Consider the following 144,179-nt stretch of genomic DNA (forward strand, 5'->3'; position numbering starts at 1 on the left):
CCAGCACCCTGAAGAACAGCTTCCTGCCCTCACCCGCCAGCTCCGTGTCGCCTGGCCTCCATAGTTTCACAGACAATCGCCAGCTCATGAAGAGGAGGAAATCCATCTGACCTTTTCTCGCGCCGTCATTTTCCCTCTCAAACACACACTGAACATTTTGCTTCCCATGTTTTATACACAAGGTCAAACATTGCTGCTCCTTACCAAATCTCTCAGCACTTTTTTCCCTTTCTGGCTGATATACATATATACAGTATATATATATATATATATATATATATATATATATATGTGTGTGTGTGTGTGTGTGTGTGTGTGTGTGTGTGTGTGTGTGTGTGTGTAGAAATATATATAGATATACTGTATGATAAAGAATTCATTGGAACAGAGGAAGAAAACAACATACAATAGTGTGACAGTGTGGAAGCAGAAATGAGAGCTTCGAGATTCCTGAGGGATGCCAAGCATGCAGCATGGATGTCTATTTTTCGTTGTTTTTTAACAAATTGGCCCATTTGAAAAAAAACACAAAAAAAAAACAAACAAAAAAAACCCCCATCAAATACTAGACCTTCCTAGTTGCAGATTTTCAGAGTTGATATATTTACCTTGGTGATATACCAAACGATGCACACTTGACATTTTGGGGAAGATGCTATTTTTTCAAAACGGAGTTTGCCTGTTTCACCTTAACTTGAAAAAACAAAAGAACTCTAAACTACCGTTGTACTTCTTCATTGCCTCACTACAAAGAGAGAGAGAGAGAGAGAGAGAGAGAGAGAGAGATTAAAGGTTTCCAAGCATCAGGTATTGTTTTCTATAAGCATTCATACTTTGGCAAATGTTTCAGTGGTGTCGCCACATAACGTCATGCCAAGATATTGTTGCCAATATTAGCATGTGCATTAGGGGTCATTCGATAAGTGGGTCATGTTTTATTTGCGTGTGTGACATTCTTCTTATCTGTTTCCGAAGACAGCTTATTTTATATGAAGGGCACGTCTACAGATCTTTATTGTCTTGGAAAGGATCAAACTGGCATTATTGACGTTTTCCCTCATCTCAGAGGGCTAGAGATCCCGTTCGGCTCCAGAAACTTGAGTTGGATGAAGCTCTAGCTACAAAAGCCTTCAAGTGCAATTCTATGACTTCAGAAATAGCTAACATTCACCACTGTGGATGTCAACACCTCTAAACGCTAATTAGAGGTCAATTTGGCCATTTCTACCTGCGGTATGTGATGCATGCAGTTAGGAGCTTGTCCTAAGTCGGTTTGAACCACTGGGGAGATTATAATGCCATTGTCAAACAGACGGCAGGTCTTTTTTGGTTTACAATGATAGAGAAGGCACTGAAGAACCATCGGGAAACATCTTAATTTTAAGCTGACTTAGATACAGATTGATATAATATGCACGTCACATCGGAAATGAGGAAAACTCTCAAACCCAACAATATCGTCCTTATGTTTTACGGAACATACAAGAAAGAAGAATGTGGAATTACAAAGAAACTTTTACGTCTGAAAGAGCAGAGAAGTGCATGTACTTAGTATGACGAATGGAGAGAAAGATGATTTATAACTTTTACAAATGCATTTAAGTATCTTAACAGCAAATAGTCTTTATGAATGAATTTTGAAGACAAAATGTTTATTTTGCCAAAGTCCATTGTTGGGAAAGTGGTAGGACATTTGTTTATCCACTTTCCTTTTTGTTTAATTCATACAGATTTTATAATGATGTTTGTTCTCAGGTTTGAATGAATAGCCTTCTTTTGGTTCGCGCCCAAAACAAACACAATCCCATAAGTGCAAAACGCATCTGCCAAACGAAAACACCTTATTTCCTTATATCCAAATACAAGTAATTTTCAGTCGAAAGGTTAATTGAGGTGCATCATCTCACGGCGTATTTCGGGTTTGTTGTTTGAGTAATTCTAGGTGTAACCCTGAATTCCAATCCAGAGTCGGAGTACAGCATTGTCTTACCACTGGATTTGAAGATAATACCGTCACTGAGCTCTCCATATAACGAGGAACAGATGAAAACTTTTTTAAATGTACTGTTTAGAAATGTACAGTATTTGTAAAGAAAGAAAAAGGGGGGGGGGGGGGGGATCCAGCTATATTTTCAGTTACCTGGGCGGGGAAGTACTTTTTCTCAAGTACTGTATTTACGTACAGCTTTTGGGTTATTTGTACTTAGATTCAATTTTAAGGGAGTTTATACCGTCACTCCACACCACATTTCAAAGCAAATATCTGAAGTTTTCCTCCACAGTTATCTGTAAAACCTGCACGTGCTATTCGTTTTCACTGAAAAAAGGTTTTTCAATGCAATCGGTTTGTAAAAAAGCTTGACTGTGGCAAATCAAGAGGAAACCACTGCTCTGACCGCAATTTGACCGTCAACACCTTCAGCTAGGTTGACTATTTTTAACCCAGGCCTTATTAAAATGTTGGTTCCTCTCATTTACATTTACATTACATTCATTTATCATTTATAACCAGTCCTTTATTAATTAATCAGGAGGGGTCGGAACACAGAGATGTTGCCAATCGAACGTATGCACGGAATGCACAAAGTGCCCTGTGCGTCCTGTGCTGCGTCACGCATGGCAGCTTAAGCCCCCCCCAAGGCTTTTTTTATTTTGTTCAATATGGAAATGTAAATAAAAAAAGAAAAAGAATTGGGTTGCCCCCTGAAAGTCAACAAGTCAAATCATCAGTTGCAATACCAGTCGGTTGACTGAGATTCGATTCAAGTCGAGCAGTTGTTTCTTGTTTTTTTTTTTTTTTTGTTTTTTTTTTTTGTCAGTCAGTGTGCATTACAATAAACAGGATAAAACAGATAGAAGCCAACACGGCTCTGCATGCACCCGGATGGCAGAGAGCCGTGTGCCGTTACTCCAGATAGAACACATAAAAACAGTATGGGGACAGGGCACGGAGGAACGGGGCACGACCTGTACACTCATTAAGATTATTTTCTGCGCATAACGCATGGAGAGGGGGTGGGGATAGAGTTACGGAGAAAGTGTCCCCATTACGCACAGTTTTGTTCCATACCGTTCCATACCACCTGTTTCGTTCCATAAGGAGATGTAAAAATAAAAAAAACACTGTTCTGACGCTGATCGCGGACACACCATAGCTGGCTCGCGCATCATCTCCTCGGAGCTAGTCAGTGGGAGAGGGAGACAGGTGCAAATCCGATTCGACTGACACAATTCTGAGTCGGGTGTAGCCCTCAAAAATAAGAATCTAAAAACACACTGTTTCTATTTGTTTTGTTTGGAAAAATGGGGAACACAGTGCTCGCAGCTCGAGCCACAACTCCGCACCCGGGAGGTCCCAGGACATGTTCCGGTGGGATCCGACACAAATTAAGCCCTGTTTAGAACCATTCACAGCAAAAACCTCGCTGAGCGCTTGACTGCTAAGAAACTTACCACTCTGCTGCAGCTTCTCACCGGCCCAACTGGGCAAACGTTTAGATTCAAGATTCAAGATTTTTTATTCGTCACATACATATACATACTTTCATGCATATATGCAGTGAAATGTAATATTATGATAAAAAAAGGAAAAATAAATACTAAAAAGGTAAGCGAGTAACCGGAGCGCCGGCGCAGGCGACCGGTAGGGGCGGCGCCACTATCGCCATTGTTTAACATCCCCTTTTGGAAAGCGGGAAACTCGCATTGTGGTTACACATGTCTGAGTGCATTTTTGAATAATAGTAATATCAAATTTGATTGAAAACTACTTTTTTTTGCAATTGCGCAACACATCCAAAGTGCAATGTTGTCTGCAGTCGGTCTCTTATGTTCGTGCGGATAAAGCCAAAAGAGCTGATTTGGAGTTCACATTTGTATTTGAAGGCTTAATAGTTTACGCCATTGCACCGCGTTTAAGCACTGTGAGAAGCTGCGGCAGAGTGGCAAGTTTCTCAGTAGTAAAGCGTTCAGCGAGGTTGTGCTATGAAGGGTTATAAATTATGGGAAGCAACATTTTAATAAGGCCTGGGTTAAAAAATGGCAAACCTTATCCTTTAACCATTCGACGTTAATGCGTTAAGGACGATGTCTTCACAGCAAAATTTTGGGCTGTGATGTTAAACCTTTACTTTTGGTATCTTGTATGAAGTACTTAAATGCTTTTTACTTGAGTAGGGCTTTTTTTTTCCAGGTATTCATACCTCTACTTAAGAGTAGGATGCAAGTTAGTTTTCACCGTTTACATTCGAGTCATTCAGTTATTTTGACACTGCCTTACATTTACACGTTTGCCAGCCATCCCAATGAATATCGTTTTTAGCTCATAGTTTATATGTTCAGAAATTCTCGTTTCCACAACAAATTAAAAATGTCAGCTTCTTGATCTATTCAGCACGATGCTGGCAATCTGAGAATACCTCACCAATTGAACCGCAGTGTATTCGGGCAATTGGTTTAAATTACATTCTGTCTTCATAAAATATAATGAGGCTTTGTGCCTGAGATGAGTCCTTCAAGCACCGTTCCATTATTGGAATTGTACTGGCTCATCTTAATATACTGTAGAATATGTTCATGAAACCCTTTTGGAATAATAGAAAAAAAAGATGCATACGTATTTTTGCAACATTTTAGCATATGTGCCTTTAGGAAACAGCGTTCAGTGTTTCAGCGTACGTGGCACATTAAACTCTCACAGCCGCAGATCTCTTTATGCTTTAGCGATCCCCATTAGAAGCCTGTGGACGTCTGGCTAATAATAGTGTACGAGGAGACAGATCCAGGTCGAGACCAACAAGCTCACATATCAATAAAACTATCAATCCACAATTCCATACCTTCCGTGACCGTCTGTGGAGTGACGTGGGCATCCCGGAACCAAAGCAGAAGGTCACTTATATTTCTAATAAGCCACGCTCAACGCATGCGTTCAATGTTGTTCTGAATCTCCACCGACGCCCACATTAAGGGTTCGGTTCCTTTTTCTTGTTCGTTGTCCCCATTTGCTTGTTTGCTTGTTGAATCAACTTGAGATTGTAACCCCGCTGCCTCAGCTATCTACTGTGCTGAAATCGATTGGCGAACTTTCCAGGTGACATTTCGGGGGGGAATGTACGAGCCATAATGGAATTTTTAAACAACGGGAAATGGCGACAAACAGAGGAACTCATTTGCACTCTCATGAGCTGCAAGTCAAGTATGACGTCATTTTTCACGCTCCTCCCAGAATGAGGGGAAGGGATTTGTTTGCATAGGGTGAAAAGATGTTCCATTGATGGTCCACTCGCTATCAGACATTTTATTTACTGCATGTTTTCCATGCTGTGCTGCGTAGCGTTGGACAATACATAGGTGAACCGTATTTGAACACAGCCCCCCCCCCCCCCCCACACACACACACACACACACACTACCACTGCCCGCTTCCTTTATTCAGTTTGGCCTCAAGGCGTCCATTCAGTGGAAGGAAACTCCACATGCTATCCATTTCCCCGCCATGTTTTCCCTACGACAGGGACAAAGAGACACAAATTGCACTACTACTATCTGTGTAATACAATATTGTTGGGTTCTATGATTTGTTTTTGTCTTTTCCATGTTCCATAACTTTTTTTCTCTCTCTTACAAATATTCTTTGCAATAGGTATGTTTTCTCGTTTCGTCTCGCGAACAAAAGAAGTAATGCCATGTTTCTTCGTGGAGATTGGATTTTTCTCGTCTGTGTCGTTCCGCTGGTCATATTGCACCAGTGGACGTTTTTTATCTTTTTTTTTTTTTCCTGTCACAGTTTTAAAACCAACTTTAAACTTAATGATGTTTGAACCGTTCATGCAGCAGGTCCAGTACGCCCCCCACCCCACCCCCCCAACCTACGGTGGAGAGACTGTTGAGAACTGTTGAGAGTGAAATAATAATTTTACATTTGTATGTTTATTTTATGTGTGTGCGTGTGTGCGTGTGTGCGTGTGTGTGTGTGTGTGTGTGTGTGTGTGTGTGTGCATGATTTCATGTGGATGACTCACTGGGTCACATGACCTGGATGAAGCCATAACACACTTTAATAAAAAAATAAAAAAATTAGTAATGATAATATCAACGGACCTCCTTCCGACATGGCTGAATTGTGTTTCCTCCCTGGGCTAATGAATGTGTCTAATTTTTGGTGACTATGGACAGTTCGGTGAGTCGCACGAATTTGGGAATTTAGCACCGAAAAAGGTGATCGTGGTAAGATTTTCTAAAGTCGACCAAAACATCACGCAACAAAAAATATTTTTTTGTTTATTGTAACAAATTGTTGTACTATTGTGTAGTAACTTGACCGGAAACCATGATATGAATATCACAAGTTATTTACTCATAATATAATGCCTTAACATGAATCTCAACACATAAAACTACAAGAAAACATCTGACCATACTTACACCTGTAACCTGGATTGGTGAGAAATAGGTAGATAAATCATTAGATACATACAGTACCTGCTATCACAGCCACCTTCATGCTGCTCTACTTACCCTTTTAGACCTTCGAATCTGAATCTGAGTAAGATAGAAAAAAAGCAAATTTCCGCCGCAAAAAAATTCCTTTAACATTTTTACATTGTATTCCAAGATCAAAGCTCTGACAGATCGGCTACACCCCGCGGCGGACATTATCCAGAGTTGAAATAAAAAATCGACTGGTGCAGCACCACTACCAACTGACAAAAACCCTTGAGAGAAGGCTCGTACTTGTTGGGAAAAGCACGTATAGCTTTTAGTTAATTTTGGTTAATATTTGTGTTCATTCAGATTTAATGTGATGCCAATCACTGTACGTCTGAATCAACAAATTCCACTGCAGTCCATTTTTCCACACCCCTGAGGGAATCTATTTCTTCTGGGCAAAGACATTATTTGTCCATGATCTTATGAAAATGTTTACGGGAGGATGGTGCTCGCCAGAGGAAAGTGACTTCTGAGAGCCTTGACTCATTAATATACAAGAGATAGCGTGACCTAACTGGCTAAAGCCTCCCTCTTCAGTGATCAGGCCTCGAGACAAGGATCAGAGCGGAATCAAATCAAAAGGAGAGAGGGGGGAGATCACAAGAGGGGATGACCTATTATAAACCCAAATTAGTACGTCAACTCTCTGGAGATCCTAGACCGGACCAGTGGCTCCACAACATTTGAGAGCCTGTGATTCCTCAACAAAGCCAAACGATTGCTCACCGAGCAGACATTCACCATCAACAGCTGACAGTCACTGGCAGCAGTTCCTTGTTGCTTGCCCCAGGCTACGCAAACGGCAAAAGAATATGATGGTAACTCTGCTTGAACGGATCAATGGAAGCACGGGATGATTGCTGGCCTGGCTGCTTTCACCATCATGAGATGAAGACGATCCTTTGGTAAAATGATCCTTTGATATTCCTTTGTTTTCAGCTTCTTGAACAGGTAGGCACCAGTTTATTCAAACGCAGATCGACAAAGAGAGCGCTGCTTTGCTGACGTGGCTGCTGATCCAGTGGCCGCTACAAACGCAACATGTGAAAAGACATTGATGTATGAGGAAGAATATTTTAGAACTGTAAGATGACGGGGGCTGCCCAGTGTTCCAACGGCCCATTATTCTGTAACCCCAATAGTCCGTAAGTATAATGTTAGAGATGGTTACGTTTAGTTATAATGTTAGAGATGTTTAAGTTTAGGTATAATGTTAGAGATGGTTACGTTTAGGTATAATGTTAGAGATGGTTAAGTTTAGGTATAATGTTAGAGATGGTTAAGTTTAGGTATAATGTTAGAGATGGTTAAGTTTAGGTATAATGTTAGAGATGGTTACGTTTAGGTATAATGTTAGAGATGGTTAAGTTTAGGTATAATGTTAGAGATGGTTTAAGAATTAAGAATTTTTATTTGTCATATGACCGCACTCCAACACATGCATATATATATATATACACACACACACACACACACACACACACACGCACATGCTTTTTGGGGTGGTGGCCAGTGAAATATGGCCTCTGCATTTTTCCCAGCCTAGCTTGTCCTTGCTCCGGGGGGGTAGCCAGGGGCAGTGGGCAGCATTTGTGCATTTTTCTCCCAGTGCTCACATGGGGTTTCCTCCTTGTAACATCTGTAAGGACCCCACCAAAAAAAAAGAAATGCAGAACATCATCGTCTGACCAGCAATAGGCATTTGAAATTGGTCCACGGGCGCGTCACTGTCTGCTGCCTGCTGCTCCTGGCTGCTCCCCAGAGGAAGGACAAGCCAGGATGGGATAAAAGCAGAGAATGAGTTTCACCGGCCACCATTTGAAAGCACGTGTGTGTGTGTGTTAGTCGCCGTTGCCGCATGAGTGCATGTGTTGTTGTATGTGTGGGTTACGGAACAATGGCATGGCACCATGACGAGCCCATTCCAATCATTTCTCAAATACAAGATACGTAAAGGTACAACTTATTATATTGATTCACTTGTTGCATAACTCACCAAGCCCTGTAGAGTTGATGTAGTTTCTATGGCTTCGTTTAGAGGTCGGAAATTGTCCAATATTACTGACTGTGCCTTTAAATTACATTGGTAAAGAAAATTATACATTACATTTTTATGAATGATTCATTTTTTCTGGGTTGGTCCTTTGAATTCTAACGCTGTCCCTATATATATTTTTTTTTGTTTATCTGAATCAGTTTAAGTTAAGAGAAAAATACCATCGAAATCTCATATCTGTTCAGTTGTTCAGTTTACTGACTCTCCTGCGAACAAGAGACTAGAAACAGGATGCTGTGCCATTTCCGGTGGCAACCGATCGTATCCAACGTTACCCTTTGGATGCAGTGATGCACTCGCAAAAAGTCGTTTTAAATTAAATGTGATCACTGCGTGTTCCAAAAGTACAGTTGGAAACTGAAATGTGAGAGGATATTTAACAGTGTACAGTTGAAGAGGTTTTTTTTTTTTTTTTTTTAAGGCTTAAACGTCTTCCCCATTGGACTCCATTTTGGCACAGTAACAGGCTGAGGCCGATGTCTGATGCTGAGGGCAAAAAACGATGATGTACCACATTTGACAGACAGCGCTGCAGCCTCTCTTTATATCCTAGGTGTGGGGAAGGAGGACATTTTTGACAGGGGAAAAAAAACATAAATTTCCGCCTGCTCCTCCTCCAGCGTGGCCCACGCTGTGCAGCTGGATCCCCGGTAGGTGGAAAGCAACGAGCGCTTTTTTTCCTCCATCCCTTATTCCCACACCGCGGTAATTACACTGTCAGCCGAGGACTGTCAGGGACCGCAGAGGGCGACACAATAAAAACAGTGGCAGAGGGGCTCTGGGTACCAAGCCTGTAATTTCACATCTTAAATGATCATGTAAGATGCTGCCAGGCTGCAGCATCTCTACATACCAATGATATGATGGAGTGTTGCAGTAGGCAGCTGGTTGTAGCGATAGGCTTTAGGGCCGAGGGACTGAGAGATTTCAAACGTTGATTATCTGGCTGCCTATAATGAGAAAACGTACGTTTTTGTTTTTTTTTCTTCTCCCGGGAGGCGAAATTACGGAACAAAACACATCTGGTGTTGGAAAAACAGATGAGAAATATTCTGGTTGAAATTAGATGAATGAGAGTGACGGGACTCGGGGGTGGACAAAAAAAAAAAAAAATAGAAAAATCTAAAATGATAAAAATAAACAAAGCCAAAAGAAAAGAATATTCTGAAAATGTATATTTTGAAATTAAATCCACGAGACTGCGGGACACACACAGGAGGGATCATGAGGTGAAGGAAAATAACAAACAAGGTTTTTCCAAATGCCCAAAGCCATATGGCTTTGGGCATTTGGAAAAACCTTGTTTGTTATTTTCCTTTTGTTGTTTTGTAATAACGCACCCAATCTCATTAAAGTGGAATGAAACACGCAGACTCGTGGGGCATGAAGTAAGTAACACACCTTCCGTGTGCTGTCCACATATCCGTCAAAAAAATGTGCTCGAGCCCATCGATGGGTTTCTCCAGAAAGAAATGGAGCTGCTTCACTCCGGTGGATCGCGATGCTTTCATAAAGCCCGAAGTCATCGCCGCGCGTCGTCTCTGCCCTCCTGACCTTCTCAACCGGCGAGAGGTCATTGGAGCTTTAGCGCCATCCGGCGGTGAGCTTTAGAAGCACAGGTGACGCTGACGTTCGTTTTATAGTAACGTGCATGGGAAGCCAAAAAAAAAGAAAGAAAGAAGAATCAAATGGGCAACAGTTCCACGAAGTAAAGAATGTAATCCTCCTGAAGGCCATAAAGTCATCGCTGCGTGTCTTTTTTCCCCGTTTGCCTTCGTGAACTTTTCGTCTCGTGGCTGCGTACAACAGAATAGAACAGATCCGGCGCCATCGGGCGGCATTAATGTAGAACTACAGGTTATTCAGCAAATAAAAAAAAGAATACGGTCATTTGAGTGAATAAATAAGAACATAAAAATAATAATAATAATATATATATATATATTTATAATGGAAAATAAACTAAAGGCGTAATTAAATGTTGTGTGTGTGTGTGTGTGCTGCCTCGAGGTGGTTGGAGATCACCTCTGTGGCACACTTGACCCTAATCTCCATAATGACGTTAAGGCCTCTAAAGCTTATCCCAGCTGCATCGCCACTGCCCACAGCCCAGAGCCCAGCAACATCGACACAACGATAACAACCACCCAATAAAGCCCAGCTGCATCAACACCTTTCAACTGTGTGGCGAGGGAGAAAAAATGATTCATCAGAAATTCAAGCGAGACGCGTTGGTCAAACCTGTGAGTATCCAGCGTCAGCGGCGCCAGAGGTTATTTTGGTAAAAATAAACTGGAGTTGATCCTAACTTGGACACTCAAAGTAGCTTGGTTGTGCTGGTTAATGGAATTATTCCTGCTGTGAAAAAGCATTTTTTTACTTCTTTAATTACACTTATATAAACACTCACAGACATTTTTATTGAGGTTTTTATTGTCATAGTTGATTTACAATGTGTTGACCTTGTTTAAAGAAGTGCATGGCAGAGAATTACAATGTTGTGAAACATTCAAATTGTGAGCTTGATTGAGAACGTGAATAGAGCTTCACTAGGAGAAATTGTGTCTTTTGAAAAAATAAAATAATGTGTTGTCATTTTATCTAAATCTACTTGGCACTAGATGACTTTTTTCAATAACCTCTGTGTTCCATCAAATTTAAGCTTGCTTGGTTTGATTGCGGATGGAATTATTACAATCGCCATTGCTATGATTATGAACTTCCCTGAGTGAGGAATGTCTCTTTTGTTCAGGGGGCACCCCGGCGGGATGAAACATTGACCTCCCAGGTTAAAAATACAACGATGCTTCTCACCGGTCAAAACTGCAGACTCCAGGCTAAGAATGCAAGGCTCAATTCAAAAACTGGCCTCAATCTGTCAGCCACACATGCTGAGGGGGCGTTGGGTCGGCTTTCGCCTGCCTTACCAAGCTGGGGGGCTACAACGCAGTTGGACTCGTCGCACAAGTTGAAGAGGGACGGCGAGAACCTACCGCCCAGGCGCCCTCTGAAGCTGGAGCCCCTGGTACTGCCCAAAGAGGCAAGGGAGGCTCAGAGGCAAAAGGTCAAGGGCATCCAGCAGAAAGCCAAGGCTGCCTGCTCTAAGCTGGACACGGCTGGAACTGCCTGTGACAAAGGCTCCCTTAAGAAGAGGCTGGCCAGACCCCCTGTCTGCCCATCTACGTTGGCTGAACCGGTCAAAGGCCAACAGCAGCGGGGAGGCACGAGGGCCCGGCTGCTCCGCACTGGCCCCGTGGAGAAGAACGGTGAGCGGCATCTAGATGACGTTGTGTGCAGAGGTGCCCACGTCACCCTGCGCTGCAAACCCGCCCCTCTTCTCTCCCCTGACGTCAAAGCGCTGGCCAGCACACCCCTGCAGGGGACAGGTGGAGGGAGGAAGTGGCTGAGGAGAGCGCAGTGCCTCGAGGGGGATCAGGGCAAATCAGACACGTCAACCAGGGGATTATCTGCAGACGAGGGCAAGCTGGCCCAAGGTCCTCAAACCAAGGGGCAGCGGGCGGAGAGGGCTCCGAAGGAGGCCTGTCACATGCTGGAAATGTCATTGAAGAGGAACCTCGCGCGGCAGCATCTGGGGAACATGGCGGTGTCCCACAGGGCCGTCAGGAGGACTGCTGTGGCCGATCTGCAGGACGCACTCCTCTGATCATGCCGCAGCTCATGGGGGAATGCGTGGAAATGCACCTCGCTCAGTTCAGCCCAGTTTTATTATTGACTCTTCTCAGAGGGGATTACACATGAAAGCCCTGCTTATCTGCTATGCAAAGTCCCTTTAACGGTCTCCTTACACAATCAACGCTAACCCAGGAAAACAGTATATGGCAGTAGTTCAGGATCCACCTGCTGTTTGACTCCAGGACCCATTCTTAAGTAACCGAAACAGCATTTCAACCAGGAGAGACTACATGGAGTGAAAATAACATTTTATTAACAGTAGTGAAAGTTTGGCATTAAGACTCCATAAAGTGATGCTATGGAATTGTATAGAACGTACATCTATTGGAGAAGCATCATGATGATGATGGTGGTGTCCTGACACTGGTGGTGATGAAAGCAAGCAACAGTATAAATACTCGCAGGTGGCAACAGGATTGGATCTTTTGAGAGTGTGGCGAGCTCTGATTGTTTGAATGAGGTAAATGTAGGCGATACAATGATGTCGATGCTTCTGGTATGGCATGCTACGTAAAGTACCACTTATTACATGTGTGTACTATCGTCCAGTTTACTATGTGAATAAAAAGATTCATGCCATTGTAGTATGAGCTGTGAAGTGCTTGCATATTACAGTACACATACTAAGTGAGTGTAGTATGGGTGTTGGGACATCCTAAACACTCATTTGGCTAAATATGTTGCTAGTAGGCCTTTCCCGACACAATCATAGTCCATAGTACTGTCTGAACTTTGGCTAAACCTCCATAAATGTCAAGTACAAAAACACACATTAGTTTAAGAACCGCAGTTTTAACATGCGAGCCAATTATGTGATTTCTCAGGTGAATATTTGATCTGAAGCTTTCTAAAGCCGTGCCAATGTAACCTGTGTTTAAAAGTAAGCACACATACAGTAGGAAGTTGCTTTACATAATTGTGCACTCTAGTCTACAGCTGCCTGCTGTTTCAATGTCAAATAAAACAACGTTTAGAAAGTGTCTCTCCCGCGACATTATTTTCGATCATGCCGATCGTGCCGTCCAATGGAAACTCGTAAATGAAAACGTTTGAGTGAACAGACAAGGCGTGAGGCAGTTCTGAAGAAAGCAGCGGGCGTGAAGTTTCTCAGCCGAACAGACCAAGCTCCTCTTTGTTAAGTGACGGGAACCTGCTGACTCCGCTCATTTGTAACAAGGTACTTCATTCAGCAAGAGTGTTTCAGGGTTGCTAGCCGGATCAGGCGGAATGACGAGAGAAACACAGGTTTAGCTGGAGGTTTGCCAGCATGCCGTTTTACTGGGGACAATTCAACAGGCAATGCTCCAGTGCAGAGGTAACAATAAAAGATAAAATAAAGCAGGCACAGAAGGGTCGGAGCCTTTTCCAGGTGGCAGATGTGGAACGCTCGGTTTAGGAGCGTACCCTCACCGTGCACGCCCGTGTGTTCCCTCACTGAAAGACAGACAGACACATAAGAAGCTTCCCAGTTGCCGTGATTGGCCAGTCAGCTCAACTGGACACAGCTGATACTGAAGAGGGGAGCCCCAGTCGACCACGCCCCCAAGTCTGCCGCTAAGGCGTTTGTCATTTCAAAGGAAAGACCAAGGTTATTAAAAGCAGGTAAACAAAGAAAATGAAAAAGCAAAAGAAAAGTGGCAGGCTGTTTCCTGATCCACAGACTTACTTACTGTAAATGAACGTTGTATAATAACTTGTATATATAAAAGAACTTCATCTAAGATATAGAGTTGCCATCCACAAAACCCCAGCCCTCAATGGGAGCCCAGAGTGGTCAGCTCCCCGAACAACCTGTTTAGCCCGCTGGCTGCTCCCAGCGTTGTTACTGTTTCTCCGTCAAGGAAGCCACATGTTACGATTTCTCAACATCATTCGGAAGCAGACGGGGGGCGCTCGGGACGAGGCGCGGGGAGATTGAAAAATGTTGGCCCTCGGTCAGCTGACAGAAGGCTTACTGGCTCCGCACAGTGAGCGACACTTGGCAACCTCTACGTGACCGGCTGCGGCGGTCCACTCCCCTGGAAGGCGACAGACAGCCCCCACCCAACAGCCCACCAAAAAAATAAATAAGAACCCTGCCCAGTAACTCACAACATGCATCTGCCCTGAATCATCAGCAACCATCCCATTCAACTAAGTGGCCCTATACATAGCCAGGCCTGCTGCACTCACACGCCATCGCCAGAGCCAGCCGTAGCTCACCCAAGGCAAGATTTTTGATGCCGCCCCCTTATGACTTAAAATATATGCTTTCAATGCACCGCCAGAAATTTCCTTGGCTATTAAGTCAGACTAGAAAAAAGTCCAAACTTTATGCCTACATTATGAAGCACAGATAGAGTATTATCTTATTATTTAATCTTTATTTATCCAGTCAGGTCAATAACTTGAAAATGTGTAGAGGCTATAAAAACACATTAAAAATGAGCAAATTACAACAAAAATCAGTCGGAAATGAACAAGAAACAAGCTTAACAAGGTTGTATTTTTTAAAGCCTGCCTTTCAGTACAATCTGGTGTGTGTATAAACGCTTATTGTTGAACATTATTTGCCTGATTAAACCCAGAATGCATTTCACAATATTTGTCTAATTTAAAAAAACTACTCAGAACAATTTTCTCCTTTTTTTTGTCATCGCTATACTGAAATATGCATTCAGCTACATTTCTGATGGGGATGCCTTATAGAAAAAAAAAAAAAGTTGTTAGCGTTTGCCTATACTGCCTGGCCATGGCCAACTAAACTGAATCCCACTCGTACAAGTTATTGTTCAAAGGTTGTTTTTTTTCTTTATTTTTTTGCTTGTGTTTTGTTTTTCCCTTCATTACATTTCCAAGATGGAATTGGAATCAGTGGAGCAGAGGACTGACGCGGCATGGCATCCGTTTTAGTGCTCGCAATGCAGAGGCAAAGGTCTGTCGAATCGTCTGTGAAATGACTTTACGGGAGTTCAAAGAAAACGACTGACTTGGGATTTGAACACCCCAAAGTAATTTGAAGGGGAAAAACAAAGTACTATATGTTGCCAGGACGCCCTTTAACATCAAATTTTGTCAGACAAAAAAATAAAATAAAATAAAATTTAAAAAGACATTAACTCACTGATGTTCACTTTAACTCGCATTTGTTCACTGTTCAGCTTTTCCCCATTCTCATTATATCTAAAATGTTCATTATTATTATTTCTCTCTCTCAACTAAACAATGTATCCATTCATGGTTATGTCAATAAAGCCTTGTTGAATTGAATTGACAGAGTGAGAGTGAGTTAAAGAGAGAGACTGTTACAGGGCGGCTTCCACGCTGGCAGTCTGAGGGGCTGCTTCCTCTTCGGCGACATGGCACATGAAAACACATGATAAAGAAATCAGGGTCTATTCAAGCAGGCGTCCGTCTTCTTGTGCTCCTGGTATACACAGGAGAAAAGCCCGCGGAAGGAGAGGGTTGGAAAAAGTGTTTTCTCAGGAGAAATACAAAGCGGTACTGTAGGACATGATGGAAGTTTTCGGGGTAATGCGTAAGGCATATGTGAGAGAACTCTAACGCCAGCGCGTAAACAGGCCTATTACATGATAAAAGCTCGACGCACAAGTGCTCTGAACCCACCTCCCCCCCCCCCCCCCCCCCCCCAACCTGTCTTTGAAATACAGCCTTCTGAATAAGCTCTGTGCCTGGCAGAAACCATGGGCCCAGCCCACCACCAGCTCCAGGGCGGCTCCACTGCGGCTATCGCAGTGGCAGGAGCTGGACAGTTGAGGCACTTGCCAAGGAGCCTTTGACTGTCTTTGAGGGCAACAGCACTGAAGATAGGCGAAGTCATAGAGAGAGAGAGAGAGAGAGAGAGAGAGAGAGAGAGAGAGAGAAAAGGGACAAAAATACTCAGAAAGTTGGGTCTATAATTGGCTGGACCTCAAACCCTTTTTTTTTTTTTCCTTTGGATGTCTGAACTCACAGCAGAAGAAGCCACCTCGGCCCTATTGAAACCCTACACTTTTCCTTACAGCTCCCAGCCCTCCCACACAGTCAACCCCATCCCACAAGGCTGCTGGAGCTCACCTCATTTGTTAACGGCACCGTACACTGGATTGTCATCTTGGAATGCAATATATATACTATTTTTTTTTTGTTTTACAATTGATCACAGGGACCCTCTGTTCAGGATTATAAGAAAAATATATGTATATTGGATTACCCATTTGGAGATGCTACCTCAATGCTGATATAGGGCACAAGTGCACAAGTTGGATCAAGGAGTTTCACAGACCTTCAGTAGTGCAGATTGATAAAGCAGGTAAGTGTGAAACAGCATGTGATTTTTATGATACAGTATTATTTTGGTTATTGACTTTTTTATATCTATGAATCTTTTAATACTTTAATAGCAGTTTTAAATTGTTTTGTTAGGAACCGCGGTTGTGGAAACATGTTCTTTTGGTTTTTCTATCAGAGAAGGAACTGTTGGAGTCACCTCCCCAACCCCCCCCCCCCCCCCTTCGTCTTCTTCTTGGATTGCACATGGAGAAAATAAAAACGGTTTCTGCTTTTCACATTGAGGATGATGAAGGAGGGCCTCTGTTAAAAACATCTACCTTGAAATCCCTGGTCTGCCATTCAGTGAGGAAGAGGAAACAGGCCTGACCTGCAGGTTGTTAAGAGCGAAAACTGCCCACTGGCGTAGGTGCTGACACAGGCAAACATGCTTGTTTTTCCACAAATTCCCACTATAAGACCCCCCCCTCCAAAATTGTACATATAGTCTAATAATAGTAATACCGATTAGAGAATAGCATGTCTAGAATGTCTTTTACCTATTCATTTTATTAATTTAATCAGTATTAAGCAAGTTTCAAGGATTTAAATCCACACTTTGTGAGGTAATTACAGTAATTTGCCAGAGTAAATTTCTCTACTCCGTCCATTTAGAAGCAGTGAAACCAGGACGTAGAAATTGGCCAACGGAATATCAGATAAGGTCACTTGAATGAGGTCTCGAGGGTAAAATGAGGTTACTCTGTAAAGAATACACAATTCTCTTTTTTCTTTCTATGCTGCATGCCTGCACAAGGTCTACATTAAAAAAATACTCCTACAAACCTAATATTCCAAAATAACTCTGAAGCAAACACATCATCCGGAAACAACCCAGTTTTTCAGCCCTGGCTTTATCTAACCGTAGGTGTCAGGGTGGGAATCCGCTCGGCTGAGGCTAAATCTCCTCTGTCTCTGTTATAGTGAAGGAAAAAAAGTCAAAAACTGTGCATTTTATCAGATGTTTCATGTTCTTTGTAATATGAGAGTACTAGAAACCGGAAATTGAGCTGCATCGTACTGGCAGCCCACTTTAAGCCAAGGTTACGCTTTGAATTTTTGCGACAATTGCAAAAAAGTTGTGAATAATATGTGATATCACTGTTATCCAAAACGTGTAAGAAATACACTTAAATAAGTGTGAATATATTCTGAGATTCCAGTTTTTGAAAAGAAAATTTAACACGTTTTTTTCGAGGCTCAGACACTTGCCCCATTAAACTACATTTAAGCACCATGAAAAGCTACAGCAGAGTGGTAAGTTTCTCAATAGTAAAGGGTTCAGCAAGGTGGTTCTGTAAACAGTAATTAATGATGGTAACCAATGGCCTGGTTGAAAAATAGTGAACCTATTCATTAATAACATCTCAGCTTAGCAGTAGGAGCCCGCAAAGAGGGAAGGAAATGCTCTTTGTTTGTTTTGGCTGTGGTCAGTGACACAGAGCTAATGGCAGGCACCACAACCGCTGAGGTAGAATAATCATAAAAATGGTTTGCTGTTTATTTGACATCTTTCTGTCAGTACCACACAAGTGCAGCTTATGACTAAATGAAATCATGTCTTCTTACCGGACTAAACACCTTGACATTCTGGTTCTGTTCACCAGAACATTCTGAAAGGTGCTTTCCCAGTACAAAAGCATGATGCATGCACAAACACAAACACACACAACTCCACTGACTGAGTGTATTATGGTGAATTGTTATCCTTCCTCACTGACCCCTCCACAGATTGGAAGAACTTGATGGTGGTGAAAAGGTGAAGAAATAAGCAACTGAACCGAGGCCGCGATGGAGTTCCGACCAGGATTCAGGATCACGCTGGTCTTGCTCATCCTGGCCTTAGCTCTCTCAGGACAGACAGCCGACGCCCAAAGGGCAGGTGAGGCCTTTAAGGATTGCATGAGAGCATGATACATGCTGTGATAGTGCTTGCTGCCAGCGGTCTTTGTCCAGGCCCTGATTTCTGATCAGAATGATCTATATACCTCACACAGGGTGCAAAAATGTCCACTACGACTTGGCCTTCATCCTGGACACCTCCTCCAGTGTGGGAAAGGAGAACTTTGAAAAGATAAGGCAGTGGGTGGCCAACCTGGTGGAGTCTTTCGACGTGGCACCGGACAAGACGCGCGTGGCTGTCGTGCGCTACAGCGACAGGCCCACCGTCGAGTTCAATCTCGACAGACACAAGACCCTTGAGGATGTGAAGCGAGCCGCCCGCAACATCCGCTACCTGGGTGGGAATACAATGACCGGGGATGCCATCGGCTACACCACACAGAACATCTTCACCGAACGGAATGGCGCCAGGCCGCTGGCCAGAGGTATTCAGAAGGTGGCCATTCTGCTCACGGATGGCAGGAGCCAGGATTATGTTCTGGAGCCCTCAAAGGCAGCCGCTAAAGCAGGGATCAGGATGTTCGCCGTGGGCATCGGGGAGGCGCTCAAAGTGGAGCTGGAGGAGATTGCGGCCGAGCCAAAGAACGCTCATGTCTTCCATGTGACAGACTTCAACGCAATCGACAAGATTAGGGGCCGACTGAGGAGGAGACTTTGTGAGAGTAAGTCAGCAAGGAGAGGAGTTTTACAGTTTCATTTTCATGTACATATAGCCTTGCTTTAAAAAAAAAAAGTGGTTTCATTGCCTTTTCCTAAATGGATATCTAATTCACTAAAATATGGATGGACTCTGTTATTTAACCCCCTAACCAGAAATCAAGCAGAGACCCTCACTACAAAACCCCACCCAAAAGATACAGAGCAGGAGCCTGCCTGCTCTTTTTTTTTTGGGTGGGGTTTTGTGTTTTGTTTCTTTTTTTTCCTTTTTTTTTTTTTTTTTTTTACTTTTCCGAGTCTTTTCTGAGTCGGGTTGAGACAGGCAGCGATGTAGAATTGGGCTTGTTTTTTTAACCGGGACATTTCTGTGGTATAGCAACTTGCCCTTGAGCCAGCTGCTCTGGTGTGGAGGTGTGTGACACTGGAAAGCCTGCTTTCTTCTAACCTCAATGGTTTTACCAGATTATACCAAAAAGTAGTCCGGCAAGAAGAATTCTGCAGACATTAAATAGTATTCAGAAACACTACTATTGGCTTTTCTGTTTGCCAGAGTGGCAACTGGAAAAGTGTTGTGGGTGCGTGTGCGGAAGCGTGTAAGTGTGCAAGCACGCTTGACGCGCCAACGTTTCAAATTCCTACCTAAAATTAGCTGGACAGGAAATAAAAGGATGCCTGAAACCCTTGCCACAAACAGTAAATAAAGAAGTGGAAATGCCATGATTGTACAGTGTGGTACACAAGATAAGCTCGGACAGTGACTCAAATAACCCCATAACTTTCATCTGGCGCTGGTGTCCAGCGTGGTTTATCAGAGCGAGTGGCGCGTCCTGGTTCACACACACTCAGACGGGCATCTCATGCCATGACGCTGATCCGCTCGCGTTCCAAAGGGGTGCGTGTGGACCACTTCAAAAATCCTTAACCTTCGACCTCACTCTTTGACACCCTGGATTCCAGTCGGCTCGCTCAATCCAAGCGTCGACCGAGCCGACTTTTTAGTATCTAACTTAAATATCTTGCGCAGCGGGATAGCGTTGTGTTATGTGGAGCTATCTATGGGTTAACTTCATGGGGACAGAAAAAAGGGCTTACGGTTATCCGTTGTTTTCTTTCTGTAATCTCCAAGATCGTCATGCGTGCGTCTCTAAGTATATCAGTGGTCAGCGCAACTGGCCCTGTGAGCAGTGCGAGCTATTTTTCACCCAGAAAATTACAGCTTTAATGTTTCAAGCGGGTCCCGTAGAACAGGCTGTCCAATGTTTCATGTTGGATGATTTCACCTTTTAATCTGAGTGGTTAAATGAAGAAACTTGTTTAATCTATTGCATTACCGTATACAGTAACAAATTCTTGGATGTTGTTTAAATGGCTTGGTTGAGGCCTTTTTTGGCTCAACGTTCAAAAACAAGGTTTTAGCATCAAACCTTTGACCTCACATGACCCCTAATTTGCCCATGCCACATCAGGGACAAAGCGGCAAGTTGAATGATTGTTTTTGCTGATGGCATGGGCATATATGAGGTATATTCTCAAAAAGCCTGGTTTTACATCGCTTCCATGAAATCTCCTAGGCAGAGCCTTAAATTATAGTCCCAGGACCACAATGCAAGGAGTAGCTCATTTATTTAGCATGCTAGCAGTGTTTGGCTAAAAAGAATGAACCGCTTTAACTCATTCAAACGTTGATTATTCTTTGCCAAACTCATTTTGAATCGTAAACCATTTCTCAACCAACATCCCCAAACATGCTGATGATGACCTAGACTCATGATGAGGATAATGACTCTGGATACGTTTGAATTGACTCAGCTCACATTGAACTTTTATTGAATGTGTATTCAGGGATATGATAAATAGTGATAATACAAAGTAGACAACAGAGCCTTTGCAAAATGATTCAAGAGCATGTAATATTGTAACACCTACGGTATAAAACCTAGGGTTATAAATGCACTTTGGATTTCCCCAAAATGAATGCAGCCTATTTGGCATGGAAGAGTAAAGTACATTGGCACGTCAACAAAGCTATACTGTATTTCATGAAATATCCTGCGCAATAGGTTAAATGCTGGTTTGACTTGACAATTTTATGTGCCTTCGATTTATGGAGATTACAGGGTTGATCTTTGGTCTGTCAGAAACAGGATCTACCGGGGCACTTTGGGTGTCTGCCTATATTACCATATTTCAACAAAATTATTTTTGCACAGACGTCTGGGAACAAATAAAAACAACCACAAGCTGATTGTGTGCCATTAGTGTAGACGTACAGCGGCAATACCCTGTCTTGCTGTCATTATCCATCCCACCGATTTGAATTGGCACCAGATGCATTGGTACGCTGGGAACGGCAAGGACCACCTGTCGGCAGGAATTAAAAGTCAATTGATCCGATTTTATATTGCCGTTGCCTTTGCTCGATGGGTTAGAAATGCATATTTCACATAATTGATGTTTTCTTAACGTCCATAATGCCAGTGATTAACTGAACCATTACTCTCGTCCACCCTCTTCGACGTATGAGGTGGCCCGTTCACACAAAAAGACAGACGCCGCTTCGAAGAGTAAACTTATCCAGATGGTTTTGCCTTTCTCACTGTCACCACTGGCATCGCTTGGAAAGGCCAAGACTTTGAAACACGCGCGTGCATAATTTCGTTTGAAACTGTGTAGCCTCTGGAGCCTGTGGATGTGACCCCCGCTACCCCACCCGAGCCATTTGCACTTCCCTGCAAATCCCGGCCTTGAGGGGGGTTTGTGTGTGGAGTGCATTCTGTCTGTGTAGCGCACTCACTGTGGGATCACTTATCTATAGTCTGACATCACCTAATCAATCAAGTTGATGGGACATTGTTTGCTTGCTATAAAAAAAAGGCTCAGTTGGAATTCCACACAGGTTAATTTAGTCACTTACTAAATATTATAACCTTCAGATCTCCAAACTCAGTATCTGACAATATGATTTATTTGATTTATTTCCATCGTATGCGTTCGCCCATGTGGCTTGTGTAACTTAAACCATTGTCCTCTTTCCTCAGATGTGCTGTGTCCAAATATGAAGGTACAACCAGATCGCTTTAAGCCCAACAGCAGCAGTTATGGTCTTGAAGAGGTTCCAGGTATGTGGAAATAAATGACTTGCTTCCCTTACACTGACGGTCAGTGTAAGGCGTTGTTGACCGCCTGACTCCTTACTTTGCGAAACCACAAAATGCTTTGCCACGTTTTCTTTTCTTTTTTTGCTGAACATGTTGGAATGACACTGACAAGAACAGATTATGGTGAAATGAATTTCATTTTCATTTATATGTAATCCATCCAGACAAATGATGCTGCCTCTCTCTGGCCAGATGGAATCAAAGTAAATCAACATCTATTGATGAGCAAGTTGAGCCTTATTTCATATGCGACATGTGCGAAAACACATGCAATCGCACCAGTGACATAGCAATGCAACTGGGGGGATTCTCAGAAATCTTGAGTAGCGCTTAACCTCTCAGGTACGCAGAATGTTGTTGCAGTAGATTTCTTTTGGGAATCACAGTTCCTGTCTGTCTTCCCCCGCATATCTTTCGCACTAAAAGCAAAAACAGACACGCAGGCAGGACTGTGGGACTCCAGCTACAAGTCTTGCAATGCGCCAAATCTGGTCTAAAATCTCGTAGAGTGTCTGAAACGCGTGGCTGGTGCAGTGATAGCCGCGTTCTGGTATCAGGGAGACTAACAGAGCAACAAACAAACAGAAACCCAAATTGCCGCCTACAGTTTTGGGCCACAACAGCAGGTGTTGGCCATCGGAGAGTTTTGTGACATTTCTCACACTCTAGAAACCCCTACCGTGTAGTTAATGACATTTGATCAGACTCTGGGTTTTCGTTTATTTGGTTATATAACCATTATGATTATACACCGGAGACAATAAAAGATATACCATCCTTTTGACATGGCCGGTGTTAATTATGTGGTTATGCTTTAAATCTCCAACTGCAGAACCGGGAGAGGGGGGGGGGGCTTGAAATAAACCACCAAAGCCCATGAGTGACGCTTTATACGTCAATAATATTTGTCACTCAGTGCACTCCAATTGGAGTGGCTTTTTGCTGCTGATCATAATTTGGATTCAGGTTCAGGTTCAGACAGACTAGGCTCATATATATATATTCACCTGTCGGAATTATTGGAAAGGCGAAAAGCAGCTGCAGAGAAGTGTCGTTGCAGCTGCCACTTGTTGGAGCTGGCAGACTATGTGCACGGACGCGGCCCTCGGCGAGAATCAAAAGAGACACATGTCACTGTGCCCCTGCGTATTTACGTCGGTGAACTCATCTGGCTCTTACCGCAGATCACCCTGATGGTTGCTCTTGGCTGTCCAAAATAACTTTTTTGGGGGGGAGTTGATTATACGTTATCCGCTGCCAGTCCAAATTACAGGTCTGCACTGTGATCGTCACAAAGCAGCCACGGAAACAAGGAGCGCAGGGAGTGAATTTGCATCGCTGGAAGGATGGCGATAGAGGCGAACACACACGCTCCATAAAACTCTCACAGCTGCAACCAGACTGCACTCTGACTCAGGCTCCACCTGAAACACAAGTCCTGTTAAGTGCCACCATAGCTCAACATCACAGCAGACACAACGGAATTGCTTGGCAGACCTTTATAAAGTGGCGTGCTGCGTTTCCGTTCCTAACCGAACGGTTAGTTCGGAGGTTAGGAGGCCCTTCGTTTTTTAATGTTATTTTTTGCTCTGTTGTAATGGCACACAGGGAAGCATGTGTGCTTTGCCACCTGTTTCCTGGCTATTTCCAAATACCCTAGTTAGCCTTTGCAGAACTATCACGTTACCGCCCTAAAAAAGAATGAGTGGGTTTATTTTGTTCTGCATCATGCATGCGCTGGATGTAGCTTTCCGTTGAAACCATCCATCCGTCACATCTTGCCTCCCCTGCCTTACCCACTGTGGTATTAGGGGCAATTTGAACAACCTAACCGCTGGCTTTCAATGAGGTCAAATGGATAAACTGCGAGCGCTAGTATATGAATGCATGCTTTGATCTTACTGGCAAAGTCATATGTAGCTACAGTAATTGTTTGTTGTACAAGGGAGTGTTCTTTCCAAAGCCCCGTAAATAAAGGTTTGAGGTTTTGCCATATTTTGCTTGTATCACAACGCAGCACAATTTCTACACAAACACACGGCGCATGGACATAAGGTCACCACTAAAATAAGGGGACGCTAAACTGTAAGTAGGCTTCTCTTGTCATCAAAACCGTGCATGGCAAGAAGCATCATCTGTTTTCTGCTTATTTAACAATAATAACATGGCCCAAAAAGCGCTAAAATAGCTAATAGCGATTCTAGGGTGTGGCGTGGCTGACCTAATTAAACACTGGAGTCTTTAAGAAATCTTACAAAACCACAATTCAACTTAACAACTTAAGTGCCCTCATTCTTCCATCGCCACAGGGTTTGACCTGATGGATTACTTCAACGTGAGAGACATTTTGGGAACGAGAGCCGATGAGGGACAAAGTTCATACGTTCGTCTTGGGACAATGCCAATTGTACAGCAAACCGAGTAAGTGACAATTGCCCCATTTCACTGTGGAGGCTAGGTGGACATGAGCAAATAAATAAAGAGAGGCAAATGCAGAACATAAATGGAGGCATCGATCCATTATCATAAGCACATCATTATCCCATTCCGTGGGCAATTCAAAACTAAGTATGACGCGAGATTGGTCCAGGTTTCTTCCAGTCTTCTTGTAACTGAAGCAATATTCAATTTGGACAGTTTCACACCAGAATGCTATGTGTTTAACTAAGCTGTAAAGATGTTCTTTTTACCTTGAGCATCATAAGTGTGTTCAAGGATATTGTGGGATATAAGGGGGAGTTACAGATAGACATTGAAGACAGAAATAGCCTTGTGGAACACTATTTTAAAATGAAAATATGATTTGATGGATGGTGACCAAAATGACTATATATATATATATAGATATATAGATATATAAGCTATAATGTCCTTTCATTCCGCAGAGATGTATTTCCTCAAGGCTTGCCAGACGAGTATGCCTTTGTGACAACGTTTAAATTCAGGAAAACCTCAAGACGTGAAGATTGGTACCTCTGGCAAGTTTTTGACAAATATGGAATCCCACAGGTGGGTGGGCCAAATGTAAACAGGAACAAATTCAACCTTTCCTATATATATATTTTGGCAATTACAGGGCCGGATAAACTGAGGGTCAAGTTACGTACTGTATTATTACACCAACCAAGTAGGACAGCCTGAGGATTGATTCTGCTGTCTTACTTCAATAGCCCAATAATGAAAAATAAAAACAAATAGTCATCATTTAATGACTACTTATCCTATGGACTATTCATATGAACTAATTGATCACTTTTCCAGTTGTGTTTTCATTTGAGGTTTTTTTGGAAGTTGACCAAAGCTGCATGAATTTACCCACCGACATCTCTGTTACGTGCGCCAGGTGTCTATTCGATTGGATGGCGAGAACAAGGCAGTGGAGTACAACGCAATCGGACTGACCAAGGATGCAGTGAGAGCCGTGTTCAAGAACTCTGAAGTGGACAATCTTTTCGATCGAAACTGGCACAAAATAGCCCTCAGCGTTGAGGCCAAGTCTGTGTCTCTGTACCTGGACTGCAAACTTATCCAGACTCTGCCAGTCGAGGACAGGGAGGACATCGACATCCAGGGGAAGACGGTGATTGGGAAGAGGCTGTATGACAGTGTGCCCATTGATGTGAGTCCCATTCACATATTTTGGAAATTACTTTCACGTTAGGTAAACATCACCGGTTTCAGAATGCTATAAATATAACTTTAACATTCATACCTTACTTTTAACATACACAGTTCATCTGAACGATCCACAGAGGAGTCAAAATGAACTCCATGGTGCTGCAGGGTTGCCACTTTAGAATCCGCATAGACATAGACAAAAAGTGATTTCCCAAACAACTGGAATATCCATTTAGTACACATTTAACTCCTCTTTATTCCAAAATATAGAATAGAGGTTTGTGTATATTACACCCAAACCTCATATTATTACTTGTGGGATGAGAACAAACCTATTAATACGTAATTATTTTTTATTGAGCGTTTGACTTGACATCAAAATTTACCTCTCTACCCCATCAGTTTGACTTGCAGAGGATGATGATTTACTGCGACTCCAAGCACGCAGAGCTGGAAACCTGCTGCGATCTACCCAACGGTCCAGTAAGTCATGTACAATTTATTTCCATCATTTTCCGTGGTTGTTGGCGGAGGCTGTGTGGTTGGGTTACATTATGCGTGTGCCGTATGCTGGCCATTTTTAAGCAGGGTAGCCATGCTCCATACACACTCCAATCCCATTAATTAAGCCATCGTACAGGTCACTGCTTTTGTATGTCGAATCTGTGATCTTGGTTTGCACTATAGCAAACATTGTAATATGTTTGCTATTTATCAACTGAGGCCTTATTAAAGTGTTGGCTCCCATCATTCATAAATTCTTATAGCATCACCTCGCTGAACACTTCACCACTCTGCTGCAGCTTCTCACAGTGCTTAAATGCAGTCCAGTGGGCCAAAGGCTTAAGCCTAAATAAAAACATGTTAAATCTCCTTTTTTCAAAAATGGAAAACTCACTCTATAGTCACACATGTCTGAGGCTTTTAAAAAACCCCAACATGGTTTGAATGGCATTGCGATGTGGGAATGGTGTGGTTTGAGCAGCCCCTCCTGTCCTGGGTCTAGGTAATTGGGGCCCAGGATCAGAGTGGCTGCATACCTGTTGCTTGTTGGTTGGTCTAACGAGCAACAGATAAAACCCCCATCCCCACACACACTCAGGAGAGGAGCCCTGTCATGACACACGTCCATCTGCTCCTGGGCTTGGTGTATCAAGCCCCCTCTCCACAATAAACTGTGTTTTCTCAACCCCATCGTCCGAGTCTCTGTGCCGGAGGGCCCTGAAACTGCCACACTGATGCCTGAACGGGGAATCTCCGGCATGGGGAAGGGACACAGAAGACGCCCTGGAGCCACCAGTGGGCACCAAACCCTCTCCCGACTGGCAGCAGCAGCACCCAGGGGGTCTGGTGGAGGACCGGGGAAGAAGCAGCAACCACCATGGGTAATAGTCTGCAGGTAGCTCCTCCACCCAGCAGCCACCGCTGGGACTGTCCAGCAGCCCAGCAGCCAGGCCACTCCTCCAAGCAGCCCCCACAACAGCCAACCCTGACCACACCTCCACCAGCCAACACAGCAGCTTGAGGCCCCTTCGGATGGAGGAATGGAGTCTGCATCGTCGCCCTGGGGGAGGGTCGCCAGTGGACCATGCTGTTCCGGGGAACCAGGTCCCCTACGAGGGGACCAGTTAATTTTTTTTGGACATTGGTTAGTCTAAGGAATGGGAACGCTGTTTCAGAGTCCAGAGTTTTATTTTTTTAAGGTATAGGAATCCTGTGTCAGAGTCTGTCCTTTTCAGGTATTACCATACGTGTGTCTCTAGTTGGTGGGGGGTAAGCCTCGGCTGGCCTCAGTTTGGTGTCGGGGGTATGTGGTGTGGGGATGGGGTTGTTGGAGCAGCCACACCTGTCCTGGGTCTAGGTAATTGGGGCCCAGCATAGGAATGGCTGCATACCTGTTACTGGTTGGTTGGTCTAACACCCAGTAGAGCAGCCCTTATCATGACACGTGTCCATCTGTTCCAGGGCATGGTGTATCAAGCCCCCTCTCAGCAGTAAACTGTTTTCTCAACCACAGCATCTGTGTCTCTGTGCCGGAGGGCTCTGTGACTGCCACAAACATTAATATCACATTTTATTTAGAACAACTTTTTTTAATTGCCGGAGTACATCCAAAGTGAAACTTTCGGCTACAATAGGTCTTCACGCTTCCTGTTTCTAGTATCTTACGTTCAGCCAAATAGTAAAAAGAGTCAATAAAACCCTGATAAAATTCCCAGTTTGCAAACCATTTTATATAATAACATATAAAGACTATCTGACTATTGTGCTTCCCATTTTCAAAACTTTTTAAAGGCTTAAACATTTGCCCGGTTAGACTGCGTTGAGTGAGAAACTGCGGCAGAGCGCTTAGTTTCTCAATATAAAAGTGAAGTTGTGCTATGAAACAGTTGTCAATAATTGGAAACAAGCAGACATGTGTTGGAAAATGACGAACACATCCTTTAATCGTACTGTTTCAGTGCCCTAAGAAAGTCATCACTGAGCCCACCCCTCTGCCGATTCCCACGCCGACACCTACAGTGGTGGAGCAACGAAGGGGCCCCGAAGTGAACTGTTCCTGCCCCCCTGGGAAAGAGGTAAGACCTGTCTGCTCCACCTATATCACTTCTTGTCTTACTTTCAGATAATTGCCAGACTTGTGCCTCTCTGTCATGTTTTCTGCCCTCTCGTCGGCGGAAGGGTTTATATTTGCTGCTTTTGGAAGAACCTCTGAACTTTAATTTCCCTCGTAGGGGCCGGTCGGTGAACCCGGCGTTGCAGGTCCCCAGGGCGAAAAGGTCCTCCACCAATACTTCTAAGCAATATTTTGTGTGCAGCAAAATATTCCATTACACACCACTTATCCCCCTTGAATCGGGGCTACTTTGTTGTCTCTCCTCAACATGTGACCTTTCACAGGGCGACGCTGGCGTGCAGGGCGTGATCGGACTGCCGGGCCGCAAAGGAGAAAGAGGAGAAACTGTATGAGAGAACTGTGTTTGTTTATTTGATCTCAGTATTTTTTTATATCACAGGCTCTATTGCAATAGTATTTATAGTAAACCTTTTTTGCCGAGCTTCCCTCACTAAGATTTCAAAGACTTACCCCCAACAATAACAATATACACTGCTTTTGCTCTCCAGACATAGATGTTACTGGCAAATTGGATTATGCAAGATTAATTATATGGCTTACTGTACTCATATTTGATTTGGATTTATGAACCCATTTCAGCTAATTTGATTACAGTCATGTCAAATAAGTGCTTGCCAGTGAATACTTAAGTATTGTTAAATATTTTAATAAATAAATATTGAAATACTTAAATCTTCCATTTTCTCCCTTAACTCTGCTATTCCTGCATCCCGCAGTTTGAATACCACTGCTCTGCTGTGAAGGCCATAGGGCCAACTAATGAAAACCAATAGTGATCGTGACCATATCGCTAGGGGCATTTACATTATGTGAAAGGGTTAGGAAGAAATTATTTTGTACATAGCTCAGATCTTTGGTTTTACCAGATCGCATGTCGATGCCCCTTACTGCATACCACTTCTGGCTTCTTCTTTCCCGCCTCGATAATAATTGATCCATGTTGATTAATTATTTGCAGGGCAAAGTCATCTCTGTCAAGGGCGACAGGGGTGAGAAGGTAAGAGTGGCCTTGAACACTTTAACGGACACTCCCTTCAGTCCATCTGTGCATGAGCCTCGCCAAGTGCATGTTTGTTTCCGTGCGTTTCCGTACCTATTCCTCATACCTCGTGGCCGAGAACGTATCACTAGATAAAATAGGGTTCCTCGGTTTGGGTTATTCTCGACTCTCAGGGAGCAGCGGTTGCTATCGACACAATTACAGGACAGGTAACCACATGGGGATGTGCAGCGGAGATGGGCAGGCCCACGCGGACGCCCACCCAGTCCTTCCGTGAAATCGCAGACGCTGTGTTGTCGCTTTTGGCAATGCCAACTTAGAACCTCAGAGTTGAATTTACTCCCTCAGACAAAGTACTCTGGCGTGCATCACGCAAAGCCGCACCAGAGAGGGACACTTAAAAGTGGCCGCGAGTGGCCTGGGAGAAAGGGTCATGTCTCCCACATCTTTTCCATCTTCCGTAGCCATAGTAACGTGTGTTTGCAATCCAGTGTTTTGACAGATGACAGACGACATATGGATTTAGACGTCAGAGAGTTCTGTTTTTAGGCTCTGCACTAATTTCTCACTTTTTTCCCAGTCGTATCGCAGAATAGGTAACTGATAAAAGTGCATTGGATCACAGTTGAATGCGCTCGGCTTTGGGAACCATGCTGCTCTGTCCCTTGCTATACGCTCGACCCCCTATCCATCCTTTCCCACCAGAGAAGAAAGCAATTTTTAAAACACCAAAAAATACACAATGACGTAAGTTGGTCCTGCCTGCCAGTTTAAATATAACCGTCGCCGCGCTGAGAGTTTCATTGGCTGAAAGTGAATTCATCCCACTCTGATTGCCTGTAATTGCATCTTTAACAGGCCAGCTCGGGGCATTCCTTCATATAGCGATGTGTTTTTTTCTTCCCCTGGTGAATTAGTTCCTTGTCATTATAGGATGCAAGTCGAACAAGGGCCCTTTTCCTAATCTCTGCGATGAAAGTGGTGACGTGTGCTTTTTAAATAATGTAAGCTCCCAAAAATAATTAAAGGGCAGCGCTCTGCAACTTGTAAAGTGGTTTACGAAGCACAGTCGAGTCTTGCGGTGGGCGAGAAATCACGGTGCCGTGTAATTAAACCCCCCATTACTTTTCCCTTCACTCCAACTTGCAAATTCCAATGGATTCCTTGGCTCAGAAGGGGACATTGGTGTACAAAGCAAAACTACAATGTACGGGGAGACAATTGAAATCCATTGTTCTGTAAGACCGTCGGGTCATCATTGGTTAGACACGCGAGCTTGACCGCCACACGTCTCGGCGACGTCTCGCGCACGCTGACGGCCTTTAGCTGTTACTCTGGCTCCGAGTCAGAGAAACAGCCACCGTACCTGAAAGCCATTGCTGAAAAGTACTGTTTACGTGTGTGTTTTTTTGTGTTGGTACATGTGTACGTGTGTTCATTCATTTGTCTCTTTTTGTTTCTACCTACAATGTCCCATGAATTCATAACATGATCTCCTTCATTTGTCCCAGCAATGTGAACGTCACGTTGCTGCTGTCTTGTCATCTAATGGAGTTGATTAATGTGTCTCTAACATGTTTTTTTTATTTTTATTTTGTATAACATTAACCCTCTGACCATTTGTGTACTAAACCGTATTCTCTGTTGCAACCAGGGTTTCTTGTCTGACCGCACGTTGTCGCTCTCATGACTGGCCACCGGGCATGGTATTGCATTAAGGGCCGCATTGCTATAGTAAAACCCCTTCCTCTCCGTTCACAGGGTGACACGGGCAGCATGGGGGTGACTGGAGATGATGGACAGAAAGGAGAAAAGGTGCTGTAACATTTTTTTCCTCTGTATCTTAAGTTGCTTCTACAGCGAGGAAGTAGTTGCGCTACGTGACTCGATTTCCTCATCATTGGCTCTGTTTGCACTAAAGCATATAATGTCTCTTTCCACACCTTCCAAAACGCCCATGTTCCTGACAGGGAAACAATGGTTTACCAGGTATCGACGGCTTACCAGGGGACAAAGGACAAAGAGTAAGTCATTCCATGAGATGAGTGCCATTTGGCCTTTCTATTTTCAGATTTGATTTTGTAACAAAGAACCCTTTTTTTTTTTTTTCATCGTTCAATATACATGTTAAACTTCCAAGGAAACATTTTTTTCTACCCCAGGAACAAACGTGAGTGGAGTGAGTCTCATAAAAGCTGTGACGTGGTGGAAATTTTAAATCAAAAATGGCTGCTAGACAAAAAAAATATACTCAAGGTTAAATTCATTAGCTAATAAATACCTTGGTTTTTCCATAAATATAACAGATCATTTATTTAAAAACTGTTTTCTCTATCTATTATCTGTGACTGGTGGATAGGTTATGCTTGACAGAGCCCATCAAACATAAAACTTCAAATTAGTAGTAATCAGTATAATATCATAATTTACCAGCTTTTTAATTTAGCTCCTCTGAAGGCTAAAAATATGTCATCAAAATATAAATATCTTTGTTATAAATGCAGCTTTATTAGTAACTACTAAAAACTATAACAACTATAAAAAGTGAATTTCCCCCATAAATTGCCAGAGTAAGTGTTGAAGAACCAGTATGAACAATATTAATATATGTTATATTAAAATAATTTCCAACAGGGTGAAGATGGACTGCCCGGCCCTGATGGATTCTCTGGCCCATCCGGGTCAAAGGTGAGCAGACCCCGTCTAGCCAAAAGTCTCATCTTACACGATGCCAGGTCCCCCGATTTCTCCAAACTGACGGATTTTAATAGTGACTCTGATGTGAGAAGACAAATTCTTTCTTGGGTGGGCGTGAAAAATAACGCTGGACAACAACCTCTGCAGCCTGTTAACGATTTCATATAAAGAAGAAGAAAAAGGGGGAGGGAGTTTATTTCCCTCCCAAACTTTTCCCTCTTGCTCCATAGCAGCTGGTTGAAGAGAGACAGAGAAGGAGGCGACTAGATTGGAGAGAGGGAGAGAGAGAGAGAGAGAGCGCCCCCTTGTGACTAATCACCATACATACCACTAGCCCATCTGGCTATTTGTTCGTACATTAGGTTCTGAAAAACAATTAAAAAAAAAAACTCTCAACAGATTCAAATGCATTCATCGCCAAATACGAAATGAATGTGAAGTTTGTAGGGGGAAGGAGAATATAGAGAGTGAGATTGAGGCCGGAGGTCAGTGATCATGGTTCTGGGGTGATAAGGTCAACGCAGGCCCTGGGGTCGAGGCAGTCACAGCTGCTGTAGCTGTTTTGGGGGTTTTATTACACAGTATCGCCTTTGAGAAAATTCCTAACGTAGCGCTTCCTGGTTAGCCCAAAATGTTACTATAGATTCACTGACCTTTCAATGCATTCAATCCCCATTGGGGTAACAAGTTATAATAAATACAACCAGTATTAAAATGAGTATGAGTTGATGCTAAAGCTCTTGTTCTTGCTTATACAGGGAATTCAAGGAGATGCGGGACTTCCTGGTGCACCTGGACTTCAAGGTGTCATTGTAAGTTTAAGTGTTTATCAACATAATAACAACAATAATAATAATAATAATAATAATAATAATAATAATAATAATAATAATTATAGCTGCAGGCAGCAATACACAGGCTCCAGTTTATACGTTTTAGGGACGTGTTACATTTTTTTTTTTTTTTTTATGAAATGCATCAAAATTGACTGAACGCACAAACATCATGTAATTCCACGAATCAAACTTCCATGACATTAAATATGAAGCATTACCATTACAGTTCTAAATAGCTGAGCTAATTTTGTTTGTAAGTTGTAAAGTGGAGGAATTTGGAAATTTGGACAAGTAATTACAAGACAAGTCCGATAATTGTTTTATTAAACAGCTGTCCAAAACAGCTGGACAAAATAATCAAACAAATATCACAGTATTTATAAAGATCACACGACAAATAATGACTGTATATTATTAAAATGGCAATCTTAAGTTACAAAAAAAAGAAAACAGAGTTGAATGAAATTGTCAGAGTCTTTGTAATCATTGTGTTGTTTGCACTTGATTAACAAAAAAACCTTGTTTGGGAAGTGAATTTTTATAACAATAGCTTGACATTTGGATTACATGTTCAATAACTTGCATTTTCATGAAATATGAAAAACTGTGATAATTCCGTGAGTAATTCCCATTTCACGGCTTCTTTTGTTCCGCCGCCTCGCTGGATCTTGAACGCATCACTTAGTCAAACATTTTAGTGCATTCAACTTGATGTGGTCACAGGTTGTTGTGGAGTACTTTTTTTGCGTATTTTTCATTAATCCAGCGAAGTAATAGGGATCACAGAGATCAAATATCAATCAAACAGATCTACAGACATCTACCAGGTAACAAAGTACATAAATATACACGTAAACCCATAGTTTGTAACGTCGTACCACTACAGAGCGATGGAGTCTACACCGCACACTGGACACAGTGCCAATGGACATTCTGAATCAGAATCTGCACATTTATACAAAATAGTATGATGATGTCATAAAGCGTCTGACTCTAAATCTTGTCTTGTTCATTTTGTTTAGTGGCATGTCAGTCAAGCAGGACCAGCTGAATATTTTAGGCAAAAGTTGTTGGCCTAAGATACTGGATACTAGATACTGATACTAGATACTGGTTCAAACGACGCCTTAACCATGTTCGTAGCTTCTGACTCATTGGACCGGGTCTATGATATTGATCACATTTGGTCGTTTTTTTTACAAATTTCTGCTCTGTATGTGGATCGATTTGGATGAAACTTCAACCACGAGGTGTTTGTGACATACCGGTTCAAACAAGACATAAACTGTGTTTGTAACTTCTGCTGATGTTGTGTTCCAGATAGTTTTCGATTTCAGTTAGGGCTCGACCACTAACAATATAATAATAATAATAAGGCTGTGTTTAATTATAATAATTATTATTATTAATAATAATAATAATAATAATAATACCTCAGATTTGTATAGCGTTTTTCTGAATACTCAAAGATGCTTCACATAGCAGTAATAAAAACGATACAAGCCAATATCAGAATGAAAAGCCTGCACTTGAAGTATACTGTATCACTGTTGTTGTGTTTAATTCCAGGGTGAGAGAGGCATCAGAGGAGAAAAGGGAACTTCGGGAACCAAAGTAAGTCGTGTGTCAAGTCAAGTTTATTTATATAGCCCTTAATCACAGCACAGTCTGAAAGGGCTTCACAGGCCCACATTTCACATAGAACTCCACAGCACTCTCTCGCCTTAACCTCCACCCAGACAAGGAAAAACCCAGGAGAGGAGACACAGAGGGAGGAATCCGCCTTACAGAATGGCCAGGCTGCTATGGATGCCGAGTGGGCAACTTTATTGTTGTGAAACAAGTCTTAGAGTCTTGAACTCATCATATCCTATGTTTTTCAAGTCTTTTGTGCTGATACATGGCAGAGCAGGTAAATGCCTCTAGTAGAGATGTGGTCAGCCTCGCGACCAGTCCAGGGTATTTAGAGACTCTTGCCAGTTGTCTGCATCTACAGTACGTCCATAGCTCATTAACTGGTTAGTATCCAGACATAGGGGGGCGCTTCGACACCTCTCAAGAAAGGCAGACTACGGTTGGTCAAATGCAAGACAATAAAATTGAGGCAACATTTTTGATTTCAGCAGGTAGTGTGATCCATAGCAATTAGCAATGGTCAAATCGGCTGTGTTGAATCTGCACAGTGTGGACCCTTGCGGGATGAGCTCGTTCTCCGAAGAGGCTCACACGCCTCAGAGGGGAGGGAGAGCTGAGGGGTGTAATGGTGCAAACAGATGTGGCTTCCTTGATTCACTCTCCAAACTTCCTGACAGGGACCCTGCGGGGGTGCCATAATGCAGCTCATTCAGAGCTACTGACTCCCCCTACTGTTGATGTCTCCCCTCCAAGTCCCTTCCAGCCTATTCCATCACAACGGTCAAATCGGCAACAAATCAGTGCAAGCTTATCTCCAACCGGCATCCACAATTTAGAACTAACGCTATCATTGATTTTGTCATCATGCTTCATACATCAGGAAACCTCCTTTGTTTGTTATTTCCCATGGGCTTGTACAGTTTTTTTCATCACGGGAAAACGACAGAATGGCTGCGAATTGCCTTTAGGGGCTATGAGTCATAAATAAGATGAAAATGATCTCGATGGGTTTATTACATGTCTGTCCTGTGAGTTGTTGAGTCTTGCTTTGTGGCCATTTCTAGTAGTACAACTTCTTCGTTCAGAATCAGACAGTGATTTCCTGTAAGTGATGTCTGAAAAAGTACTTGGTTCAAATGAGGTGACAGAAGGAAGTTAGAGGGGTAGTGGAGGTACTGGGGAGAGACTGTGGGAGGTTAAGGTTAGGCCAAAGTCTGCTGACTGGAAAGTCAGAATACAGAGTCGGTGGACATCCGCCACATATTGAGATACCCAGGAGCGTTGCTAGAATTTAAAGACATCAGGGCTTAGCATAAGCAGTCCATGCCGCTGTCGGCGCTCTGTTGGCACCGGGGTGGCGGGGGTGCTCCCTTCCTGTGTTTTTTATCAACAACGTCATATAATTTTTGAGGGCTTTAATACGTGATTAGATTGATAGATGAATAGATTCTGACTATTTTTTATTATTATTCTTATTTCTGTATATATTATTAGATAAGGATTAGATCCAGGCTACTTAAGATCAGGGGGCTATTCATTAAACATGCAGGGCCGAAGCTGACGCCCACCCCTGTCGACGCCCCTGGAGATACCGTCTGCCCAAATGTTTTTTTTTTCACTGAACATCATGAGCATGACGCAAGAGGGCCTTTGAATGATTTGCCTTTTTACGTTTTTATTTTTTTTGTTTATTAAAGCTGCGCCGGATGATTTATTTTCCTGATGAAATCCGTTATTAAATCAAAGAAAAACACACTTAATTAAACCAGAAACGAAAGAATGTCAGTCGAGGAGGCCAACTGAATTTGAGTGTCTATGTACTGGGTAGTATTGCAGTTAATAGATAAATAAAAGAGATACTGTAGATCACACGTTAATAGTTTATAGACCGATAGATCGAGAGTTACCGTTCATTGTCGTGTTGCTACGGCATCTACAAAATAATAAAAATATCTGCTCACAGCCCGAAAAGGCAAAATGGAAAAATTAACACGTGCTGATATCATTTAGCATGTGTAAGGGACTTGTAGGAATTGTGATGAAAAAAACAAAGTTTTTCAGGGACAAAGAAAGACAAAGACAAAGAATTCAGGGACTGCAATGTGACCTATGCAGCTTCAGATGTCGTTTGTTACAGGAGTGATTTTTTTGTTTTCTTTCAGGGGGAAGCGGGGTTGGATGGATTGCGTGGAATAGCTGGAGTTCCAGGAAAAGATGTACGTTTGAGAAATCTTGGGGAATCAAGGGAGAAGCGCCTCAAAATCGGGGCCTCCAAAGCGAATTTCAGGTTCACGTGTTCATATTTGACTTTGAAGGCCTTTTTTGTCCCACGTATGTGCCAGGGATTAAGAGGACTGGCTGGTGCACCCGGCGCCAGCGGATTCAAAGGGGACAAGGTACGGCAGGCACCCGGCACTTCCTTCTTTACACGAAACACAATTCCAAGATGATATCGCCTCAGGCATGAAGGAGACGAGATCGAGATGTAAATCACAAGTCAAAACTGCGGGCTCCCAACCTTAAAGCGCAGCGTCTGCTTTCCAGACATTCCCCCGTCGGCCACGTCTGCCATCAAAGAGCAAAAGTTTGACAGGAAAACACGGCCCGCCGCTTCATTTGTCTGTCTGTAATTAACGACTTTGACGATTGTTCCAGCGCATGTGACGCACCAGTTATTTTTTTTGGTTTTTTTTTCTCATGCACAACCGCATCCACATGCAAGACACACAAAAACAAAGATCAGTCTGTATGGTGTGTCTACTGTCAGAAATAGACTAATTTCCCTTGAGGCCTCCAAATGAAATACATTTCAACCTGTTGCATTGCTAACACAGCAGTATGCAGCCATCCTCTTAGTACAATTACTTGTACTTCTACATTTACATTACATTTATTTACATTTTTTCATTTAGTAGACTACTTACTTACATGAAAGGCTAGAAACAAGCAGACATTGACCATTGGAGCAATCTCAAACTTACTGTAAGTGCATGAGCTCCTATTTCTAAATTCAACCAGATAGAAGTGCAAGAGGCTGTAAGGAACCAGACTAAAATTGCGTCATCAGTCATTTTTTTCCCCATTTTGTATGTTAGTGCAATATGATAAATATTCATGTTGTAAGTGTATTATGTCAAAATAACAACTTAAAACTAGTCAACATCAACAAAAAACAAGAATAGTCATAGCTAGGAGAGGATCTGGTATTCAGGTGTCCCTGAAAGAGCAGGGTCTTCAGGAGTTTCCTGAAGGTTGTGAGTGTCCCTGCAGAGCGTAACAAGATGGGGAGCTCCTTTCACCATTGGGGCCGACTTATATGCTTCTCATAATTCTCATGTTTTTTTTTTGTTGTTTTTTTTTGTGTTTTTTTTCCCTGCGGTGTGACCTGCCTCCCAGGGGGAACAGGGACCTGCTGGATTACCCGGCAATGTGGTGAGGGCCTTGAATAGAGTCGAAAAGTTTATACAATATGGAACCTGCACAAATTAAAAAATGACCTGTTACCTTTCAGACAACCATTTCCTCCCCTGAAGGTTAATGAAGTGTTATATTACTAGGCTTGCCTTTTCTTTTTGTTCATGTTTCTTTTCGTTTTAGGTTCAGATGGAGGGTTTGAGGGGAGACTCTGTGAGTAAATACCATGTTAATATATGGTACTAGGAAAATAAAGTACTTTGCAAATCATCCTCCACACTGTCTACCATATATAATATATTACTACAGATAAAAAAACAATAAAAAAGGATGAATGCGTCTATAGTACATCATGTTCAAATCAGAGTTGTTGTTGACATGTTCATGAACATAACGCATTATGTGTAAAACATACGCCTTCTACCTTTTCAGGGAGCTCCCGGACTTGCTGGCCCCCCAGGGGCCGATGGACCCCCAGGGCCACCTGTGAGGATTTATTATTTCCTCCCCAAATATTTCCTCTTCCCTGCCGTCTGCCTTTTCTGTAAAAAAAATATAGATTTAATATAGTAAAAAAAAAAAAAAGCCATCTGTTGAAAGATATTTCAAACCCAGCAGATGTGGCCCTGTTTAACAAAATGACCTACGGTGCCTTGTGCTGTATGAACTATGGTTGATTGCGAACATTTTGTTTTCTCAGGGGCCACCTGGCATGCAAGGTTTGCCTGGGGAGCCGGGAGAGTTTGGGCAACGGGTAAGAGTATGATTTCTAGGGTATTGCTTTATGTTTCTGCGAACATAGCTGTACTGTAAATCCATTTAATATTCCCCTGAAATCAGAGCAGCACAAGGTTAGGTGCTCAAAGAAAGGCCTAACTTGCCTCCACCACTTTTTTACTATCATCAGTGTTCCCAAGTAATCAATTTTTTTCATATTTCCAGTAAATAATTGCATTTTTTTTTACCCAAGTGTACACTCCCTTTAACCCTTTGGGGCATGGCTATTGACAGATGGTGGAATATCATTCACTCAGACTATCGCAGAGTTATGAGTGAGTAACAGAGGCATAGCATAGGTGGGAAAATGTCCCCGAAACCATTTGTAAAGAGGTTACGAATTGAGACTTGGAGACTATTCTGGGACATTTGGAATATATTTATCTGTTCAATTGTGAAAAATGTTGTTTTATGGGTGAATTAATAGCAATAACTTGTGTACACTGCATTTTGACATCGATCTTGTGTCAATTTTATTTATTTCATTTATTTCTCTCCTAGTCCCATGAGCATAAATAATCACCATAATCAGGCGCTGGTAGAATAGCACACTTTGGAGGTCACACCTCCTAGATCTTGTTATTTGGTACGAGAGGCGTTTCTTGGAAGAATTGCTTCGGAAGTGATGAGAGATCAGCATTTTGCTGTTTTATTTCTGATGTGTCGGACAAAATTTATCTGCAGCACATGTCAGAAGTGAAATCCAAGTCTACCAATTACTTTTTGACACAGAGACAAAATAATATATGCAAACAGCTCACTCAGGTTTGGGGATTTATTTTGTAAATGAACATGGTCGTTGTAAAGTTCAGTTTACAAACACAAGGTAACGGTTTTATTGGTATTTATGTGCAGTTTATTTTTGGAGAATCTTGCAATGAGGGAGAATAATTACACATTGTTCCATATTTCAGTAAGTTCCTCTGTAATAAAATGCTGAGCAGGACATAACTTCAACCCCGCTTTCCTGTCTCTGCATGGAACGGGCCGACAGAGCAGCCCCCTTTCCCAGGCAAAAACCATAAACATAGCAATTCCTCCTGCGAGCTCCAATGCCCTGCTTGCAGCCATGTTTGCGGTTGAGCGTTGCTCTTGGTTTACGACTATCTGCTTCACAGGGTTCTTTCTCTCTACTGCCCCCTGTGGTTTCTGAGAATACTGTCACAGACAATGAAGCACCTATAACTTCTGAACGCCAGCGGTGTCTGGGGGAGGGCACACGCACTCCAAGAAGGACCCTGCGGCGCCCTCAAGCTTGCAACCTCGTTAATAATTAATAATCATTTATTCGAACATTAACATTGAACATTAACATTCAAACACAGCTATACTTAGTAATATTGTTTATTGACTGGCACCGAAAAAATACTTCCACTTGGGTTCATTGTTAGGAAATCATAAAACATTTGATTACAGGGTTAAATATGACAGTATGAGTCACGATTCTAAAGTACACACACACACACACACGCACACACGCGCGCACACACACACACACACACACACACTCTTGACGACTCACTCAGTAAAAATAGTTTGTTCCTGAGTGAGTCGAGTAGTGCTGGAGTAGACATGTCCCAATCCGTCTTGGGGGCTTTTGGTGGAAAGAAGGTTTTAAGTATTTTGAGTTCTTGAGAGCCATGGAGCTGGGTGACATAGCCATGTAATATTGACGTCTTGATACGAGACAAGATATTGTCTTTCAGAACTTTACTCGTTTTGCTCGTCAATCTCTGGACCTGCTTGGTCATAATGGACGCGTTAATGGACGATTATTTCTGGAAATATCTCGTGAGGGCACCGATAGTCATCCCCCAAAATTAGGTAAAACTATCAATAATATTGATAACTTTACCTAATTTCTATTGAGGTATTCGTTAAAAAATATTGTGATTTTTGATTTTGTCAAAAGTCCTACGATATAGAACAGGTTCCTGTGGTAATAGGATTGTCTCCACATACCCCAGACAGAAACCTACATGGAAAAGAAAAATAAATATAAACAAAAGAACAGCAGTTTCCACGAGTATGGGATACTTTAATTTTTCATTTTTTATAAATTTGCAAAGAAAAATCTTAAAACCTGTTTTCACTTTCTCATCATGATGTGGAAATTGCGGTGGAATCATTTCAATGGAATCAATTTTATTAGAGTCAGGCTGTAACATAACGGAATGCAGTGAAACCTAAGGGGTCTGAATACTATTCGAATGCCCTGTGTATGTTTCTATAATCGTTTCTACGAAATAATATTGTTGTTGTTTTTTAACGCTTCACTGTTTTTGTTTTTCAGGGAAAGAAAGGCGAAAGTGGATTGCCGGGAGTGGACGGCCTTCCTGGACCACCTGTGAGATTTGAATCGATTTTATACGTTTTTTTAAATGAATATTCATCCAGAGGGACGTCTGTTGAAATAGTGTGTACAGTTTGTGGGTAATGGGACGGAGAATAATTGACTTTGTTCTGAAAGAGCTGAACTGAAGTGTTTATTTTTATTGCATTTCTATTTGATAATTTGCTGTGAACCACAACAACATTGCACAACAACGGGAAGGTCCGGAAAGTCCAATGGCTATATTAGGACCTAAATGTTATATTTATTGATTTCATGAACCTGAAATGAAAAATAATAATGTTACAATAAACTAGAGATCACGATGCGCACATTCCATTTAATGGTCTGAAGATGATTTGAAAGAATAGCTTTGCTATTTTTCAACCCAGACCTTATTAAAAGTTGATTCCCAAATGATAACTATTCAGAGCGGTACATTTCTCAAAAGCAAAGCTTAATAAATGATGGAAACCAACATTTTAATACACCGAAAAATAGCCAACTTATCATTTTAACAGTTAAGCAAAAAGTCATTGTCATACTTTTTTTTATTCGAATAAAAAATGCATAGGCTACAGATATTGATTCAGCAAAGGGAAATTCCTGATAATGCAAGTCCCTGTGGAAAAAATGCAACTGCTGGAATGCATACCTATAGATGACATACAGTATATAGGTTACCTTACAGCTGCTAATGTACAAAACGTATCGCTGCCCAAAACTACTGCCCAAAAGACTTTAATCTCATACTACAAGATGTCCCCTCGGGATCAGCCCGCCACCGTGGGGTCTCATTTATCTACTTATATTAAATTAAACTCATCAGGTTTGTTTTTCATTAAAAATCCTGCCTTTGCCTTCTTATGGAATTGCATCTCCTAACTAGATTTATAGTTTAAGAGATAAAGTACAAATGGTTTATTGAATTTCCCTTCCGGAATTGACCTCCGGGGATTAATAAAGATATATCTTATCTCATCTTGAAAGAGAAGTTCTTTTCCCCCTCTTGGTTGCAAGGTTAATTAAATTGAGATCAAATCTGTATGAATATCACTATTCTCCCCTCTAGTGGAAACATGTGGTAATTACAGAGCATTACACTGAAAAAACAAATGGCAAAGAACTACATACACAAAGATGACTTGCCTCTGGTATTGCAATTATGTCTTCCCTTAATCCACATCCACAGTTTTATCGTGGAGCCCATCTCATAGTATAAGACGCAGCCTGCTTCTCTGACCTGGCGGAGAGCAGATGCTGATGTTTCAAATGCTCTGCCAGCCTCACCCGGAGGGACAAATTAACACATCAGATTCAGTCTAGTGGGCTGCCAATTTTATGCATCTGGTCCATGCTGTGAAGACGAGACGACAGATAAAAAAAACATGTGTTTTTAGCTGCTGTATAGTTTATGATTCATGGGTGTAATTCTTTCTCCCTCAGGGCCCCCAGGGTCCAGCTGGTCAGGCAGGAAATCGGGGACACACCGGACCCCCTGTGAGTGACAAGAAACATGAATGTTTATGTTCTGTGTCTTCTCCTCTGCGTCGCATACAACTATAATATGTGTGTGTATATGTATGTGTGTGTGTGTATATATATATATATATATATATATATATATATATATATATATATATATATATATATATACGCAGAGGAGAACACAGAGAACATAGACAGAAACTTATGAGTCATTTCTCATACATTATCATAACTCTATACCCCCCTCCAAACAGGGTCTCCCTGGTGAAATTGGATTTTCGGGCAAACCTGGAGAGGCAGGAAAACCTGTAAGCTTGATTTATTTTGATTCTTATCAAATAAGACAATCTCGAGCTGCACTATAAACGTCCGTGTAAGTTCGACAACCTTTTACGTTTCTATCTGTGTCCGTCGCCACAACGTTAAATGTACCCGCCGCCGCATTTCAACAGGGCCTTCCCGGAAAGGACGGTCTGGATGGGCTCCCCGGAAACGACGGTGCCAGGGTCAGTAGCGTAACAGGTTTTGAAATAAATAGATGGGGAGTGTCTGCGCCATCGGCTGAGAACATTTTTGAATTGTCCTATACAGTTTGTGGAACAACGTGTGTATTCAAGACCCCCGTGACTGTACTGGTGTACAAAGCATAATTGAGTTGTCGTGTCTCATCTTCAAGGGACCCAGTGGAGAGCGCGGAGCAGATGGGTTTCCTGGCAAACCGGGACCTAAGGTACGCTGATTCAAGTGAACCCGAAAAATGCTGTCTCCAACCGATTCCCTTGAAATTGGTCCTGCAATTCAAGCCGTCTGTCACATTTGTTGTTCCAACAAATGTCGGAAGGCTGCGACAGGACGCTTTTGTTTTTCTGTGTTTTGTCAAATGAAATGTCAGCAAGTAAAGATCGGGAAAAGTCTGGAAGTTTGTGCTGTCAGGACTGTACGATGAATTATTATGTACGTACGTGGATTTGAATGCATAGTCTTGATATTATTATTATTATTGTTATTATTATTATTATTATTATTATAATTGTAATAATAATAATAATAATAATAACAATAATAGCTACATATGGTACATTATGATAGAAACACAAAGTCTATATTCTATATTATGACATCAAATGAATACTCAGACTATAAAAGCCATTTTTCATTAATTCAAGACCTGGAATAAGACATTGATGAGATGATGCAATGGTAGGCTTTTGGGTTTTCACAGGGTGAAAGTATCCCCAGAAATACCAATGAAATCCTATGTAGGAGAAAGACATCGACAAGACTTTCCCTAATACCAATTCTGTTGTTTTGCGTTGTGGCTGCCTCCTTTTCCAGAGTGAAGACGGTCCTCCCGGCCCCAGAGGCCCCCCAGGGGAGAGAGTGAGTTCAGGGCTGTTTGTTTATTGTTGTCGTTGCTTGTTGTTCAAGATCTCGTAAGAACGTAACGACAACATCCCGTCTCCGCTCGCGACAGGGAGAAGGGGGTTCACTTGGAATGCCCGGCGTGGAGGGGCCGAGGGGAGAGCGAGGAGTTCCGGTGGGTTCCATCTTTCCGTCTACACTAAGAACTGTATCTGTCTACCCGGTCAATTCAAATAGAAAGGTGCAAACCGCATCAGCAATTTTTTTTTTGTCCGCAGGGAGAAAGAGGGAGCGACGGGGGAACCGGGCCAAGAGGTGAAAAAGGCGAAAAGGTGAGAAGAAAAAAACTAAAAGGTTTGACTTGCTGTATTCGCCCGGTTGTTGCACAGTTGGACATTCATATGCTGTGGCACGCTAGATTTCACGGGATGTAGTATGTCATCCTGGTACCTTTCACATACTATTTGAGCATGCTAGGGTTTCTACTTTGCACTAATTTCACCTACTTAATAGTACTCTAGTATGACATTTCAGAGTTATAGTCCCCCGTGGTTTCAATGATGTAATAGGGTAAGACAAGCAGACGTTGACAGTGTGCTCGCCTCTCACCTCAGGGTGAAGTAGGTTCCAGGGGTCTTCCCGGAATTCCAGGGAACGTGAGTAAAGTCAACTTGTTTTTTTAAACGTGTGAATTTCTTGTGTTAACGTTTGCTTTTCTATGTAGTCATAATCCTTGATGGTAATGTTTTTTGTTTTTTTTTGTGTATGTGTAACTGTACAGGTGGCGGAGGTGATACCTGAGCCCGGCGAGCCGGCAAGTAGTGCATCCACACATTTTAAACGGGAGAGAAAATTGAAACATGGCAGTTATTCCCTCCAATTCTAATATCAGGGTTATCTCTGTCACCTGGTCGAGAAAGAAAAAGGCCGTCGTTTAAAGTCAGTGCGCTTTTTAATACCAACATGTGAACGTGTCATTTTTCACCCACAGGGAGAACCTGGAGTGACGGGGGAGAAGGGAGACCAAGGAAAACCGGGAGAAATGGTGATTTTTCAGTTTGACTATATTTATTTTTAGCAAATCTAAGAACACACACGCCAAAGACGCAACGCTAACGTTGTCAATACAAACAAGTGTCCACTAGATGTCAGTAGATGTCTCATTTGCAAACAAGCCCCAACCTCCATCCATCACCCACTGCAGGGAAGAGTGACCATGCATGCAGCCACAGAGGTTTGCAGGTTCTGGTGCAGTGATCGGTTAGAACGGAGGGTTCTCAACCTTTTTCGCCCGTGACCCCGTTATTTTAAGGTCCTAAAATTCTCGAAAGAACAGCGATTAGAGATTGTAACTATTTACCCATGTTTTCTCTTTATTATTATTTTGGAGCCAGCACCACTAATTGGATGGATTGCAATCAACATTTAGGCCAGTAAGCAACAGATTTAGGTTAAGGCTAACAAAAATCTTACTGTTCATTCAAAACTGATATTATTGCATTCGATTGCATATTAGGCAACTGTTTCAATTGTCAATATGAGTGTCCCATCGGCTACTTCTATTATATCAAAGAGAATGGAGGGAGTTCCGAACAGATTATATAGAAATTATGATATATTCTAAACATATTAAAACATTTTTAGACTGAATATCATCAATCAAATAACAAACTCAGTGGAGACCCCATGGTTAAGAATGTCTGGGTTCAGAATGAAGAACTGAATGCTAAAAACCGTGTGGATCCTAAGATGAATAATGGAACAGACCCGGAGGAAGTTACATCTAGACTGGCGGCTGGAAATGTACAAGCTGTAATCTGGACTCCTGTATATTTCTGTCCCCCGTTTAACTGAATTAACCCCTCAAGTTGGACACAGACACATAGCTGCACTTTGAACTGCACCGACAATGCCTGTCTAACGCTCACTGTCCTCTCAGGGACCCAGAGGATTACCTGGAGAGCAGGGCTTCCGAGGACTGCCAGGCCCACAGGTCAGATGCCGAGCCATCGCTGTAATGCACCAGTATTTCAAGTGGGAAGAAACCTGAACAGATGTATTTATTTAAAATATGCATAATTTTTCTTCAAACCAGGGCCCAAAAGGCGACACTGGGATTCCCGGGGAGACCGGACGTGTTGGGGACCCTGTAAGATGTTTGATTATGTATTACATGTCAACACGGAATGACAAAGATTCATATACTGTATATATTTTCAGTACATCATGATAAGAATCAGGTTCCTTTATTTATACCCGGTAGATTTGGTTGCAGTTGAGATATTTTAACATGAACTGATCTTTTTAAGCAAGACACAATGCTCAAAAGAGGCTTTTAAATAAAACAAAGTTAAGAGAAACTGGATTAAATGATACAATTCTATATATATATAAATTTCATGTTACATGTTACAAAGTGGCCATACAACCTATTGTTAACACCGGCTTCAAGTGACATTTCATTCTTCTCCCTAGGGCCCTCCTGGATTAGCAGGTCCTCACGGTTCTCAGGGCTTACCGGGAAATGTGGTAGGTGTTCTGTGTAGAAATTCACACAACTCATATGGTATACACTGTATCTGCCATTTAAACGTGCACTGTATGAGAACAACCAGAAATTGTGCAGAATATCTCTAGAATCTCCGGAATACAGACAATACAGTACAATGAAGGGATCAACTAACTCTCCATACTTCCCGATGTAGGGTATCCCAGGAATCATGGGACCTCCTGGTCCAGCTGGACAGAGAGGAGAGAAGGTGGGCGACCTGTTCTTCCACTTATATTCTTTCACTAACATGGGCTCATGAAGAAACAGGCTGAACGTCACTTTGTTTCCTTTTAGCTGGAACATGAACATATATAATAAACCCAATATAAACCCTTATGAAGGAGAGAAAAGGGAGCTTTCACAAGAATTTAGACATCTAATATATCGCCAACTTGTTGTTGTTTTCTTTGAAACAGGTAGATGAGAGGAGCTTTGGAGATGCGTGCTACTTACAGTTCTAAGCAGCATAGTTGTCATTATACTCATAAAGTTCCGTATTTGGATTCAATTTGTTTTTATTTGCTGCTTTGATTCAGGGCGAATCAGGTAAAACCGGCCAAGCAGGTCCCCAAGGCTCACCCGGAGGACCTGGTCTGACTGGACCCCCTGGATCACCGGGAAAGGGAAGAGATGGACAAAATGTAAGATACTGACACACCCTTTGTTGTGTTCGCCATCCCCTTTGTCTCATTGTGTTCATAGCAGTTAAAATTGTTTTTTTACATAGACCACTCGCTGTAGCTTCCTGCCTTCACTGGCTCACTAGTGACGTAAGAATGATGAACGATTTGGTCATAACGAACAAATCTTTCAAATTAATCAGGATTCGTCAGTCCAGCAAATGAGTCCTGAGGACAACAACTCAATGAATATGAACAAAAGGCCTCTGTGTTTGGAGCGATTCATATTGAACTGAGTCACACTTTGCATTCGACCAAAAGGGAATCAACCAAAATGAATTAAGAGTCTGAAAATCTGAGTCTTTTTACTTAGTGACTCATCAAGAACCTCAAAAAAGTCCCCCAAAAAGGAGGCAGACCTTTCATCTCAATGGCTTGCTTCCAATCAGTCCATTAAGGAAAAACTGGAAACCGTCCAGCGTTCTGCGCATATCTACGTCCTTTTCTCCCGCAGCCGGCATGGTTGGAAAAGACGCAAGGCTGAGAGACAGAGCGCAACAGGGTTTCACCTGAGTTGGCACGTTTTTGGCTCGACACGTTTCACTGTTCACCTCAGACATGTGGCCGATCTGCTGATGGAGCCAGCGCAAACAGGAAGAATCTTGTTAGGAAATATAACATTAAATCCACTCATAACCGTTCAGCTTTTTTTATTTTTTATTTTTTACTGCTGCCAGGTGCGGCCCCCAGGCATGGCTCCAACTTTTTGCACACAGAGAATAGAAATGTGTAGACTTTTAAGTGTAATTGATTTATTTAAAAAAAAATGGGCTTTAATAGTAGTTCCTGAGTGCCAAATGATGTGATTGATGTAATTAACATTACAGGGGGAGACCGGACCACAGGGAATTCAAGGAGCTCCAGGGCCAAAGGTAACGTCAGTTGAGAAGTGTGTGAGAAAGTGTGTATGTGGCCATGTTGTTAAGCTTTGTAGCTTGCCCAAGGTGTTCTTTTTCTTTTTATCATGCACAGGTGCCTTCTTTGTCAACGAGGAAAACTTTTGTTTTCTGAAATGGATGAAGGAAACAATTCATTTTTTTTTTTTTCTTTGAGGGAGAAGCGAAAGCAATTTCTATGGCCACCACCCTGTGACCACCGGTGATTATAACCAGCTCTCGGCTGCGAAGAGCCTCGCACGGAGGCTGGTGTCTGGAAAGGGCCAGACAGGGTCATTTGTTGGATTTATGGTGTAAAATCGTTCACCCCCAATCACCTAAACGGTTCCCTTTCCCAGTACCTGGAATGTCAACAGTAGATTAGATCTTTTTTAAATTTTATTTTATGTATCATAGATTACAAAACAGTGTTTCTGGGATCAGCAGTCTGCCCGCTCAGCGAAACCCTCACCGTGCCGTTGCGGTATCTGAGATCTCAGACATGTGAGCCCGGACTGTAACCATGACCTAGAAGACAATACCGTCAGGGGATCTCTCGTTAAGATTGGTGTACTCTTTGTTTTTTTTTTTTTTTTTTTACCCAAATGTTGGTTCCTGTCATTTTATAACTGTTACCACAACCTCGCTGAACGTTTTTCTTTTGATGGGCTCACTGCTTTTAAACCCTGTGAGAAGCTGCAGCAGTACGTTTCCCAAGACTAAAGTGTTTGGCCAGGTTATGCTACGTAGAGCTGTAAATGATGGGAGTCTACATTATAATCTGGGTTGAAAAATGGCAAAGGTAAAGGATCCCTTTGCCAAAGACTTTACTCTGGTGCTGACAGATAGATAGATAGATACATACATACATACATACATACATACATACATACATACATACATACATATACAGTATGCATACATACAAACATACAGTACATACATACATACATACATACATACATACATACATGCATACAAACATACATACATACATACATACATACATACATACATACATACATACATACATACATACATACATACATACATACATACATGCTTTATCCATCCCAAGAGGGAAATTGCATTATGTCCCAGCAGATCACATCAAAACAAAAGGGAGTAAGAATAACAACCATAGAATGTGGCAATATATACGTATATGTGAAAAAAGTGAAATATACAAAAAAACCTCACAGTGAACTGTACACAAAAAAATAACAATAAAAACAATAAAATTATAAAAAAATGGCCAGTTAATGGAAAAATATACCTTAAAAAACAGTGAAAACAGACTCTAGTTTGTGATATTGCATATGAACAATACTTCCCAGTTAAAACCAGCCATGCAGAGTCAAATGGTTGCTCATGGTGAAACCGCCGAATTACCGCTGCAAATTCAACGTAACGACATGTACAATCGATCACAGAAGTCACCGCTGCAAATACTAAAGGGACCGCAGAGTGCACAGCGGTAGTCACAGCTTCTTGTAATCCTCAGGGCCTTTCCGGTTCACAAGGTCAACCAGGGCTGCCGGGAGACAGAGGCAACCCGGGAGAAGGGAAAGTGGGAGCTCAGGTACGGACATTCAAACTTACGGCACACGTCTTCCAGTACGTATCCCTCAGCTTGTAAAACAACCATACTGTATGGATCTTCTGCAGGGACCACCGGGGCCTAAAGGGGAGACTGGAGTTGTGGTATGTTGTTTTTTGATGTGTTTTCTTTTTAAGGACAGTAGGTATGTGACACATCACCTTGGCATCTATTTTTCTAATTTATCTTTGCTTCTTTTTTTTTTTTTTTTTTTTTTTCGGGTGGTGGGGGGCCGCAGGGATTGAGGGGTCTGCCTGGAATCGCCGGCCCCCAGGGACCTGCTGGACACAATGTAAGAAAAGGCCCTTTGACTTCTTGCATAGCACTTAGACCGTGATAACATTCATTGGTGAACATGTCCCCTCCCTGGTGCTCAGTTTAAAATGTCTCTTTAATTTAGGCTTCACAAGTTGCACTCTGCAGATGAGGGTAACTTTCCCATATCTCTTTGGTTAAAATGCAGGGTTTGCCAGGAAGGCCAGGAGACAAAGGTTCGCCCGGAGAGCCCGTAAGTACCTTTGTAGACAGCAGTGAACTTCACCTTCATTTAACCCCCTTATCATTTCAGAAAATTCCTTGAATTGTGTTCAAAGACTAAATCTGCTGAGCTACTGAGATTACTGTGTAATTAATTTGTCAGGCACCCTTAAATTAATCTAATCTCATGCATGGAAGAGAGGCTACAAAAGGCCTCACATAATAGCAAAGCAAGCAGTGGTGTAGTGGTGTGTCTACCAACCTCTGGGAAGGGGGATTTACCGTATACCTACTTAAAAATAGACAGAAGTCCCTTCCCCTGCTGTTATTCCTCTGGAGTCTACATTATCGCCGACGATATCAAACGCCAGGTTCTGTTTTAAACAGTCGAAAGTTCCAACACCGAGCTTGGCGCCACCCTTATGTGGAACAGTGGAAGATTTTTGTTCAAAAGTCGTATTAAAATTATTATATCATATTATATTAAAATTACATTATTTATTTGGTTTCTTCCTTTACTATTTTTTACTCCATTCACTCCGTGTCATGTTTCCCAGGGAAAAGCTGCAGACCTTTCTGACCTGAATCTCAAGGTGAGGCAGTCGTCATCCATTCCCCTCCTCCCTTTGTCTCCCCTTTAATGGAAATAAAATGCACCGGCTTACGTTTCGCTGCTGTCCACCCTTCAGGACGTTTGCTCGGACTGTCCCGCGGGACCGGCCGGCCAGCCCGGCCTTCCAGGTGCACCGGGAGACAAAGGACACACAGGACCTCCCGGGAAAAATGGCCAAGATGGCTACCAAGTAGGGCGAAGCCAATGATATTACGATTATTGTTCTGTGGTCCTGATAGCAACTCATCTATTGCGCTAAAGTGAATTTATATTTTTGTCAGAAATATTTGGATGGGGTATGTGCTTACGATGTGGTACCTTTTATCATCACTCACCCCGGGTGTGGCAGATAAAGAGGCTGGGTCCGCATCATTAGGCCAGATACCTCTGGGAGGGGGGAGTAGAGAGCGATTAGAACCCGGTGACCGCGCTCTCCATCGTGTTCCTGGAACAGAGACTGACTGTGTTCTGTGTCATGACAGGGCCAGGCGGGCCTTGCAGGACCCCCAGGGCCTTCTGGTGCCGACGGAAGCAAGGCAAGTCCCAAAAGAAAACACGCACAAATGTCCTCCTTCTGTAACGTATTGAAGTATTTAGACTTTCTCACTTTTTAAAAAAATCGATTCATTTCATCACATTCTTTGGTTGATTTTCTTTTTAACCACAGGGTGTGAAAGGGGATCAAGGACCAGCTGGGGCACCCGGAGACAAAGGCGAGAAAGTAAGAGCATTGTCAGTTACGCAAAAGCTTTTAATGATTTCAGCCATCCTCATCTCAGTCCACCAAAATGTAATTATCAAGCTCAGTATTTCTATGACACATGCATATGATAATGATGAGTCACTAAAGTTACATTTTCATTGCTTTTTGTAACACACAAACATATTTATTTATTTTTTCAAATTGTACTAAAATATGGATTTTTTTCTGGAATTGTATTATATTTTAGAATTTATATTTTATTTTATTTTTGTAATATATGATTTATTACAATTTTGAATTTAATTTTATTATTTTTAGAATTGTGTTGTAATAAAAGAAAAATGAATATGGAATTGAATTGAATTTTTGTATCGACAGGGACATCCCGGACCCCCTGGTCATCCAGGGACTCCCGGCTTACCAGGCACATCTGTAAGTCATTTATTTTGCTCTTTTAGGAATCACTGAAAATAATACTTAACCTTTAGGTGCTCCAGGGTGTCTTTACTCTTGCTGACTGAGCAGTCACCCCATCAAAGGGCAAAAGCATTCTCTCGCTTTGGACAGCAGTAAAATGGTGAAATATTTAATTTCAACCCATCCAAAACAGGCTTTGTTGCTTTGTTTTCCTTTCTTTATCAAACAATTGATGAAGTAAAAACTGATATTTCAGGGTCAGCTTTTGTTACCAGAGTTCGTGTTTCAATTCACTCCAAAAGTAAAACCCCACTTGTTTTTGTCTTTAGGGTAACGATGGACAATCTGGCCCTGTTGGTCCTCCGGGATCCCCCGGAGAAAAGGTCAGGCTACATTCTGTGTATTTTCCCCCAGAGAGCTTATTACCAAAGTGTCATGACAGTAGAAACTGTCTGCCTCCAGCATGTAGGTCAAAACGCCTTAGTGCTAATAGTGGTCATGAATCATTTCCTTCTTTTGACCTGTTGTGTGTATTTATCTATTTTTCGCTAGGGTAAAGAGGGTCTCAAAGGAATCCAGGGACCGGCGGGTCTTCCGGGTCTGATGGTAAAAAACAATTTAATGAAACTATAGGCTGGTCCAATGGGAACGTTTTAAACATTGATGATGGTTGGATCACATGGCTGAAGTCAATGCTAAGTGATACGTTCTGTTGTCCTGCAGGGTCAGCCAGGAAAAATTGGAAAAGATGGCGAACCTGGAGAAAATGGCGAACCTGTTAGTACTGATCTCCATCCACTGTTACATATACTGTTTTTCGCTTTGAGAATCGGATGTTGGTTTTGTGTGCATTCATGGGATTCGTGGGATAACCATCGCCATTGTCATTTAAGGGCAAGCAGGGAGATCCCGGACCACCAGGCAATTCTGGACTCAGAGGACTCCCCGTAAGTAACTCAACTGAGCGGATTCGATATTCATTTTAAATAACTGGATCTCCAATAGTGAATTACATCTTCCAGTCCAAAGGACTGAGGCTTATTTAACCGAGGTCTATTTTTCAGGGATTTAAAGGTCATCGAGGAGAGCCCGGATCCCAGGGATCGAAGGTCAGTCTGATAAAAATCTGAAATTGTGGCACAGCATGGAGCCAACCCGTAGGCAATGTGTTTGAACTAGCATCAAAACGTCAAGACAGAACTGTCTGAGTGTCAGGTAAGTATGCATCTTCTATGGACGACATCACACTCGCTGCTCCATCTCATTTAGTGCACACCCCCAGGTGGGATTTCTGACACAGCGCCGTAACCAATAGCACGGCTCATTACGGGCAGCCTGGGCTCACTAGAAATGTGCCAGGCAGCTTCCGAGCCCCGCAGCACCACTTCACATACAGGCCTGCTGCTGCGATGGTACAGCGCTTATTAGTGGAACTACAAAGTGTTTTGGTTGCAGACCTACTCTGGAGATTAGGTCTTAAAATGAGTGTAAATCAATCTCAGTCACTTTATATTTTATTACATTATCTTCGCTAAGACTTGTCTAATTAAAAAACGGACAAACTTAGCACAGAGGGAACTCGGATGAATCCGCCTGGATTCATCCATCCTTCATTTATACCTCCTTGGGACTCGCTATCTTTCCTATTTTTACACCTTGCACTCTTTTGTGTGTCTAATAGGGAGAAGATGGAAAGCATGGGATGCCAGGACGTGAAGGCAAAACCGGAAAGGACGTACGTTCAGCCTAACCAAAGTCACCGATCAAAATGTTTGAAACCTTGGCTCATAATTGCTCCTGCTTTGTTTTTTTTGTTTTTTTTTACCAAAGGGTTCCATGGGCCCCCCAGGAGCAGATGGACTAAGTGGTCCGAGAGGGGAACCCGTAAGTCACCTCCAATTTCTGCCACACAACGCAGCACAATGTCAAGCAGACGGAGAACTACGGACATGGAGGCTAATCGCTAAATGTCCTGTTGAATTTGCCTTTTTTCTCACTTTCTCTGCGCCTGTCTCATTCTCTAACACCCAGGGCAAGGCAGGCGAACCAGGGCCGTCAGGAAAGCCGGGCACCGCTGGATCTCCAGTGAGTTTTCTTTCATTGCAGTACAGTACAGTCCAACAGAGACCTAGCCCTAGTTTCAACAACAGATGCTCCTTTGTTATTTAAATGAATGTATGTAAAACACGTTCCTGGTCGGAGTAGCATATCAGCCATGAAGGCTTTACTTTTGAGAAACATACCACTCTGCTGCAGCTTCTCATTTTTTCTTCAATGGAGTCCAATGTGGCAAACATTTAAGCCTTAAAGAAAGCCTTTAATCCCCTTTTTGACAACAGGAAGTGCAACATATACAGACATTCCTTATATCGTAGGGTATATGGAAAAATAATGGTCGGAGGCGTTGCAATTTTCACAGGTGTTTCAGAGTTTCAGCCCTTTTGGGCATATCTGCCCTTACTTAAGCGACTATAAACAGGAAGTTGTGGTGCTTCGTACTTGCGACCTACTAAAACATTACGCTTTGGATGTATTGCGTTTCAGGGATGTTGTTTTATGAACAGATATAAATGATGAGCTGTAAAAAAAATAGCAAACCTATCCTTTTAGGCTGGGGTGCCCAATAGAAGCATTAGGATAGGCTAGTTGATCGCATTACCCATATTGGTAGATCCTGCGTGATTTCAAAATTCCATCAGACTCGGAGTATCGAAAATGAGTGGAGCACTGATTACAAAACTAAAAACACATCCATACATTATAAAATTTATTCTTTCCTTCAGTGGGCACTTACAGTATAGAGGTCAATCATATTGCCAAAGTCAATTATATTGAAATAATTATGTTTAACTGCTTTATATGATCTTTCTGTCCATTTTGAAACCAAGCCCTTGAAATTTCGTAAAGGGTATATTGATATTTATATGATTGGTAGATCTGTCCCCTGAAAAAGTTTAGCCCAAGCCATTAAAAGGTGGTACCCCTGCTTTAAGGTGTGTATTGACCACAATCTCGCCCAATACAGATTTACATAGAAGATCATTCAGGCGTTAAAAAACAGCTTTTGACATAAGGGCAAATGCAAAAGACAAAAGGAAAAATAATCGACCAATGTATTGGTCAATACCTAAATTTGAAAGAGACACGCGAGTATTGACACATTGTTCAAGCCTTTGGAACATTAGAAAATCCCTCGGCTCTTTGGCTGGCACAACCAGCTTCTCATCAGACCCCCATGTCCCTTGTAAATATGAATTTTAATCGTTTACAGCTGGCTCGTCCCCCCACAAGGCTCTCTCATTAGATCTTTATCCGGGGGGAGTGCCACATGTTGATACAGTATGAATTCCAGCTTAATGGTAATCTTGCCGTGTCCTCTGTAACGAGTGGAGCTTTCAGAATTCAAGTGCAACGTGCCACTTGCCTGCTATGTGACGAACACGCACGACTGTGTTGTAATACAGGGTCTTATGGGAGCCAAGGGAGAGGCTGGAAACCCCGGATTACCAGGCTTTAGTGGCCCAAAGGGCCCCTCGGTGAGTGGTGGATTCAAATGTCGCTTGTCAAATGTCAGATGTCAATTCAAATGTTGCGAGCACTGATGCTTTCCCTCATAATTAAAGACTTCTGAGCATGATAATTGATTTTGCCGGTGTTATTTTTAAAATTTTGGTTTGTTAACTGTATTTTATTCCTCTTCTTACCCAGGGTCCACCTGGTCCAATCGGCCCAGAAGGAAAACAGGTAATAATCGCTTAAAAATGTAAGCAAGTTATGAAGACATGAGTGTGAATGATTTTAGGTCACTCGTACTTTGTCTTTTGTATATTTCTAGGGGATGCCAGGTAGAGTTGGGGATCGTGGCATCAAAGGCGACAGGGTACGTATTTAGGAAATGTCAGTCTGCCATGGTAAGGTGAAGGCGGTGCAGTGTCAGTTACTGTATTTATAAAACGCTGTGGCCTTCTGAAGGGTGACCCAGGTACCAAGGGAGATAAAGGACATGGAGGGGAACCCGGCATGCCAGGCAACCCCGGACCCCCAGGCAGAAAGGGCCACACAGGGATGATGGGCATGTCTGGACCACCAGGAGAAATTGGGCCCAATGGGCCCCAGGGGTCACCTGGAAACCCTGGCCATCCTGGCCCCAGGGTGAGTTCCGAAAACCAAAGGTTTCATGAGAAATGCAAAGGATAGTTACACACCCAAACAACACAATTGTGTTTAACAAATCATTTCCATCCTCGCTCAGGGAGAGTCAGTGTCACTGGAACAGATGAGACGCCTCATCCAGGAGGAGCTATCTAAACAGTTGGACGGTAAAGGCACCGCCGTTTTGAAGCCCTGTTTTTTTATTACATCAAACTCCTCTGAGCAAATGCGATCAGCATGACTTGACTTTTAATCTGTGTGTTTGTCTGTGTGTGTAATTCAGCCAAAATGGCCTATCTGATGGCCCAACTCCAGCCAGCTCACGTGAAGACCACAGCAGGCCGCCCGGGGCCGCCCGGTGCTGCAGGTAAAGACGGCAGTCCCGGTCGACCTGGCGCTCCAGGAGAGCCGGGAATGCCTGGGCAGAACGGAGGGGAGGGTCTCAGAGGACCGATGGGACCTAAAGGTGAGAAGAATGGCTCACGGACGCATTTCTGAGGCTTATTTTCAATTACTAAACTCTATCTTTCTCTTTAGTAGGACCCACACTCAAATATTCACCATGTGTGTATTCCAGTCGGTATTTTAGATAAACACTGCTCTTCTTCTAGCGTTTGAGACTTGAGGCAGAAATTAGATTGAACCCTGCATGATTGGCAGTCCTATTCAGAAGAAATCACGTATTAATCAGTTTCACAATATCCACCATTCTTTATTGCTCACGGATGATTGTCAACACACGTCGGGGAGCAACACAATAGCACGGCAGTCGTCATGGTGACTATGTTTGATATGCACTCTATGGTCTGTCCAGGTGAGAAGGGTGGAAGAGGTGAAAAGGGAGATACTGGCATCGGTGAGAGAGGCGAGCATGGCCCCAGCGGTCCTATAGGTAATACCCACTTTTGAAACGGCTTAATTTCCGCTCCCCCGATACTGGTGGCTTGTGGGTAACCCCCTCTGTCCCTCTGCCCCCGCAGGTCCAGCCGGTTTGCCCGGCTACGGTAAAGACGGCAGCCCGGGACAAGCAGGGCCGCAGGGAGAACCAGGAAACCCGGGCCCACACGGTCAGTCCGGGCCCCCGGGGCCTCCCGGCCAGTGTGACCCCACCCAGTGTGCTTACTACGCCAGCCTGGCGTCGAGACCCCACACCAAAAACGTCAAGGGGACTTAACGTAGAGTAGCGACAGACGCCGAAACGAGAAGAACTCGATGGAGTCCTGCTGCGTCTACGAACTTAAGCGTGTCGGCGCCAACCATGAACTTTTCAGTTTTTAAGGATGATAGTAACCTCGATTCGGAGGGCGCTGAAGCAATTACGTGCTGCCGGTCAGATAATGATGTTTTTGTTTGTTTTGTTCTTGTTTTGTTCTTGTTTTTTGTTTTTATACATAAAGGCTAGGATTGGTGGGTTATTTGATTCAACTTAGAATTTGGTAAAGCGGGCAGCTGAGTTTGTTTGAACAAAATGTTCATCTTTACTAGTTTAGTGTAGTTACTAGTCCAATCAAGCCTGTCTCTGTCTCTGTCTCTCCCTCTCTTGCTGGATGAATGCCTTTCGGTAACCCGCATCCCAAATATACAAGAAGTAGTCTTGGATTTAGTACTTCACCAGCGAACACATTGACCTGCTGCCAGGGACCTTGGCAATTATCAATACAGCCAAGAGAATTAGCTTCATTAGTAGGGAGCGAAAAGTGTGACGGTCCAATTTGAAATACCACAGAGGCTTCGTGTCTGAGGCGTGCTAATGAGCCGATGTCTTTTGGTGCGCTTCTCGTCTCCCAAGGCTGGAGCGGCGTTCTCGCAGAGCCCGGTTGCGCGATTTACGGCAATTAGAGATAAACGGCTCGGCTCTTTGGGAAGATTTGTCCCCGCAGGTTTGTGGATGACATTTAAGGCATTTAAAGCATAAAGCATGAGATAAACTGAGAACAGCGGGGCGTTTCATTGTCCGGTTTATGCTTTAGGTTTGTTTTTTGTTTGCATTTCCTGGGATGATCCAAGCGCAGACCTACATGCAAGTATGGGATAAACAGCTGAGCGAACGGCATGCGGTGAGCAGAGCCTTTATTTACCGTTTGCTTTTGGAGCTGCTCCTTTGAAAGGACCCTCTCTAATTGCATCACTCACTTTTTTTGTCCCCGCGGCTTATTAAGCGGCCGCCATGTGGCAGAGGTCTTGGACTGGGTAGCGTTGAAAAAGACATTGCCTTTCTTGTGTGTGTCCCTTGGAACCGGAAATTTCAGGCCTCCGTCCCAGAATCTGGGGGTTGGGGGGGTGGGCGTGATGGGGGCTGGGGGGTGGGCGTCGCGTTAACTGTTTAAGAGATATTTGCTCTGTGTCCCACGTGGGCCCATTACCACTCTTCCCCCCCAATCCTCAGACTCACAGACTGGTCACCTAAAATCTATTGACCAGCCTCCACCTCTAAGCACACGCACACACATACTCACACACACAGTCTATGTAAGTCTCGGGGGGTTTTACTAGTAAATATATATCTTCAATTGATATTTTATATAGTGCAACGTACCATCACCAATAGCACAATGAGTTATTCAATTTGCATTTTAATTTGTGTAAAACAATGTGGTTAAATATTGTTCTGCAACCATCCAGGAGGGGGCCATGTTGAGGCTCATTTCCCATTGGCCTCGCTTTCAACCTCCGGAGGTGCCTGTAAATCAGTTCATCGAACTGAAGGTGGTTCTAAAAGAATGTCGAAAAAAATGTACACGTTTGGATTGAGAGAAAACGGCGGTGCATTTTTTTTTTTTTTTTCTGACTACGGTCACATATACAGCCAAAGTGACATACTTGCTGTACCAGTCCACCTCATGTCTGAAGGTGAGCTCTCTTCTTTTTGGTTAGTTATTGCACAATCAAAACTGTGTCAGCAATAGGCAGAACCATGTGTCTCCATCACACCAAGCAACATTTAGTGATATATATTTCTTGTTTTGTGTCCACGTGCAGTTGACCCCGTCGTACCTCTTCCATGGTTAAAAAATCCAGCCCCAAAAAGCTAATTGTATCTTGCTGATCAAGTGGTTTTTAAGTTATGCTACTAAATTATTCATAGCCATAGCAGTATGTTTTATTTACCCATTTCAGTTTTTTTCTCCGAAAAAGTGGTGCTATTCTAAATTAATAGTATATTTTGAAGTATTGGAAAGATACACGTGTTGTACTGTATATTGTAATAAAGACGGAGCAGATCCATTTTCTAGAAAAGTGTTTTTTTCTTTCTTTTTTTTTTCATCTTGGCAGCATTGAAAGCAATTGTCACTGTCACCGGACTGAGGGGCGGGAGTGAAAACCCAGCGGTGAATAGTTGCGGAAACTGTGGTAACCTGTGGACTAAAAGTAACAAATTCAACAGAGTACAGTTTGGTAATTGACAATAATCGCTTTGTCAATTCACAATATCAGCAAACACCACATGAATCGGGTACTGACTTGCATAATACAGATCTGAAAATATAATGGCACTTAACTACAAGGTCATTTGAATAACAGTCTATTCTTTAAAATCCATCTGAACTGACAATCAATAGAGAATTGAATGAATGAATTGCCGAAATTGCTAATCCTGTGCTTGTACACCATTTGCTGGAACGTGCAGTTATGTACAACATTTTGTACGAAATTCATTTCTATTAAACCAGAACAACATCCTCGCTTGGGTGGATATGCTCCTGTAAGTCTGGCCAGCTGCATGTAAAGGTCATATTTGCTCTGTGGATTTGTGTATTTTTCTTTTTTATTTTATCTCTGTGCAGAGAGAGGAAGTGCTGATGTTGACTTTCTCTTTAGTAGCCAGGCAACAGTGGAACACTCTCCTGTATCCAAAGCTTAGATTATCGTCTCCGGCAACTGATTTGGATGCCTGCCGGGAAACCTACCCCCTCGTTCCATGACTTCAATCTCCATTGGTTGGGAAATGTATTTGATGATTCTTTGACTTAATGTCTTTGATTATCTTGTGTATGATTTGTTCTTCCTTATTACACTCGTGTGACATGTCCAAAACACATTCCTTTTTATTACATTAATTGAAAAAGCAATTTAATATTTGAAAGTCAACCAAAAAGATGTTAGGATTCTAGTCTTGCAACTTTCTTGAGACAGGCAGGATCTCGATGGTGGTAATTTAACAGCGGTGTTTGACCTTTGTGTGTGGGAGCTACTGCACCACGTTCTGTTCATGGGAGAATACTGTTGGCAGTTTGTATGATGCAGGACACACAACACGGGAGCTTAAGAGTAACAAGTGGAAGCTTATTGAAGGAACTTTAAATGCACAAAAGGAAATCTAGCAGATGCACCTTTGCTTTACAAGGAGACCATTGGTTCTGCGGAAAATGCAGAAGGATGAACAGTTGAATTTCATGAAGTCAGCGGATTGCTAATTGGCTCGTGTCTGTGCAACTCATAAAGTTTGTCTATATATACTATATGCCTGTGAGGAGAATTGTTTTTGGTGTCAGCAGCAGCTACCTTTGGAGACACACCGTCAGATAAAGTTCTCCCCCTAAAATCACGTACAAGTTAAAAGCTGAACATTGTAAAATGTCTATACAGTATTCTACAATTGTGTCGTGTCTCTGTCCCACCCCTCCCCCCTCCCACCCCCCCCCACCCCTCCATTATGTCTCTGTCTTCGATCCGCATCTCAAATGGAGACATTTGAAAACCTCTCAAAGATGGCCGCCTCCCCGTACTCGACGAGGAGGCGCCACGTGAAGTGTATCGTGGAGCTGTGATGTTTCTTCTTATGGTTTTTTGAAGCTGGCGGAGTTCTTTCCGCTGAGCAGGTAGAGAGGCGGAATTCTGCCTATGCAGGTCGAGGGGTCACAAAGGCCGGGGGCTCCGGTGGCCCCCCTCGGACCGGATGCTCCTGGGATGCCGGGGCTCCCCGGATCTCCTCGTCCTCCTTTTTTGCCATTCTGCCCAATGCCAGGCAACCCCGCTGGACCTGAGATGGAAGAAAAGAAAGAAAGAAATGTAATCAAATCTATAACCAATTACAGTACAGCCAACTTGGAGTGTTTCGACATCCAGTAATGTTACCTTGTGCGCCCGGCTGGCCTGGACTCCCTTTGATCCCAATGCCGTCTTCTCCCTTACTTCCCTTATCTCCCTTGTCGCCTACCTCACCTGCAGAAGCAGAAGGAGCGCACAAACAAATTCACACTACAGTGATGGACAGGTGCCTGTTGGCTTTCTTTTAGGGCTCGTGGGCGCAGTTGGCTGAAGTGAAGGAGACTTAAGCGCTGTGCTGACTCATCCTCGTTCGTACATAACTTCTTATGCAACATCGGAAAGGAGTGAGTCCAATATGTCTGGCAAAAGCTCTGGCCAACTCCGTTCGTTTTGTTATTCTAGCGTGAAGGCAAAGGCAAGCCGGCAGGACAACAGAGTCTCTCCACCAACATCTCGCCACTCTACACCTGCGCCTTTAAATGGTGGCATCATTTAGAACTATTCATACTGTACTGTGGCACAACCTCACTGATGCCTTTACTACAAACATGCATAAATACCACTCTGCTGCAGCTCCTCATTCTGCATCAATGCAGTCCAATAGGGCAAATGGTTAAGATTCAACATCTAGAAACTGACATAATAGTCCCACGTGCTGTATTTTCTGAACATCTTTTCAATAACAGCAAAATCGCATAAGCTACAGTAGGTTGCCAGTGGCAACACTACACTACTAGCAACACATGTTTCTGGTCTCTTATGTTAGCACAATTGTAGCAAAAAGAGCTGATTTGTGGAAGTGCAAAGGAGTCAATAAAAATAAAAAATCCAGATAAAATCCATATCGCTGCCAATTTTTGCTCAGCATAACATCAAAAGTGTCTGACAAAATTTGAGATCCTGATTTTTCGAAAAGGAGATTAAATGCTTTTTTCTGTGCCTCATTGGTCTGCATCCAAGCACAGTGACAAGCTGGAGCAGAGTTTCTCAATAGTAAAGTGTGAAGATGTGCTATGAACTGGAACAAATGATGGGAACCAACATTTTATGCCTTCATTTAAAAATAGCGTACTGTGCCAGTTAAACAGCTAAATATGGCTTGCCATCAACATAGCAGAAACATTTTAAATATCAACTAACAGAACATTTATATTCGAAAGAAAAAGTGTAGCAGGCCATGACTAAACCTTGGTGCACACCCAACAAATCAAATTGGGGATGTACATTCATATGATCTTGTTCAGTTTTATGACGATCGCTTCAAATGATGTGAACTCGGGGTGGTGGGTCTAAGAGCTCCCCAGGTAAAACATTTTGTCCATAAGACGTTAAATTATTTATAGTTCCACTAGACAGTAGTAGGAGGATAAAAATGAGACGGTAGACAAAAATTCAGCAGTGTACAATGGGAGACCTAAGAAGGACCCAAGGACTCCATTGTAATGCCAGATGAACAGAATTGGAACACTCTTCTAACCTTTCTTTCCAGGTGCACCAGGAAGCCCAAAGAAGCCCGGTGGGCCTTTGGGACCCATTAGTCCCATTTCTCCGTTATCTCCTGGTGGTCCAGAAGGGCCAGCAGGTCCGGGGGGTCCAGGGGCACCGGGGGCAGCAAGGGGTGCTGGCTTCTTAAGGAACTCCTTCCTAAATTCTTCTATTTGTTCTGAACAGGCACAGGTCAGAGATGGACTTAAGGATGATGCTTTATCATATATCGGAAAAAGTGTTTTAACCCATGCAACGTGTTCTTTTGTAAGGTGCATGTCAATGTGAGAGGTCAAAATTATAAATGAAGTTTAGTTCATCTTTAAAGAAAAAACAAAGATCTACCTTCAACAATGGCTGAACACATTTCCCGAAGTTTGTCATCGCTCACTTTAGGACCCTGTGACATTGATCAGCTACAATAAGTGGATCAGTAACCACAATGACATGTAGAAGGCACCATCAATTCTTCATGCGTTAATAAGAACAAACTAGAACTTATTTACAATCATAATTCCTTAAAGAGAAAGACAGTGAATACAAAAAAAAATTCAAATGAGGAATGACAAATAAACCGCCGCAGGCCACTGAACTGGAAGATAGTGCCCACAGTGGAGCCAGGACTTACAGGTAGACCCCTTGGGCCAGGCGCTCCGGGAATGCCCCTCTCCCCCTCCAGCCCTCCAGCCCCCATGGGGCCAGTCAAACCCACATGGCCTGGTTGTCCTGGCCGGCCGTCCGCCCCCGTAGCACCTCTCTGGCCCTTCTCTCCATGCTAGGGGTAAACAGACAGAATGATCCCACCAATACCTCCTGGGGACTTTATTGTGTTCGCATGAGCCAGCAAAAAAAATCTTTGAGGTATATATATCTGAATACCTCTCCTTTCACTCCAGTAACACCGGGAGGGCCCTGCAAGGCAGACGCAGGGCAACAATTAGGCTACACCATTTGGAAAGACACCAAGAAAATCTATCCAATAAACGTGATGTGAAAAGTGAACTTGGCACCGTTCGTGAGTTTAAAAAGCAGAAGTTATCCACAAGTAAAATAAATACCTGGTCTCCCTTGACGCCAGGATCTCCTGTGACACCTGGATCTCCCTGCACGACAACAGATAACAGCAGAGTTTAAAGATAAGATAAGAGAAGACAAGATAAGATAGAACAAGACAATACAAGACTAAATTGGATAAAATAAGATAATAAAAGATAACACTTTATTGATCCTGGGGAGGGGTTTCAGGAAAAGGTGATATTTCCAAGTAATAGGCAGAAGCTCCTCACCTCACTTCCTTTATCTCCTACTGGGCCCATTGGCCCCTGACAAAGGAAGACACAGAGACCCAAGAGAAGACATGTTATGTGTAGGCTTCACCCTTTACACTTACTCAATTTGAAGCGGCACAAACAAGCCGATCCGCCTCACCTGGTCTCCTTTGTATCCGGTGTGACCCTTCAGTCCTTTCTCACCGCTGTCCCCTTTTTCCCCTCTCTCGCCCTGTAAATACACCGAAAATACAACTCCAGTGCAGTCTCCTCTGTGAAGCGTTATCAGATAGAGTTTGTGCGACTGTGTGTTTGCTGACCTGTATGCCAGGTGGACCTGCGGGTCCCACTGGTCCCTGTTTTCCTGTTTCACCCTAGAGGTTGAGGGTCGGGATGGGATAATATTGAGACTGACATTTGAAGTGACAATCTCAAAGCGACGTTCTCAATGCCTAATCTCTTAGGTCGAATCTCTTAGGTCATCGTCATCCTCCGAAACTGGAGATTTTCATCCTTTTTCCGCGCAAAATTAAGACATTTTGACAGTTCTGTCAAAAATAACTGTGCTCTATGACTCTGCTCACTATGCTTATGATCGATTAATTTTTCAATTCATCCTTCAATGAACACAAGCAAAACGGGATCTTATTCACCTGGAAATCTCCAAGATTGTCACTTCAAATCAAGTTGAGTATGTTATTACATAATACTTAATAAATAGTACTTAATCAATAAATAGTCAAAAATCCAACCAAAACTATACACTCACTGTGGCTCCCTTGGCACCAGGTTTCCCGTTCACTCCAGCCAGTCCTTGCTCGCCCTAGAAAAGCAATGACTGTGCTAAGTAACTAAGTGGAACACAAACTCAAAAAACACTCCAGTTTAACTGAGGAGGGCGAGCCAAATAACCAGTCAAATGATGATACAACTTTCAATCGTATCTTATCTATATATATTTGAATCATATATATATTTTTCAAATCATGGATTCCCTCGTCGGATCCCCATAGAGTAGAGGTAGAGTGGAATAGACACCCATGTCCCTCTCTTCCAGAGAAACAAGAGGTATCACCTCCTTTTGGAGCAAATCTGTTATTTCCCAGGATAGGGATTTGACGTTCCTTTGTGACATCCTCACCGATTTCCTCATCGATTCCCTTAGTAAAGGTGATAACATGAATATAGAAATATACAATTTCATCAAAATGTGGTGGGATGGCATTTCTTAGCAAAAGCGTCACTTTTTGATGATGAGATCTCGAAGACCGAGCAGTATACAAGGTGTAATTCCTGTCTGCTTTTTTTTTGTGAAGTCAAGCTCTACCCTCTGATTTCTGCTAAAAATCATAAACTTCAATCAGAAGTCAATTGGAAATGGAAAAAAAAAGTGTAGATTTCTCACATTCTTTCCAGTCAGCCCAATGGGCCCAGCAGGTCCCTCCTCGCCACTACCACCCTAAATCCGCAAAGAAAAAGACAAACAAATCAATTTTTGGGAATTCTTTAGGTTCCGTTAGGTAACTATGCTTCTAAGTGTTTTAGTTTGCTCACACTTTTAATTTGCAGGCCAAAGGACGGCAACTACTATTTATACAGTATAGTCCTGGATTTATCGTGGATATACCCAACTAAGGGCAATTCCGTTTACCTTTTCACCGACAGGTCCGACTTTTCCTGGTTTCCCTGGCAGGCCCTTGGGAGAGATAAAAGGCAGTTTTTTAATTTAAAAAAACTGATAATCAATAAAGGCGTCCATCCCTCTCTTCCGCACTAATCCCAGCCACAAAAACATTATAATTTCTGGCCTTTTCAGTGTTAAAATACCGATGTTCATCTAGAAAAGACGGGAAAGAAATCAGAAAAAGGAGCAATTTCTTTTGATTTGATCGGGAAGAGGACAATCCACAGTGTATCATACAGGGATTCTCTTCCCAGGGGAAGAAACAAATGGATCTGTGCCTTAAGATAAAGCAATAAAGTATACAGTTCACATCTGTGGTACAACCCAAACCCAAACTCTAACCCTCACATCGCCTTTTACGCAAAGGTGACTGCTGTTGTGTGTGTTGTTTTTTCCCCCACATTGGGTCGTCCTCGCACTTGGGGGTTTGCTTAAAAATCTTTTATCATTCCAGACTGATGTGTGGCTTGAGATGGGCTCCCCAGCTATAGTGATTTTCAAACTAAAATAAAAGGATCGCAAAAGTAGTCTGAAAGTGCATTTCCAAATTACTATTAAGTTACTATAGATTGTCAGTGCGTCTGCGGCGTGAAATGTCAAGGGAATCAAATTAGATCAGTGGTAAATTGCATTTCATTCGATACTATGAGAGTATAAGTATGTAAGAATACGCAAAAAAGTTCAGGCAGACAGTTAATTTGCATCAACCCAACTGATGGAAATATTATAATATGTAATTATGGAATTGAATGATACAAAATGGCCACTGGCAGCTGGCAGAATAATATAATCCGGCGATTATATAATAATTGTGACAGCCCTGACAATGAGGCTAATGACTACAATGACATGTACTCACTGGAATTCCAACAATCCCCCTGACGCCGACGGTTCCTGGAACGCCCGTCTCTCCCTATTGGGGGGGGTGGGGGGGTGGGGGGGTGGGGGGGGGGGGGGTAATACGATGAGTTAATGTTTCCTCAATGACTAATGAAGCCCTTGTTGGCAGCTGGAGACAAAAGGACAGCAGTAAAAGTGTGTGTGTGTGTGTGTGTGTGTGTGTGTGTGTGTGTGTGTGTGTGTGTGTGTGTGTGTGTGTGTGTGTGTGTGTCTGTGTGTGTGTGTGTGTGTGTGTGTGTGTGTGTGTGTCTGTGTGTGTGTTGCTGTAGAAGGAACTTACCTTGCTGCCGTCAACACCAGGAAGTCCATCCATGCCGTCCTTGCCAGGGTCTCCCTGTAGCATCAGATGGTGAGTGATCAGACAATGGAACGTCCATTTTCAACCCCCCTCCCCCCTTATTTTGAGACCTTAATTTAACTAGGGTATTTCTATGGTCTACAGGGCTGCTTTTTTTATTTTCACGGGACATGAACATGAACATTTCCCTGTTTCATTACATTTTCAGTAAGAGGTAAGTAGGTCAGACAAAGTTGGACGGTCTCCTCATCTAAAGGTTACCATCCTGAACCTTTGACAGTGCGTTGTTGGAGTTTGTGGACATTATGTGTGGACATTATTCTACCTAACCAATGAAATGACTTGTCGTCAAAGCCTGGTGAAACCTAGACAGGATGTACGAAATGCATTCGCATGTGTTATAATTCATGCTAAATATTTGAGTAAAATTACATGTCTTGTACAATTTCCGATTGGCTCAGTGCATTTTAACTCAGCCAATATGTACAGTTGACAACGTACAACCTGTACTACTCTTTATGTATTCATATGTATATGTATATCCACATATGCGTGTGTATCTGTATGTATATATGTGTATGTGTAAATGTGTATGTATGTATGTATATATATATATATATATATATATATATATATATATATATATATATATGTATATATATATATATATATATATATATGTATGTGTGTGTGTGTGTGTGTGTGTGTGTGTGTGTGTGTGTGTTTGTGTGGGATATATATATATATATAAATAGTAATTGATATAAAACCAACCTGTGTTTTTGTAAATGATGTGTGTTTTGTCATGTATGTCATTGCTGCTCCAACACTGGAATTCCTAAATATTAATCCCCTTGGGGATTAATAAAGTATCTTTATATTATCTTATTAATGTACAGTAGCGCCACAGGTGCAATAGAACCCAATTTTTCTGAAACCACACTTATCCAACTTTCACCGAACCAACATGTGTTTATCGCAAAGAAAATGTGTATTGTTTACTGGTCAGTGCATATTAAAAAATCTTTATGGCCACTTTGACTCTACGCAACTGGGGTGGAATCCAAGTGATCCAAACAGTAGACAGATATACATGAGTGCCAATGCGGCCAACCACAGGGCAATAAAGGCTTTGTTTCGCTAAAGCAAGAGTAGGCAATAAGGATGTATCTGATGGACAGTATCCATTTTCTTACAGTCTCTCCCTTCTCTCCTTGGACACCCTGCTCTCCTGGAGATCCGATGGCTCCCTAATGAAACAGAAGGGAGACAGATTAAGTTAAACCATTTGACTAAAACACTTGTTCGCACTCTGCATCATCGTTCTCATCTTTCACTCACCTCATCCCCTTTGGCGCCCTCCAAACCCTGGCGGCCCCTGACACCCTCCAGGCCCTGATTGAAAGAAAATACATAACAACAACAAACACACATCAATAACAGCCAAAATAACCATGTCCTTTTCTTTATGAAAAAACAAAACAAACATAATTACACACACAGTGAATTCGAAGGGCAGAAGCTATTGAAGTATTCAAAATAACAGTGGCTTACAGGAGCACCAGGGGGGCCAGTCGGACCTGGGTTGCCGTTGAAACCAGGAGGACCCTGGGAACGTAAACATATTCAGGGACCCTCACAGACAAAAGTAAATGTCCAGGTACTGTATTTCCGCATGTGTGCAAGTGAGTAATGTAATTAAGTTGACGTTTTTTTTAAATCTTACTCTATCTCCCTTTTCCCCGACCATTCCAGGGAATCCAATGGCACCTCTTTGTCCCTAGAGTCAAGCAAAAGCATTGGATGTAACGATATCTTGAAAGTTGACATAGCATTCTTCAATAATTCACAGTGGTCTATGTCCTGCTATCGTATATATGTAAATATTCATCCGGACTGTAGGACGGTAAACGAAAAGTTATATTGAGATGAAGAGGATCCCTTCTTACGTCATCACCCATGTGTCCTTGGGGTCCTTGAGCACCCGGCAGTCCAGCGTCACCCTGTGGATAAAAGTAAGAATTAATGCAGAAATGTGTGAAAAAGACAGTGTGAAAGTCTTCTACTTATGATTTAGGGCACAGTGTTTGGCTCCCCATTGGCCACCGCGGAACATCCAAAGAGGATAATTCATAAGACGTCTGTTGTTGTTCTACTGCCACCAGCTTTCTCAATGCAGATATCGGTAAATCGATGTATGGACTTAGTAGGTATGAAATTTGTACTAAGATTGTGAAGTAATGTATGCTGTATATTTATTCCTAGTTGTTCCTGTCCTTCATTTAGCATTTTCTCAAAAAAGTCATCACAGAGGGACGCCCAAGATCTTAAATACAGATTGTTGGAAGAATGTTATAATATGTTAGTTATAGTCAGTACCCTATTGCAGGGACTGCGATGAACAGTATTACTCATGGGACTGATTGCATGGGCACCGGATTGTACCATGTAGCGGAGGGACAAGCCGGGTGGCGAAGGATGAAGGAGAATGTATTCCCATCATGCACGGTGGTTGTTTCGTTCCATAAGGAAATGGAGTAAAATAAAATAACCTACATCTAAGATAAACAAAACACTGTCGGGACGCCATGGGCACAGTCAGTACAATCAAAGAGGGAGTGATCAAGGCGCAAAGCTGGCTCTGTGGGGCAATTTTAGATCGGGGGCTATGCATAAAACATTCAGAGCTCAAGCCGATGCGACTCTATTGGCGGACGTTGCAAAATGCTCAGCCCGGGCCCACTTTCAGCTGGCCACTGTCAGGTGACGAACTGCAGTGCGGTGCTGGTGTACTGGAGGCTTGCAGGAGGATGCCGAAGAATGTCGGAGAATGAGCCCTCTTCCCCGGCCAGTGTTAGCACAGGAGCCAGCCCCGTTCATGCCGTGAGGCTGGCCGAGCTTCCAGGTGGGCTCCACCCAGCTGTCTTCGGCTCCAGCCTTGGCTAAGCTAATGGAGGCCGAGCTCATCGTGGTGTCCAAGCGAGCGGCCAGCAGGATGGGCCTCCCCACCACAGCTGTACCAGACACGTAGGTTTGCATGCAGGACAGGGAGTTCTATCGCAGAACCCCCCACTGAAGTGCTCGATTTCTCCCGCTGTTCCGCGAGGTGCACGCAGAGCTATCGAAGACTGGGCTCAACCCTTCTCAGCGCGGGCGGGAGAGGGCCTTTGAGGCCTAGCATCACGTGGACCAGGCCTGGGAGCTGGGCTTCCTGTCCTTCCCTCCAGTGGAGGGGCCCATCGCCAGCTGTCTAGGCCCACGGGAAAGTATCAACCTGGGAAAGAGGCCCACCCTACCCTCCAAGGCCACCAAGCAGCTGGCGTCTCTGACAGAGAAGGCCTACTTGGCATCGGGGCAGGCTGCCTGCGCCATCAACACACAGGCCCTACTCCAGTGTTATGAGGCCAAGCTGCGAGCGGAGCAGGCCGGCTCGGCCACGGGGAACGAGGAGACCCTGGTATAGCTGCAGAAGGCCATGGAGCTTTCCCTCTACCTCACTCGCTGCACGGCGCAGGCTGCTAGGTGTAGCATGGGCGCGGGCATAGCCCTACATCAGGCCCTCTGGCTAGGTCTGACCTTGCTCCAGGACGCTCCAGTGTTCTCCGCTGGCCTCATGGCGGCCAAATTCAGAGAGGAGAAGAAGGCCCTCCAGGCGTGGATCCTCCACACGGACCCCACTCAACTGCAGAGCGGTAGGCGCGCAACAGAGACCAGGATGCAGAAGCGGGAGAACGGCTTCCAACCCCCTCTGCCTCCTAATTTCCTGAGGCAGTAGGCTTGAAGCACGTGCATAACAGATCCGTGGGTCTGCAGAATGAGGCGGGAGCTGCTGCAAGGTGCATTGGCTTGGCACGGTGCACAATGAACCCGTTGATCCTCAGGACTGTGACCAAGGGCCACGTCATCCAATTCGCTCATCCTCCGCCCACTTTCAGGGAAAAAGTTAACCCCGTAGCCCCAGACAATCAGACGGAGGTTCTTGTGAGAAAGATAAAATCCCTGCTAGAAAAAGTGGTGGTGCAGAGCATCCCGAGAGAGAGAGAGAGGCACATGGACACTACAGCTGATACTTTGTGGTACCAAATAGACTAAAACTTTCATCTGATATTAGACCTGCAAATATCAAACAAGCATAGAATAAAAATGAAATTTCAGATGTTGACCACACATCAATTCAATGACTGGTTTGTGAAACTAGATCTGAAGGATGCCTATTTTCACATCTCCATCCACCCATGGCTGAAGGCCGCTCTACTCTTTTCCCCCTGTGGCACTTGTCCGACTGTTGCTGAACAAAGTGCGGCAGGACAACCTGTCACTGCAGCTGACGGATACCTATTCGGTACTGTGGCACAGTGCATTGCCCTGCTGCCTCACAGCAAGAAGCTCTTGGGTTCATTTCTTACCTGGGGTGCTGTTGGCACTGTGCTTCAGTGGGTTATCTCCCAATTAGGGTCCTTTCAGTGTGGAGTTTGCATGTTCTTCAATGTGGTCATATGGGTTTCTCCATGTAACATCAGTAAGACCCCCACCAAAAACATGCAGAACATAATCGTCTGACCAGTGATGGACATTTGTAACTGATCGCTGCATGGTGAGTGCATGTGCTGTGTGACAAATAAAGATTCTTCTTCTATTGGCCCAGCCACCCATTCTTCGCCGATCAGAACATGTGGTGGGACCGGTGGCCCCACCGCAGTTGGTACCTGAGAGGGAGAAGCTCCTAGCATCAGGCCTGTCAAATGCGGTGGCCGCCACTATACAGAATGCCAGTGGTGTATTTTTGCAAAGGGGACACACCCCTTCCAACTGCCCTATAGGACGAATATTAGAGTCCTGCAGGGACTATTCGCAGCGGGAAAAGCGCCTTCTACACTCTACACAAGGTCTACCTGGCAGCAATCTCAGCATGTCATGTAGGGTTGGATGGCTTCACGTCTTCTTACCCACTGGTTCCGCCTTTTTTTGCAGGCATGTGGCGCCTGAGCCGAGCCGAGCATCTTTAGTTTTACAGGCGCTGTAAGGGTCTCCATTTGAGCCCCTGCAAACCGCAGACATCAAGACTGTTTCTTTAAAGACGTCTTAATTGCTGGTGTTCAACTTGGCGTTAAGAGTAGGCGAGCTGCAGGCACCCTGCAACTGCACATGCCATATGCAGTTAGTGGGTGGAGGAGATAAAGTGGTCATGCGTGGTCCTCAACGCATCCTTCACTTCGAAGGTCACTATCACCCCGTTTCTGAGTCAGGTCAGAAACGTTAACTACTCTCTCCCTACTGCCTTTTGAGTAGGCGGAGCAAGAGAGAGGCTTAACTCTTTGTGCCTGGTTTGGGCTCCCTAGTGTTATGTTGACCGCACTAAGGACTTTAGGCATGGGAACCAATTGTTTGTGTGCTTTGGTGCACAGGCAAAAGCTAGGCCTCTATCCAAGGAACGATTGGCTCATTGGCTAGTGGAGGCTATAGGCCTGGCTTACAGAAGCCTGTTACTGGAGGCCCCACAGGGCCTGCGCGCAACCCTCAACCAGGGTTGTGCCCTCTTCAGGGGGGTGTCAGTGGAGGATATACTGTATGTCGGGCAGCTTCTGTGTGCCAAACAGGTCATGTTTGGCACACAGAGTTGGGTATGCTATTCCGCTGGCCCGCATAATCAAAAGTCTGCTGGCCTTTCTGGGACAGATACTCCCGGGGGAGTTTGTTATTGTGTAGACCTTCCTTGGGTGATCACCATACTGTCACATAATGGTTCCCTGAGAAGGAACCAGTCCAGATCTATTACTGCGCTGCAGTACGGTGCCCCTCCGAGGCACTCAGCAGCAAAAAAAAGGGAAAAAGGGATGATGAGCTGTGGCTATATACTCTCTCGCGGGGGGCAGGACGGAAGGGCAGTGTGTTCACTTCCTCTGCCATTTGGCTTGACTATAGAGTCTTCAATTGGATTACATGATCTTGATGAGTCCCATGAGTAATAGATCTGGTCCCTTCTCAGGGTACCATGATTGCCATTGCAACCTAGACATTATAGTCACTGTTTTTTTATATATATTAACAGCTCCTCATCCTAGTGAGTACCGAGTCATTCATATGGCCGTTTTATTCGTTTGTTGAGTCTGGCTAAGCTTAGTGCTCAGAGTTGCCTGGAAAGTGGTTACCTTTAGCACCTTTTACCCAGTTAATTAAATTGAAGTAAAGGTTTCTATCATTGCCAAATCAAGTTAAAACATAATGTTGAACATACATTGAAACAACAGCTATTTAGCTCGTCTATGCATACATCCATCATCCATCTAATTTTCACTTCAATTTTAGCCTACATGAATAGGCGCATTGAAAACAATACCTTCTGTCCGGCCTCTCCATTTTTTCCTGGCTCGCCACTAGAACCTTTGTGTCCCTGTGGGCAATAAAGAAATTACTTTTGGAGAAGATAACTTGACACAGTATAAATAGTTGCCAAATTAAAAAAAAAAAAAGCGGTCGGCTGAAAAACTTGTCCCTTTCCTTGGTTAGAAGGCCTCACCTTCATTCCTGGCAAACCAGCGACCCCTTGTGGTCCTGCAGGGCAGGCGGCAGGACACTGCGAGTGTAGAGAATCATACCGATGGACAGACAGGCAGATTGAAAGTAAGTAACCATCCATACATACAGATAAGAGGATAGGAGAGACAGATAGATTGTCAGACAGAAATAGCAAACAGTGTATGACAGATTAACAACATGGTCAAAAAAAATGAATGACTGACTGAAGTTATGGACAGGAATGTATCGGCAGGCAGTCAGTCATTAAAATAGCTCCCGGAAAAAGAAAACACACAATGTGTGCATGTCCTTGGAGGATAAATACACAACTTCTTTGTCATTCAAACTGTCGAGCATTCAGGGACCACTTGAAAAAATACACTCACAGCTTCCCCACTTCCCTCAGGGCTGCCGACACCAGGCGCGCCCTAAAACACAGCAGCAGAGTGACATCTAAAACAGGGACATCTAAACTGGAGGTTTAGATGTTCACATTAAGAGAAAAGAGAGATTTCCAAGATTCCACGACCATTTGGAGAAACACCGTGAACACCGTGGCATGCGTCTCTATCGTACACTTAAAGGTTGCATCAGTAAAGTTTGCCATTCTTTGGAAAAAAACTACCCACTACCATCCACTTATTTCAGCATCAGTTATCTGCCCATGATGATGATGATAGGGCTTTTTTGCAGCAAAAAACAACAACATACTGATACAATCTTCAATGTTCTTTTTAGCAGACCACATCTTATCAGGATGCATTCAGATGTGCAAATTAGAGTACCCGAATATCCACAGAGTGGAGAGAATACAGACATGTTAGTTTGCTGAGGAGTAGAGCCCCTAAAAATTATGCTTTTTAGCTCCTTACCACTTTCCCAGGGGGTCCGGGAGGGCCAGGAGAACCTTGGGCACCATTAGCTCCTCTTGGACCCGGAGCACCCTTAGAAATTAACCACAGCATTAAGGTTGTCAAAGACAAGAGAAGCCTCACATTCAAATTCTGTATTAATGGCCACAGAATTTGGTTCATTGGTGAATACTATAGGCATCTAAACTCTTCTCAATCTTGATTTCAACTCTGACCTCAGGTCCAATGTTCCCCTCATCTCCCGGGATCCCTGGTTTGCCTGGCGTCCCCTGTGACATACACAAAAACACCATTTTTATTCCAACAAATTTGAATGGTCATTCATTGCTCAAACTTACATCTGCACCATATTTTCAAGTAGTGAACTCCAGCTTTACGAGCACGTACGGCTGGTCCTTCGGTCGCCGGGCCCTGTGTGGTAAGAACAGAGACACGGGTAAATAAAGTAAAACATTTTGGAAGGTTGTAGATATAAGGATATAGTCACAAAACGTGTAGCTGTAGCCTAATAGGGTGGAGATGTGGGTGGGCTCTCTTTGGGTTCTTCATGTAAAATCCCCGTTCATTTTCCCCAGTGATAGCATCACATGAAAGGCTGTTTAAGGCGTTTCAAAATCTCGGATGCTCATTTTGCTCAAAAGTCTGACCACTACGCTGGAAAAGTATACCCCCTCTGGGCTTCAATAAAGCAAGATGCTGAGCTTTGCAGAACTTTGTAAATATTTTCCGTGTTTTTTGATTAAAACCTGTGATCTGGACCCCATTGGATATACTCCATTGTAGATGTTTTCCTTTCTGATAAATAACAAAACAACAACATCACATTTCAAATCAATCTTGTCAGATAAGCTACATCATTTGCTGACTGCAATTGTCGCTAAAGACTATCGCTACAGAAATTTTTCCAGGTGGACGGCCAGATTGGATGATTTTTTTTTTACTTGTCCTGTTTCGAATTAATAAAGTTTGACTGAATCAAATTTATGCCGCTATCATAGTGACAATCAAAAAGGGGTAAATGTTATTTTATTTGCCGTCCCACTGAGCCAAAGTGTGAACATATGAAATTGTAGGGGACAGAGTCCCTCAATTGTATTATCTACCCATGTAGAGGAAACTAGGGAAAAAATTTGAACTTCCTCTATGGTCAATGCCCATGAGACTTATGGGAACTGTAGTATTTAGTGCCATATTGTGGTTTTTGATCCAATCTCAAACTGGGGACAATAGAAAGGGGGAAAACACTTTCAGAACCAGTTAGCCATGCCCACATCTAGCTCGATGACTTGCCACTTACAGGGGGTCCTGTTGGTCCAGGAAAACCAGGAAGTCCCTGTGACCAGATCAAACAAACCCTGAATCAGTTAACATCATTCATGATGATGGCATGTAAAAAAAATCTCAAATAAAATGGGCTATCCAAACTATTTTAAGGAGAACTCACTCTTTCGCCAACAGGCCCTCTTGGACCCATCGGGCCGGCGGCTGCCTGTATGAAAACAATGAACAGGTAGGAAAAACGCTTTAACTCGAATCAAATAAATGCTTTGCAAACCTTTTGCTAAGAAACTGAACACCCGACACGCAGACACGCAGAGGTCATTTCAAAAACAGGACGTGACAGGTAATAGGATGCGATGTTGCTTACAGCAGCCCCTGGAAGGCCGGGCAGTCCTCTCTGTCCAGGAAGACCGATCTCTCCCTGATCGCCTTTGCTGCCCTGAAAAACCAAGACAGAGGAAAAAAATAAAGCAGAACAGCGTCATGTTCCATCCTGCATTGTTCGATGCCACCCCCAATTGAAAATATATCATTTTGAGGTCATACTTACAGAAGCCCCCGGAGTCCCGGGCGATCCTGGAAGACCCTGGAATGGGAAGAGCGGACCCCCGCCCCAATCCCAGGTTAGCTTTTAGAGGAGTCTACTCTATGGTTAATAAACAATCACATCACAATAACCATAATGCTGAATCTGTTGTAAAGGATAAGAGTCATACTCACATCCCTCCCATCTCTGCCATCTTCTCCTTGGGGCCCGCGTGGGCCTTCTGGGCCGGAGGGTCCCGGGGGTCCTTGGATTGGCTTCTCCGGCTGTGAGAGGCAAGGATCAGTAAATGGAGGGCGGCATGCAGTTATGTGTGATGAGCGGAGAAAAGGGATTGTGGCTATAAGCGGTTTTTGCTAGGGACGCCAATGATTTGAAAGCATATGGGGTCGTCATTGACTCGCACTACTGAACTGGAATCCAGAGGCTTCTTTTCGTGACAAGTTTAACAATGGTCTGATGATTTGAAGAGAGTGCCACAAATATAATTAATAAACTGGGATCTGTTTTGTCTGATGGGTATACGGCAAAGTGAGATTGACCAGGGTTTCTTGGAGCAAATTGTCTCAACAATTCCTGACACCTGCCCACTAAGCTCTGGACTACACATTCCCTATAAATAGTAATCGTTTTAAAGGAGTATGAAATGTTTAGCAATATGGATATAGGGTATATGTTCTCAAAACTATAGTATTTTCTCTTGCCTTAATGCATTACTTTTGCATTATTTGTTTGCATTGTTTGACATGGAATTTGATATTTCCTTTGAGTTGGTGTCATGGAACTTGTATTATGGAGCTTCAAATGCAAATCAAATTGTCTCAGTCTTAATTTCACCTTTCACCTCCATCACCACCACTATGTGTGTGTGTGTGTGTGTGTGTGTGTGTGTGTGTGTGTGTGTGTGTGTGTGTGTGTGTGTGTGTGTGTGTGTGTGTGTGTGTGTGTGTGTGTGTGTGTGTGTGTGTGTGTGTGTGAACCAAGCAGCCATCACAGCTGAGTGCTTTGAAGTTAACTGCTGCAGTTTGGCTAATGGCCACTAGATGCTGGCAGCATAAACACCTCAGAGTAAATGGAATTCCGTGGAAAAAGGATAAACCACATGCTAGAAATACAAAATCAATCTCTATCAGACCAGAGGGTGTCAAAAGCTAAGTTCACGTCATCTAATGGGTGCCTTGGGTGTGATTTGGAAAACAGTTTTTCCTTGAAGTCATAGTTGCCTTTGATTGACAGGTCTCTTGCTCTCTTGTTCGCATTCGAACAAGGTGGCCGTGTTCCTTCCTTCCTCCGTTCTGTCTCCGATGGTTTCGCTCATCCCGCCTCAACACACCAGTACTCTGTTCTGCTGCCCTCATTTAGAAAGTTTTGGTTCCGTTTCCTGCCAAGATGGCGGCCCAAATCGATAAATCCCTTCCGGAATGTCCACATACAAAAACATGGCAGTGTCAGCGAGGGAATCCCTTCAATGTCTATTTTATCTATTAATTTAACAAAGGTGCTTCCACTCTCATTTTAACCCCTGGTCACATCCCATGAGACCCAGAATAGAGTTAATCTTTGTAGTATACCCACCAGGTGCCACCTCGCTGGAGTGTAAATCTGTTCAAAATGTGTTGCATTTCAGCTCGCAGCCATTTCCCAACTTCTAATGTAGTCAGTTTGATTTAGAGTCTCTTCGTGTCTCCAAAAATAACAAAAAGTTGATTAAAATAAAATCCCTGTTCACGCTGCTCATTGCACTGTGGTAAGGTACGACCATGACAACAGCAAATAAACCAGTATACAAATAAACAAACACACAAACAAACAACTGGACCACAAAACTAAACAAACATATTGAAAAAAAAGAAACACCACACATCAGATATGGCACAAAGGAGAAGAGGTATTTATGCGGACAGAGTAGATTATTTGCTCCAAAAGAAACACACAGAAACACAGAGAGAGGAGTAGAAAAATAAATACCTCAGCATTGGCAAACATCTGAAGAAGCAAGAGAAATAAGAATAAATGTGGAGTTAGTGAAAACTGTCACACCAAAAACCACCCTCACCCAAAAGTCTTAGACAAGCAGTGAGCATGTCATGCTGCCGCATCGTACTGAGCATGTTGCGCCAGTAAGAGCCCCCTTCAAACCCTGTTTCAGCGCTGGAATGGCTCAAAAGACACATGAAAGCAGAAACGATAGACTCCCTTGCAAAGTACACAAAAAAGTCACATGTGAAAAGCAAATTTAACCACATTGTGAAATGAATTTAAAAATATGCTTTTGTAACAAATTGCATGTGTAACGTGCCTTTTACATGATGCAAACTGGTGCACTTTGCAGAAAAACAAACCTAACTTGTGTTTTTCTTAGTGCATCAGGTAACACCATACATGGGATTCACATGTGCTATACATGGGTTTCACATGCGCTGCGTATGCAAAACCTAATCTCAAATTGCATGCAATCACATGGAATTTTATTCAAAAACACATATTTTCACATGCATTTCACATGTGTTGCAAGTGGTTAAATGTAAAATGTCTCACATGATGATATATTATCACATGTGGTTTTCACATTGGAAATAATGTGACTTTTTTTGTAAGGATCCCCCGAACCTCCATTTTAAAGAGTGAAAAAAAAACAAAAAACCCACATACCGGCACTGCTTTCTTAAGTGCGTTGGAACACTGGCACAGTGACAGGTATGATTGCATAAAAAACACAGGCTTTACGTGGTGTAATATGTGTGAAGATCATCATCTCTGAAGTCGGGCCATCTGCGTTTTGTACAAGGTGAACCTGCACACTTACATAACACCCGTTGGTGCGATGCAAATGCCTTGGCTGGGGCTTTTCATATAGGCTACAGGAAGATTTTGAATGTGAATCCATGTTCACGTTTTTTTTATAATTATTTTCTGTCAGCGAGATGCTCGACATCCATAACTAAATAACAGCGCTAAAAATAATAAAACACGTGTGCCAAAGGAATCCATTTGGCCTTTGTTACTGTACCTCAGTGGCGGGCAGCTCACTGCAACTCTCCCTCTGGGCTCTCTTGGGGTCGCAGTGAATCAGCATCCACTGGAGCTCAAACTAAAAAAAAAATTAAAAGAAAGAGTGAAAAATAGAGAGAGAGAGAGAGAGAGAGAGAGAGAGAGAGAGACTTTAGTCATACTGTACATTCAACAACTCAACGCTTCATTTTTTTTGTGCCCCCATAGCGCATTGGAAATGTAGTGTGCAAAATGCAGAATTGGGGTGGCCTTGCTTCCTGTCACGGGGTGGAAGTCACCTCAAAGGCCTTTCACGTCCTGTCGCGTTCAAAGCTTGATTTTCCACTACTGCGATTTCCTCAAGGGATTATATTGGGTTTTTTTGCTCCTGTCCCTCCCTCTCTCTCTCTCTCTCTCTCTCTCTCTCTCTCGCTCTCTCTCTCTCTCTCTGTCTCACTCGCTCACGCTCTCTCTCCAGCTGCACTTTGGAATTACAGCACCGCTCAGCATACGTTTAAACTGAGCCCTGCTCTATTTTACTTTATTTATTTCATTTTGAGCCACAATAGAGCTTGTAAGCAGAGTCAGCAGACACCTTTGGTGCTGTAGAAAGTAGTTCACCCCCCCTCCATTCCCCCTGCCCGCCAACTCCCATTCCTCCCACCATACCACAACAGAGGCGTCGGGGTCCGCGTCCAGACGGCCGATGAGCGTGTCCCCATCGGTGTTGATGGGGCCTTTGTCCTTGATGGGCCGCTGGTCGACGGGCTGGCAGTCCACGTAGAGTGTGACCTGCTCGTGCTCCACGCCGATCATCACCTTGTGCCACTTGGTGTTGAAGAGCACCGACAGGCCCGGGAAGGTGACGGTCTGCAGGCCGCCGTCGGCGCCCATCAGGAAGTACTCCAGCGCCTGCTGGTCGCCGTTGAGCCGCAACCCGGCCTGCTTGCGGCCGTCCTCGTCCACGATCTGCCACACGTTCCACACCTTGTTGACCGTGTTCTTGATCATGCGGAAGGTGACCATGAAGGAGTACTCCTCTGGGAAGCCACGGGGGAAGTTGAGCCTGTGGAAGATAAGATGGGGTGGAGGAAGACTTTGATCCTTGTGGAGAAATTCAGGTATCACAGCAGAAAAAAGTCAAGGTCAAGTCAAGAAGGGGTGACGCTAACCCTAACCCCCTAACATTAACCCAAATCCAAGTAAGATGGAGATACAAATGTTTTTTAATGTAAGATAAAAAATAACGTGAGATATGTCTTTCCACAGAGCTAACATGGTGTAGCACTATGCCAGCTAGTAACAATGAGCTCAATGTGGGAAAATGCCGCCTACGCTAAAGTAAGAAAGTCACAATGATGTGCAAAGGCATCACAACAGCATTACAGAAAGTGTCAATCCAGTCCAACTCAGTGATAGTGCAGCAATTGCATTAGCAATATTTATAGAAGTATGGTTGAGTATATAGTAAAGTAAAGTATAAATTATTTATAATGTATATATGTATGGTACAGTAGTGTCAGCCTATGCATTTATATCAAGTAGAAAGGGGGGAGACGGTTGAAAAAATGCTAGCGTATGACTATGATGCAAGTTTCCCATTTTCGGGTGGAGGAGATTTAACATGTTTTTATTTTTAAGGCTTAAAGGTTTGCTCTATTGGATCGTATTCAAGCCCAGTGAGAAGCTGCAGCAGAGCAGTACGCTTCTCAATAAGAAAGGGTTTAGTGAGGTTGTGCTATGAACAATAAGAAATGATGAGAGCCAACATTTCCGTGAGGCCGGGGCTGAAAAACATCCAACCTATCCTTCAAAACATGAGATGAGCGATTAAACAAAATACGCTTTTAATGTTCAAAGCCTTGACATTACCCTCTTTTACAATTCAAATAGAAAACTAAAAGGTTTAAGGACATAAAAGAAGTAACCCCCCTTTAACTAAAGCGGCATTATGTCACAAAAGGGGGCGACCACTGGACACGAGACCGGCCCACCTCTCTCATCAGTGCTGCAATTACTGCACACAATCCTGGTTAATACCGGCCTGGCCACAGCTTACTGCTCCTGGTGTGTTTTGTGTGTGTGTGTGTGTGTGTGTGTGTGTGTGTTGTGTGTGTGGGTGTGTTTGTGTGTGTGTGTGTGTGTGTGTGTGTGTGTGTGTCTGTGTGGGTGTTTACAGGCCAGATTCTCCACAGGTGGTTCATTTATAGATGGGCTTTTTTTTTTACCGTCCTGTAAAATGATCAAGGCCAGGTAATAAAGTAAGAGTTTCCTGTAACGCAATAAAAAAACAAATGAAGACCACGCTCTAGCTCTCACCCAGGGCGAGAATCCCTTGGAGGCCGGCTTTGTTCTCTTTTAAAGCTCGTTGTGCTGTGCCCGGTGGAGAAGAGAGAGAGACAGCAAGACAGAGAGAGAGAGAGAGAGAGAGAGAGAGAGAGACAGTCTGCAGCAAAAGGCCTTGTGCCATTGATAGACTTCAAAGCGCAGCTTTGGCCACGTACTGGCCAGGCAGGGAAATAAAGCAAGTATTTACATTTGCCACCCGACAGGCTTCACATGGCACGATGACGCAGGGTGCCACTGGGTTACATAACCGCAGCCCTTCTGAGGGGAATCGGGCTGGTGGAAGAGATTAGACGCAACAGACCGAACCAGGCCCCGTTGGAGAAAACTGGGAGACGCCTTCTGTTACATAAGGGGCTAATGGCGTTCACCTGCACACTTCCTGTTGCGTCCAACTGGAGCAGAACGGCAGCGTGGTGTTAAATACCGCTAAGCTGGCAACTGCGCCATGTTGACCGCTGTTTAGACTTGACGGAGGTTTTATGCGGCACCCTTTGCGGCATAGTTGTCAACCCTCCCGTTTTTCCCGGGAATGTGCCGCATTTTACCTTCTTTCCCGCTGTCCCCGCGTTTTTTTTTAATTTCCCGTAAAACATCCCGCACTTTTTACCTTTCAAAAAAAATTAAGAATTGTCAGCGCCGTCGACCTCCGCGACCTCCGCTGACCGCCGCGCGATCCACTGTGCGTCCACGTTCCCCGTTTCTCCAAACAAAACCTATGATAACAGTGCTCCCGACCCTCCCAATGGTGCTCCACTGGGAAGGGAAATCTCCCTCATTTTCACATCCCAATGTTGAAAGGTATGCTTTGCGCGCCATGTTGATATTTCTTTTTCAAAGCAAGCTATTGATGTTGTAGGCACCTTCTTCTCTTGTAATTAGTCCGCACCAGGCAGGGATCAAACCTCGGGCAAGAATGCACGAAAAAAGAGGGCAGCTCACATTTTTCAGGGCATAGAAAAAAGAGTGTGACTGGGGGTCTGCACTGTACCTGCCTCTGGACACACACACACACACACACACACACACACACACACACACACACACACACACACACACACATACACACACACACACACACACACACATACACACGCAGACAGATAGTCCTGTAGCTCCACCCGTGTCTCTGAGAGATGCCAAATCGTTTCAGGCATTTCTTTCCCTCCCTTTTCTCGCTCTTCGCCAATTATATGCTATTGGCTGTGCGATAACACCTGGCTGGGACCTGTAATAATGCAACACCTGCATCTGGAGTCCATTCCTCCGCTCTGCCGGGTCTGCGAGTGTGTGTTGGCGGGGGTGGGGGTGGGGTGATTTTTCCCCTCCATCTACTGTACTTACCTGGTCGGAATCTGGAAGTTGGCCTCCCTGTCGAGCCGGTATGCCACCTGGAGTGGAGTGGAGCCCTCCACCTTCCTGACGCCCTTCAGAGGGATCACGTCCAGCTGGAACTGGGTGATGAGATCAAAACCTAAAGGTAGCAGAGTTGCCCTTAGTGAGGACGGTGGCGGTGGTTTGTATCAAGTGTTGTTCTTCGCTGTAGAGCTAGCGTTTTGCGAGCGTCGCCGCTGGCCGACGTTTTCATATGTTAACACACCGTGCCCAGTTTCAACTTAAAGACCACTTGTGAATTTTCAAACAAAAGCCAGGATAGCAACAAAAAGACACATTGCTTGGATTTTGTGTGTTACGACCCCCCCCTCAGTACCCACCAACACATCAGCTGCTTCATTTCACCACTGAGAATAATGACTGATGAATGATAATGATCCTCAAGTCCTGTCTTTTCTTACTGCCAAGGATTATGTGCAGCCTATCAGTATTCATATAAGTATCAGTAATAATAATAGTAATTGTTGGTTTAAGCATTATCATAACTAAAGTATCATCAGTGTTTGTTGGCATTAATACTGTATATAAGGATCATATCAGTTCTAGTACTTGCAGTGGTAGTATCAGAGTTTTAATGGCAACATTATCTTCCATGATGATCCTTCTTTTTCAACAAATGAATCATCCCATCACCTTGCTGGATAATGTATAGAGTCCACATTTGGAAGACAGCGAGCTGAAAATCTCCAAGAACACAGTCCCTTGTAAATCTAATTAGGCTTCCACTGAAACATGCACAGCATTGCACACCAACGCCGCAGTGTGGAACCGGCAAGATGTTTTGAGGGCACAAGGAGTGCAGAGGAGTGAGAGATTCCAGAACTTGCTGAGTTTGAGTTGTTCCACTAAAAAAGACAAAAAAAAAAAAAAAAAAAAAAAAAAACGTCCGACTCAAGCGGAACATTTTATTTGCCTCGCCTGTGATGCCGGGGCATCTCTCGTCTGAGGAATTAAAGATACCCCTATTTCCTCGGCTTTAAACAATTCTCAAGACGGACACCCGATTTTTTTTCAGCTGCTTCACCCGCTGCTTTTATTACAACCAAATGCAGACGACTAGCGGATGCGGCTGCCATGTCGCTGATGCTCTGTTCACCTAGAAGGTCATCCTGTCCGTTTCTCATCGGAGGGCAGACAGTATCGCCGTCCAGTCGGTTGAGATCCAGTTCTGGAACGAGAGGAGGAGGAAACAAAGCAATTGCGTCACAAACAGCCCTCACTGGGTTTGACGTGTGCAACGAAACTACCGTTTGGTATTTGTTCAGTTTTCCGTGTACCGGAGGACAACGCACGAGGGAAAATAATGCAGGCTCCAACGTCAGGGCTGATTAAGATCACGGTGCGCTGTGGCGAATTCTAAAGGTCCCTCAAAGAGCTACGCTAGCGTATGACATTTTTCTCAGAACGTGCGCACAGCTTTTATCATCAGCTCTCTATGATCCAGATCGTCATGGGAGGATGGAATTATGACGCTGATGAATGTGTCTGTGAGCGGCTGCTGCTTGACTTTGAATTTCCACAGTCAAAGGCCCTTCCAATAATCTACAAAGCAGGCCAGCTGCTTTCCTCTCTTATTGATTGTATGATTTATGGAGATAAACAGTCCACCGGAGTGGAAACATCACCTTCACACATTTGTTTTTCCGCTTCCACACGCGATAAGCTGTTTGAGCGATTTCTAAAAGCAATTTTACACAATCACTGACCTTTTTTTACAGTTTTTAATAGGATTTGTGTATTATCAGATGGAATAAAAATGTTATGGAAGAAAAGTAAGGAAGTAACTGTTTTTGCTGTAAAAGAAAAATAATCCCTGTCAGTAGAGGGCACTATCCTTGTGTAGGTAATGTGCATTGAAGCCTATTTCGCTTAGTCTCTTGAGGAAAGAAAATTAATAGAGCCCTATTAAAAACACAGGAATGGGCTGGGGATGGTTCTGGAAGTCATGAAAGGGCGTGCCAGAGGGCCTCCCCAGTAGATAAGCTGAGTCAGCTCCCTCTCAGTGGAGAAGCCACATCTGGAAGCCCTTCTCAGGTCCCGCAGAACTGCTGAGAAATGAGATACAGTAGGTGAGGCGGTATTTATGCGGCCCAGATTTTTTACGACCCGTAAACACTTATCTGACTGTGCATGTGGGTTTCCAGTTGTTAAAAGATACTGCCTGCCGTGGAAATCTGCTAGAAAAACCCGGTCATTAGTGCAATGAGCGTAACGGGATACACAATTAGGACCCTGTGCACACGCCTGGCTCTTGAAGCGTAGTGCATGTACTCCCATCGCTGCGTTGTATCTCGGTAACGTTGGTTTTCACTGCACACACATTGGTTTTCACTGCTCATACTTTGAGATCTGGTTTTGTGTCCCGAAACAACTGTGGAGAGGGGCTTATCGTGATTGGCAGAGGGGGAGGAGGTTTAATCTGATTTAATCTTACAGAACAGAGCAGCACAGTACTCTGGGTCGAGGGCTATTTTTATCCCTTGTTTACCTATGTGAGTTTTTGAAAATGGGAATGACCTTGCAAGAAATGGTCTTCATGTTGGTACTGAACCACAGGAATGATTTGTTTGGTTTGGTTGGTCAAATAGATTGACAGCAATGGCAGCAGTCGTACAGCATTATATACAGTTAACGCCAAATTTGGCGTTGCATGAGTGAACTATGGGTTACTTACGTCCACGGGCTGGAACCAGGAGGGCAGACAGCAGGACCACGCAGAAGGAGGGATATGCCGACAAAGCAAGACGCCATGTTGGCTTTCTATTCAGAGGATATATGGGAAATTGTCACTTTTCAGTCAAACAGATCAAATTTGATTGAACTAATCTAAAACAATGAGATAATAACACACATGGACCGTGGTTAGGTTTTTGAAGACAAAGGACAGAGAGCAGTAGCTGCCAATGAGCCATTATTCAAGAACGAGCCGATTTGATTACAGCAGCCCACACATGTTCCATCATGTGTCTCTCTGGGCTGCAGATAAAAATACCAGGCCTTTCAAAATCACTTCCATGGACAATTAGCAATGTACATAACTAGTATATCAAGTCATTTATCATTGCCTAAGGTTAAGGCTGTGTTGGGCTCATGTGCATCTGCATTTCCAATTCGCTTCCCTTATATCCCTTATATATGTCAAAAGAAAAACATGGTAGTCGGCAAATGATAAGTGTGAGTATGGAAATTTCACCCTGAGACCTTACATACTGGCCCAACAGCGCACTTCCCTTCCATCCAAGCTTCATTTTTTTGCCATTTGTTATTTTGTTTGCCTATTTTCTATCTCCCTTGGGCTCTCAGTGTGCCCTGACTTAAGCCTCCAACCCACAGTGCTACTGTTAGTCCTGCTGTCAATGTGACAACTCGGGTGATGCGCTGTGAGGGTCAAACGCAGTTGGAAGAGGAAGAGTTATGGTCATGGAAAGGAAGGGGGAGGGCTGTGAAAATTCGCGAGGCAAATGCTCACACACACACACACGGCCTGTGGGGGGTGGGGGGGTGCATAGCCTATAGCCTTCTCTTTCCCATGAGCGAACAGCATATCTCATACCTATACAGTATAATTTACAATGTTACACATGCATCTGTGTATATGTTGTGTATGTATATGTGTGTGTGTGTGTGTGTGAGCATTTGTTTGTGTGTGTGTGTGTGTGTGTCTGTGTGTGCGCAGCGCAGTGCGACCAGTTGTCAGAGCGATGACGAATGGCTTGCTCAGCAAGGACCCTTCAGAGGAGTCATTGGGTGCTAATATTATGACCCCCCCACCCCACACCGCGGTCCGATGCAACGACACATCAGTGATGCAACCAGACACCTGTATGCAGGGAGGAAAGGTGTCCCACTGCCAGGGGGAGTTAAACTTTTCAACGATGTAGTTTATAAAGCCAGGTGTTCTTGCTGCACACCGACGCTGCATTCCTCGCTCTATAGCTCTTCTGAACCGTGCATCAGAATTGCCTCGCGCATTTTCTCTTGGACCAAAATCGAAATGACGTTTGCAATGAATCGCAGGCCAACAGAGCGGCAGACATGGGAAAGTATTTGCCGCTGCACATTAGATGAAGATATCCACCCAGGATTACTTATCTGCTATCGATTGTCCCTGTATGCAAGAGCAATAAAATATTAAAATGTACTGGCAGATACACTAAGCTTGACAGCTGCTCTGCAGGCACGGATCTGCATGCTGCCACTCACGCTGGCATGCCCTGTAGTCAAACTGTGGATGAATGTGATCTCAAAAAGCACGACTGTGCTTTGCATAACAGGAACAGGAACTATAGAGTGAGGTAAGTTACGACGGATTTGAGGCGATCAAGGCTCTCCCCAGGGTTACATGGATAAGCATGATATGTTCCAACGCCCACTCATGTGCGGGGTTATCACAAATAGAAAGTTGCAGGGATTTCAGGCATTGTTAAAAGTGGCCAGCTTAAAGAAAAAGACAAAAACAACCTGAAGAACAATGATCCGGAGAGAAATCGTAATATCTTTGATTCTTTGCATCAGTCAATACTGGATCAATCATCCAGTAACATGTCTGTTGTCCATATTGGTCTGTGTCATCCATCACGTTCACTTTGTCAACGTGGAGGGGCTACTTATTGCTACAGCAGGCATCATTAGATCCTGCTGTGTAACGTCACGGCCCGTGGCACCCGTATGGCGACATTCCCTCTGTGTTCTGGGAGTGCCGAGAGGGTGCCAGTGCTGTTTGCATGACTTCTATGGACACATTTTCCTTAATTACCCCAAAACTTGAAGGCTGTGCTGCTCAAATGGCCAAGACCATACAAGTCAAACTGTTCAGTCACTTAAATTATTAAGATGATTGTTGCTTCCAATGCTTAGCCCAAACATATGGGAAATTGAAGTTACTATTAGTGTAATATGTGTATGCGTATGTGTGTATGTCCGTGTGTGTGTGTGTGTTATTGTCCCTCTCAACATACTGAATCATACAACACACATTGGGACTATTTCCAGAGGTCAGAGAAGACACACTCAATGGAGGCACTGTTGGATACTGGAGAACTAATGAAGGAGAAAAATGCACTGGCTTCAGGGTATTCTTCACTTCCCTTATTGAAATGCCCACACGTGGAGGTTTTCAGGCCACGTACTGTACGTGTGCATGTCAGCCAGATTAGGAAAGCAATCTTATCTCACTGGTGGCAAAAATCCAGATTCTTAAATCCACATGAAGGTAAATGCTGCACCACACCCACAATATTCCTTAACCCCCAACAGGCTCCGCACTGCAAGTAAGACTATTTAAAAAAATACTTTATGAAGATTAAAATGTATTAATATATGAAGATTTAAGTATTTCTTGGAAAATCTCACAGCAAAGCCACCAGCCCACAGACAAGTGAAAAACAGTCATTAATGATCAGCGTTGATAACGGGTCCACCGTTGAACATTTACCTTGTCAATTCGGAGCTGTGGGAGCCCATGTTACTCACTCTCCTCGGCAACGAGACACAGTGGTGTGGCAGAGAAGTCGAAGGAGCTGCAGACATGAAATTCCCCCCCTGAAGTCGGTCCTACCTGCGCATGGTGGAGGACTGGCTGAGAGAACAGGGGTGTACATGGGGATGCTCAAAGTTCCCCCCCCCCACCGAGGACACATAAAAAGTTGCCTCGTTGAATTCCCATTGGCCGGGAGATCCTGTGTAGGTGGTGGCTACGTTTTTATCACCGACACTTAAGGGGAAAAAAAAAAAAAGAAAAGGCAGGCCCCTGGGCATTCCAACTTGTATCCCCCCCACCCCCTCCTTTTTAACAGTGCCCCTCCTAATGACATGTGTTGGCTGTAGGTAATTCTGTTAGTAATTATCGACAGGCCGGCGAGGGGCCGAGTGATGAAAAATCATGTGCATTCACCGCTGTACCTGAAGAATGTATGCAGGCCTGATTTAAAGCCTGCCTTGTCATTACCATAACATCTTCAGGCAGACTGGCTGTTTACTTATCTCACATATTATGTAATTGCAAAATGGACATGAAATCTGATCTGTCTAACCTATTCTACTCCTGTAGTTTGCTAGTTTTGACGTGTCGTGCCAACGGGATCCCTGGAGACACTTGAATCAACTGCGGTCGGCTTAATACAGGCAGAAAAATACATAAATGTTAACACGTGTTAACACGCTTGCATATTATTTGCTGTAAAATTCTTCCGTGGCCTGCTTGCATCAGTATTGGAGGGACACTTTGTACTTTCCTTGCACGACTGAATATAAAGGCCATCTGAAGCAATGATCACATTCGACTGATTTGTGTTCAACACTTGCTTAAGAACGTCAAACGTGTGATCAAGACATCATTGCAACACATGCTTTGAAGGGAAAGCAACTTTGATTTTAAAAATAATAATAAAAAAGAGCCAGTGGTGTAATGAACACTTGTTTGTGTGTATGTTTTGGACATATTTTCAGACGTACCATGAGAGCATTGACCTTTATAGAGTGCTGCAGAAATGAGTCTTAAAACCCAGAAATGAGTTAGCATTTTTGCAGTTCCAGTTCCTTCTGAAAGTCAATGTGTTTTGTGAATGAGTTTTTGATTCGATGCTTAGATTTATTTCTGTGTTTAACACAAGCTTAAGAGCTTTTCACGTTTTGTTCTACAACATAGAATACGTCAGTAAATACCCAGTCCACTCGTGATTTTTGAGAGAGGCTTTCGGAGGCATTAAACGTCATCAGGCTGAACACGGAAACTATCTACTCACTAGTCTGCCTTTACAGCCTCTAGTTATGTTTAGAATCACGCGCTTGCAAACAAATCCAACTCAAACTTTCCAAATTGTAGATTTATATATACATATGACCAGTCTTTATTGTACGCTGCGTACAATACTGCGGCTTCTCGGCGTAAAGCATCTCATCGCGCATCACCCTTTATATACTGTATACACTATATACACTATATACACTATATATACTATATACACTATATACACTATATACACTTTATACACTATATATACTATATACACTATATACACTATATATTCTTCTTCTTTGGGCTGCTCCCGTTAGGGGTCACCACAGCGGATCATCTGCCTCCAATACCTTCTGTTCTGAGCATCTTCCTCCCTTACACCAAGCGCCTGCATGTCCTCCCTCACCACATCCATAAACCTTCTCTTTGGCCTTCATCTTTTCCTCTTGCCTGGCAGCTCCATCCTCAGCATCTTTCTCCCAATGTAACTCTCATCTCTCCTACACACGTAACCAAACCATCTCAATCTGGCCTCTCTCACTTTTCCACCAAACTGTCCAACCTGAGCTGTCCCTCTAATGTGCTCATTCTTAATCCTGTCCATCCTTGTCACTCCCAATGAAAGTCTCAACATCCTCAACTCTGCCTCCTCCAGTTCAGCCAGCTGCCTTTTTGTCAGTGCCACCGCCTCTAAACCGTACAACATAGCTGGTCTCACTACCTTCCTGTAGACTTTCCCCTTCACTCTTGCTGGAACCCTTCTGTCACAGATCACTCCGGACACTCTTCTCCACCCACTCCACCCTGCCTGTACTCTCTTCTTCACCTCTCTCCAGCACTCTCCACTGCTTTGGATGGTCGACCCCAAGTACTTGAACTCATCCGCCTTCTCCACCTCCACTCCTTGCATACTCAGCTTTTCGCCGCCCTCCCTCCCATTCAGGCACATGTATTCTGTGTTACTCCTGCTGACTTTCATTCCTCTTCTCTCTAATGCATGCCTCCACTTCTCCAGGCTCTCCTCAACCTGCTCCCTACTCTTGCTACAGATCACATGTCATCCGCGAACATCATAGTCCACCACGACTCCTGCCTGATTTCATCTGTTAACCTGTCCATCACCATTGCAAACAAGAAAGGGCTCAGAGCTGATCCTTGATGCAATCCCACCTCCACTTTGAATGCCTTCGTCACACCTACTGCACATCTTACTACTGTCTGACTGCCCTCATACATATCCTGTACCACTCTTAAATACTTCTCTGCCACCCGACTTCCTCATGCAATACCACACCCCCTCTCTCGGCACCCTATCATATGCTTTCTCTAAATCCACAAAGACGCAGTGCAACTCTCTCTGGCCTTCCCTGTACTTTTCTATCACCATTCTTAAAGCAAACATTGCATTTGTAGTACTCTTTCCTGGCATGGAGTGAATGTTGAAAACCGGGATATTTTACTGTTTTACAGATATCTGTCGGGACTTGGAGCACACAGCTAGAAACCGGGACTGTCCTGAACAAACGTCTAATCAACGTACGTTAGTGGTGGTGACATTGAAGTCCTGCAAGCCGTGGTGTAGTTGGTTTATAGCCTCACGTTAGCTTTTTACTTCTGGTGATTGCATTTACGCTTCAAGAATCATAAACGTGGTGTTCATTTGTGAAGATTATCTAGGCTTATAGGCCAAAACTCCAACATAAAACAGAACAAATGGGTGAATTAATGAATAGCGTCGGTGTGTCCGGGCTGCTACCTGGTCGACTTACGACACCACACCTCTCCTCACTGAAACAGACAAACAACATATAAGAAAATATCGCCCCTGCCAATTTGGTCAACCGACGCCCGGGGGTCCGATTAGCCCGATACAGGTGCACCGCCCAGGAAGGAGCCAGCGCTGGGTCCCACAGAGCACGGCTTGACCATGACCCCTCGTCTGCCATGGTGTGGTGGTGTCTTTTGGTGTGTGCCTGTCATTACTGATCACACAACCTGCTGAAACGCCCAGTCATCCATGCTGCAGGGTACCAAACAGAAGATGATCACTAGCATTATAGGGATCATTGACCTCCCCTGCCACCCGATTCTCCAGCCAATTCACTACCACCGACAATAGAAAGGCCAAGAATGAAATAGTTGTCTGTATCACGTTGCTTCGATCAATAGCGCCTTTGTGGCTGGGGCACAACGCAACCCTCGCCGGCGGAACATTTCAGCTGTAAACGAAACATGATACCGACTGGGTCCCCCCTTAGAGATCTGCGGGAGAGATCAGGTGTCATGACGAGATACTAATTGAGAGCTCAGGCTGGGAGAAGAGAGGGGAAATAAATCAATTTGAGATTATTCACCCAGGCCCATGACTAGCCATCTTGTGACCTGCAATCACACGCAGCGCTATTGTTGTTTTCGGGTCATCAAACGATAAGTTTGTCGTTTTTCAACCTCGGCCATTTTTTAAATGTTGTTTTCCATCATATCATAATTTCAATTAACTTTTCACCATTGAGAAACTGGCCGCTCTACTGCAGCTTCCTACAGTGCTTTTAATGCAGTCCAACGAGGCAGATCTTCAGTGAGGTTGCGTTATGGACGATTAGAAATGATCAGAACCATTGATCAGAACATTTTACTGAAGGTCGAGGGTTGGAAAGTTGGAGAAATGGATCGCTGGCTTGCATTAGAAATGGTTGTCAATAGTGCTTTGGGTACTGTGTAACCGCACTTTCTGAGAAACGGAGAAATCAGCCAGTTTCTCCATGGTCATCCAGGCCCCAGATGAGAAAAAAGAAGAAAAAAAATCAATAAGGCGCCTTTTTTAATCAAGAGTGGTCCGCGCTCATGGCAGAAGGCCATGAGAGAGAAGCAGCAATTGACTTTGAGAGGACTATTAGAGGAAGGTGAAACTGAAACAAAAAAAAAAACATTAGGCTAAACTGATGAATGGCAACAGCTTGAAGTTTCATAATCCCCCTTCTTTCGCAAGTGACTCACTCTGTCAGGTGTTCTTGGCATTTGACGGTACCTCTGGGTCTTAGGGATAATAACAATGGTGCGACTTGAAGTACAATTAGTACAATTCTGAACTGGTAGGTGGAATTTTTTGGTCCTTTTGTATGCAAAAAGGACAAAAAAATTCCGCCTACCAGTTCAGAATTGCACTAATCTGGATGTATTATCGGAACATTAAAGGCAATTTATTTAGGAAACATGATAAATCATTGACAATTTCTGATAGAAGAAGATTTAATGAGTGCAAAAAATTATTATAACTATAATTAATTACTAATTATTTAAAGGAATAGCTGCAAAGCGGCACTTCAAGTGAGTTGGAGGTTGCCAGGTAAGAACTGCAATGCCTCCCGTCACAACATTGCCATCAACAAAAGTCAGCTGGCTGTGCTGGCAACCCTGCACCTGCGCACATCTCATAATCGCTGCACCCAGTGGGCGGATAAATGGACGTGCATCAAAAATACTTCTGAATGTGTTTGCATTTAAAGCAACTAATATCTCATCATTATGTTTGTTATTATTATTCTTTTTTTTGTTGTTGTTGTTGTTGTTGTTTTAATCGTCATCATTGATTCCTTCTGCAGCCTTGCATTGAGCCACCACAGCACCATCTCGGTACTGGACACACAAGGATGAAATTGTTATTGAGAATAGTTTAGCTGCGATGGCTGTGTCAATATTCATATTGCAGTTGGTGTAGTTTGCAAGCGCAATGACAACGCCAACGGTACTTGGTATGGCGACGCCTTGATTTCTGAGCCCTGTGGAATGTACGCCGTGGAATCTACAAGTCACTCAAGCCTCACTAAGACATACACACTCATTATTATTTATCTTGGCTTGGGGCCGAAAAAAGGGGCCGTCTACAGCTCGATTTTAGATTTTTTTTTTTTTAACTGAACAGAACCATTCAAACATTAGTCGGAGAATTGAAACAAATGATTGTGAAAACTATCTCCCAACATTATAATAGTAATTGATTGAAATTATATATATATAGAGAGAGAATTCTAAGTTTTTCTTTTCAGTATTTTTTTTTAGCTGTGCAGATCTGAAGGGCGCCTCCGATTGAACGGCAACAGCTTCGAGCTGAATCGCAGCCGTGACGGCGGCCTCGGGTGTGACGTCACACCCGCTCGCCCGCGCTGCACGCGCACGGTGCGGCAGCGGCGGGACACAAGTCGCCGCGCGCGCCGACCGGTGACGTTTCCCCACCGGAGCTCCACGCGCTCCCGAGCCCCCGGCGCGCACGGAGGATTGAACACGTTGAAAAAAGCCCGTCCGGACGGTGTGTGTGTGTGTGTGTGTGTGTGAGTGTGTGTGTGTGTGTGTGTGTGTGTGTGTTTTGTGTCAAGAAAGGATGCTGCATAACACAGAGGAGCTGGATGAATAACCATGGCAACAGCAGCCGCAGCAGAAGCGCTGATGCGCCGTATACATCCATGTAAACAGTGTGGCGGCGCACCGAGGCTGTCACTCGGTTGTTAAACGCTTGGCAGGGACAGTCGCCTCGGAAACCTTGCGGGCAGTCGGCTTCAGGACGGAGACGCCATTGGTGAGTTTTTATTTGTTGACTTGAAACTGTCTCATTTGTCACTTTGCTGTACGACGCGAGAGGTGTTGGTTGTCTGTGTGTGACACACGAGAACCTCCGGACTCTTCTCCGATGAGATCAACGTGGGGTCCCTCAAGAGGTGCAGTGTCCCCGGCAAAAATGGTGAATAGTTAAACTTCACCTTTTATTCATTTGCAAGATGTTAGTGCCATTCGACAATGTGCAACAATGACTGTTTTGGACATTGCACTGTTGACTCCTCACCTACAGTATGGAAAGGTGTGGGCTAAATCATATTTAACAATAAAACATATTCTCAGATTGGCATCCCAGAGATACTATTTTATCAAATGTTGTCTGATTGTATTTTATCAAACGCAGCCTAATGCATATAAATGATGGCCCTTGGTGTGAAAAAGGTTGAGCATGACTCTTATAGAAAAATAAAGCAGTTATATATAATTATAGTTTTAATATAACAATTGTATGGCTGAAACGTTTCAAGGTTTGTAAGGAATTTATAGTGGAAACTACAAGAGTGTTGAGGGAACAGAAATGTAAATCAAAGTGAAGGAAAGAGAATTATGTGCCACAGTCACGTGATTAGAATTACTGTCTTTGCAATTGCAATTTCAGGGCAGGGCAGGACATAAGGAATCAGGACAGTAAACTACTTTGAAAACCAACCGCATTTATGTAATTTGTGTGAATCCACACGCTATTTTAACCAGATGCAGAAAGAGACAAACATTTCTGAGTTGTAAAAACGCACACACACACATACACACACACACACACACACACACACACACACACACACACACACTCACACACACACACACACACACACACACACCAAAACACCTACGTACATACAATCATAACAAAATTGAATGGATTTGGATCAAGGAGATTGGGAATTTTATATGCGAAATATATATTGACAGATTGAACCTTTATTGCAATCGTGGGCGTTCCGGTTCAACTCATCGCTGAGTAGTTGCAATAGCAGCGTATAAACAGATTAATCTGCACATAGCTGCATTCATTCATTTAGATGTTGTTTGCCAATATTTTTATTTTTAGGTGACAGTTATTTTTATATTTATTTATAAATTACAATATAACATTAAATATATTAATATAGGCAACATTACCCCACAAAACAAGCCATCCCGCTGACCCTGCATCACTCCTGCTCTCTTTCTTTTTTTCTCTCCCTGCTGTAGGTGTCCCTAAGATTTTTCCGTTTTCTCTTGCAGTCTTCAACTAATGATAAAAAAATACAATAACAAAATATTGCAACCTTCTGTCTCTTGGGGGATGTATGTGAGTGTGTAAACAGTCGTCTAAATGATATCCTTTTTTTTTAATATCAATCAGATTAATTTCTCAAAAGATATTCACATGTGTTCTGATCATGTGACTTGTACTATATGTCATCAATGGTCACAATATGGAAGTTAGGGATATCGTGAGTCTTGAGCTGCTTTCACACATGCACTCCGGACAATATCTGGATAATCATGCCGGACATTGTCCTGCGTTTCCCTTTCACGCATGCACTACACAACTGATGATTTTCCGTATCAGACGTGTTTACACTACCTGGAAATACTCTGTTTGGTTTAGACAAGGGGCGGAGCCTGGGTAGAGCGTGCAGGAGGCAGGATGTGACACAATGACGCTCCAGAGTTTTACAGCACACCCAAGATCACGGACGAGGCTACCGACTTATCTTTTTTTGCCGTTTATACTCCATGTATTTGGAGGTAATATAAAGGAAAGCAGAAAGGAGTATGAAGCAGCTATGCTCCGTGCACAAAGATCCACACGAAGGTATAAAACTGGGGCATGATAGAGCCATAATTTACACGTGACACGCCCACTCGCTCACTGTGAATCTTCCGGACACTGATCTGCTCTGTTCACACATACATTGTACTAGGGTGCTGGCTGGGTTAAGTAAGGATAATGTCCAGTCCAAATTATTTGGACATTTGCGTTCACATGTAGAGCTCCTCCTGGTAATGTAATTTCACATGTGTGAAAGCAGCTTTTGAGATGTCTACGCCAGAACTTAACTTCAACAGAGATCGACATGGACTTTCACATTGTTACTTCGATGCATCATATAAGAAACCTCACCAGGGATCCCAACTTCTTCCCGAATCTTCTTCCATATTTTTTTAATTACGTCTCTATAAATGGATAGCGTTACAATCATAAAGCATGGGGAATCCAGCTACCACAACAATGAGCATTGTGGGAACAAAATTTTGTTTTGTAGGAACCAATGTCGAGGGATTATTCCGGGTTTATTAGCACACGCACCACTGTAAATGCATTATCGCTGCTCGTCGCTGCCTGCAATTGGAAATGAATGACTTCCAGCCGCTTTGCCACTGCGTGTCTCTTCTGGTGCGAGCGTACAGTTAGATTATCAGTCCTATCGCATGATTGTTGGCTGAATTGCAACCTATATTGAAATCACAGTAAATGTTCTTGGGAAATTGTTTTGTTCAGACTTTGAACCTGAAGTCGATACTCTCACATGACTTTCCATCAGCTGCTTGGCCTCATGAGAGGGGAGCTGTGTAACAACGGCGGGCTGTCATTGCATGCCTCTGTTCTCAACTACGATTTTGCCTCCGAAAGCATTCTGCTGGAGGAGTCGGGTGTTAATAACCGGCATAGTGGCCCAGAATAGTTTCCAGACCCCTGTGCTGCGTGGACAGGCACACGCGTTGTCTCCTCTGCATTGCAATGATGCACATGCCTCCATGGCCTTAAAACAAACAGACAGACGCACAGGCAGATCTAAAATACCCGCCTAATAACCGTTGGTATTAGAAATCTCCATCCACCTCGGGAGTTGACACCAGCAGCAAAGTATTTTCAGAGGGGGAAGTCGGAGGTTTGTACGTGTGCATGTGTGGGGCGGAGGATGGCGCAATTGGATCCAAAGCCAGAAACTAATACTGGTCAGCATGAAATAGTAATCTCACTGCAGATGGCTCTTTTGTAATTATTACTATTTAATGATGTGTGGCAACTTGCTGAATCAGTGACAGCTATAGCCTTCTCCACAGCTAAGGGTGTCCGATTTGGTCTGGTTTCTACCTCTAGTTTCATGATTAATTTTCTTCATTTCACCATGATACGATTCCACTGAAAGAGGAACATATTTTTGTTTGTGGATCCTTTGCGACCAGGGCAGAATAGAGTGATGAACGTTTCGTACTGGTCAAAGGTCTGTGGTCTGAACAACTGACCCAGACATCCTCAATCTGTCAATACTGTCTGGTTACTGTTATCTGTTATGGTAGCTGTTATCAACACTTTGTATAAAATCATTTATACTCTGTCACAGTTGTCGTCATTGTTAACATCATCACCATAACAGGAAGAAACATTGCAGAAAAGTCAGAATAATCTAGTAAATGAAAGTCAGAGCATTGTATACCTTTGAAATTGGTCCATCATTATTTACTTTGACTCATATCTATTTGCTCTCAAATGACATTCAAAACAGGGTGCGACTACAGGGGAGCCAGGGGGAGCTTGGCTCCTCTTAATAAGTCTTAAGCTCCCCTGAAAACATGATTTGTGTGATTTTGGGGGTCTCTATAATATTGACAATATGCTCTTTTTGCCATGGATTTCTATTTTTCTCTATCTTCATCATCATTGATCATGCGGAAAATTTGGCTATTATTGATGTATTCTTCATGCATGAGGGTGATTCATCACTAATTCACTTTAATAAAGATACCGCCACGCATGCTATTCTTGCCATCACCATCGAAGCATGACGGCGCAATATAATAAACTTCACTCACTTTAAGTCAAATATCAGAAAAAAAAGAAACTATCTTCGTTCCACTCAGTCTGCACACCGAATCGTCATTAATTTCTCTGTTTTGTAGTCAGCATACAATACAGTCAGATATGTCGAAAAGAAAACAAGGAAGCTTACTCGTAAATTTTTGATTTTGTGCTCTTGCATGTGTGTGTTGTTATTCAGTAGGCTTGTTTGTTGATACGTGATCCTTGCATTCAATGTCTCAATTGAACCTAGAAATTAATTTGCTCATCTGTATGTTATTACATTTACATTTTACATTTAGTCATTTAGCAGACGCTTTTATCCAAAGCGACTTACAATTGTTCAAACACCGACGGACGCAGCCATCAGGAGCAATTAGGGGTTAAGTGTCAAGGACACTACAGCATGCTAGCAGGAGGAGCCTGGGATCGAACCAGCAACCTTTGGATCACTAGACCACCAGCTCTACCTCCTGAGCATGAGTTATGGGTAACTAACCGTTGTTGATGAGGACTTGATCCCTTGTAGACAGCCAGGCGTGTTCTGTTTTCGATTTAATATTCAGAGGTTTGTGGGTTCATAGGCTGTTTTGCTGTTTCACCTGTCCCCGTCTTATTTGTGCCAATAAACTATAGAATACAGTACATCACTCTGCAGAGTATATTGTGCCCTGCTTTAGTTGATCGTATTGTGTCATGCTGCGATGGTTTTGATACCCATGTGGCGGTTTGATGTGGTCATTAACTGATTGCTGTATATCAGATGTGTTTACTGCTGACATAAAGCAGGTAGGCCTACATGCTTGCAGCTATGAATGTTTCTTTGCAAAAGGAGTCACAGTCAAGTCCTCCTGAGGATTATTTTATTCAACAAAGGTCTTATTAAAAATGTTAAAGGCAATGCTCCTTATCAAAAACAAGGAGCTCTTCGTGTTCATTTATAGTTTACCAAAAAACTAGCCAAAAGTAATTATATGGTACAATGAGTTTGATTAATAGGAAGTCAAATTTCAAAGAATCACATTTTCACAGTGCAAATTAAAGTCATTATAACTTAACAAGTTGAGACAAGTTAAATGTCTACTTATAAAGTACATTTAAAAACAACTAGCGTTGACCAAAGAGTTGTAACGCTTTAATTAATGAAATTCAAATATATCATGACCGATATTCAAGACATGAGTGCCGTGAGGATAAAACACAGAACAATACTCAAAGATAAGGTACAAAGATACAGCAGATCTCAATCCATTTCAAAAGAAAAGATAGGAAGCAGACCTAATATGGAGAGGTAGACTATCCCAAAGCTTTTGAGCTTCAACAGCAAAGGCCGCACCACCCTTTATCTTCCTCAGAAGCACGTGGTCAGAGGATGTTAGTGATATAGAATTGAAATGGGGCCAAAAGGAGCTCAGAGATCTAGGAAGGGAGCAACCCATCCAGTGCTTTAAAAACAAACAATAAAACATTAAACTCAACTCTATAACCCAACCTGGGAGCCAGTGGGGGGAGGCTGATATGGGGGTGATATTGTACTGCTTCTTCCTCCTGTCAAATCTCAGGCCAGATTTGAAGATCATGGCAGGATCTCCAGTACGTGGTTGGGTCCAAGGGTGCCAGAGCAATTGATGACCAGTTGCAAAGGTACAGAGAGGCAAAAATAAGGATATTAGTATCCCTGAGAAGTACTGAGAAGGATGGGTTTTCTTTGGTTTTATAGCTCAACACAAAAAAATGGTCACCCATAATTCCTACCTCTCTCAACAATATAGCAGTCGATGGTTGCCACAACTGTAGTTTGTGCAAGATGATTTCACAGGACAGAATAACATGAAGCTATCTATCCTTTAGTTTAGATGATCAATATTTTCTATTTCGCCTGAGGTTTATGAGCAACATTGTGTGGGTGGTGGACTTTCGGGGGGTTGCGCTCGGGGGATGAATGTATAAATACTGCACACACCCCCGGTGCGGGGAGAGGAGAGGGAGCGCGTGAAGTCTGATATGTTGCCGTCCCAAACACATCGCACTCACACCCTTTGTTGACTGGCCTATCACAGAACTGGGAAGATCCCGTTGTCCTCTCCTTCTCCTCCTGAATTTGCCGTTACAAATGATAATAGAAGAAGGGCTTTGACTACGGTAACAACAGCCAGCATGGTATATGACAAAGCAGATTTTGTACCCGGTTTAAAGAAAACGCTGACGAATCACGTGCCAGGCAGGCGGCCATGAGGCACGACGTCAACGCGGTGTCTGCCCAGTCCCAACCAACGAGCAAAAGTAATTGGCTCGAAACATTACAATGGCAGTCACAGTTTCTGGTCACCCTGACATAGCACAAAGCCCGACCATTCCTCGTCCTCTTTGCTTTTTATAAAGGTGTCCATGTGCCTGCATGTTGGGTTTGACTACTGGACACTTTACTATACCGCGAGACGCCAAGTCAGCAAGAGTAGCCAAACGGGTCGCACCGCTTACTGTGTTCCCAGGGCGTCCTCATGGGTGGACGGCAAATATTAACCTGATTCTGGGGGGGCATGTGTGGAGGAAATACATGAAATGGCTTTTTCCACTGATTTTTAAGTCGTTTGTTTTCATTTTCTGACAGGTGATGAGCGGGATCATATCATGTCTGAAGTACAGGGAACACTGGAGTTTTCTGTAGAGCTGCACAAGTTTCACAATGTGGATCTCTTCCAAAGGGGGTAAGCTTTGTATCGCCTTGTGACGGTTCAGTCGCTTTTGAACTTGTCTTCTCCAAATTGTAAAAGACGGCCTTGCAAATTCTATTTCGGCTCCGTAATTGACATGCTTTCCAAATAAATATAACAACAACAACACCGGGATGACAATGATAATGGTGAGATGAGTGGATATGACACATTCAGCAATGATGGAGGCAAATTTAAATTTTGTGGCATTAAAGAGAGCATTCCGCTGTGCTGTATGTTGTGTGCTGGAAGATGAAAAATATAACTGGTGTGGGGGTTGGCCGCTGGCTGGCTGAAATGCCAGATTTAACTGAAATCATTTTCTCTCCAAATGAGGACGGCCCAAAGCTTCATCATTGTAATCCCCCCCCCCCCCATTTTTTTCAATCTCTGTCTTCCAACATGCAGCTCTGTCCTGTAAACATATTTGAAATGGGAGGGGGGAGGCCGTTGCACATGCAGAAAATCCCCATTCAGTTTCTGCAATGCAGGAATCGAAGGGGAAAAATAGATTAAACCCCCCCACCCCCCACCCACCAGACTGCGAAAACATGTAGCTTTACATTTTGAACATGTACTGTAGTAGACTTGATTACATTAAAGTATTCGGTCTGTATTTTATTTTGGGGGAAAAAAAGAAACACGCAATAACGTAAACTTTCGATGGAGCAAACACGGTCTGACCGGTCTGAGATCGCGGCCTCCGATCCAATTAGGACTCATGTCATTGGTCTGTAAGTCAATTGTAATAAAGCTAAAATTCATTTGATGTGAGAATAATGCCGTGTTATTTTACAAAGGCTGCCTTTTTTAGAGGCATATAGTGCAAATGAGAGAACTTATTTTCTCCTGTCATTTGTAATAGATTTCCCTAGATCCTGTCTCTTTGCATTAAGACACCGGCCATTCACTGGCCAGTGAGCCGCCAAGCTTTCAAGACCTCCCCTTATTCATTTCTTTCTTTATTTCTTGACCATCACAACCTCCCCTGCGCTCCGCTCCGTCTAACTCCTATCTTTAAAAGCCCCGTCGCCCCAAAACGCCAGCGTGATGACTATTTTCGCTGCCACAATCTGGCCCCTCAAGCTGCCAAAGCTTCCCCACCGGAGACAGACAATGTGCTTTCGTGACGGAGCTGCATCGGCTCCGACCGTCAAAGTGACCTTTTTCGAAAGGCGTGTTTTTTTGTTTTGTTTAGTTTTTTTTTTCCCTCTCTGCTGTGTGTTCCCCACCTTTAATGTGAAACGGAATAACATTGTTCCAAACCGTTTTCCGGAGACCAAAGTCAAATTTGGCTGCTTGCACCGGAAATAAAGTTTGATGTGAGATTCCAGCAATAGCAATCACCGCTATGATGATTGTGGAGACAGCATTCTCCTTACAATGGCTGCCTTCATTACATCTGTTTCATTATCAATAACTAAAATACCCCAACTCCCATTAATAATTGACTGCCCTTTGTACAATTCATGTTTATTTAACAGTGCTTACCTCAACCTCAACCTCTGTTGTCATGTCGCACTTTGGGAACCCGACCTGTGTAATGAATGCTGTGTAACGTAGCGCTACTCTGTGTTCACCCCCAGATTCTACCAGGTACGAGCAGGGTTGAAGGTCTCGCCTCACGTGCTGCACAGGCTGATAGCAACGATACAAGGAAATACAGGTAACAGGAGCTGATGAACTACCGCCTCAGCGTTCTCCCAATTTTGCTCTTGGTCTAATTTCAAAATAACTTAAAGGGTAGGTTTCGCTATTTTTCAACCCAGGCTTTATTGAAATGTTGGTTGCCATCATTTGTAACTGTCTCGACTGCCCACCATTGAGAAACTTACCACTCTGCTGCAGCTTGTCACTATTCTTAAATGACGTTGAATCTCCTTTTCGAAACAGGAAACTTATATTATTTTTTAAATAAATTGTTAATTGGTTATTTTACCAGGTTTTTCGGGGCTTGATTAGACTATCGCACTTCTGCTGCAATAGTCTTCTGTAAAAGATCTGTAACTTAGGTGAATAGAACCAGGAAGCCGTTCCGCTTCCTACTGGCAACCTACTGTAGCCATCATTGCCCCCAATGTACTGAGGCAGTTGCAAAAAGTAGTTCTAAACTTGAGTTTAGAACTACTCTTTGCATATGCCTCATTTTTTTTTACATGTTTTGATTAACAGTAATTAACAGTTAATCAAAACATGTAGAAAAAAAAATCCCTAAGACACGTTTTAGAATGTGAATTTTAATTAGAATTTGAGAGCCTAATTTGGAGGAAGAGTGTGTGGGGAGACGTGGCCTGCATGATTTAATTCTGCAGTTGAATGTAAATTATTATAAATGTATTACAGGTACTCCTCACCTGGTTGTAGGACCGAGTTCCGGTCCTACAACCAGGTTGTCAAGCGAACTGGTCAATAAGCGAGGACCCGTGTTATTTCACGGTAAGGGGGCGTGGCGAATGCCAACGCTAGTGTAGTAAATACTGACAGACTGCATCCGCACGCCGCGTGTACGCAGCGTACAATACAGACTGGTTAGAGAGCTGGTCGTAAGTCCAAACGGTCGTTAAACAGGTAGGTTGTTAAGTGAGGAGTACATGTATTATAAACTAAGTGCAAAATAATGAAGTGCAACGAAATGATTAAATATTCCTTTATTCCTTTATTTTAATATGCCTTACATGCATTCCATATATGCTTCTATATTACTCCTCCCCCTGGTTTCCCTCCCGCAGACCCTTTAAAACGTAACGAGCGGCGGTGACGGGAGCGGAAGAATCTGTTCAAGTCTGACATATTTAAATCTCTCCGGTCATAATGTCCGGTGAACATAATTCCTTCTAAGTACAATTTAAATAAGTGCTGGGCAATCAAATGACAATTATCGGCATATTCTTTTCCTCTATGTCGAAATTAAATAGACTCGATCAAAATAATCCGCAGATCTTCATTTCCACGTTTGACAAGTTGCAATGGAAAGCCAATCAGTTGGGAGGATCTTGGACGATTTCACCTCTAACCTATCACGTTTGTCGATCATGACTGGAAATTATTTGATTTCAAATCGTAATATGCGTAATTTTTATTTATTTATTTTTAAAACGGCGTTAACTGATGGGACTTTATTTATCTTGAATATTAAATTAATATTAGTATAAATCTACATGCCTCCATGATGTCATTCTTTATATAACCTGCCTTTCAATTGTTTTTAAATTCAATAAACACAGATAATATCTGACCGGAATCTCTCCCATTTGTCAATTGGACATTGAAATCTCCAGGATACGTGGACTGGCACCAATTTGTTCGAAGGGAAACTCTAATGTGTTGGTGCCTTGATCCGTAAAGCAGAAGCTACTGTAACTCAGAATATATTTTGGATCGTGCTTTGTTTTGAGTTTGTTCATGTTTGCCTGTAACTTTCAAGTTGTAAAAGTACAAACGGGACCAACAGGTGTGGGGGAGTGTGAGTAAATCGTGTTGCGTGTCGCAGGTAATAAATGTAATGGTCGCAATGAGTGGTTGCGATCTGCATTCTTCAATCCGAATGACATGCATTGAGACAGGAAGCGTCTTCTTTGAAGTAATCTTTCAGACGCGCTGTTTGCCATTTCGCAGGCTGTGAACCAAGTGGCGCGGGCCACTAGCTGCTATGCAATCTATACTTTCCAGCATTGACTCTCTCCCTCTCTTTCTCCCCCTCTCTCTGCATTCCCCAGGTTATGTGTCTTTGACATCTGTTCTGGACACATTTTAAAGAACCTCGACATGAGACATAACTAGAGGTTTTGAACATGCAACAATGCAAAGAACGTCTCTGTCTGACATTTGCTTGCCCCTTGTTTTGTTTTCTCCCCATGTTTGCTAAAAAAAATAAAAAATAAAATTTAAGTTTTAGGGACTGACTTTGTGAGAAGTGAACATCGGAACCTCCGACAATACTTTCGATTTTGGAGAGGTTGGGAGGTGACTCTGGACTTATGAGGTCTCTAAAAGGTCTCAAAAGGCTTAAACATCGTACAGTGTGTTGAGTCCCCAATACAGAACTACAGATAATTTTAGAAAGATCTCATTCAATTGCATACTGAAATACCTACTTTGCTCATCAGTGAACAGCTTTTAATTTCAACTTGATCCAACATTTAACATTTCTATTGTAGTTAGTTCTGGTATAAACACTAGATATTTCTGTCCCTTCTGAGAGGGAGGCTTTTCATCTGCGAAAAATAGTAACACAATCTGTCAAGGATTAGGTAAATGGAACTCAAAAACTGTATTTCTCTGGGCTGTAATATCCTGTAATTTTTTCAATATAGTTAATGTACAGTAGATCACCTCAATTGCGGAAGAATTGATTTATTTTTCATGTCCGATGCTTCCTTTTATATCCACTCTGCCTCTGAATGTACCCCGAGAATTACAATCTGGCTCTCTGCCAACGCAGGAAGCTGTCTCACCGGCAATACTGATTTTCAGTAATAAAGGTTATTTTTAGCCTGCCATGATTGGAGAAGCTCGGACTGTGTGTATGTGTGTCTGAGCGCGTGTGTGTCTGAGTGCACGCACGCGTGTGTGTGTGTGTGTGTGTGTGTGTGTGTGTGTGTGTGTGTGTGTGTGTGTGTGTGTGTGTGTGTGTGCGTGTGCTTGTGTGCTGTATTATGAAACCATTATATCTCAGACCGAGATGTGTCATTGATTTATTTCCTTTTGTAAGCATTTTTTTGGTTGCACAGACACAATCATAGCAATTATAGTGGGAATATTGCAAATATCGTCGGCTCAGTAGTCTAGCTCTCTGTAGTATACAGCGTAGAGCAAGTCTGAGCTTCAGATCGAGGTCAGGTTATTAAATGGAGAGTTAATTCGCTAATTTAGAAAACGATACAATACTCAGTCAACATTTCGGAGAGACAACAAACTGCATAAGCGGCTCTCTGCGGCTATTCAGCATGTGGACGGGAGATCTGTAGTCTCGCATTCTTTAGTTATGCTTGGCGAATTGATCTGACATTTATACCGCGGTTCCCCAAAGCCTCGCCTTACAAATAAAAAAGAGGATTTATTTACCCTGCTACTGCATGTCTGACCGGATTGCGTTGGCGCACATGTCTAATCAGGTACATTGCACCGTGGGATGTTGGGAGGGCTGGGTGTTTACAGCACTACTCCATATTCCATATTCTAATTGGAGGACGGCGCTGCAGTGCCCCCCTCCGGCCCCCACCCTCCCTTTTCTCTCTCTCTCCTCCCCTACCACTTCGCAGCTTGGCTCCTTCCGCAAGGTCACGTACTGTATAATGCCTCCAACCCCCCGCTGACGGGATCCCACGCCTAAGAAATGCGCCAGCCAGCATCCCAGCCGTCGAAGAAGGAGGAGAGGGAGGGGAGGGAGGGGAGGGGGGCCGGGGTACAATCTTTGAAATCACAGGAGAAATGGAGGAAACCCATTCACTGGCCATGCTCTCCGGGAAAGTGCATGCTTGACATTCCATTGTCTCCCCCCGCCCTTCAGACATATGAATTCTGTGGTGGAGGGGTCGTTCTGCACCCTCTGTGTGGTGGGGTTGGGGGGGTTAATGGCAGTGATTAATATTCTGTAATGCAGACCGCTGTCTACTGTTTCTGTCTGCGCCGCGGGGCCTTTTAAAAGACATTCACATTGTATCAACACAAGAAGGACGGTTCTGGGCTCCTGGTCAGAGGAAGAGTGAGAGAGAGGTGGAGGGAGAGAGAGAGAGAGAGAGAGAGAGAGAGAGAGAGAGAGAGGGGAGAGAGAGAGAGAGAGACAGAGACAGAGAGAGAGAGAGAGACACGTTTCACAGGCACGTGCACACACACACACACACCCACTCATAAATCGGCACTTACAACACGTAGGTCTGCATACGCACACACACTCATACACTGGAAAGCTGCTGAATATGAGCGACACTAAGCAGATTACGCCCAGGACAGAATCACTGTGACTAAAATGCTTACAGGCATTTCTGCAAATTTGAGAGTGGAGGATGCGATGACTGACTGGACTTGCGTATTGTTTAAAACGTTCTATTAATCCCGCCAGTAATATGGAAAAAGCTCATTGAGGGAATGTACAAATCTTATTTACTTTTAACCTGTATAGTGTGTAGTGCGAGAAGTGTGTTATGTAGGTATAATCAGACCTGGATCAAATGGTATTTGTTAGTTATAAGTTGAACGTATGTACACACTGAGTTTATTAATTTCTTGAAAACATACATTGTTTACAAGAATGGCTGATTTGTGGAAAACTGGAAGACTCTGAGACATTTTTTTTGATGTCTCAAAGTATCCGCTCTATTGTCAATGGAGCTGCTGTCCACTAGTGGCCTTGCATTTTCATTCTAGTACAGAGCTCTCCCTCCTGTCAGAAATGTATAGACTGTTATGAAAAGTCGTAAAATATTAATTTACCATAATCATTGAATGATTTCCTTGATTTGATGTTATTCCCCAAACACACATTCAGCACAATGAGTGTGACCTGAGTGTGACACACAAAAGCCATTTGTTGCTGCCATACTGGTTGTAGAAATAATTTCGAAAAGATATCATCAGAAGAGCTTTTGCAGCAACCAAATAGGTTGCCCTCCTCCAAGGATAAAGTGTTCATTTGGACTGTATGGAGATCGCTAGATTCAAAGCTTCCATTTCAACCCAATGGTTCTACAGTACGCATGTCCAAGCTTTGCTTGATGGCCTCTCACGTTGGTTCTGGGGCTGCTTTGATACTGTATGCAGTCATAGGGCTTTTAGCTAGAGACCTGGAGAGAGAGAGAGAGAGAGAGAGAGAGAGAGAGAGAGAGAGAGAGAGAAGAGCGGATGGTGGGATCTTGGGAGGGAGGGTGCCACGAGTCACGACCACAGTGGGGTTCTTCAAAGACCTCTTACGGGTCACAGTTGGCTTGCAGCTAGCAACACCTTTACTGACGCAGCAGCCTCGGGGGGAAGGGGTGATGTTCACAGAGGTGTACACACTTTGGCATGTTGCGAGTGCAGTAAAACACTGGCGCATGCTAAAAGTCTAAACAAGGAATTTCAATACGGCTCATTGAGATGCCAGTTGCAGCCAAATGCTGCACTCTACATGCACAACACATCACCACTCGTTCAACTTCTACTTAAGAGAGAATCGTTCAAGTTGTTCAAGTTGGATTATGACTTTGCATTGTTGGTGGTTTGTTTTGGCCCTGTTGTGAACACTTCTGTCTTGTGGTCAATTAACATTTGTGATATTCGTCAGAATTTGGTGTTGAGAAAGAAAAAGCTATATCAATGTCATACCGTGCAAAACATTGTGAATAAACATTCGCAATCCAGCATCATTGAGTCTCTGGCCCCTCTTTTCCACACTCTCATGGCCTCACAGCCAAAGTAATCAATGCTCGAATCGGCTAATTCCATAAATCTTTTGAAAGCACAAATTGAGATGCTCGAGCCCATGGGTCATCAATCAGCAGTGGAGCTTAGAAAAATCACAAATAAGCATATCAGTGTGTCCCTCCTGATCCTGATCCTCTCGTGTTCTCAATTCCAGGGGAGTGCAGCTTCAGCTCGGCGGGGGTCTACGATGGCGTCGTGTTCAGTCGCATCTTTCAGATCCTGTACAGGAATGAGGAGGTGGTGGTCAACGACTGCATGCACTTCAAAGTGCACCTGCTTTTGGACGGGGAGAAGGTGAGTCATTCCCGTGACATTTGCTCCCAGTCGACGTGTGTAAATGTCACACCTTGTTGTGCTGTGTTGTGTTGTGTTGGGTGGGTGAGAGGTGTCTTGAAAGGAAAATGATTCTGCAGATTGTGTGCGATTGTTTTAGAAATTTATTATCTATGTATTTCTATGGATTGTTTAGATTTACATACATATTTATATATATGGGTATTTATAATTTTTTTTGGTAACCACAACAACATAAACATCAAGAGTAGAGTACAGGTAGAGTAAAGAATAGTAGAGCGAGGGAGTTAAAATAGAGGTAGGGTAGAGGTAGAGTAGAGGTAGAATAAAGAGAGGTGGATTACACCTTTTCTCTCTTCTGGAGGTTGCGAGATACATCCTGCGGATGCGCTGGGACACATCATCGGTGATGTTACCTAGGGTCACTGGGTGTTTCGGGTCTTTCAAGTATCACACACCTTCACCCAGGCGACCCGACCAGGGTTGATCAGACACCGGCGGTGTCCCAGCAGCGTTTGCCCACAGTTCTGCCTTCTTGATCCAAACCCACCTGGTGGCTTTCTCCACGGCTTCAGTTACAGACCTGACGTTGATGCTTAGCAGCGTGAACATTTTGCAGAGTGAGCGCCCTGCGAATCCTCTGCAGCCCACCTCCACAGGCTCGCAGCGAGTTCGCCAGCCTTGCCTTCTGGATTCTTCACAAGCTCCTGGTACTTGGCCCGCTTCCTTTCATCGGCCTCTTCCGTGCGTTCTTCCCAGGGCACTGTGAGCTCCAGCATGATCAATTGCTTGCTGGAATCAGAAAAAATAATCATGTCTGGGCGAAGCCGTGTAGATGTTATCCTGGCTGGGAACTTAAGTTGTTTTCCGAGGTCCACTTCCATGTGCCAGTCAGTAGCAGTGGTGAGGAGATCAGACTTTGCCCTCAGTTGAGTGTGGGGCTTCTCTCCCGCTCTGATGAATCTGATGGTTCTTGCCCTGTGGGGGCCCTTACTGGTGTTGATGGCTGTGTACACACTCTCAGCGACTTCCTTAATCACCTGGTTGTGGCGCCAGCAGTAGCTCCGGTCTCCAAGTGTTTTTGGGCAGCTGCTAAGAATGTGTTCCAGGGATCCCCTTCCGATGGAAGTCTGCTTTCCAGATGGTTGACCAGGTGATTTTTCGCTGCAGAACATTCTCCCATCTAGTCCAGTCTCCCTGCTGACCCATTACCACCATCCTGCTGGCTCGTACTTCCTCCACGCCGTACTTCCTCCTGAATGAGGTTTCGCCACTCTTTGCCTTGGGCTCTGTCGACTCTGGTGGCCTGGAAGTAGCCAATCCCCACACGCCCTCTAGCTGTGGACCCCGCCAGGGCCTTCTGCCTCAGCCGTGATTCAGCCACCTCCAGCGATTTGGCTGCGCTCCATTTCCTGCCTGTTTGAACCTGGATGCCAGCCAATGACACTTTCGGGTACCTGGATTCCCTGTACTGCAGTGCCTCCCGGGTCTGTGACACCATGAACTCCTTCGTTAGGCCACTGATTGGGAGCTGCAGGATGTTGCTGGTGCTGTACAGAGCAGCGCTGCTCAGGCTACGGGGTTAACTTAGCCATCTACGCAAGAAGCTGCTGATTTTCCTCTCCAGGGCCTCGACTGGGGCTATGGGCACAGCATACACGAGCAGGGGCCAGGTGATTCGGGGCAAGATGGAGTGCTGGTAGATCCAGGCCTTGAATCGCCCTGGCAGCCCCGAATTCTCCACCTTGCTAAGCCAGGCCTCAAGGTCTTTGCTGGTTTTCTGGATGGAAGCGGCGTCTTTAAGGCTGCAGTCAAAGATTTTCCCTCAGCTCTTGACAGGCTGCTCTGTAATGGACGGGATGGTGGCTCCGGAGAGTGAAAATCTGAACTTGTCCACTACTCCCTCTTCAGCACTAGAGACCTTGATTTTTCTGGCTAGGCCTTGGAGTATCCACCTGCTCCCCGGGACAGATGTGGTGGTGACTGTCAGGTCATCCATAAATGCCCTTATTGGGGGTTGTCGCACACCATAGTTGGTCAAAGGACCCCTGCATTCAACCTCGGCCGAGTTGACTATCATGTTCATGATGAGGACAAAAAAGAAGGCTGAGATGGTACAGCCTGTTATCATGCCTTTCTCTAGCCGATGCCAGTCTGATGTACTAGACCCGGCTGTGACTCTTAACCTCCAAAGTTGTCGTAGGAGTCTAGGATAAGGTCCATGATCTTCCTGGGAACATGATGTTGATGAGGCTCAAGCTTGACGAGTTTGTGTCGTATGGATCCATAAGCATTAGCAAGGTTGAGCCACAACACAGTGAGATCTCCCGTTCCTTCGCGAGCCACCCTGATGAGCTGTGTAACCCTTCCCGTGTGTTCCAAACGGCCAGGCACTCCAGGTATCCCTCCCTTTTGAACCGAGGTGTCAATGTAGTTGTTCTTTGGGAGGAATTCCGTCAGTCGTCGTGATAAGACACTGAAGAATTTCTTGCTTTCAACGCTTAGAAGTGAGATGGTTCTAAACTGACCGATGGTCTTAGAGTTCTCTTCCTTGGGGATTCATACGCCCTCAGCGCACCTCCACTGGTTAGCAATTCTTCCTCGGCACCAGATCACCCTTTTTCATAGATGCCGAAGGAGCTGCGGGCAGCGCTTGTAAACAGTGTATGGGATTCCACTGGGTCCTGGGGCAGAGGCTGATCTGGCTCCTTTCACCACCTGCTGAACCTCCATCCAGCTGGGATCTCTAATAACAAACTCAACCGTTGGAGGTTGTGGGCTTATGAGGGAGATGTGTGGTTCCAGCTCTTGGTCTCTCTCTGGGTCACTCAAGGTGTTGTGCAGAAATGAGTTCACATCCTGCGCTGAACACGTGAGGCTACAACCGCGCTTTTTACCGAGGAGCTTCTTGGTGAAAGAGAAAGGATTGGAAATTAAAGCAGCATGATTCCTTGCCCTTTCCTTCCCCCGTCTCCGGTGCCACTCTGCCCTGCGCAGGGTCATGAGCTGCTTCCTCAAGATGTTGCGGAGCTCAGCAGGTGGTTGTTTTTCCTCTTCACCAGCCTTCCTATACTGTTGTTTCAGACACTGGAGCTCTTGACGCAGCTGGTGTATCTTAGTGGCTCTACGGTTCATCGTATAGGCTGGCTTGGTGTTTCCTCTCTCGACGTGGCCAAACCTCTTGGCAGCATAGCTGACTATGATAGCCATAGTCTAAGCCGCCGATCTGCCTCCCCGGCGATTGTGGTTTTTACAATCTGGCTCACATCAGCATCAAACTGTGCCCAGACGCTCTGGCTGCTGGCGGAAGGCCACTTGATCCTCTTCTGTGGGACTAATCTGCAGGGATTGGAAGTGGAAGGCTCTACTGCTTGGAGGGACTGGGCTCTTTGGGGTGATTACTGGCGAGGCTCCTCCTGCGTCTCACCAGAATCAAATCCTGTGCGACGAACAACATATATCAATTCCCTTTGGAGCCAATCTGTTATTTCTGGGACAGGGATCGTTCATCCACAATGTCATTGTGGATTCCCAAGGAACGACCATCATTATACAGGGGGAGACACTTAAAGAAGGCTGTCCCAACCGGAGGCCTGTTGGCGACACAATGTTAAATTGCTTTTGTTGTCATGGGAGCACTCAAACTGTGTTTATGTAATTATTGTTTAAAGTTTCAAGTTTATTGTCAAATACTCGATAAAAATGCAAGCATCGTTACCAGTACTGAGATTCTTAGTCTCAGAGCCAACTCAACTTTACATACTATAATAAGTAAAATAAGGGCATAGTAGTGAATAAAATAAACCAGTATTTAAAAACAATATTTAAAAAATTTAAAATGCAAAGAAGTGGTTAGTAGATAAATAATACATTAATAATATAAAATGATTTACCTAAAAGAAAGATAAAGTATAATATAGAGAATAATAATCATGATAGTCAACTTCATAGTAGACATCTTAAATAGTTGTGTCACAACAATACAGTCCCCCATCAGCCCCCCCCCATTCAATAGATTAATTTTCCAAATTCCAAAAAACAACAATGACACAATAAAATATTAAAAATAATTTCATAATATAATAATAATTTCTACAAACGATAAGTAGGCTAAATCCTGCTGAACACTTTATTTGTTAACAGAGGTTTTACTTTATCGTTTTTAATTTTCAAATTCATTTATTTATCGCTGATAATGAGTTGTCAATTGATTAGTTGCCAACTATTAAATGAATGGTCAACTATTTTGATATTAGATTAATCATTTTGAGTTATTTTTTTAAGTCCTGTAAGACAGTAAACTGATTATCTGGTTCCTCCTCAATGGCCTCTGTGTGTTAGGTATGGGGGCTTCCTGACCATAGGATGACACAACAATCGGCCATTAAGTGCAAGGCTTTATCTGCGGCCTGCTTCAGTAGTGACTAATGGGTTTATATATACATATATAGTATATATATATATATACATATATAGTATATATATATATATATATATATATATATATATATATATATATATATATATATATATATATATTGGGCATCTGTGAGATGTGCGAGAAGCCCAATCCATGGGGGCCCCACCTCACAACTTACAGGACTTGAAGGATCTGCTGCTAACGTCTTGGTGCCTGATACCACAGGACACCTTCAGAGCTCTTGTACAGTCCACGCCTCCACGGGTCAGAGCTGTTTTGGCAACATGAGGGGCAGCTCCACAACATTAGTGGTTATTAGTGGTGGTTTTAATGTTGTGGCTGATCGGTGTATATTCAGTATTTATATATATTAGGGATGCAACGGTACATGGTATGTTAGCGAACTGTTCGGTACGCCCCCTACGGTTCAATACGCAAACGTGGACCGCGGTATTACGGTATTACAGTATTACGGTATCACGGTAGAAGTCCACTGGACGCGTTGGCGGAGTGTTCAGGCACGGCACAGCGTGCCGTAAGTGCTGCTTCATATTAAATCCACTTTTGGAGCTCCACCGGCCATATCAGTTCTGCGGGATCCGCATGGAGCCGCGCAGCATCTCTGTATTTTTGTGCGAGAGGTCTTTTTTTTTCAACTGCACTCAGCTACGCAGCCTTTTCCATAGAAACACAAAAAGATGACATTTTTTGAATGGCTCTTTTGTATGAATGAAGGGAACCGAGTCTCGTCCTTTTTTTGTCGAGTTTTACAGTTATATGTCGTGTTGTTTGTTTAAGTTGTTGTCCCCTGCTGCCGGCAAATGTTTCTGCTAGGCTCCTTCCTCGCCGGGAGGTGCCTTGGCTGAAAAGGAGCTTTAAAATATTATATATATACATATAAATAAGTTACGGAAATTAATATTTGAATTATCCTCTATCCTGGACACCTCCCCTCCAATCATATAAACTTATGCAAATGATAACAACCCACCAATGAACTTTAACCCTGTATATATATATATATATATACTCTATATATATATATATATATATATATAAAGTGTCTTTTTTTGTTGCTGGGAGCCACCAGAGTAAAAAAAATGTATCTGTAGTGACAGCACTGACACGGGCTCGAGGCCCCTGGATGAGTCAGAGCTCAGACGACCTCTGCCAGCGGCTTATCACCTGTAAACCAACAGCGCCAACAACTCCCACACTTAGACACTACCACACCTGCATCCTCTCTTTGGCCAGTTCTCCTAATTTTAGAATATTTAATTAAATGTAGGCCCTTGGAGGTGGAGAGATAGCAAAGGGGCCTTGTCGTCCCTCTGAGGCCATCACTCATTAACCTTCCTGAGGTTATCTGCTCCTGGCAGCTGGAGATAGCTCTGACTAAAATAGATCCCCGTTTTCCACGCCACATTCCCGCATGTGTTCTTTATCAATCACGACATCAATATATTGGAACAGAAGAGCTCAGGCCATGTATGCGCTCAGCGGACATGTGCTGTGTGTGTGCGTGTGTGTGTGTCTGTGTGTGTGTGTGTGTGAGAGTGGATGGATGGTTGTTTGTGTTCCTGTGTCAGAGAAAGCCAAATAGGAAGAGAGAGGGAGGGAGAGGATAGCTACAGGGAGAAAGAGAGAGAGTGATTCTACATTCACACTGCAAGCCTTACAGCTCAATTCAAATTTATTGCTCAGATCTGATTTTTTGTTCTGCTGTTCACATTATTTTTTCAATGTGGCCAACATCAGATTCCAGTGCGAATGGGTCACGTTCACAGTAAGTAAGTAGTAACATGGCAGGCAAATGCACCGGTTGTTGTCCGGCGGCGTGTACCGTGTACCTCGGCTCAAGCGTTTTCAAGCTGAAATCTTTAATTCCAGACAGGGGCACGGTGCTTTTTTTTGTTTCGTTCAATAAACAAATTTAGTGAAATAAAAGAAAAACACAATGTGCGCAAATTGCACCCCGATCGCTCCCTCAGAGGACAGCCACACAAGGTGCTATTCATAAAATATGGCGAGTGTGGGTGCCCCCTCGCCAGGTCGGCTATTTATCTATTTATCTATTATTTATTTTCCTGTGTTGTATACGCTGCTTAACGGTGCCGGGCGGCCATGGTGTGGGTGCTGCGGCGTGGGACGCCGTGGTGGGGCGGCCACGGTGCGCCTCGCTCTGCTTGCGAGTACTGAAGTCGGGGGCGGAATTCCAAGTTTATTCTCGAAATTCCTTTTGCGTATCCGGTCCCTGAACATTTTGTGCCGTGCGGTCCGGTCCATGATAATAAAAATGGTTGCGAACCACTGCTCTAGAGTGGCATAAAAGTCGCATGAATTCCGATTTCACTGTTCAGATTGTGGTCGCATTGCAAAAGATCTGACCTGTATCCGATTTAGGACCACATATGAAAGTGGCCCAATTCTAAAATGAATAAATCAGATTCCACGTGATTTGTGCTGTTCACATGGTCATGAAACAAAAACAGATCTGAGTGACATAGAAGCAAAAAAAAACTGATTTTGGGCCACAGGCCTGCAGTGTGAACGTAGCTTAGTGAGGGAGGGAACGGGGAGAGGTAAAGAGAGAGAGGTTGAAAGAGAGGGTGGGGTAGGGTTAGAGAGAAGAAGAGGTAGAGAGAGAGATTTAGAGAGAGGTAGACAGAAAAAGGTAGAGGGGAAAGCGGTAGAGAGACAGAGGGATAGGTAGAGAAAGGGAGAGAGGGAGAGCTAGAGAATGACAAATAAAGAGAGAGAGGCTAGTAAAGGGGGAGAGCTATAGATAGAAGGAGAGAAAGAGAGAGAGAGAAAGGGAGAGGTAGAGCGAGAGAACGACAGAGACGGGTCGAGAAAGAGGGAGACTAGAGAGGGGTTGAAGGAGAGAGGGAAAGGTGGAGAAAGAGAGAGGGGTAGAGAGAGAAGTAGAGGCAGAGGGAGGGGTGGAGAAAGACAAGTCGATGGGGAGAGGCAGGGAGAGAGCGCCGTAGAGAAAGGGAGTGCGGTAGAGGGAGGTGTGGAGTCCATGAAAGCAGGGCTCCTTATCTTCAAAAGAATTAATTTGAACTGTGAACTGTGCAGTCTTTTGTCATTTTATAAACACCTTTTTTTTTTCTCCTCTCTTTTTTATTCAAATACAAAAGGATTCTGTGAATGCCCTGCCCCACCTAAAAAAAAAAAAAACGACTTTGTGGAATATTGAAATTTAAACATGAAAATGGAACATCATAATTTAGCCCTCCAGATATAGTATAAAGATAAAATATACTTTTCCCAGGATACATTGTGTAGGTGTGTTCGCAGATATTCTCAAAGCTGATCATATACACACAATTAACAAGCCGTTCAAATGTATTATTATTGTTGTTATTATTACAACAATAATAACAACAACATAATGATGATTATAATACTACTGCTAATAATAATTGTGTGTTTTTTCCAGATCGAAGAAGCCTTGAGTGAGGTGGACTTTCAGCTGAAGCTCGATCTTCATTTCACAGATAATGAGCAACAGTAAGTGTTTTTACACAACCAGACACTGCTGGCACTGTAACTTACACGAAGAGGGAACGCACATGCACCCTCTAGCAGTTTAAAGAAAGTATTTAACGTAGGCCAAGCACCAAAGCCTGAATGTGACAAGCCAAAGCGGAAGCACCAAAGCCTTCTATATTCTATTCTATTGTATATTAATCGCGATGTCGATATTGGCCTCCACAATTAATTGATTGCGGCTGGGGACAATTTTTTTTTTTTTCAATTGCGCCTGCTGTCTGCGGCGTCTTAGCGTCCGATTCACAAAAGATATTGTGCTGATGATATGACAGTGCAAACACGGCAATAAAGTTTTGGCTGAGTGCAATTTTTCCTTGTTTCTGGTCTGATTACAATTATCCGCGTGAAAAAGTAAATAATCAGTGCATCCCAAAATTATTGTCACACAGTACAGGAGTTATTTTAATTTAAAATGTTTTATGAAATGTCAAATTGTAAGGACATCCTTGCATTTTCCCTACTATAATGGACACGTTTACGGATATCAGGCTGAAAATCACAGGCCTTACCTGTCGTGGGGAAACATGTCACCAGTGTGAATTTGACAAATGTGTGAGCTTCCTTTCTTATTGAACACAGGGGAACAGTATTTAACACGCACATTTTCAGCTGTCAGGATGCCTTTTGGCTGCTGTAAAGAAGGTGGTTTTAAGACAAAGATAAATTGTGGTGAAAGTGTACTTGTTGGGACAGAAAACCATCTTTTTTTTTTTGTACACATGCTTCCTTCGCTGAAACGGGCGCAACTGACCTTCTTGTTTGGGATAAAATGTTTTTATTTGGTGCCATGTGGTGGGATTCTTTTTTTTTGTAAAATGTAATTTGTATATAGCCTTTTGAGACTGTGAAGAAAGTATTGAAGTATTTTAATTAAAAGTTTTGTACATTTGAGTATTTATTTATTGGTTTATAAAATACATTATTATTGTGAAGGCAGTGTCTGTTGATTTTAAAAATGCAATAATATAATTGTGTTCCCCAAAATGGATGTGATCACAATATTGAGGAAATCGTGATTATCATTTTGCAGTAGCAGTTCAGTCCATGGCTCTCTCTCTCCCTCTCTCCCTCTCGCTCTCTCTCCTTCTCTCTCTCTCTCTCTCTCTCTCTGCTTGTCAGGCTGGCAGACATCAATACCGTCCCGCTTATCAGCAGCCGGACCCTGGGCCTCCATTTCCACCCCAGAAGGGGCCTCCACCACCACGTTCCCGTCATGTTCGACTATTTCCACCTGTCCGTCATTTCCGTCTCCGTCCACGCCTCACTGGTTGCCTTACACCAGCCGCTGATCAGGTAGCTACTGATCTCCCTCTCCCCGTCGCCTTTGTTTGGTCGGCATTCTCAATTAGGAGTGTACCAAGGGGCTTTTTCATTATTAGGTTTTTTTGCAAACACTTATCTGATTGAGCCCGCTACCAATTTCTTAAATTCAATGTTTGGCAACGCATTACAAAAATTACAACCCGCCTTTTCGATTGATTGTATTGGACTGCAGCTCCTCTCTCTGCTAATCTCCCGTTTATCCCCTGTGTTTCTCAGCCTCAGTCCTTGACTCGCTCTCTATTGCAAAGCAAGCTAGAGAACTCAATGTTTTCTCTCCCTTTTTAAACTCTCCAGCTTTGCGCGCAGCGGAAAAGGTTCGTGGTTAGGAAAGGGCTCTCCAGAGGGCGGCAGCGACCTGTCGGCCATGTCTGTAGAGAACCTGGTGTTCGGAGCGGGCTACTGTAAGCCCGTCGTCTCTGAGGTACGTAAATCTACATGCAGTTTCACAGTGTCGCCACTCGGGATGTGCGATGGGACGATATATAGTTCAAGTTCAAGAGATCTTTTGTCACATACATATACATACGGTCACACATACATGCAGCCGGTGATAACGCACAATAAGCTCTATAAGCTCTAAAAATGCTAAAAATACTAAAATGTGCGTAATCGTCACAAGGTGCTCGCGCAGGCGGCCACAAGGGGGCGGCGCCACAATCACGATTCTGGGTTCTGTAATTATATAATAGAATTAATTGTCTGTGTTGCATTAAATATACATTTAAATCCTCCTAAATGAAACTCACCTTAACTTACCTCTCGTACTTACCTCACAGAGTATATTGTTAGATGACAGAGAAATTACCACCTATTATCTATATTTATTTTTTCCGTTTCTATCGCTTTGTTACAAATGAGCGGCAGAACTGCCTCATGGCAATATGTTATGTAATTTGGATTCGCTTCGGGAAATGACTCAGCCTAACCACCACAAGATGAGGAGGAGCTTGTCTGCAAAAGGTGGGGGGGCAACGAAAGAAAAACAAAATTTGCAAAGTATGCCCTAGACCGGTCCCCACAACAGACTCGAACACTATATCCATGAATGGTGCCATCATGCAATTTGAGTCTCAAATTTCATTTTTAACATGTTGCCGATCACGTTTTAGTTGAAGGTTTCACTGAATGAATATATACTGTATGTGTATATTATAATACCCATTTGAAACCGTTAGTCGAACCAATAATTAATATTCTTCGATAACCAAATCGTATTTTAAGTATGCCCAGACATAATTCACCATCTTTCGGGTACTATCGCACACGCTCAAGCGCCACCTCCCTGACGGACCGGGCGGAGGCGGGCTGGCAGTGCGCCCAAGCCCCAGGGGACAGGTGTCATGGCAAGGTACTTATTCCCGACAGTAAGGTAATCCACCACCCAAGGAAGCGGCGAGGTCAGGGCAGCGCCCGAGCCCTTCCAAGCCAATCCAGAGCTGGGAGCCGTGAACCACCTTGGGGGAAAAGTTCCCGACGAGGGGTCCCTAACGGGGGGATGCCAACACCGGGAAAACAATCTTCCACACACCACATTTCTCACGCCCGGCTGTGCTGGTTGAGATTCGGCGCTGGACTCTTCCCTCTTCGCTCGGCGCTACTGAGGGAATCTGTTTTTATGAAATTCTTTATCCGGTGTTAACATGAGTAACGGATGCTTGTTTTTTTATAAACCAAAATTTGACTAGGAAGACATGACATTTCAGTGCAAATTATGTCAATAAGTAATTTAAATGTGTACATTGATAAAATTATAATTATTATGGTGCTGACTAGGGACCAGAAAGCAACGTTTAATCGACTAGTCGACTAATCGCGCACAGCCCTACTATCCATAATTAAAATCATCATAACCCGCTGAAATTTCAACTGATTTTCAAGCAGTTTAGTTTGTTGCAAATGCTAGACGTGTATTTTTGATACAGGATACTTGGTTATATTAAAAATGTGGGTTTTCATACCAAAATACTTTATCTTTTGTCGATAGTAACAGTAACCTTTCTATAATACAATATTTAAGATTAATTTACCCTACATAATTCGTTTATATATAATTAAATTTATAATTGTTTTCTTACTGCATGCAAAATGGCTGCCAATTTTGAAATATGATAACAACAAGCAAACACTGAAAAAAAATATTAGGTACATTTCTGTGAGGCTTCATAGCATTCTAGACTTTTACACATCGACAGCAAAAGATTAGAGGTCTGTTTCTTCGGAGAAACTAAGTCATATTATTAGTTTTAGTACTTGCATGTAGGTTATATGTGCTTTATAAAGGGTTAGGTGATGGGTTAGGTTTGTTGATAATGAGAGGAAGGAGTGAACATGATAAGAAGTGAACACGGTTGAATTAAAAATAAAGCAGACTAATAATAACACAACCATCATGATTTCAATATGGCTCTGGCTTTCCCACTGGCATTGTTCTTTACCTTGTTTGTGTCAACTGCTTTCATATCAGAGATCAGATGAGGTGGAGGTGCCTATGGAAGACAGGGAGGGTGGGGCAGGGAGAAGCAGCACTGAGCTGCAGGTCGGTTATATGTGATTTTGTATTGGTTACCATAGTCCCTTAATGTATGTAGAAATGCAGGAAATGGGATTCAAATCACAATTATTGTTTTATTGTATCCCCACGACTCCTCAAACCAAGGTTACGCCCTTGCCTCGATCGGAATAGAAGACTATTGCCCTGCACTAGTCACCGAACTCCCGCAGAGAGTGGTTGCTTTCTTTTTCACCGCCAAATGCCAATGTGATGACGTAACTAGGGCTACATCCTGAAAGTCATTGATTTGAATCAACACTCGGAACCCTGTCAGTCGACTGAGATACTTCAGGTCGAATAGTCATATTTATTTATGTATTAATTTATCTATCTATCTATCTATCTATCTATCTATCTATCTATCTATCTATCTATCTGTCTATCTATCTATCTATCTATCTATCTATCTATCTATCTATCTATCTATCTATCTATCTATCTATCTATCTATCTATCTATCTATCTATCTATCTATCTATCTGTCTGTCTGTCTATCTATCTATCTATCTATCTATCTATCTATCTATCTATCTATCTATCTATCTATCTATCTATCTATCTATCTATCTATCTATCTATCTATCTATCTATCTATCTATCTATCTGTCTGTCTATCTATCTATCTATCTATCTATCTATCTATCTATCTATCTATCTATCTATCTATCTATCTGTCTATCTGTCTATCTATCTATCTATCTATCTATCTATCTATCTATCTATCTATCTATCTATCTATCTATCTATCTATCTATCTATCTATCTATCTATCCATCTATCTATCTATCTATCTATCTATCTATCTGGTTGGTTATTTGGTTCGAGAGGTGGGGGAAAATGGGGATACCATATCCACTCCAGGTCTAGCCATTTGGCTGCTTTTTTGCCAGGGGTAAGAGAGTCGCAGGGAAAGTGTCCCCATTCTGCACGGTGCTTGTTTCTCTCCATAAGGAAACAGAGTAAAATAAAATAACCTACATCTAAAATAACCCACTAAAATAAAAACACACTGTTTTGGTGCGCCTAGTGGCCGTTGTATATTTTAATGCAGGGGCTGTCCCCCCCGTGATTTCCGCCCCTGGACGCCCTCCGCGATCCATTAACTAGTGGACTAAGACGCGGACAGCGGACACGGACTTGGATACGGCTCTCCCTGCGTGGCTAAATTGTGTCCCGATCGCGCACCACTGTGTTTTTGAAAAAAATAAAATAAAATAAAAAAAGCAAATCTAAAGATGAAGATTAAGATACTGTCGATAAGATATGAAAACTATATTTCAATTAATGGTCTTCTTCTTCTCCTTCTTCTTCTTATTCTCCTTCTTCTTCTCCTTCTTCTTCTTCTTCTTCTTCTTCTTCTTCTTCTTCTTCTTCCTAATAATAATACTACTAATAATAGTATTATTATAAGTAGTAGTTGTAGTATTATCAGTATTATTTTAATATTTCAAATAATACACTAATATATTGAAATGTGTGCGGAAAGGTCTACAAGAAATATTTGTTTGGGTATGAAATACTTAAGCTTTTATTTTCTCGTGTCATGTTACCTGCTTATGCCTCCTCTCCCCCTGCTCCCGTATAATTATCTTTTTATCTTTTTTTTTTTTTAATTTCTTTCAACACCCACCCCTGACAGGGCTCTTTAATAAGCACCACGTTTAGCCCAGGCAGGGGGGCCGTGTTTGATCGCGTTAATGAGGCGCTCTTCCCCTACTCTGCCACGCACCACGTGGCCGTAGCTGCAGGTGAATTCTGTACAGTGCAACGCCTTCCCTTTACATTTACTTATATAGCTTGCTTTGTTATTTTTTGTTTCGTTGTTTTCTACCCACAGGTGAAGTACAGCCCCCCCCCCCCCCCCCCCCCCCTCTTTCTTTAACATCGTGGCATTTCTTCATAGCCTTATTTAGGTGTGTCTGCAAAAGCGCAGGCTGGAGATTTCCACTCGTATCAGCTGAATGGTATTGGGAAAAAAGAAATACCGCCTTAAATCACAGTCTTAAAAAATAAATAGAGAGAGAGAGAGAGAGAGCGAGAGAGAGAGAGAGAGAGAGAGAGAGAGAGATTTTATTTTCCATTTTCCATTTTTTGTAAGTTGGACACATTCGAGGTTGGTGTAAACTTGATGAACCTTTGAAAACATTGCAACCAATAAGACAAAACTGTCCTGCGGCGAAACTTGTAGACGGCACATTATTCCCTTCGTCCCTCGTCTCTTATTTGTTTTGCTTGTCTGTGTTTGCAGTGTTGAGTAGTGAGATTATAATACCGACACCAATTAAAGGAACATAATGATTTGTGCCACTGGGGGGGGGGGGCATCAACTCAAACACCAAGTGATCATATGTACGAATGGATCCTCTGCGTGTTCCACTCTGGGTTTTACACAGCTGTGAACACACTGGGAAATACTGTTATAAAAAGGTGAAAATCTTTAACTTTGTGTGAGTCAGAACTAGGGCACATCCCAAGCATTGCTGGGGGAGGGAAGCTCTATGCCCCCCCCAGATAATGACTGACTAGTTGAGGCTGCGGGGAAGCTTATTTCCTTTGCTCTTCTCACTCGGAGACAGGCCTCTATATATAAGGCAACAGAGAGTTATGAAAGTAAACATACAGATGTTCCTTCCTGGTTGGCGGGGCTACAATTACAGAGCGCGCACAGGTATGATGAGAGGGCCCGCCGCTTCACTCGCTCGCGGGCAAATTGTAGTACATCCTCAGATACGCATTACACGCCTTAAAAAACAAAAAAAGACGGATCCCCACTGGCGCTGAAAAACACGCCAGTCACGGGGAGCGAGCTGTACGTAGGTGGCTGTGTCTGGTCAGGGGGCCAGTAGGCTCTCGGGTTGTCTTTGAGTTACCGACCTAGCGATAGAGACACAGATAGACTACGGGGCAATGATTCCGGCGTAATTTGTGGCGAGCGGGGTGGGTCAGCTGAATGTAACAGTGAAACTGAAACTTGTGTTCTCTTGTGTTCTATCTTTGCGTTATTAGAGAGCCCTCTGCTGGCGGAAAGGGGCGCTCAACCTGCACGTCCTGCTGTTTTTGCGAAACCACCGCCTTGGATGAGAATGTTGTCCCAACTCGTCAAACTAATCTTAAGTTGCGGTAAAAGTCAGAGTGGCGTTTGAAAACTCGAAAATCGACCCCATTTCCTGTCCCTGCTTGCTATGTTGTCGCAGACATATAAAAAAAAGCATCCAGCGGTGGTGGCTCAGATCAGTGCCCTTGGGACACTTTTAAAGGTCATAACAGGGAAGCATTACATCCTCCAAGGCCAAGTGCACGTATTGATCCATTTTTACGATGCAGCCACAAGCTGCGTTTAAGGGCCGCTCATGTCTTAACGTCTCATTTGATCTTCCTGGGGTAATTATTGGGGCTTTTGCGAATGCAGAAAGGGGCTCCTTTCCTTAACACGTATGAGCTGGCAACAAGCCCATACAGCCCTCATGCCTCCGAGGCCATAAAGTCCAACTATGTCTGCGTGTGGAAGATTAAGGCGGACAAGCGTTTTTGTTTTTGAGAGGCGACTGACGACCCTACACAGCCAGTACCATTTTCCCCCCGACCTGGGTGTGTCTCCCAGCAGGGTAGCTTCTACGTTCCCACTGAAAACTGCCTGCAGAGAGCGCACACGTGGCACCGGAGGCTCTGTCGCCTCCTACTGGTGGCGCACGGGGGCCTGCATGCCTACTACACAGCGTTGGTGAAGGAGATCCCCCAACTCCAGCGGACACCGCCAGACCGAGGTGAGAGGGAAGGAGGGAGGGAAATTTGATGCTGAGAAGTTGTCAAATAAAAAAATAAAAATAAATACATTATAATAATCAAAAAAAACACCCAAACTTTCTCTTCACAGAAGAGCTGCCCATAGATGAAATTCTTAACCAGCTCACCATAGAGCTCCAGGTAGGTTCTGTGCAGCATACAACCACATATTGAATTATGCATATTAGTATATTATTATTATAACCGCATATTACAGAGTTATGGTCTTAACTTTTCGCCTTGCTTCTCAAACATCATGTTTTATGGCATGAGATGATTTTTTTTTTGTGTCAATATATAAACGATTATCCAGGTAGCACAGAAAATGGAAAAAATGTAATTGAACTTCCTTAGATTTAAAGTCACATTTTTTTGTTTTTTTTTTAAAGAAGAAAAGCTAAAATCACCTTGTTGATGTTAAGAATACAAAAAACACTGGCTTAATTCAGATCTTTATATGTTTTATAAGCGTCAGTTTTGCTCTTAACAAGGGATATTTAAGCTATATTTCATGGAACTCAGGCCTAACTTCCTTGACGAAAATCGTCACATCTAGAAGATCTAGAAAATCGTCACATCTAGAAGCCGGAGTTTTGCCCTCGGAAAATAATCTAGACTTGATTGCACCCCCCCCGGGACGCGCTTTATAGCTGCAGGACGGCCATGACAAGGTGGCGGAGCAAATCAGCCGAGATGTGACCCAGCTCTGTTCCCAGCTGGCTGCCCTTTGGAGTCAGTTCCTGGACGCGGCCGTGCTCAACCCCTACCTCCTCTCCTACCTGGCCCAGGAGCACCACACACTCAGGGTGAGAGACGCAATCAGATACATGAGTCATCAGTGAGTGCCCTTTTCTGTTTTCATGATGATCAACTATGTTTTCCCTTCAAGACAATTCACTCTGCTTTGGAATACTGCAGCGCGTGTTTAGCCAGATAATCTGCTTAGTGGATTTTAATTCACCCAGGCCATGAGACATCCAGAGACAGACAGACAGACAGACAGACAGATCACATCAACACAATAGGCAAAATGATAATAAAGCAATACAATAAAAAGAAAAATGGCAATATGTGTAACATTTGGAAAATATACCATAAACCTAACAATTAACTGTACCCAATAACAAAATTATAATGCCGATATAGACTAAACCTTATGATAGATAACAGATATAACCTAAAATAACAGAAAATAACCGACACAAAATAAAAAATATAATGTTAAAAAAGACCTGAAAAACAAATGTCCAAAAATGCAATACAATAACATACAAAAAACATTCAGTGAGAAATGACAGAGATGATAAATATTGATACCAGACCATTCTCAGTCTGCTCTCTGGGACTTTTCACGTTCGACACTGTTTAGTCTCGGTGGCCTGAGCGTAATGAACATGTTTTTCCTTCAGCCGGTTAACGTCATGCCTCCACCCACCCGCAGTCGGCGTTTCAATTAACACATAATTTGTAATTATCACAGGGAGGAGAAAAACACACCAGATATACGGTGTTGTCCTCTGGGGATTGGCCTGTCACGCCGGCTGACTCTTGAGGATAATTTCTTATTTATTTTTTATTTTCTTTCTAATTATAAGCGAAGGTAGACCAAATGGTTTAATCATGGGTAGCTCCTCCTTCGAAACAATCAAATGTGATCTGCTTTTTGCCTGCGACTGTTTTGAGGAGATGAAATTTGTTATTTTCTTGCGTGTGTGTTTTGTTTTTTTCGAATCGGCAGGTCAGGAGATTTTCCGAGGCCTATTTTTTTACAGAGCATCCCAAAGAGACTTCTCTGACGTTCCAAGAAGACCTGTAAGTGTCACGTGACGATTCCCCACCCCTTGTTCCCGCTAGGATCATTATCGTTATCTGTGTTTTGAATGCAGGTGATGCAGGAGGATTTTTTTATTTTTATCAATGAGATGTGTTTTTTTTTTTTTTGCCAGTATCATCCGACACGGGCAGATAGCGGCCGAGGTGCGAAGCTCAGACTACTTGACTAGAATGCCGCCTCTACCTGTCGAGTGCCTGGACATCGACGGGGACTGGAGCAGCCTGCCCATCATCTTCGAGGACCGATACGTTGAGTCTCCTCGAACAGGCAATTATCACTCAATGTTCAAAAGCAAAAGAAGAAAAAAAGAAATAAAATCAGTCAGTGTGGGATGAGCAAATCACACAATGTCCCTTGGTTTTGAAAAAGGCATACAGGTGTAAAGGATACATTGGCTACATCTCAACGAAGGCCTTATTAAAATGTTGATTCCTTCCCGTTTTTGGATTTTCCCCCCCCAAGGCTTTAAGTTGCAGCAGAATGGTAAGTTTCTCAATTGCAAAGGACACGTCTTTTTTATTCTACGATTTTTTTTATTATTCATTCCAAGAAAAAGCTCTTCTCTTCTCCTCTTCGTATGTTTCCAAACACGTATGTGTTTTGAACTGACCAAAGAACAAATTCCAAATTCCTAGAATTCATTTGAATGCCACTATGTTTGTGGAAATGATCGTGAGTATGCTTCATTAAAATAATCAGATCATATTGGCCCAAATGAGGATCAATGGAGCGCAATATTTGTTTTGCTGGTTTCAAAGCAAACAAATGGATCTCAGCTTTATCAGCCAGTGTATTTTGTTTTGTTTTGTAGAGTGGGTATCAGATGCACCAGTGCTAGCGACTGCCGCAGAGAAGACTGACTCAGAGCCAAACGTCGCATCCGCCAATAGTCATCAGTGCAGCCGGGACACCAGATTACCAGCTATTCCCCAGGAGGCCTCAAACGGTGAGGACGGCATGGACCTGCCAACGTTCGTCACTCTGATACAGCACGGAGGTAGCCAGGCCAATGTCGGGAGGAGCATGGAGAGCCTCTTCCATAATGAAGAGAAGCTAGTGCCCGGGCAAGCTGAAGCAGGACAGGTGGAGGAACCGAGCGAACAACAGCACCTTGGGGAGACGGTTAGTCACGGCCAGAAATGCTCCACCGTCACGGCCTCAGATGTAGACCCGTATGTAGATGAAGGACCTCTGGTCTCCGGCTCGGAACACAACCTGTGTATTGACTCTAAAGATTTTGACAGCAATAACGAGTTCCCTGTTTGCCATCTAAGGAAAACTTCCACAGGAAATGCTGACGCCGCTGAGATGGTTGAGCACAGCGGCGCAGAGGGGAGCAGGTGCGAAGACGAGGAGACGGACATCGCCATGCCGTTGACTCAGTCCATTGACGAGGAGACTGAGGACGCTCCTCTCTGTAGCTTACCCGCTCACCACCCGTCCTCCCTCTCCCCTCTTGTCGCCGGCGACCTCAGAAAAGACCTCGCCCAGCGGGGAGGCCTCACCAGCTCCAAGCTCATGAAGCGCTCCTCCTCGGTAATTTCGGACTCGGGCATCGAGAGCGAGCCCAGCTCTGTGGCGTGGCCCGTGGAGGCTGCGCTGCGGGTCCGGACCCCGCAGGACTTCTCCAGCGAGCGGGAGATCCCACAGCGGGTGGTGCGGCGCCAGCGCATCCACCGCAGTTCGCTGGAGGGCCTGCAGACGGAGAGCAACGGCAGCCTGCCCAGCGGCGGCATCCAGGCCTCGCTCACCTCAATCAGCTCCCTGCCCTACGAGGAGGAGCAGCAGCAGAGGCAGCTCAGTAAGCTGACCAAGTCAGTATCCGCACCGCAGATCAGCAGCCCGGAGGATGCGGAGGAGGACCAGGGAGCACTGAGCCACATGCCGGGGCCGCACAGGGAAAAGTCTTGCGCCGGCCACAAGTCTCCAGAGAAGACGACAGTCGGCGGGGCGAAGGAATCCGAAGCGTCCTCGGCGAAGCTCAAAGAGGCCGATGGCGCTGTGCAAACAAACACTATGGAGTCTGTCTCAAAAACAGCAGCGCTGAAGCCTCTGGTAAGTGCTTCTCCTGAAGTGCTGCTCTTACAGCGGCCCTGCGAAGGCTCTCTCGTGAAAAATTGCGGTATTATTGCCAGCCAGGTAGAGTACAAGAACTGTCAAGGAGAGCACTGCAGAGAGGCAGAATCGACAGACTTGCATCTCTTTGAAGTGGGAGTCAGACCCAACGGCTGTGGAACCAAACCCTGCGCACATGAAAGGGCATCAGATCTGGGAAGTAATCAGGCCGTGGACCATTGCCAACATTTCAATCAGTCCCGACACTTCAACCTTGAGAATAAAGGATCTCTCGACCCGGCCCAAACTGTTGTGCGGCTGTCAACCACGGGCGGCGTACATTCCCGTGACCTCCAAAATGTCCTGGACATCGGCAGCACCACGCAAAGGCCCAGCGACCTCACAGGGTTGATAGCCAACGACGTCGCCCCAACCGCCAGCACCGACGAGAGGCGGCGCCGGGAGGGCCAGAGCAAGCCGTCTAAGATCCCCTCGTCCTCCGGCCTGGCCTTCGTGAACAAGAAGGTCGTAGAAGTGGTGAACATGTCGGTGTCATGCGCCCCCACCTGCCTACCCTTCTCCTCCGTCCTGAGAGACTCGCCCTCCATCAGCGGCATCTCCGCCCGCCAGGCTACCTCGCCCATCACCCATCAGCCCCTGGGCTCGTTTGGCATCATCTCCTCCTCGACGCTCACCCCTCTGAGCGCGGATGACGAAACCAACGAACGGATGCTGAAGTAAGTTTATTTTAATTTGTTTGGTTTTGCTTCTTCTTCGCGTCCCCCCCCCCCCCCACGTGGCTCCCTTATGCTGATGATCCCTTGGCGTTCTACACCTCTGCTTCAGTTTCTACAAGGCCAAAGAGGAGCTGTTGAGGGAGCTGAGTTTCCAGGCCAACTTGTACAGCGACCTTCCCCTCTTGGCGTCAGACCTGCCCTACTTCCCCCCCGAGGAGGAGGACGAGGAGTTTGACGATGGCATCCACCTGGTAGTTTGCGTCCACGGTCTCGATGGTAAGCAAAGTATCCGCTAATGATTGGCATGCACTCTCATATCAGAAACCAAAACCAACTCATTTGTTTGAATTTGAGGATTTTTTCCAAGCCTGAGATTTCAGTTCTCATTGTACTGTATACTATGTTATCTTTAGAAGAGTGGTTCACAGTTAATAGGTCCCGCTCCAGCATTGGGTCCTCGTTGAGTTGCAGGTGTATACGACCTACTTCGTAAAAATTATTTCGATACAATAGTTTTGTTGTGAGGTTTGCTGAATTTGATACTGTGCTTTTATTTTGAAATATGGCATCACGCCATCATACAGCTGTTGGTTGTAATAGAGGTGAAATTCAATCAATGCAACTATTATGAGATGGTCGATTTCCACATCAAAGCTAACTGTGCACAAAAGAATTGTCGATTGCCGCACTATTCACTTTGTGGAATAAATTTGAGTGCCTCAAATCTCATGTTTGGCATGTGACTGAATGACTGAAGAATTGTGGACCAGTTGAGGACCACTGCTTCAGAACATGCTATTTTTACACGGTACTCCAGTGTAGCCCGCGCTATTTCATTTAACTTCAATTTAATTTCAACTAATGGCACTAATTTATGCTGAAAGTTGAACAACAAAGACCAAAGCCAACATGATAACAATGGTCTATTTTGAGATTTAACAAATAATTAAATTTAATATTTTGATAATTTATTTTGTTTTAATTGTTTGTATGTATTTAACTGGTAACATCTGAATTTGGATATGAGATTATAGCTGTATAATCTCACCATACAGTGTGTGTGTGTGTGTGTGTGTGTGTGTGTGTGTGTGTGTGTGTGTGTATATATATATATATATATATATATATCTCGTTGGCTATATATGTCACTATTTCACACAAACTTCATAAACTTGTTTTAATCAAATCTTTCACTTGTCACTAGTTGTGATCTTCCTTCTTGAGTAAAAACTTTTCAATACTTTTTCTTGAACTTTCTGATTTGTGTCTAACCCAGGCAACAGCGCGGACCTCCGGCTAGTAAAGACCTTCATTGAGCTGGGACTGCCGGGCTCCAGGCTCGACTTCCTCATGTCTGAAAGAAACCAGGTATGGTCGTCAAATTTTAGACTGGCGCTTTCAGATTGCGGCAGGCCTGAGCAAATCGGTATAGTTCATGTGACTGCAGTGCTTTTCTCTGCCGCTTTCGCCACTGCAGACGGACACGTTTGCCGACTTTGACGCCATGACGGACAGGTTGCTGGATGAGATCATCCAGCATATACAGCTGTATAATCTCACCATTGGTCGCATAAGGTCAGTCCCACAATTTAGATAGATAGATAGATAGATAGATGGATGGATAGTAGTAGTGCCAAGGATACTGGTGTTACCGGTTGTGTATACCAATTACGTTACTTGCCCACCGCCTCCACCGTCGATCTGTTTTATAGGTTGTTTTTCTTTATTGAAATAAAACCTGTTTAGTTGATCTGTGCATATCAGCGCTGACGTTCATCAAATAAATAAAATCGCATGTCTAAAATACGAAGCGTGTGATCAATACTAACACGGTACAAAAGTGAAAATGTCTGCTTTTTCAAAGGAGAGGAAAGGAGGCTGTGAGAGACCATAGATCAGGTAAAGATCAGGGCCTGTCTCCCTCCATCTATAATAAGTGCCTGTGTATAACGGGAACACTAAATGTCCAATGTTACCAGTAACACCGGTGTCAGGAGTTTATTATAGAAAATATTCCTCACCGTGGCATCCCTAGAGATAGATAGATAGACAGACAGACAGACAGACAGACAGACAGACAGATAGATAGATAGATAGATAGATAGATATATAGATAGATACATAGATAGATAGATAGATAGATAGATAGATAGATGATAGATGATGGATAGATAGATAGATAGATAGATAGATAGATAGATAGATAGGTAGATAGATGGATAGATAGATAGATAGATAGATAGATAGATAGATAGATAGATAGATAGATAGATAGATAGACAGATAGACAGATAGATAGACAGATAGATAGACGGATAGATAGACGGATAGATAGACAGATAGATAGACAGATAGACAGATAGATAGACAGATAGATAGACGGATAGATAGACCCAACACAAGCAATACTTTGATTTGGACACTAGATGGCAGCAAATTCTACACTTGAGCATTGGAGTCCAGCGTTATGTGCTATAAATTGATGGTATTTTATTAGGTTTACTGTGGAAAGGATGTCTTCACTTTAACCATCTACCAGATTTGCTATTTGCCACACTTTCATTCAGGGATTGAGAAACTCATTGTTGAGATAAAGCCAGTGATCTGCTTAAACACTACAACGGTATCGATAAGACCAGCGCTGATGCCAAGGTTATAGACTTGTTGAAAGACTGCACTCTTTAACAGCGCGTGAAGCAGTTTATCAACCCACTTAATTGCCCTCAATTTGCCAATTTGTTATTTGCGAGAGTTTCTATTTAAGTGTGTAAACTGTCTCTGGACTATCGTGCACTCCGGAGAGCCGGGTCTCCAAGGAAAAAGCAATGGACCACCGCCACAGCATCTGGCTTTCTCCGAATCACGTTTAGATTTTGTTTTTGGGAAGGAGACAGACCGTGAGGAGCTGGCTCAGCGCTGAGGGATTTTGGACAGTGCTGGGACACATCAATCACAATCACATTGATTTAAAGGGCCGACATATTGGAGCTTCATGAATCTGCTCGGGACAAAGCGACTGGTATCTCACCTCAAACTTGGTCGTTGTCGTAAAGCAGCGACGTCTCCTTTGAAAACCTGTCGCAGGGTCATGTACAAAAAGTGTCCAAATGGACAGGTCTAGCCGAAAGATTTCTGCAACAAAGGGAAGTAGAGAATGGAAGTGGTAGTCTTGGAAAAAAAATCTGTTTTGAAATACGACCTGACGGAATTTCTCCTTCGCGCAGTTTCATCGGCCACTCCCTGGGGAACGTCATCATCCGCTCGGTGCTGACACGGCCGCGCTTCCGCTGCTACCTGCCCAGGCTGCACACCTTCCTCTCGCTGTCCGGGCCGCACCTGGGAACGCTGTATAACAACAGCACGCTGGTCAGCACTGGTACGTACTGCTACTCCGTGCGAAAAGGATAAAAAAATACATTTAAAAGACACTTTTCACAGGTCTTTATTTTCTATTTTCTTCTTTCTTTCCTTATGTATTTTATCTAATAATATTCTGCCCTGAACCTCTCAGCGCCCGCTGATTTAGATTTTGTCTGTTCTTTTGTGTGTGTGTGTGTCTGTATGTATGTGTGTGTGTGTGTGTGTGTGTGTGTGCGTGTGTGTGTGTGTGTGTGTGTGTGTGTGTGCGCGCGTTCCCGCCGTGCAGGTCTGTGGCTGATGCAGAAGTTGAAGAAATCTGGATCCCTGCTGCAGCTCACCTTCAGAGATCATGTGGATCCACGGAAAACATTCCTCTACCTTCTGAGTCAGAAACCAGGTACTCTTTCACGGAAAAAGTGTGTGTCTGTGTGTGTGTGTGTGTGTGTGTGTGTGTGTGTGTGTGTGTGTGTGTGTCTTGACGCCGTTGTCTAATCAAATATTCATGACGTTGTTGTCATCTTGTCTTTTTTGTCAAGTTATACATTTATTTATTTATTTTCGTGTACGTGTCAGCGCGCCAACACTTCAACCCCTGCTACAACTAAGTGTACCGGGCCTCCCCACAGAACCAAGCAGTTGTTCGTCACAGAGCTCTTGAAGAAGATAAGCCCTAAAATGCTGCCACGCCCCCTCCTCAACCAGCCACCTAGAGTAGTGGCAGACTGACAGAATGATCCAACCCTGTCATTGGGAAAGAAAAAAACTACTGCCAGTGCAGTCTCAGGGACCTATTATGCTTTTTCTTTTGCCATATATATATATATATATATATATATATATATGTACAGTATTGTATATATATAATGTTACAATGTCAAATGTTCACTTTAGACGTAGACCACTCTGAACGCTCGGTTTTCAAAGGTTTTTCCTGCTCTCTGCACGAGATGACGTCAGCTCGTCACGTTTCTTTACATGGTCATCTGCTCCATCCCATCCGCTGTGCGTTTCTCCTCACAAAATTAAAATATTGTGTTTTTATTGTAGATGTATTTATTTGAAGTATTCTATTTTCTGACATTGACATGAAACTAAAAAATCGCCGCGTCGGAGAGTCCATGTCCGTGTCTCCCACAAGCCTGGAGCACGGCAGCCAAAGTCGGAACTAACTTTTAAATGAGGCCTTGTAGATCTAATTTGAGTGAAGATTCAGCAACTGGATTGCTTATTTCTCTCCTCTAATTTGTTCAGAAACGGATTTTCCTGTACTGATAAGGTGAAATCAGTGAAATTTTACAGAGGATATAAAACAGAGCCTGAAGTAAAGCTCAATCCCCATTCGCTCACAGAGCCCGGAGCCTGTGCTCAAACCCCATTGGCTCAGACCTAGGGGGTTTGGCTGCTCATTCACAATAAAAGCTTCCACGCTGAAACAGTCTGTTTTGGAACATTCCGGGTTTTCAGGAATGTCACAATGGCTCGAATGCATCACCTGAGTGGTTTTTTGAGCAAAAAAAAATTCAAATACATGTTTTGGGGACCTCAGAGACCATATACAACCTGTGTAAAACCGAGCATAATAGGTGCATAATAGGTCCCCTTTAAAAGCATAGTGACGAGAGACGAGGGAAGAATCTTGGTTTTATCACATCACAGGCTGTCAAAGTACTTTCTGATCGTAGATCCAGCCTCGGCACCCCCCCCCCCAACCCCACACTCAGTATCACTCAGTCTGTCTGAGTCTTCTTCCTCCCACTCTCTCACTCTTTCTCAACCACAGACACACACACACACACACACGCTGTCACGCATGTACGCACGGTGACCGTACACTCACTCCGTTCACCAGTGTGTTTGTGTGCGTCTGCTTGTGTTTTTTGCGTCCTGTACCGTCCCGTCCCGCACGGCGTAGGCCTCCAGTTCTTCAAGAATGTGGTGCTGGTGGCGTCGCCGCAGGACCGCTACGTCCCGTTCCACTCGGCCAGAATAGAGATGTGCAAGACGGCGCTCAAGGACAGGACGACAGGTCCGAAGTGGTATTTTCTGTCCTTTCTTTCCTTTTTCCCTTCGAGCGATCGCAGTTTGATCACCAAATACTGCAGTTGGATTTGCAATTATTCTTACAGCTATATAAATGTATAGACTACAGTATATACTACAGAATATATCACGGATATCATGTATATCATATCCGTTCAAAATGACATTACATTTCATTACAACACGTCATTAGGCAGACAAGCTACAACTAGGAACTCAGATATATAGACCGTGTATTATAGTCATATGTATAACATGTACTTCCATCGTTAAAGTATGACTAACACCAGATGGCCAAGATAATCACTGAATTTTAATCGAAAATGGAGAAGAGAACTCCCTAAATCTAAAACCAGCGTCACCAAATTAGCAAACTCTCTGGGTTCCCCCATAGTATATTATAGAGGGCTGTATAGGGCCTAACCCAGTGGTCTTGGGGCCTAAGGCAAACACAGGTGTGGGGCCCTTCATATTTTACCTAAATGTATTGCTGCAAGTCAATGTTAATGACTTGTAGGCTATTTCATCAACATGAAGTGCCCAGGAAAATGGACAATTAAGAGCTTACCTCTGATGGATATTTCTGGTGCATTTCGTCAATACTCAGAAAATGCGTTAACGGCGTCCAAAAAATGAACAGTGCTAAAAATATATGGTGTTTACGCATTAATAACACGTTGACAATGATAAAAAAAATAAAAATTAAAAAAAAACCTCCAATGGCATTGTTGTGGATGATACATTGGGGGGGCATAAATGATAATGAAAACATGAGTTGATATCTAATTTCTAAGTGCTATGGGGTCTTTCAGCAACCGGAGGAGGTTGGAACAGGAGGAGGAACAGGAGGTTGCTGACCTCACCTTGTGTTTTTATATTTCACAATATATTTATTTGTTTTGACTTTAACAACGAGTAGAAGATGGATACATTATAAAATCCACAGGAGAAGGAAAAAACAACGAAAGAAACCCCGCCTGATGTTAAAGTCCGCTCCTGTACGCAGCAATGCTATTGCGGTCTGAATTCTTGGAGGAAGAGTTGAGTATAATTGCTCTGTTCACGGGATGTTCTGTCGAAGCGCTGCGTTTTCACTGTAACGCGATGTAATGAAACACCAACACGGCTAACCTCTTCCTCTTCCTGCCGGACGAAATTGATAATTGCTTCGCCTCATACGTTTACAATGCAATTAATCAATGTTTGGTTGACCTTGAGTACCGTCTGACGTTTTGTGCGTTCTATTTTTGCATTATTATTATTATTATTATTATTATTTTTATTTTTTTCGCTGAAAGGCCCCGTCTACACGGAGATGATTAACAACTTGCTCCAGCCGCTGGTGGAGGCCAAGGAGTGCCGTCTCATTCGTCAGAACGTCTTCCATGCACTGCCCAGCACGGCCAACACTCTCATCGGCCGCGCCGCGCACATCGCCGTCCTGGACTCTGAGCTGTTCCTGGAGAAGTTCTTCTTGGTGGCGGGACTCGATTACTTCAAATGAATGACGGGAGTGCTGTACAGAGTGGCCTGTGGCTGACCCCTCCGCTAGTCCGTCTAAAAAGGGAGCAACAAAAAAAAAAAAAAAATGTAATGGATCGATTCCATGTTTTTCAATCCAGTTCTTATTCCAGTTCTTATTAGAATGTTCCCATCATTTAGAACTGTTCACAGCACGACCTTGCTCAACCTTTTACTATTGAGAAACTTACCACTCTGCCGCAGCTTCTCACAGGGCTCACATGCAGTCGCTGACATTTAACTTTTTGTATTTTTTTTACATGTTTCGAATAATATCACATTTTATTTAAAAACATTTTGTAGGGTGCCAGTAGGAAGCAGCGACACTTCCTGTTTCTGCTCTCTTATGCCAGCGTGGATGGAGGCAGAAGAGCTCATTTGTGGAGGTGCTGAAGAGTCACTAGTGAAACCAAAATAGAGGATAAACGTTAATTTAAGGCTTAAAATGTTCCCCATTGGACTGTGTTTGAGCGCAGTGAGAAGCTGCAGCAGAGTGGTATGTTTTGCATTAGTCGAGCGAGGTTGTGCAGTGAACAATTATGCATGGGAACCAACATTTTAATAAGGTTGAAAAATGGCAAACCTACCCTTTAGAGTTCTTTTCATGACTGTGCATAGGTGTATGTAAAGTAATATATATAGTATATAAACCCTCGCATTTAGATGGCAAAGGTCTGTATAACGTGGCGATTGTTAACTATGACTGTTTCAACCCGGAGACTGAGGTCTGCTGGGCTTCTGTGTAGTGTAGCCACGTCACACGAAACCACCGACATCAACCGAGGGATTCTAAATGTTACGACATGGATGAAAGGGTTATTCTTAACAACAAACCTTTCATCCAAAGCACTGAGGAGAGATAATACATTTGGGCTGAATGCTGAAACATTTAATTATCTTTCCTTTAGAGCTGGTTGTGTGGCCTTTGAGTCGGCAATTACCGGTAGGTTGATTTTGGATTACTTGCTTGATTCTGACATGGATAGCATCTAAAGCAGGGCGCTAAGACTGGCGAGTGTTTATTCGCAAAGGATTTTACTGTACAAAGAACGGATTTTTCTTTTTACAAAACAATGAAAAAAGTGATTATTTATTTTTTACCTTCCCAAAAGCCAACATCTGTCCATCTAAATGTTATCTTGTTGTTTGTTGTAAAGCTTGTACAGTGGTACCTTGAGTTACGAGCGCACTAACATACGAGTTTTCCCAGTTACGGGCCGTCGTTCCGGCGATTTTTTGTATTGATTTGCCAGCAAAAATTAGCGTTAGAAGGAGCGAGCTTCAGGTGCCGCCGCTGGTGGGCGTGGCGAGCGAATGCGGCCAGCATCCCGCGTCTCACTCCTTCACTTCACGTGGTTACCTGAGCGTGGAAGCATCTTTTCTGTGTTTTGCTCGCGATTTGTGCTTTTTGTGCAGTTATTTTGCCAACTTTAAAGTAAGTGCTGAGAAGAAGAAGCGGATGACGTCCATTGACTTACAGCGCAAAATAATAGAAAAACATGAGCGGGGTGTGCGTGTGATGGAATTGTTGAGGCAGTACGAGCGTAGTACTTCTACGATATCTACCATACAGAAGCAGAAGGAGACGATAAAGGGTATTACAACAGCCAAGGGCGTTAAAATAATGTCTAAGCTGCCGACTGCTGTCCATGAAAAGATGGAGAATCTGCTGTTGGTGTAGTTGACGGAGAAGCGGCTCGCAGGAGATAGCGTGACGGAGGGTTTCATCTGCGAGAACGCAAACATGATCTCCACATTCTCTTTTATTATGTTTTATTATGTTTTTATACAATATTTGTTATTTATGAATACATTTTTCTTATTTACAAACACGTAACGAAAATAAATTGGGGTGTTTTTTTGGGGGCTGGAACGGATTAATGGCATTTCAATGAATTTCAATGGGGAAAATTGATTTGCTATACGAGCAGATTGAATTGCAAGCTCTGTCACGGAAAGAATTAAACTCGTAAGTCAAAGTACCACTGTACTGTAACCATTCATCCAGGATGTCCAAATCGATGTCACCCCGTCTGTCCAGTATGCCATGCAGTTGGAAGCGCTAACCCTCATAAATCATTATAGTTCATATCTTAAATGTCTGCTTTTTCAAAGCATTTATAATACTGAATGCTTTCCTTACTGTAAAGGAGCTTGGGTTAACTCCGGTGCCCGTAAAAACAAAAACGTGATTTTGGCATTGTAGACGATTCTTTTTTTTTTTTTTTCAACAAAAATGTCTTTTAATTTCCCTTGGACTTTAACCGCAAGACTTCTTTTGAAGTGGTTCTCATATGCTTTGGCAAGCAGGCAGACTGAAACGAAGCATAATCACGTCATGTTCGTGGGCATTTAAATGAATGAAATGTGCACATACTGTAATGCGACAAAAGAAATAACAACCCAAACACCATATGCCATGTAACAGCACACAGTCACGATATTTGTGTTTAATTGTTTGCTCAAACCCTGGAGGGTATAATAGATTCAATTTCGATTTGTCAGGTTTGACACCAGCACTTTGCGATCGGAGCATTATCGTCTTTGTCTTTGGAGATGTTGGCATGGGGCGCTTTGGAGACAGCCCTCCCTCGCCTGCCAAGTCCCCCCCGCCCCCACCGGTTCCGCGTGACGGATGTAGACGCATCCTGGCGATTTTGATCAGACGTGATAATTACCATGCCGTGCACGCCGAAGCGCATTACTGAGTCACTTAGGAATCTGACGATTGCGACTGCTCCTTGCAACCTTCTCTGTCACGCAGGGGTCCGTAGAAAGGTGCCATCTCCTGGGGGTCGGAGGCAGAATTTCCTTTGCATAACCTGTGTCAGAGCCCCCCCCACACACACACACACACACACTCACACACACACCCCGCTCAGTGGTTTTGAATTCGTCCAGATAATACGCAGAGCTGAATTGCAAACCAGTTTGATTGGCAAGTGCACTTTATGGATGGCCTTGACGCGACCTCCGCTACAGCTTTACAAACACCAACCATCCGTCTGTCAGTCTGCCAGTCAAGTGTTTTGTTGCGTCTCCGCCACGCTTTGTGGAAAAAAAAGTCTCACCTCATACACCCGCGCCCGTGGGATGCGCCCTGCACTCCTCCTGAGGGACTTGACCTCAACTGTCGCACCCCCCCCCCCCCCCACACACACACACACCCCTTCCGGGTCTTTATCTTCAAGGTGAGCGCTTGTCTTGTCTTTGGAGTAAGACACCCATGGGTGAGTCCCTGTGTGTTCAAGCAGGGTGACTCCCCCCCCCCCCCCCCCAGCCCTCCCTTTGGGACACACAAAGGGTTTGTTTTCAAATTCAGCTAAGCAATCATTGGGAGAGTCCACGCATCATTTCTCTACCCCCCCCCCCATCATACAATGCACACACACACACACTCGCGCATGAATTCAGCGATGGCCTGTTTGCTTTCCAAGCCCCCGTAAGAGCCACGTTTTGTTTACCCTCGGGGCACCGAGAATCAGCGAGGGGGGTATACAGTATTTGATGCGTTTAACGCCAGCAACTCCAAGGGCAAACACGACTTTGGATCTGTTGATATTAGACAAGTTGTTGAAAGGTTACGTTACGCTAAAGGACGTTGTTTTCCGAAAACCCCTTACAGTATGCGTGTGTGTAGTATGCGGGTGAAGGAAGTGTATTCAATTTAAATCACGTATTGGACATTCCAAATATATATATATATATATCTTTTTTTTTTTTTTTTTTTTTTTAATGCAGTGCTGTTGAATTTTATGATGTCATAGGAGACTGAGTTTGGTCAGTGTTATTTTTATTTGCCTCATCCCATTGGTAACACCTCTTTGGTATTATTTTCAGCCCCAGTGAAGATGAGCGGTGAGGTTCCTGTACTCAAAGGTTTCCAAGGCAGCTTATCTTGTCAGGTACATGTGACATAACATGTGCTCTCTCAACTTTATGTTGTCATCGGCTCGCTCTTCCTGTTGGCGCAGGAACATGATGCAGTTCCAAACATTTGAAGTGAAAAAAAGAAAAAAAATTCTCACTGTGAGTTATGTATTTATTTTTTGGTCTTTTGCTAAATGTCTCCATACCATGTAAAGACAAAACGACTTAATCCGTGCCAATACTACTGATATTTTTGTATGTCGCTGTATCCATAGTGTGTGTCCCATGTAAAAATATAAATAAATATGTTGCATAGTACTATATGATAACTGTATTAAGGTACAATAAAAAAAGATATTGGACTTTTGCACAATTGGCTTCTTTGCTGCTTCTGTTTGAGGAACTTGCTCTTGGCCCAAGCCCCCCCCCCCCCCCCGCACTGTAACTTCAGAAAGATTTTTCCTCCCGCCCTTCCAGCAACACAAGCTAAAGAGTCCTGAGATGAGGGACCTGCCATAGCCTCTAACTTCTGTCTCTATATATTACATTAACGAGCCCCGTTGTGGGACAACAATGACTAACCATCTGTGTGCGTCTGTGCCCCCCCCCTTCCCCGCTGACAGACACCCCATTCCAATTGCATCAATTTATGCCTTCCAGGTTTCTGCGGCCATAAATCTGAGCCCCCCTTTCAATCCATAGTCTATTTGATTTGAGGGGTTTTCTTTAGTGACCCCGGTCGTCCCATTTGTCACATCGCGTTGAACTCACAATCCAACAGAGGCGGCAGCCGATCCCCCTGTGCTACCCTTTATTCTCTCCAGAAATCAATAGCGCTCGTTTCTACCCTCTGCCCACATCTCAGAAATAGATGAAATAACTGTTCTCACACATTATTTGTTCTAAAGGGGACTCGGTCACATTCACTTATCATCAAATTGTATCGCGCTAATCGGGAAAATAGAAATGAACAGATATTTTTTGTGTGTGTGTGTTTACAGTTCTGGCCCTTTCCCCAATGCACCTCCCCCTGGGACCCGCCTCGCCTGTTCCATGTGTCACTTCTCCGTGGGGCCATAATGTGTAGGAAAAATGATTTTGTCATTAAATCCATATCCCTGTGAGTTGATTGAAGCAGCGTATGTTACCATTGTTTGCCTATTTTAGTAGAATGCAGGAAATCATTAGTCCCAGAGTGACACTTTGAGCAGACATTGTCAATAAAGCGGGCCCTGCCAAGTGGGAGTAATTATGGCTGCACGAATCTGTCTGCTGCTGGAAGGTTATGGGATCTCACATGGTCCCATTGTCTCCCGTGACACTGACAGGGAGAGTTTGAACACCTAAGTGACGGTAAGACAAAGGGACATAAACTCGTTTTGTTGAGAACAATGACATCCAAGGACTAGTTCCGCGGGAGTAGGGGGCGAGAGACTGACAAGGACACTGCCTAAAGAAGTGCTTTGAGTTTTGGTACGGTGGGGAAAGTTAAAGTGTCTCAGGAGAGGATTATTGGATGGACTGGATACGCCATGACCCTCTGAATAGGATCATATAAATGTAGGATATCTGGACAGGTTCCATTTGGAGTTTTGTCTGTTTGAATGCAACTCTCATACAGTGGCAGCCACAGAATTGCGGCTCTCAACCGTAGGCCTCTCGGCTGCCAGCTAGATGGGAGCCAATTCCCTGCCGGCTGGCAGCCACAGGGAGTCCCCCCCTCCTGTTTCCTGACAGGGTGTGTCTAGATTCCACTGTAAATGCTCATTCATTCAATTACAGGGTGTCACCATGAGATGGCGCTTCCTTCACAAAAACACGTTCACGTTCCCAAAAAATCAGCTTGAAATCCTTGGATTCCAAATAAACTTGTGGAATCTTTCTGAAGAAGACAGCATTTTGTTGACGGTAAACATGTAAAAAATTTTGAAATGTAGAACACAATAAACAATATACTTTTAAGTCCACTAACTCCATTAAAAATCTCAACATTTTGAGAGTTGCTGAGTTCGGAGAAACTTAATAAACTCAACCCAACTAAACGTTATTTGTATAGCACCTTTCATACAAATGTGTAGCACAAAATGCTTCACAAGGCAAAAATAAAAGAACACAGACAAATTACAACAATGAAACAATAAACCATTTTAAAAAATCAATAAACAAAAGCTAGAACTTGAACTTAAAAAATAAGGCTATAACATTACTCAAACTTAAATGCCAATATTAAAAATATATTGTAGTGAGCTAGGGCTTCTTTGAGCAAGCGAGCGAGCGAGCAAGCAAGCCGAGATTTGATTTCTCAACCAAGCGTGATCTTTATTAGTCAGAGTGCTCAGCATTTAACCACCACACTGTTATCACGGCAGGCCTGGTGCAACAATCATAACATAATCACAACACATAAAAGTAATAACAATCTATCATAACACATGTAACATGGCTAACAAACACTAACAACGGCATAACAATAAACATTACTGTAACTAAGAACACATAAACAATTCCTTTCCCCGGCAACCCAAAAACACACAATAAACAAAGCGTGCTGGGAAATCTCCGCCCCACCTCTATTCCCCAACACGCTACATTGCCCCCACCTGGCTGGTTAGCTGTCCCCAGCAACCCATGTGTCCACCACAAACCCTCTGAGGTGTTGGGGAAGTTAATGCTTTGGCCGGGCCCACCCAGGGCCCCCCTCAGCTGCTTCCCGCGACAAGGCACAGACTGGAGGCTGCCCCTCGGCCCCTGACTCACCCTCAGACTGAGCCAAGGGTCAGTAGGGGGCAGGCCAATTGTGATGAAGAACCACCTGGCGGTTCCTTTTGATCAGCCGCACCCTGTACACCACATCAGACAGTCTCTCAAGGATCGTACAGTGTCCCACCCAGTGGCTCATCAGCTTCAGGGAGAGGCCTTTCTTCCTCTCCAGGCTGTAGACCCACACCTGCGCCCCAGAGGCAAAATCCTCCCCTTTGGCGTGCTGGTCGTAAGCCCTTTTCTGACAGGACCCAGCGTCGGTGAGAGCCTGCCTGGTCAGTTCATGCACCGCCCAGAGCCACTCCCAAAGGTGGTGAAATAGTCCATGCCCAGCTCCCCGGCCACCTCTGGTTCGGGGGGGAGGGCCAAACACCAAGTCCACAGGGGTGCAGAGCTCGCATCCAAACATGAGGGCTGTCAGAGTGCACTTAGTGGACTCTTGCACCGCTGTTCCAAATGCCCAAAGGACCAAGGGCAAGTGAAGATCCCAATCTCGCTGCTGGTGGCTCGTCAGAATAGCGAGTTGGATCGCCAAGGGGCGGTTGAAACGTTCGACCAATCCATCACTCTGCGGGTGCAGCGGCGTAGTCCGGGTCTTATTAACGCCCAGCACGCAGCAGACCTCTGCAAACACCTGAGCCTTGAAATTCTACCTAAATTTTACCCTGCTCGCTATGCAGCTCCTCCAGCACCACGAACCGACAGAACATCTCGTCCACCAGGCGTGCGGCGGTGGTGGTGGCACTCTGGTCAGGAACAGCGTAGGCTTCGGGCAATTTGTTAAAATGGTCCATGGCTACTGGGATGTACCTGTTCTGTGGCTGGAAAGGGGCCCAAGATGTCCACGGCCACCGGCTCCATGGGAGCCCCCATCTGGTACTGCTGCAGAGGGGCGTGAGAACGTCGAAGACCCTTTCTGAGCGGTGCAGGTGTCAAACCGGTAGACGTGCAGCTCCACGTCTTGACGACACCCTGGCCAGTAGAAGCTGGACCGGAGGCAATGAAGCGTCTTGGTGACCCCGAAGTGACCAACCCCCGCGGCGCCATGGGCGAGCTGGAGTACTCTGGAACGTAGCTGGCGGGAGCTGGAAGATGTCGCGATGGCCACCGGGAGTCTGCAAGTGGCCATGCTGGAGCCCGTCACTGCTGATGAGGTTGGCCCACTGCGAGTAGAGGGCCTTCATCTCCGTGTCCGGTGCTGAGATTGCTGGCCAGTCTGGTCGGTGGCCTGCCCTCACCCACCCTTGAACCCGGGAGAGGACGGGGTCTTGGCTCTGCTCGTGTTGGAGTTGGTCTGGATCAATGTTCCACAACACATAAAAGTAATAACAATCTATCATAACACATGTAACATGGCTAACAAACACTAACAACGGCATAACAATAAACATTACTGTAACTAAGAACCCGGGAGAGGACGGGGTCTTGGCTCTGCTCGTGTTGGAGTTGGTCTGGATCAATGTTCCCAACGCTGTTGTTGTCACTCGTGCTTGGGGGCTCTTGGGAACCATCGTTGTCTGCTCGGCGGTCCCGTAAAGCTGCCAGGACCACCGGTGCCGCCCAGGGGCTCGTGGAGGGTTCGATGGCGCTGGCTTCCACCATCTCTTTGATCTTCTGCTCCGCTGCAGCCCGCTTGGCGAATGACAGGCGACGAGGGTGGAGGCGGATGGGGCATGCATTGCAGGTCTCGTTGTCATGCTGTACCAAGTTGGTGTGTGTGAAGTCCTCGTCTCTGGCCGCAATGATGTCAGCAGACTGCTCCAGCAACTCTTTCAGCTGACCTCTTTGGCCTGCATCCAGTCCTTCGCAGCTTCTATGGTACAGATCGTCAATGGCTCTATTCCCCAACACGCTATAATATGTCTTTAATTTCCTTTTAAAAATACAGAGAGAGTACGCCATTTTCAAATCCAGAGGGAGCATAAAAACAAAAGGCACTCTCACCCGTTGTTTTATTGGACAGATAAGGAACATTTAAAAGAAAAGCAGCGGAGGACCTTAGTGATCTGGCTGGAACATACAATGAAAGAAAATCTCTGATGAAGGGAGGAGCAAGGCCATTCAAAGCTTTATAAACAAGTAAACTCTGTCTACAAGAAATTATTCATTATTTGTGCCTTC

The 144,179-nt window shown here is 43.7% G+C and overlaps 4 protein-coding genes across 4 annotated transcripts in view; 3 read left to right on the top strand and 1 right to left on the bottom strand.

Moving 5' to 3' along the window:
* kcnk9 (potassium channel, subfamily K, member 9) overlaps positions 1-110 on the top strand; it is a gene marked incomplete at both ends in the record, with an annotated part of 26,508 nt that extends 26,398 nt beyond the window's left edge. Inside the window, one exon of the mRNA XM_080015653.1 lies at positions 1-110. This exon is cut by the window's left edge and continues 855 nt beyond it. Coding sequence (XP_079871779.1) covers positions 1-110 — 110 coding nt within the window.
* Positions 111-16,458: 16,348 nt separating this feature from the next.
* On the top strand, positions 16,459-59,872 carry col22a1 (collagen, type XXII, alpha 1). Its single transcript, XM_080007463.1, has 62 exons — positions 16,459-16,532; positions 18,281-18,431; positions 18,547-19,113; positions 22,147-22,227; positions 24,576-24,687; positions 25,152-25,275; positions 25,610-25,885; positions 26,287-26,367; positions 28,347-28,463; positions 31,284-31,337; positions 31,493-31,546; positions 32,157-32,210; positions 32,978-33,031; positions 34,625-34,669; positions 36,853-36,906; positions 37,033-37,086; positions 38,087-38,122; positions 38,288-38,317; positions 38,537-38,590; positions 38,805-38,858; positions 41,175-41,228; positions 42,660-42,713; positions 42,956-43,009; positions 43,154-43,207; positions 43,378-43,431; positions 44,037-44,081; positions 44,176-44,238; positions 44,342-44,395; positions 44,678-44,719; positions 44,845-44,881; positions 45,059-45,108; positions 46,003-46,056; positions 46,159-46,212; positions 46,539-46,592; positions 46,769-46,822; positions 47,151-47,255; positions 48,122-48,166; positions 49,674-49,751; positions 49,838-49,873; positions 50,008-50,061; positions 50,233-50,277; positions 50,804-50,839; positions 50,936-51,049; positions 51,342-51,395; positions 51,527-51,580; positions 51,941-51,994; positions 52,309-52,362; positions 52,532-52,585; positions 52,703-52,756; positions 52,873-52,926; positions 53,044-53,088; positions 53,661-53,714; positions 53,810-53,863; positions 54,011-54,064; positions 55,444-55,515; positions 55,688-55,723; positions 55,815-55,859; positions 55,952-56,131; positions 56,232-56,298; positions 56,415-56,597; positions 56,946-57,023; positions 57,112-59,872. The coding sequence occupies exons 2-62, from the start codon at positions 18,341-18,343 to the stop codon at positions 57,303-57,305; spliced, it is 4,722 nt and encodes a 1,573-aa protein (XP_079863589.1). The 5' UTR covers positions 16,459-16,532; positions 18,281-18,340; the 3' UTR covers positions 57,306-59,872.
* Positions 59,873-60,909: 1,037 nt separating this feature from the next.
* Positions 60,910-83,860, bottom strand: col9a1c (collagen, type IX, alpha 1c; the record flags this gene model as incomplete). Its single annotated transcript, XM_080014726.1, has 36 exons — positions 83,797-83,860; positions 82,650-82,779; positions 79,629-80,025; positions 78,979-79,059; positions 77,937-77,954; positions 76,145-76,234; positions 75,975-76,010; positions 75,792-75,863; positions 75,588-75,632; positions 75,441-75,476; positions 74,531-74,554; positions 74,359-74,412; positions 74,144-74,215; positions 73,658-73,699; positions 73,273-73,329; positions 73,093-73,146; positions 68,705-68,758; positions 68,482-68,535; positions 68,310-68,363; positions 68,097-68,150; positions 67,952-68,005; positions 66,738-66,791; positions 66,417-66,470; positions 65,525-65,569; positions 65,279-65,332; positions 64,643-64,696; positions 64,194-64,247; positions 64,034-64,105; positions 63,892-63,927; positions 63,664-63,708; positions 63,485-63,517; positions 63,234-63,380; positions 62,951-63,005; positions 62,598-62,783; positions 61,208-61,294; positions 60,910-61,112 (listed from the first exon to the last, which is right to left on the bottom strand). Exons 1-36 carry the CDS (start codon positions 83,822-83,824, stop codon positions 60,910-60,912), a joined length of 2,685 nt encoding a protein of 894 aa, XP_079870852.1. The 5' UTR covers positions 83,825-83,860.
* Positions 83,861-93,911: 10,051 nt separating this feature from the next.
* fam135b (family with sequence similarity 135 member B) lies at positions 93,912-135,411 on the top strand (the record flags this gene model as incomplete). The annotated part of the gene is made up of 20 exons (XM_080023885.1): positions 93,912-94,009; positions 100,449-100,545; positions 102,138-102,217; positions 108,107-108,246; positions 116,112-116,182; positions 117,344-117,517; positions 117,842-117,968; positions 123,700-123,862; positions 123,973-124,022; positions 124,532-124,687; positions 125,620-125,693; positions 125,828-125,982; positions 126,527-128,507; positions 128,617-128,783; positions 129,784-129,875; positions 129,985-130,082; positions 131,732-131,883; positions 132,154-132,264; positions 133,780-133,893; positions 135,206-135,411. The coding sequence occupies exons 2-20, from the start codon at positions 100,469-100,471 to the stop codon at positions 135,409-135,411; spliced, it is 4,188 nt and encodes a 1,395-aa protein (XP_079880011.1). The 5' UTR covers positions 93,912-94,009; positions 100,449-100,468.
* Positions 135,412-144,179: the final 8,768 nt, after the last annotated feature.

This window comes from Zeus faber (genome assembly GCF_960531495.2).
Source record: "Zeus faber genome assembly, chromosome: 1".
NCBI classification, from domain to species: domain Eukaryota; kingdom Metazoa; phylum Chordata; class Actinopteri; order Zeiformes; family Zeidae; genus Zeus; species Zeus faber.

Coding starts and splice junctions, on each gene's coding strand:
- col22a1 (XM_080007463.1), top strand. CDS start 18,341: ATGGAGTTCCGACCAGGATTCAGGATCACGCTGGTCTTGCTCATCCTG. Junction 38,859..41,174: donor CGGGAGAGTTTGGGCAACGG/GTAAGAGTATGA, acceptor TTTGTTTTTCAG/GGAAAGAAAGGCGAAAGTGG. Junction 51,581..51,940: donor CCGGAGACAAAGGCGAGAAA/GTAAGAGCATTG, acceptor TTGTATCGACAG/GGACATCCCGGACCCCCTGG.